Raw genomic sequence first — 140,946 nt, forward strand, 5'->3', positions numbered from 1 at the left:
TGTTTACAAATGCTAAATATTTGGAATCTGATTACGCAATCTAGAGTAGATTTCATGTAATCAGTTACTTAATTGTTTTTGATTTATAAAATGCTTATAACGATTTTTTATGCAGCAAACAACAATTTGAATAACCTCAGATTTCCTCCCAAAATCTTCGAGACCAAATATCCAAGAAATATTGAACTCCTTTCATCCTTGGATGACATCATAATGAGGAGGAGTGAACCTGCCGGGAGAAACACAACGCCATTTTCACCTCGCACAGCTCTAGTCAGATGCGTCTGTGCATTCAGTTGTTATTGCATACACAACCGTGCCACATTATGACGACGTGAATATTAACGTAATGTTTCTGCGCCACTCAGTGATTTGAGTCCGTGCTGGTGGAATCGGACTGTGAATCAGCTGCAGGAACTTTCCCTGTCGATCTCCGGAAGACTGGAGAGAGACGTAACCAACCCGGCTGCCTGATTTTAGCCCCAAACCATACAAATCAGCCTGCTGAGCTAGATATCGACTTGAGTTTCGTGGTGGGACACAGAAGAGCAATCCCTGTTACGGTTGTGGGGGATCTGGATCTTCCGCAGAACGGTAAGGTGTTTATCATGCTAACTAGCTAATGTTAACTCACGCGCTGAGATCCGAGGATCGCTGGGAGTGTCAGTCTGTGTCCGTCTACCTGACACATTTAAACGACTCCGAGGTCGCTGTCTGTTTAGTTGACCTGGTAAATCGGTTAAATGGATGCTTTGGTGTTTGATGGTGAGAATTGGTGGTTGTGGTATTAAGTAACCGTGTGCAAGGAATGGCATAAGCCCTACCGGGCCATGTCATGCAGTAGATGAGTGTTGCAACAGATCTCTTTTCTATGATACAACATTAAAGCATTCATGGGTAGATTTGTATTAAATTAGCAATAGATGGGTGCTGCAAAGTCATTGTTAGTCAACGCGAAAGAGATCCGACCACGACACAAGCCTAAAGCAATGGTGCTCACTCCTGGATATGTAGAACAGCAACATTGCATATTTAAGACGTCTTTGATGTTGAAAGTTGTGGTGATAGGGTATTTCAGGATTAAGGAGCACTTCCCTAAATCATACAGAAGATCACTGGTAAATAACGTAACGTAACGGCTTTTTAAGAGCATAATGCACAACAGTATTATGTTTATTTGATGCATATAAAAAGTCCTAATTTTGCATTAAATGTTTTATGCAAATATACATTTTTGAAAATGTATGCTTCAGGTTTGGTTTCTGTGATTTTGTTGTTTATGTATAAGAAACATTGTACACATGTTGTAAGAAAATCATTTAATTGAGCGTTAATTGATTCTGCCAAAATAAAAAAACAAAAAATTATTTGATTGCTGTAATAATAGTGTTATTTGTGCGTAATAAAGTGATTTCTGATATATATATCTATTTTATTTTAATTGTTTCAGCTTATTTTATATTATATTTTATATATTATATATATTATATATTTTATATCTTTTTTGTGTTTGTAATAATATGCAAAAGGTACACAAATTGAGATTGCATCCAAATAAAAGAAAAACAGAAAAACAACAAAAAAACAACACAACAGCCAGGTACTGGCAGGTGTGTGTGTGTGTGTGTGCGTGTAAAGGTCACTGGGTGAACAGGTCAGAGTACATAAATAAGAGGAGAAAAAAGAAATACATATACACACAACATGCAAAACAGTAGAACATTATTAGGCCACACGTCAATAAACGAAGCGAATAACAGATATAACTAAAACAGACAGAAACCAATCAGTGGTATGGAGTGATGACAATAATAATAATGTATTGATAGATATAACGAAGAAAAGGACAACAGGAATAACGATAATAATATTAATAATAATTACAATAATAATTACAAGTACTACATCAACTACTACTCCAGCAATTACTAGTACTACTACTGCTGCTACTACAGCTATTACTACTACTACTACTACTCCTACTACTACTACTCTTACTTCTTCAACAACCCCGACTACTACTATAACAACAACAACCACAACAAAAAAATCCTATAATGATGATAATGAGGAGATAATAGGAGAAGTAAAAGTTACAACATATTACAACATAATAATGATGAAAACAAAAGTAAGCAATAATATTAGTGATAAAAATTATACTCATGAGGTGAGGGGAGGTTGGGAAACCAGGAAGAGGAGAAATTATTATTATTATTATTATTATTATTACTACTACTAATACTACAAGTAGAAGAAGATAATAGAAGAAATAGAAGAGGAAGAATAAAGTGAAGAAAAAGAAGTAAAAGTTGAAGAAGGTGCAGAAGATGAAGCAATATGAAGAATTACTAGGAAAAAACAATGTTACAATAATAATGAATTATTATTATTAATAATAATAATAAGATTGAAAGATCAAGAGGATGTACAGATAAATGTGATAACTAATATACTCATGTTGAAAATAAAAACAATAATATTAATAATAATAATAATAATAGTAATAATAAAATCAGTGACAACATTAATAATAATAGTTTTGAGGAGGTGTAAGTTATAAGATCAGCCTTGAAGTGTACAATGATTGTCAGTTGCTTTATGATGCATTAAAAAAGTATGACGTGCAGCATAGATCAGTCCAGTGCAATGCCCAGGCTGCCATGTCCATGTCACACTTATACTGTGAATGTAGTATATAGAAGTATTTTTTTTTGTGTGCATCCTTTTTATTTAAATAATTGTTATTTAATTTGTTGTTAGACTGGCCAGGAGTAGAACTGGTGAAATCAGGCCCAACTTCACATGCACCTCTATCTCTAATACAAGCTGTACATTTACAGATGTCACAATGAACTGAGGTGAAGAGAAAAAATAAAATAAATAAATTTGAGAGAGGGGTGACACGGTGGCGCAGTAGGTAGTGCTGTCGTCTCACAGCAAGATGGTCGCTGGTTCGAGCCCTGGCTGGGTCAGTTGGCATTTCTGTGTGGAGTTTGCATGTTCTCCCTGCATTGATGAGGGTTTTCTATGAGTGCTCCGGTTTCCCCCACAAGTACAAAGACGTGTGGTACAGGTAAATTGGGTAAGGTAAAATTGTCCTTAGTGTATGTGTGTGAATGAGAGTGTATGTGTTCCCCAGAGATGGGTTGCAGCTGGAAGGGCATCCGCTGCGTAAAACATATGCTGAATAAGTTAACGGTTTGTTTACCTGTGGCGACCCCAGATTAATAAAGGGACTAAGCTGAAAAGAAAATGAATGAATGAATGAATTTGAGAGAGACAGAATTATGATGTGAGAAATCAATAATAAAAATACTAAATAATTTTTTTCTTTACATATTTTAGGATATTTAATTAGATTTAAAATTAGACACAGTTTCTAACTCTTTCTGACCCTCTTGCACCTTTTTCTTTTAATTAATATCAAATTTGGTGATGTAACGCTCAACTGCCAGTGGAGTGATGACGCATTGGTGTCTCATTATTATTCACTGCCTGAGATTTATTATCCTATGAGAAAACCCTACTTCTTAATTATTCACTACAGCACGTGCTTTTCAATAACACCCTGCCAAGCTCAGACACTGCACATGGCACACAATAGTTAAAATCTGTTATTTTACTTAAAAAAAAAAAAAAACGGAAAATAACGGCTTTTAAATAACAAATTTACTGTAAAATAAAAGACGTTAAATTACAGAAACTTTCTGTAGAATTGAATTACAGTAAATTTATGCTATTTATTGGCAGTTATTTTATGTATTTTTTACACCGGCTGCTGGAAAACCCCCCATAAAATAACAGATTTTTTTGTTTACAGTGTGGTTAGTTGACCATTGCCTACCGATACAGCCGAGCATTTAAAGAGTTATGAAACCCCCCTCTTTCAGTTTAAGTCTACCTCAGAATTTTTTCAAAAAATGCTTAATGATGGGCGTGGAGCACTGTGAGCAGAGGGAGGAGTAGGCATGGCCGGCAGAACAAGGGAAAAAGAGAACGGCAAACAACTGTCAGTTGGCACATAAAATCAGACAAAAAAAGAAAAACAAACACAATTCGTGAGGAGACCAATGGTTTTATAGTTTACGAAGTTGAAATGTAAAGAAAGGAACGGTAAGTATTTTAATGCTCTGCTATATATATGATAGATTATTCGTTATTTCAACATTAGTTGTATCTATATAAACATGGTTCTCTTAGTGATGTAAAAAATGTGGTCATGTATATATTTGTAATATTTTCTATGTAATCAGTCTGGTGAGTCAGTTGACAGTTGCTCCCATCTTGTTACCCTTGCTTTGCCATCCATGCCCACTTCCCTCACTTCTGTGGCAGCTCCCTGCCTATTTTTATTTATTTTTTAATTCTAAGGTAGACTTGAGCTGAAAGAGCTCAACAACATATAGCCCAAATATTTACTACTAATAATAATAAAAAAAAGAGTCATCCGTTCTGAGCACCAGTGCTTGATCTTGCTGCATGACATGAATCTTTTTTTGGTTAGTATGCAGGTGGCTTGCTCTGCTCTGTTGACATACAGTCAGTCTTTCCTCAGTGAAAGCATTTGTGTTGGTTTTGAAGGAGATGCAGTCTCTGAATGTGGGCAGCTGTGAGCTCTGGCTTTACTGCAGTAAGAAGGTGGCTGCTTCTCCTCTGGGGAATCAATGGGACAGTTATAAAATTGGCTCCACATAGGAACACAAGTATAATTTATAGTCACTCTAATAATCGTGTTGCAGAAAAGTGCCTGCGCTATGCTTGTATGCTTGGCACGTTCATTTATGCACACAACAGTTTTTTAACTGTTGTGGGTGAATTGTAATGCCAATGTATAATCCTACAAAATGCATTAATATATTTACACATATAATCATTATAAACATGGTGGCTCAGGAGTTAGCACTGTTGCCTTGCAGCAAAAGGTCGCTGGTTCGAATCCTGGCTTTGCCAGTTGGCATTTCTGTTTGGAGTTTGCATGTTCTCCCCGTGTTCTTGTGGGTTTCCTCTGGGTGATCTGGTTTTCCCCACAGTCCAAAGTAGGGCTGCACGATTTTGGATAAATCAAAAATTGCATAATTGGATAAACTCTCCCACAATTTTACAAAAAACTGTTTGAGCCCAACACCCAACGCAATAAGGAGTAAGATGTGTTTTATGACGTGTTGCTATTTTCAGGCAATAATTTTCCATGTTGTTTAAATAGCAAATCCGTTTTGTGCCACTTTGTAGACTCATGGTTGTATCGATCTAAGAGACGGGTTAAGGCGCATTCCTATTTTTAGGAACTTAAATAGACTGTTCAATTGACCAGCTGAGAGGAGGTCTAAAGTCCAGCGCAGAGTGCGTTAGTTCTCCAATTTTGTCATTTAATACAAACAGTCAGAAATATAAACTGTACCTTTAAACAACTCGAGCATTTAGCAAATAATATAAACAATATATATCCAGCTCACTTTCTGATCCTTGTCTAGTTCTCTTACACCTCTTTGATTGGTCACACCCTCAACAAAAACAATTGCGATTGGCTCTTGTGCGCTGCGCTCCTGACAGATGAGTGATACTGATAAGCGGCAGGCGGCAGCGGCGATCACAGCTGATGCATGATAGACACGGTGGAAAAAACTCTGCAGACACGCGCTCGTTTCTGTATCCAGAAGTAACGCTTTAAAACAGCTGAGAGGAGAAGAAAAGTCACGCCAGCAGGTCAAATGGCCCACTGTGTGTGTGTGTGCGTGTGCGTGCGTGAGTGCGTGTGTGTGAGAGAAAGAGAGAGAGAGAGAGAGAGAGAGAGAGAGAGAGAGAGAGAAAGAAAGAAAGAAAGAAAGAAAGAAAGAAAGAAAGAAAGAAAGAAAGAAAGAAAGAAAGAAATGGAGTACTTTCATTCTCTCGATCTCAGTGAAATAGGGGCTTTTGCTGTTAATGTCTGTGAAAGACTGATCCACCAAACACACACAGTGAAATTGTGCACAGTTTATGAGTTTTAAGTAGTTAGAGCATTGTAAATACTCACGCTCGCCTCCCTTGCGACAGAGCGCATATGAGGTAAATGACGTCAGTAATAACAGGTTATGGTTATTACTGAACCGATACCGAATTGTCCGGGTCTGCATCACTGTGCACCGTAGAAACAATTAATTTTGACACCCCTATTATTTATATTTGTTTTATTAAAAACAAGCTTAGATTTGCCCACCTGTCAGGTATTGGACCATTTGGGCATAGCATGTGTATTTGGATATATTTTTGACCACACTTTGTTATTATTGTTCATTTATTTGTTTGCTAGAAATTAGAACTAAATTTAGAAATAATTTTGAAACAAATCTTTGTGCTTAACATAATAAATTTTTTAGTCTAATGCATGTCTTCGTACAACACGTTCACTTATCCACGAAAGAGTTAAAGTGAAAGTAAAGAATGAGGAGGCTCATTCTCTCATTCACGCGCTGCAGATGGTCTGTTTGTTTTTTCGCTAGTGAAGCGCTCAGTTTTTTCACTTACAAAGTCCTCCATGTAAATATAAATAGCACATGCGCCATGGCACGATGCAACTAACTTTTAAGGGAATGGGAGATGATGGGAGATAATTTTGGTTTATTCCCAAAACATAACTATAACTCATTAAGAGAATAAGCTCAACCCTGTTAGACCATGCACCGCGTGAGCTGATTTTTCCGTCCTTAAAATAGCAAAACTGGATTTGAACTTTCCTTTAATGCTTTTGCACCCTGCACTTTGGACTTTGCGCCTAGATTGTTAAAATAGAGCCCTTCATCTCTCACGTTAACATGTCCTGTCACAACATGTCAACAAAATAATGAACATTGAAAAAAATGTTGCTTGCAGACATGTAGTATAACATTCAAGTGCATTTTAAGCAAATACAGTGAAAAACCTCACAATGGCAGTGGCACAAGTGTTCGTCTAAAAACAAAAAAGAATTAAAATGTGATTATATTTGCCCTCAAATCACAGTCTTTATTAGGGATGGGTACCAAAACCCGGTGCCATTATAGCACCGGTACCTTTGTAACCGGTATGTACTGGATCAAATCAGCATATGAATTTTGGTGCCTAATTTCAGTGCTACTGGTGCTGCGACAAGGACGTAAGAAGCATTTAGGCTTTACACTAAACTTGCATGTAAGGGAGAAACACGCAGAACTTAATGACACATTTGAGGGCTCAAAGGCAGAGGAATGCACTGTCTCTGACATAATCTGGCAGAAAGCAGAAGCTGTGAACTAAAACCTCTAAGTGTTTTTTTTTTTGTTAAAATTGATCATGACATGTACAGTGTCTAGCGTTAACGATATGCTGTAGCAATGATGTAAACAATAGCAAATGCTCCTTTGCGGGCAAACAATTTAGCTACAAATTCATATTTATCAGTCAAACTGCTGTAAACACACACACACACACACACCACTAGCACGTTCGTGTCTCTTATGTGTGTACGCGACTCCATTGATTGTCTTCAGGCAGCTTTTCCATGCGTTTCACATCTCGTATAATAAAGTCGCAAAAGATATGTGGATGATTCATATTACTGACACCTGCATATTCCGTATATATGTGAAAGGCGTTGTGTATTGTAGTTAAAAAAATACAGGATAGCTCACCTGACTCGTGGTAGCAGAAGAAAAATAAATCAAGGCTCACACAGGTAGCATTCCACATCTTGTGCTTTATTCTTCTGTCACGATATATTACAGAAAATAACTTAATCCAAGCATCAGAGAAAAAGAAAAAAAATCTCCTTTGCTCAGGCGCTTGTTACAGAAACTTCACACATTCACATACACACACATAGACGCAGACAGCATTCACACACACACACACACATTGATGCGCACACAATGGCAAATGCTCTTAAAGGAGCCGCACCCCATTTTCACTCGTTACAAGTGAAACATGAGCACACATTGCTTTGCATCTTGTAAACACAACCAAGCCTTAAAACTACATTCTGGACCACTCCTTTAAAGGACCACAGACACCTGCGTCGCGAAATGCAGAGGGTTTTTTTCTTTCCATTTAACGTGCGGTATCAAATCCCATTAAAAGAGCACTTTCCACCAGTCCCTGTGTCAACAAGCTTAGCCCCCTGAAATTTGGATGCGTATTTTTGTGTCAAAACGCCACGGAGAAGCGAGATCAGCCATCGGTGGCCGACTACAGATATATGACTGAGGCCTTTCTAGCGCGCTCTAGGTGTCAGGAGCACTCTCTCTTTCAGTCAGTGACGGTGCTGCGCGCATTAGCCTAGTTCCCCGCATTCGTCAGAGGTTGACACCCAAATTGACAGAGGTAATAGCGATTTTAACACTTTTAATATAGGAAGTCTTCAGCTATGCAGAGACCATTATTAATCAGAAATCTAGTGTACATAGTTTTACTTTAGAAAATTAAGTCTTGAATTTACAAATAGTTAGCAAGTAGCTTACCAAAGAACATATGAAACGCATTGTTTAAATGTAGTTTTCAGTCTTGCTCATGTAAGTCACATTCAACTCGTTTAGTTTTGCCTTCATTCATTTTTGATATTAATTTTCAACACATGATTTATTTACAACACATTTTTAAACAATAGTTTAACCGGGCCTTACTTTTTTATTTTCCCCATGGTGACAGTCAGTGCATAACACTTTACTAGTTTTTTTGCAAGGCAGTTCAGACGAAGTCTCTTTAAGTAGTCTTTTTTCAGATTAAAGTGTAATTTAAAGACTTAATTAGTTAACTACGAAAGTTGAAATAATTTGTCAAATTATTTTGTAAGTGATTTGTTTTGTATATCAAAAACATACAGTAAATATTTCTTAAGGAGGCTAATAATACTGACCTTAATTAAAAAAATGCTTTTATTCAAGAAATAAGCAAAAGGAAATACGACTTATGACTCCAGAATATTTTTTTTTAGAAAACACTAAAAAATTTCAGAAATATTATTTGAAATAAATGGTAGGTCAAAATAAATTGACATCAACTGTAGGCCTATCTGTTAAAGTTTACAGGTGCAACAATGTGCCTTGATGTACACCAATACAAAATTACTTGTCAAATAAATGAACAATGAAGATTATTTTAAGTTTACTTTATTTAATTATCTTGTTCATGAAGACTGCAGAGTGATGCATGAAAAAAAAATGAAATAATTTAAGTGTTTTGTGATAGATGGTAAAATGATGGTAAAGTTCTAGGAGGATTTGGTCTTCCCAACATTTAATATTATTATTATTGGGCAGCTAATTTAAACATACTGACATGGTCAAGAAAGATTTTTTTGGTTGAACAAAGAGACCAACCAGAATGGTTAGCTATTGAGGATGCTTTTTGACTAAGACATCATTACCAGCCCTGTTTAATCAAATGTAATATTGATCTAATCATATGATATATAGTAATACATAATGTAGTTCAATTAAAGATATGTACTTGAATTCCAATTTTTAATAATCATCTATTCCCTCCTGGATTAAATTATGTATTTTGTTCCGAATGGAACGATGTATCATAACAATTCAACATCTTTACAAAGAAAGAACATTTAACTTCTTTGAACGACTAAAACAAAAATACAACCTAGGGACAATAGTGGTATTACAGATACCAATAAAATATCTTAATATTAAAAAAGCTTAACAACAGATCCTATCAATGTTGTAAGGAATGGCCCTCAACAATGTAGCCTAGTTGACAGCAAGCATCAAGTGTTTTTTAAAATTATGTGATCTGTCATAATATTTAAGTCTGCTCTTTTACTTTACTGTTCTTTTACGTGTGCTGTGGCTGCAGTGATGTTAAACTCAGATGAGGTGCCTTCATTTAGCCTGTAGTCTACCATATAATAATTTTTAGGTTTTCTTGATGTTCCATTGCCTAAATTTTTTTTTTCTAGTCATTTTCTCAGGTATGTGTGCACAACTAGTTAGTGGGACAATGTTTTATTTAGACATCACAATGAAATGGCAATAGCTAAAGATTTGAAAAATGACCTTTAAAAAATTAGCTTTAGATATAGTACACTTTGAGATTTAAACATGAGCTGGATGTTTTGATCCACTTAGAGCTGTATTCCACACACTGCATGGAAGGTAATTTTCAAAAACCCACAATGGGTTCTTTAAAAGTGGAGCAGCATACTGTTCTTTTCTACAGTCAACCAAAAAGGCAGCGAAAATGTATTTGGTGTGATTGGTTCCCTACTTTTATGCTTTTTTATGCTTGGAAAAACCCTTTTTGTCTTTGACCCATGAAGATTATAGGTTAAAACTAGCATCTCAATAAGGTTTTTTTATTCATTGTTTCTCTTCCACTTTGTTCATGCACAGCTGAAATTTAAAAATACAAACTTTAAGATGCTTCCCCAAAATGCCATAGAAAGAAGGAAATATTTGATTTCAGTGCTCCAACATTGACACAGGGTTGAAGAAGCAGAAGTGGTGGCGTTTGTTAAGCTAAGTGAATTGGATTGAAGTATCAAGGCAATCACACTTTTTCATAAAGTTCATTTAAATCAAACACCACACTGCAGTTTCATGGTGGTCTGGATTGTAGCACAAGGCAAATCAAGCCGAGCGAGGGCACAGACACCAGCACCTGATTCTCAGTAGCTATGTTTCCATCCACCTATTTTTATGCACATTTTGATATGCGCATAAAAAAGCGGTTGATGGAAATGCCAAAATGCAAATAAATTTGGAAAATGCGCATAAAAACATATCTGTATAACAGAGTAGGATAAACTTTTTATACAATAAGAAAAGATGCGCATAAACTACGATGGAAACACTTTTTCCAAACAAATTCCAGTGTGCTCAAAAAATAAAGGTAATTTGATTTTGTTATAAGAGATCAGGCGATGATAAAAATGTGTGTGAATGGACAAACCAGCTGGCTGAGCACATTGTAAAACATTTGAAATGTTGTTTTGGCCATTCTAAAATGCTTTAACCGTTTCAGTATTAGTATTATTATATTATTAATGACCTCCAGAATCAAAAGCTTTTGTGCTCAGCTTCTCACGCCTTCAAACGCCACTGCACGTTCACTGCATGTCAGCATTGCCTTCTGAGGTGCAAGTCATTTATTAAATAAAGAAAACATTCACGCAGTTTTTTCTACCACAGTAAATTTTGATTTGATATTTGGCACCAGTTAATTAGGAATTAATTAGGATTAAGTTAATTAGGATTTTACTCGCTTTGACTCATTGGATAAATGCAATAATCCAGTTTTGCACAAAGTAAATTCACATTTTTGAATGTTAACATAGCTAGTAAAAATGTTACTTTTTGTCCGTCATGTCAGCCCATGACTGACAAAAAAATAAGATAAATTGGGCATGATAGATTCGGTGTTTACACTTGAACTGACAAAATTTTTAGCATGGCAAGACTTTTTTTTTACATTTTGTCAAAGCCTAAATGCTTTTTTATTTAAGCATGAAACACTAAAAAAGAAGTGTCAGATATATAATCTAACAAAAGTTTTTTTTTATTTCAGATACAGTGGGTGCGGAAAGTATTCAGAACCCCTTAAATTGTTCACTCTTCATTATATTGCAGCCTAGCATTGCTGAAATCATTTAAGTTGTTTTTTTTTTTTCAATGTACACACAGCACACCATATTGACAGAAAAACACAGAATTGTTGACATTTTTGCAATTTATTAAAAAAGAAAAAAATGAAATATCACATGGTTCTAAGTATTGAGACCCTTCGCTGTGACACTTTATTATTTATCTCAGTTGCTGTCCATTTTTTTCTGATCATCCTTCAGATGGTTACACCTTTATTGAGTCCAGGTGTGCTTGATTATACTGATTGGACTTGATTAGGAAAGCCACACACCTGTCTAAGACCTTACAGCTCAGAGCAAATGAGAAGGTCAAAGAGAGAGCTCAGAGACAGAATTGTGGCAAGGCACAGATCAATTACAATTTTACACTTTTTCTCTCGTGTGTTTATTATTGTGATGTAGAGCTGCACAATTAATCGAAAAAAGATTCAAAATGGTGTTGTTTTTAAAACAATTTATTTTGTAAGTTTGCAACTCACTATAGCCAAAAATGAATCTCAAAATTTTGATTCTCAAAACAATAACAACGAAATATTTACATTAACTGAACAAGATAGCTTTTCTATATAAGACACTGGTAGATGAAAATTTAAACCTGGACATTTGTAGTTTCTGTATTTTTTCCCCCTGTCTTTTATTTATGTAAACTGCTAAATATTTACATTGAACTTATGTGTCTGTTTACTGTGTTGTCTGACGAAGGCACACAATCTACCTTTCCTGCTGCTTCCTCTCCAAATAAATATTTGATGATGTCTTTGGTAGCTGGTAATAACAATGCTTCTCAGCATGTGCGATGTGGAGTGATGCCAAATATGACGCTGTTAAACACCTCTCAAGGACTAGCTCCCGAAAAATGCTAGCCTTCCAGGCCAAACACAACTCCTGATTCTTGAAATAGTCTGTTGATTTTTCTGTCTCTTTGGGAAGTTTCTGCTGTAGATGGCGCTTGAGCTTGGATGGTTTCATGCATTCGTTGGAAAGAATCTCTTGAAAAATAACACACTGGGGTCCCTGCTTTAACATGCAGGTAAAACCAAACGCAATGTAAGATTTGTCATATTTTCTGGGTTTTGCCTTAATGCTCGCCTAGTCAGATTTGCATAAACTGCTTGTGGGAGCTGGATTCTTTAAAAGTCTTTCCATCATCTGTCTTGCACATACAGCCGCTTATTGCTCCATTCAACTGTATGGAAAACCTTAAAGAGCGCTTTGAGATAAACACATTACAATTAAGTATCCACTTATATAAATCTTAAAACTGTATATAAATTAATAATTTATAGTCAATAATATGGAAGTTTTTTCCTATCAAAATTAAAATGAAAATTAAAATGCTTAAAAGATCAAATGATAAATCAAATGGTCAAACTATAAATCAAATGCTCAAACCGACATTGCAAATGATAAATCAAATCCTCAAACTGACTCTGCAAATGATAAATCAAATGCTCAAACGGACTTTGCAAATGGTGAATCAAATCCTCAAACCGACTCCTCAAATGATAAATCAAATCCTCAAACTGACGTCGCAAATGGTGAATCAAATCCTTAAACTGACATCGCAAATGGTGAATCAAATCCTTAAACTGACATCGCAAATGGTGAATCAAATGTTCAAACTATAAATCAAATCCTTAGCATTTGATTCACCATTTGCGATGTCAGTTTAAGGATTTGATTCACCATTTGCAGAGTTGTTTGAGCATTTGATTCACCATTTGCAATGTCGGTTTAAGGATTTGATTTATAGTTTGAGCATTTGATTCACCATTTGCGATGTCAGTTTGAGCATTTGATTCACCATTTGCGATGTCAGTTTAAGGATTTGATTCACCATTTGCGATGTCAGTTTAAGGATTTGATTCACCATTTGCGATGTCAGTTTGAGGATTTGATTTATCATTTGAGGAGTCGGTTTGAGGATTTGATTCACCATTTGCAAAGTCCGTTTGAGCATTTGATTTATCATTTGCAGAGTCCGTTTGAGGATTTGATTTATCATTTGCAATGTCGGTTTGAGCATTTGATTTATAGTTTGAGCATTTGATTTATCATTTGATCTTTTAAGCATTTGAATTTTCATTTTAATTTTGATAGGAAAAAACTTCCATACAATAACAATTTTAGGATTGGAAAAAAATACCTCGTAAATCATTTTTTTCTTATTGCCAAGTTTTTCTCTGACCCCATAGCGGGCCACCAGTGACCCTCTTGCGGTCCGTGGACCCCTGTTTGAAAATACCTGTCCTAGACGATCTTAATCCAGCATTTCTACGATTCTGCCAATCATATTTTCAAGTTCAGGAGAGAAGAAAAGAGGGCCGCACAAGTCTTCACATTGTTTTACATACGTTGTTCAGCAACGTGGAGACCAATGGTGTTGAAATGGTGTTGAAAGAGTCACATACTGTATTTATAAGGAATAATTCACCCAAAAATGTCATTTCTGTCTTCATGTAATGATGTATTCCCGGCCGCGATATCACACGTTACGTGAACTGCTGACTGAGTTGTTACCACATAGAGGGCGGGCACGCGCCTGCGAATGAAGTCTACTTTAGTGAACAGAACCTGCATAGGCTGTGAATAACAGGTAATAAAGTTGTAAATAATGTTCAGTTTGTGGAACAGAGTGATTATTTGAGGGCCTCACGGGAAGTATGAATCGCACTTAACAGTGAAAATGAAACTGAAAGCATGCACAACATTTAAATAATCATCTGGCATTATAGAGTTAGGATTAGGCTACGACAAGCATTTGATATGCTTTTTTCTTTCTTAGCTATCACAAAGTGTTGTGGATGAGAATAGACAATAGACCTACATATAATAATAATATAGTTTTTACCATATGTTTGAAAAATAACAATAATAATAGCCCACTCAATAACCTTAATTTTACATCTACAGCATTGTGAGAAAATCGTGATCTTTATTTTAAGCAAAAAAAAATTCTCATTTTAGCCAGAATCATGCAGCTCTATTGTAATGCTTTCATTATAGAGTTGTACAAGCTCAGATCTTATTTATTGTATTTTTGCTTAAATATAAGGATATTTTTAAAATGAACATAAATCTTTCACAATTTAACAAGAGTCAAAAAATGTTTTTTTCATGACTAAATTACAGATTTGTCAATTTGGGTGAACTGTTCTTGTAATCTCTGCTGCTTGTTTTATTTTGGCATGGTGTGTGGCCTTCCTGTAATATCAGCAATATCGCTTCCTGTGACTTCGCAGTGAGAATGTTGTGTTAGTTCGAGGCATAAGGTTGGACCACCTCCCTCTTCCTCTTGAGGTCACAAGAGAGTATTTCACCATCGACAGGGTTGTGAGTCATGCTATAGTTCTATCGGCTTAACAGCTCTGAGTAATGAGTCTTTCACCCAACATACTCAATCTTGTCAACTGTCTGCTTTTACACCTCAACATCCTCTATTTATTCCTGTAGCTAGACATTTGTCAATATTCAATAATTCAATAGATAGTGATAATGAACATGCATAATTTTGATATCCTGGGCTCTTCATTCATTTATTTTCTTTTCAGCTTAGTCTCTCTATAAATCTCGGGTCGCCACAGCGGAATGAACCGCCAACTTTTCCAGCATATGTTTTACGCAGTGGATGCCCTTCCAGCTGTAACCCATCACAGGGAAACAACCATACACTCTAATTCACACACACACACTATGGACAGTTTAGCTTACCAAATTCACCAATAGCGCATGTGGGGCAAAACAGACCACCTGGAGGAAACCCACTGGAACACAGGGAGAACATGTAAACTCCACACAGAAACGCCAACTGACCCAGCAACAGCTCAAACCAGTGACCCTCTTGCTATGAGGCAACATCGCTACCTGTTGTGCCACCACACCGCCCATCCTTGGCACATTAAAAAATACATATATTTAGATGTTTAGAGTATTTTGTGTTTTGTATTTGCAGTAAAATTCATAACAGCCCCAAATGCTTAGATAATTAATTATTCTAATTTAGCTTAATTATTCTAATTTAGCTTAATAGTTCAAACATGAACATTTTCACGTGCTAATGTGATCTACATGATGAAATACTCACTGAAATGTGTGATAATGTTAGTTATTGCCTAATAACGTAGAAAAATAATGTTAAAATGTAGTTGTACTCTGATAAGTCGTAATTTTTTTATTAAATTGTGTTAATAACTAATATAATTCAGCAGTAATATTTGTCAAACTGTACAGTGTCTCTGCTTGAACTGGACAGAACTTTTGTATAAATATATATATGCAGTCTTATGCATCTTTGCCATGATGACAGTAATTAATATTTCACTAGATATTTTTCAAGACTCTTCTATACAGCTTAAAGTAGAGATCTGTACTGCATTGCGCTTGGTGACAAGTGTATTTTGCAGTGCCATTGTATTTTGCACTGTCTGGAGCCAGCACCTAAGCTTTTAACTCATCACAGCACACGTGCTGCTGATGATGCGACAATAAAAGTGATTTGATTCGACTAAATTTTGAATCTCGCTTCTGCCAGTTTTTAGTTCGAACCCACCACCGAAAACCTCCCAGCGATATGGTCCGGACAGTCTTAAACAAGATGTCTGTATTAACACAGACACACAGCACCAAGCAAGTGACCCAAACACCATCACGCACATAGACATTACCAAGCTCTCTCTCTCTCATTCATACTCATATACACACACACACACATAGACAGCAACAATCAAGCTAAACACAGCATCACACTCTCTCGTTCACACACATGCATACGCGTGCTTGCTCGGGAGTCGGGAGCGATATTGTTAGACCGCCTGTTCCCGTTCAAATTAAACCAGTTACCGACCGCTCCCTCGATTTATTCGAAAATTTATTCTCATGCCGCAAGAAATCTGATCGGGTCCTGTGGTACAGCCGCGCGAATGCAGACCTCTAACGTAAAGTGACATTTAAAGGCTTAACTAGGTTAATTATGTTAACTAGGCAGGTTAGGATCATTATACAATAAATTGCCTAATTATGTTTTTTTTTCTGTAGATTATCAAAAAAATATATAGCTTAAAGGGGCTAATCATTTTGATCTTAAAATTAAAAACTGCTTTTATTCTAGCTGAAATAAAACAAATAAGAGTTTCTCCAGAAGAAATAATATTATCAGACATATTGGGAAAATTTCCTTGCTCTGTTAAACATCATTTGGGACATATTTAAAAAAAGAAAAAAACATTCAAAAGGATGCTAATAATTCTGATATTTTTCTCTCTTTTACAGTAAAGCAATGCACAAGTATTATTTCATAATTATTATACCTGTTATATACCTATTTTTTGCGACTTTTTTCAATATTGTGATGATAATGTATGCTGCGATATAAACTTCAGCAATTAATCACACCAAGAAAATGTTATACAGTCATAAGCATAATCTCTAGCACTTTCTTTCCCATCCTCTTCTCATTGTAATAAATCATTGATTGTTATCATTTGTAATTCAGCAGGATGCATTCAGGCATGTAAAGTTTTTAAATTTTTATGTCCTTATATGATCTCATTCATTTAGGTATTTTCCTTTTGCATTTTTATTTTAGGAAACTGGAAATTGTATGCACATGTTTATGGCATCATTTTAACCTTGTCAATGCAATCACAAAAGGATAGCACTGGGAACCCTTGGTTGTGGGAGTCACAATTCCAAAGTGTTTCTTGACATTTATTTATTTTTTTCTATTTTGTTGGGTCTGCAAATACATCTTTCCGACTTTACATTTTATCCAGAACATTATTTTAAACATTCTTCTCTATTGTTTTGGGGATGCCAACTGCATGCATCCGAGCACGTTTTTTTGACAGCATAAAAAGTTTAATCTATCATAAGTAAAATTAGATTTTATGAACGGCATTTTTTTTAAGTGTGTTTTTCTTTGTGTTGTTTGTTACGTTAAGCCTTTCCTTATTGTGGACTTTAATGGAATAGAAAATGCTTAACGTGATATTGTTCACTTTATCTATGCAATCAGGGCCCGTTCTTTTGATAATGGTTATTGTTAATCACAAGAAAACTTTGACAGAAATGTGGGTTTTCCTTTCCCTGGTTGGTGTTAAGGTATATTAACCCATGTTAGGCTGTTGTCTTATAATGGATTTCTATGGGGAAAATGTTTAAAGGGAATTTGTTCACTTTATGCAAGCAGGAGCCTGTTCTTTTGATAGCAGAATGTGTTTATCATGAGTATATTCCTATATAAATGTATTTCTCACCGTTTGTTGTTAATTTAAATCATAGACTTTATCGGAATAAAATGCTTAACGTGACATTGTTCACTTTATGGAATCAGAATGAGCTTTTTTATGTTAATTAGTATTAATTACAAGTGAATTTTGATAGAATTTTAGTTTCCCCTGTTGTTAAGCTTTTTCCTTGAACTTTAATTGGTTGAAAACACTTAATATTCACTTTATGTATAGAATAAGGGCTTGTTCTTTTTATAGTAGTTAGGGTTAATTACAAGTAAAGTTTCTCTGGTTGATGTTTAGGTACATTATGCCATCTTATGCGTTTTTCACATGGAGCGATTTAGAATGACCTATTCACAGACAAGCAGTCTGTATTTGTAACCCAGATGTTATATGTTAGCAGATCTAAAGACCAGTGGAGCTGGGGTGGAGGAGGATCTTTGAAAAAGTGCTGAGTAACGTCCAAATTCATAGTATTCTACAAACAGTATGTGAGAGGTTACTAGGTGACCTACACAACCAGCGAGAATCTGAAGTGTGCATCCGATGGATGCTACAGTATCCCATGATGCCACATGAGAATTAATTAATGGGAGTGAAACTGATGTGGGTAAGTCACATGATAATGACAAATGGCAGATGTAGAACGTCCGAGTTCCATTCATACTCTATAAAACATACTTTTCTAACAATCGTGTAGTAAATTCTAATTCAAATGCAGTACCTGCTCAAGTAGTAGGCAATTTCAGATGCAGCATGTCACATTTGAAAATCTTAGGAGAAAGCTCATTGCCTTTTGAGGTGACAGCAACCTCTCTCCTCTGCTATGTAGTTAATGGCGCTGGAGCAAATTAGCTGTGACCTATCAGCATGTGCAGCAGAATCTCAGTACTTTGATTCCCATCATACATTGGTGTTTCCTGCCCAGTGCTTGTCACATGGCAGATGATGAACTACTTATGGGTCACATGAATCTGCTGCCTCACTTCCTATTTCCCCTCCCACAGGAATAGAGCACAAACCCGAAGCTTAGGAGCAGCACATAGATCTGCTTCTCTTTATATCATAATTGCAGGGAGTAGATGTGCGATTGTTTTCATGAGAGAGAACAAATCTGTGGAGACGTGTTTATTTCAAATGAAAGGCCTTTACCATTATTTTCACTGTAGGCTGGATGTACATCATTTGAAAGGGCAACAATCTCAGATTCCTCTTGCTGTTTTTTGGAAATTCAAGTGTGCTTAAGTGTCTTGGCTACCGTGAACTGCCTTACCAGGTGAGTTGTGTCTTGGCAACAGCAAAGACAGCTGCTTTGTGTCCGTGTGTCAGGCTGGGAAGAGTCAGAAGCCTCTCAGATTCTTGAAGAGGGTTTGCATTCTAATTGCTTCTCTGAGTGAACTTGCTTTTTGTCTTTTAGTGTTATTTTAAAATGTAGTGTTCATTGTGTTTGCCAAGTCAAGCATCCTTTTGTTTTTCATACTAAAATTAGTGATTTGAATAAACCCTGAAATATAGTATAAAATGCCAGCTAAAAAAACATCATTGTGGGTTGCTGGGAAGAAACTTGTTGCCTTTCTTAGAGATGTCACCTTATGATTTCACCTGGTTTCTCAAACACAAACTTGGGATGTTCTGTCCTTTTGCTGGAGGGACATTGTCCTAAGTTCAGCTTTGACTTGTCTGGACGTTTTTAATGAACCTGAATAACTTGGTTGGTTTATGTGTGTTTAATTAGTGTGTGAGGTTGGATACTCCTGCATTAAACCAACATCAAAGAACTAGTGGAAACTAAAAAAGGATATGAAGCTCCACTTTCCAACACTGCACATTTTGCACATCTGTAGCAGGAGTCTTCAATTTCACGACCTGTGTTCAGATGCAAAATCTTCCCAAATACCCTTAAATAGTTCACTATTGAAAAAAAGCAGCCATTTGTAGGGGTGTCCAAAACCAGTTGAATTTTTGAAGTGCACTCAATCCCACAACGCACCGCATAGCAAGTGTACAGCCCATGTAGACTCAACAGATTGAAAATACCAGCGTGATCTCAGGAGGAAACATAACTCTTTTACGTTTTGTCAATGTAGTGGATAGTTTGTACAAATTCATTTATATAAAAGTGTATTATTTTAAAAAGGAGGGGTGGCCCCACCCCTTAACCCAACCATCATTGGGGAATGAGCAAATTGTACTAGATGGTATTGTTTCACTAAACCAAAAAGTTACGAATTGCTGTGAGAGAGCGTTGAATATAGACATAATGCACTTTGAGAGATTGTGTGCCAAAGCAATTTCTGCATGACAAGGCATAATTTTTAAATGAATATTTTTTTCATTGTTTATAAACAAAAAATATAGTTTGACTAAAGTAACATTAGTATACTGTATGTATGTCATAAAATGTATGTTTTAAATACTTTCATTACTTTTAGACAGCTCTCTAACTATTAAATAATGATCCCAGGGTCTGATCAAAAAGTTTAAAATCTAGTCTGTCTGAGAAATTTATCAACCAGTAAAGCACAAACAAAACTGCATCCTTCTCAATACACTGAGTGCTTGAATTTTCCAAATGACAGGTGACAGCCTTATATATCTGTCTTTTAGACCTGAACAATATGGTTTATCGTTTGAACATCGATATCACAATGACTACATTTACATGGACATCAGTAACCGAATTATTAGCCTTAATATGAATGAGAGAATAATATGATTAAGGTGTTAACATCAGTTGCTTTTTGAAAGTTCCTTTTATTATTCTGTTTTACATGTTATAGTACATAGTTTGATTAACGACATTGTGTCACCACGCTATCTACATTTCATGTAATTTTGGGTGTTTCATTTAAAAAATTTTTTACTTTAACTGCAGTTTGGCACTTTCACGTTCATTCAGGAACATTTCATGCATGCCCCTGTGACTATGGGACAAGCAATATTGGATGCGAGTATTAACTGCTGTAAATACAAAAAAAAGTGTTGTTTTAATGGAATTTGAAAAAAAAAAAAAAACTTTGCAATTCGTGATGCAGGTGTCTGTGGTACTGACTTGGTAGGTGCAGATAATAGTGTCAAACACCAGTGTGTGGTGGAATACCATGTTGCAAAACAGCGAAAATCCTACAAAATGGTAATAGTTTGATTAAGGTGTACTGCACTTACGGCTTGGCGATTTGGCCTAAAATCAAAATCTTGATTAATTGAAGATTTTAATTCGATTACGATTAATGAACGATTATTTAATTCTTATAAATAAATAAATAAATATACAACACTACAGTTGCAGTTTTTTTTTTTTCATTTCCTGTTGTGGCCGACGTGTGTTCAGGGACGGTGCGTGCATGCATAGAGATGACCTATGTGGCCGACTTGGACAGCAGAATAGTGAGCATCCCCCTGACCTCGCATCACCAGGCTATTCTGCGTTTCCTCCAGTTTCATGCAATTTCGGGTGTTTCATTTTTAATCTTTAGACTTTAAATGCAGTTCAGTAGTTCACTCTCATTCAGCATATTCTCATTCAGGACGTTTTAATGGAATTTGTTACCTCATGGCAAATGAAAAGAAAAACCTAATTTCGGGACTAGCGTGTTCCTTTAAGGTAATCAAAAATTGCTGCTTACATGGTAGACTCTTAATCAGTATTTCAAATGCCATTTAATGCCTGTGCTTTTATTTCTGCAATAAATACGGTGTTTCGTGATTAATCATGATTAATCACTTTTAGTGATTAATCATGATTAATTACAAAAAAGTATGATTAATTATATATTTTTTTATTATTTGACAGGCCTAATATATAAATTAGTGCAGTTAATCAATAAAAAAAATTACTAATTAATAACACTTTTTGCACTCACAGTTACAGTGATTTGAGTAATTTGTCAATGGTTTAAATGGACAAGAACAAGAAGGAAAAGGCACTCATTTATACAAAACAAACTAATCTTTACTGGAAACGTTCCCTCACATCTGTGTTATGTGTCTCTATGTAGGATGCGTGAGGATATGTCGAGCGTGCTGTGTGTGAAGGAGACGGAGGGCCAGGGGGACCTCGGTGAAAAGCTATCCCAGGATGAGCTGCTATGTCGGACGCGCGAGGTCATGCAGGGGCTGGAGGCGCTCCGTGCTGAACATCAGGCCATTTTGGAGGGGCTGATGGGGACCTTGCGCTGCCTCAAACAGAGCCAGGAGGGGCGTGCTGTTGAGGAGAAGACTGCAATGATCCAACGCTCAATGGAGATGCTGGAGCTGGGCCTCAGTGAAGCACAGGTACGATGTGGAAGTTATTACAAAATGTGATGAAATTTGCTTGACAACATGGTAACATAGCTGCTCTCCCTCTTTCTTTCTGTTATTGCTCATTGCAGGTGATGATGGCTCTGTCAGGGCATCTGAGTGCAGTGGAGGCAGAGAAACAGAAGCTTCGAGCACAGGTGCATACACACACACAAAGACACTGCATCGCATGTAAAATTAAACTGCTCTCCGGTTCAGTGGTGTACATGCATCAGTTTTTGATTAGAAAGTCAAAACTCTAAATTGATGAGATAAAATCAGTTAAGAGCCAATACCCTACATAAATTTCCAGGGTTCCCAAAGGCCATAGAATTAGAAAAGCCCTATTCCAGATATTGAATGTCAGGGAATTTCATGTTTTTTGCAAGTGTTATCAGGAAATTTCATTTGACATTTTTAATTTTACTTTCCATTAGCACAACTTTTCTTTAACGTGGTTTTTTAAGCATGTTTCATGTAGTCATATTGACCAATATGTTTTTTTTGAAAGCATATTCTGAAATATTGGATATATATCAGGGATGCAGCAATTAACTGATTTCACTATTAACCTAGCTTTGATTTGTCACGTTATTTAATCGCAAAGGCTTCTTAACCCTCAGGGGTCTGAGGGTGTTTGGGACTCTGGAGAAGTTTTGACATACACTGACATTTGTGTTGTTTTCAGTATCTTAAAAACATATTAATGACTAAAGTGTGATAACACTGTAAACAGCACAAGCTGGGCTACAATAATACCCAAGCTGCATGTTTGTATATGTTTGTGCTTTTGAGAAAGAAACGTTTATGCGATTCTTTCGTAGTTAGTGAAAAACTAAAATTTCGAAGTCACTGAAACAAGGCTGTGAAACACATGAAGAACATTTGTTCACAACACTTTTGAGAACTGGATCTTGTAGCCTAGTGTTTTTGCTTCAAAATGATGTGAGAAACATCTTGTTTACTTGCTCACAGAAAACAATATAATGAATTAAAATTTCTAAGTCACTTTCTGAGTGAAAATGGTCTATACAAGAAGGCGTGAGCTATCAATACTAATGCAGTGAGTCACACCTGAGAAGACAAAGACCTGCATAATGAGCTGCATAATGAGCCTTCAGACAGGTATGTCACTAGGAATTTCAAGAGAAAATCTGACAAAAAAATAAGTTTATATATATATTTTTTGTTTGCAGTTTATTTAAAATATATTTTACTATCACACAAAATAACTCTAGATACACTTGTGAGAGTCAGTACACTGTATAAAACTCTGTAAACTATATAAACTTACACATAGCAAATCTACTTTAAAAATAAGCTAGCTGATTACATTACTACATTTTTAACATTTCTGTGTTGTTCACTGACACTAGTACTAATTTACCTAATAATCTTGGTTACCACATAGAAATTATAAACTGAATATAAGCTGTTTTGTAAACAACTGGCAGTATTTATTTTTCACAGTAGCATAGCATATGCATACTTGATGAGAGAACAGAATGCAAATAACAAAGAAACTATAGTTTAACACTAGTAACCACAAATAAGTTTACCATACTCGCAAGAAAAGCATTATTAGTAATGTATAGTCAACAAGTTGTTTCAAACCATAGTCTAGTAAAGTACTTGACATAATTTGTTTTATTAATTCAATAGTTGCTGTGGTAATATAACCACTAGCCTATGGTATTGTACATATAATAATACACACACACACACACACACACACACACACACACACACACACACACACACACACACACATATATATATGTGTGTGTGTGTGTGTGTGTGTGTGTATGCATACATATACATGTACATACATATACATAAATATAATCAGTTAATTACTTGAAAAGAGATTATTGGTTTTCAACTTGAGTTGGTTATTGCAAAAGTAGACATATCAAGCTTTCTTTAGATAAATCTCTGATATTTCTTTGTTAAGTATTTGCTGAGTTTCAGTTCATTTGTTTTTCCTGACAGTCCACACTTGCGTGTGTCTCATGCAGGCTATTTGTAATATCAAAGACTCACCGGCGTGGTAGCATTAACTCTAATGAACTCAGACTGAGAAACTAGACATAGCATTGGTTTCATACTGATTACTTTATCAAACAATATTTGTTTTTAACATGCACTCACTGCAATTAAAAGTAGACACTTCAAGCTTTCGAAAGATATGTGTCTCGTGTCTGTGTGATTTGTTTTCAGCATTTTACTGGCGCGTTTCTAAAAACAGTTCACGGAGAGAGAAAAGACTGATTGCCTACACTGTTTATTATCCTTGTTTTGCAAAAGCACCCGTTTGTTGTCATTGTGAGTGTACACATTGAAAACTAGACACCTAACAGATTCGATTGATGTCTTGATCTCATCTGTACGATCAAAACTGAAAGTGTAATTTAGGTTGTCAGAACGCATATACGCGGTCTTCGACCCCAGGGGGTTAACGTTGTGTTTCTTCATGGAACAAAACTGCTACAACTAAACAAAGTCATCCCAACTGTGTACTAGTTTAAAGTTATACCCACACACACTGGGTTAACTGTGGCTTAGGCTGTTCACATATTATGTCTTTTGAGCGTGCAAGTTCGTTATTTCCGGTAGAGGAGAGCAATGTGCATGCAGAGTGCTAGCAGCACAACGCACACACTTTTTCTTAATTTAAATGTACTTGCATAAATTCACAATTTTTCAATAAATAAATTATTGTGCATTAATTGGTGCCATTGATGTAGCTGATTTACTGCCTCTCTGCCTCCCCGATCGTCGTTGACAACATGCACAGACCTTCATTAAACAGCAATGGCAATTTACTATTTACCTTTAGGTACATCAAAAGAAGAAGCTGTATTAATAATATTGTGGCTCAAAAAGGAATATGTATAAATAATATTGTAAGGGTCTGTATAGTGAGCATGTGTATATAAAGTAATGGCTTTTGTTCAGTTTGTTAATTTGTTTGTTTATTTATTCATTCATTAATTTTCATTAGTTTTAGACATGGCATATACTGTATGCTGTACAATAAAGATATGTGGAAAAATAACTGAAAATTTAACTGAATAAAATAACTGAAATGTTATTAGCATTATTATATGATTATATTATTATTATATATGTTAATATATATGAAAAATGTTTTTAAACTGAATATTGATTTTTATTTGGTTTGGTTTGCACATGCAGTTGCTGAATTATTTCAAGGAGTAAATTGCAATATTTCAAGAGGAATTAAATAAATGAGTAAAAACCACATTATTTCATTTACCAGAAACAAAAATTATAACATTACACTGAATTCATTATTTTTTGTGTGCCACCCCAAGATTTGGTGTGGCCTCTTCTGGCCACCCCTAAGAAAATTTTCTGGGGGCGCCACTGTCAGGTACACCTATTTGAAAAAGAATGCTGCAAGCACAACGCTAGTCACGTGACAAGAACTGGACTGAATAATAAACTTTCGATTAATGTAGTTGACAAACGTTTTGTAAAACAGAACAATCGCCCTTACTGATATTTTGCAGTAAAAATGTTGGTGATTTACAATTACAATTCAATAACTAAAAATAAATAATTAATGTTTTTTGTGAACTTTTTTTACAATCTGTTTTGTTGATATTACAAACTTTATTTACAGGGTACAGTAGTGTATTAAGTAGTGTAATATTTTATGTATTTTTTTTCTTATCAAAATTGGGCCCAGGTACAAGATATAAAAAAAATATACACTTGAAATATTAAATACTCAAGAAAACATTTGATCATTCAGGTGTTCATCAAACACACTATTGTTGTGTAGTAAGATACAATACGCTTTTTTCTGTGCATTTGACTTCAAACTTAATTCTTTATTTAAGGATTACAATTAAAGTTCTTTTTTGGCGTTAAATCACACGTCATTATATGGGTAATCACCTCTGAGCTGGCTGGTTTTAAGGATTTATTCAGTATTTTCCTTTTCAAGGTAAAGAACTTTCCAAGCCAGGGCTGCTGAAAACATGGGTCAGCAATTTTGTGTAAAAGCTGTAGTGTGAAAATGCTGTGAATCTGAGTGCTGCTGTTGCACAGGTACGGAGGCTGTGTCAGGAGAACCAGTGGCTGCGGGACGAGCTGGCAGGAACCCAGCAGCGGCTGCAGAAGAGCGAGCAAAGTGTGGCTCAGTTGGAGGAGGAGAAGAAACACTTGGAGTTCATGAACCAGCTCAAGAAATATGATCAAGATCTTAGCCCATCAGTGAGCCCTCACCTTATTTTCCCTATGACATTTACCATATTTTCTGTTTTTTTTAGTCTTACCTTGTGCTTCTCTCTTTCTAACACTTTCTGTTCAGGATGATAAGGACTCTGATTCCAGCAGGGAGACACTGGATGATCTTTTCCCAGATGAGCAGGATGAGCCTGGACCTGGCAGTAAGTACTTTAGAAGCACTCAGTTCTGAACAGTTGATAAAAGAGACATTAGTTAAATTCAAGATGTTGATGTACTTCTAGTATAAACACTTAAGTATCATTATTGAGTATTATTAAGTACTATTGAAACACCATGATTTAGTTAGTAACAATTTAGACTCTAAGGGCCATCATACACCAGGCGCAATGTGGCACAAGGCGCGACGGAATTATTGTTTGCTAGTTTCAGCTTGGTGCAAGAGTTGTTTTGACGTTTTGTGCCACTCTGTTTAAATAGCAAATGCATTTGCGCTCATATGTGCGCCCAAAGGCATTCTGGTCTAAAAAGGAAGGCGTTCTAAGGCGCATTGCTGGTGCATTGCTATTTTAAAAAAAACTATTATAGATTTTTCAATAGACCAGAACAAAGCCGGTCTAAAGTCCAGCGCAGAGCGCGTTAGTTGTGTGCTCCTCGCTTACTCACTGCTTAATACACACAAGATGTAGAGCAATACGCTACGCAAATATCTTTACATATGAAAAAGAATACAAATATTAAGGATATATATATAGGATATAATTAGGATATATATAGGATATAAATATGAAGGATTAAAATAATATAAAACATTTTCTCGCCTATAAAAATTTAAAAACCATACTTTCATGCCTTTTTCATCTAGGCGGCTTTTTCAGTTTATTCGTGATAATTTTCTTTGGTATAATGTTATTAATATTAGCAGTATTATTTATTATATCCATATTTATATCTGTTTTATTAAAAACAAGCTTAGATTTGCCCACCTGGCAGGTTTCAGACCATATGGGGCACAGCATATGTATTTGGATATAACTCAGTTTTTTGAGCACACTTCATTATTATTGTTCATTTATTCGTTTGCTGGAAATTAGAACTGAATTTATAAATAGTTTTGAAACAAATCTTTGCGCTTAGCAAACAAAATTAACTATGTATAGGCTAATGGATGTCTGTGCGTACAAGGTTACCCTATCCACGAGAGCGAAAGTGAAAGTAGATAATGCGAGGCCTTATCTCTCATTCTCGCACTGCAGATGCTCTGTTTAACTGTTTTCTTGCTAGATGAGACTCTGATTGGTTTATTCTCAAAACACACCTATAACTTATTAAGAAAATAAGCTCAACCCTTTTAGATCATCTACCACGGCGCAAAGTGGATTTTTCCATCCTTATTTTAGCAAAAGTGAATTCCGACATGCCCTTAATGCGTTTGCGCTCTGCGCTTTGCATTTTGCAAAATAGAGCCCTAAAAGTCTTAGACCCCTAGTAAAATGTTTTAAAAATGTATTGCAAATTTAAAAAAATTTGATTATGTGATCTTAAAATATACTAAACATTTAAATAAATGCACTCAAAAAAGCTTTCAGGACAGTGAGCTTTATATTATTATTATTCGTGCTGTTGTTGACATACTTTTTTGACATATTAAAAGAATGTCTAATCTGTAATTTGATGCCTTCTGGAGATTTTTCCATCTTTCCTTGGCTTCTTTATGCACATTAATACAAATTTTCAATCCCCACTGTATCTAGTAAGAGCTTAATTTGCTGCTTCAGGTGTGTTTGATTAGAGTTGGAGCTAGAGCTGCACAATTAATCGTTAAAAGATAGCGATCTCGATTCGACCCCCCCTAGACGATCTTAATCCAGCATTTCTACAATTCTGCCAATCATATTTTTAAGTTCAGGAGAGAAGAAAAGGCGGCTGCACGAGTCTTTTCATTGTTTCACATACATTGCTCAGTGACATTGACAAATGATGATGAATGAGTCACATACTGTATTTATAAGGTATAATTCACCAAAAAAATTAATTTTTGTCTTACTATAATGATGTTTTCACGGCCGGGAGCCAAAATCAGGGCTAAAATCACGCAGTCTGAACTAGGCATTAAACACACGCAGGGTCAGAGCAAGCTGAACTGGCGGTCTAGGCAAACGGCAATCAAGCCGCCCTCAACCAGAAAGTGATCTTTTTGCGGATGAAAGTAAGGATGGTGAAGGAGGGGGTGGGTGTAGCGGATGAAAGTGAGGACTGGTGGGTTCGCTCACTATTCTGCTGCCCAAGCCAGCCACCTAGGTCGCCTCAATGCACGCGCCATCCCTGAACACACGTCGGCTACAACCGAAAAAAAAAAAAAACTGCAACTGTGTCATTTGCTTTATTTTTTAATGTGTTAAATATTCAAATTAATCACGCTGATTAAATTAATTAATATGCTAATTTTGACAGCCCTAAAAAATAGTAGATTAACGTTTTTATTCGGTAGATATATTAAGTAAAATGTTTGAAAAGGTACCTTCTGGAACAATTTTAGAGTATTTATCTTTAATAAAACTATAAGATTATATATGACTCTTCTTCCGTGTTGTTGCTATGTGGATTGTTTTGTTGTTGTTTTTTTTCTTTACAATGTATGTTTGTTAAGAAATTGATATGATTATATGATTATATATTGTACATTTAGTAGTATATTTTTGCCATGAAAATAGCCAATGCTGCTGATATGGCATTAAAACCTAAATAAATGAATAAAAAATAGTACTATAGTTATATAATAGTTATATAATACTAGTTATATAAAAAAGCAACAACATGCAAATAAAAAGCCTTTTAATTTTTTTTTCGAAGGATTGTGTGTTTAAGCTAGATTTTATTGTACCAGGTTAAACTTTCTGACACCTTTATGGCAATTAAATACATTAAAAATAAATACTGGCCACAACTGAACATTGAGGGTGATCTCTGAGTGGCAGTCCCCAAAATTAAACCAAGAATAAACTTGAGCTAAAAACATTGTACCCACCAGTCTCATTACTTGAGATTAATATTAAATTAAACCAAATAATAAATGATCATATAAATTATAGCCTGTGGTTGTTAGACTGTTGCACTTTTTTGTGTTCTTAATATGCTTTTGTTTTCTTATATTTCTATATTTATAATCACCTTATAGGAATGTGGGGGTCGCGAGTCACTGGCATTGTCATTTTGGGGGCCTGGCCTGAAAAGTTTGGGAACCCCTGACTTAGACAAATGTATAGGCACTTGCTAAAAATATATAGTATAAGAGTCTTTGTATAATAATGTATGCTGAATATGTCTATATATTTATACTTGTGTCCATGTTTGTAAATATGGAAAAACATTGGATTTATTCCCTAGTTTAAATGAAAACAGTCAATAAATGTAATACAAATTATTGATGATTTAAAAGAAATAGTATTATTGAGAGGAAAAAATGTTGAAGTAGAGTTCTTTCCTTGTTTCTGCGTGAGCTAGAGAGTTTGCTGTCTTGAATTACTCTCCTTCCAGTCACTTCCTTTATTTTTCTGATAGAATAATTGATAATTGGCTCATTGACTGTGGAGTGAGATCAAAGGGCAGTGTGGGTCGGGTTGTGGCTCAGAGCTCCTCAGTGCACTGATATTTTTGGTGTCATGTGTTGCAGTCTGACACCGCTGAATCGTGAACGCACTCAGATTAACCCTCATTCTGACACATGAATGCCAGGCGGCTGTTTCCTTGTCAGTGATGCTGCCCTGCAGCAAATGATTTCCAGCTGAGTTTTTCAAAGGGAATGACATAAATCTTCTCTGAAAAATATTGCATTAATCTCTTCTCCTCATTCCTGAAGTGCTGGGAATGTGCTGTATCTTTTTACTTTCATTTTGCCATGTCTTTAGTTATTCCTTGTTTATTTAACGTTGCAAAGAGACAGCAGCAGATATACAGTCAAGCTAAACTACATTTTCCAATCACCATGTCATCCTTCTGTGAGATTGCTGATACTTGATACTATCACATGGAGACATGGCAGTTTTTTTTTAACTTATATTCGACTAAGTATTATCAACTTTCGACTGATTTATTTATTTTTGCTTATTTAATAATTTTGATTTGCAATGTGTTTTAGCTTGAAAATTAATCAAGATAAATGCAAATTATTGTGCTCTTCCAGCTAAGTAATTTAAGAGATTTATTTTAAACACAAGAAGATATATTTGATAGGTTATTGCTGATTCAGGCAGTTATCCACTCCTTCGAAATGAATACATGTACAAAACAAGTAAATAAATAAAAGCAAATTAAATTACATTTATCTACATGACACACAAGAAACAAGAACACATTATTATTAAGTATTATTATCTTAACTCATCCATCACCACAACAGCCATCTACTTAAAATACTGGATCCAAGATTAGACCTCGGAATAAAAGCTAAAGACTTGTTTCCTCTCCCACAACTCTCGCCCTGCCCACATTTGTTAATGATATCAAGCTGACCATTCACAGAGCTTGTGCTATGCAACGTGTAGTAATTTATTATTATTATTTTTTGAAAGGTGAGTGTCAGGGTAGACATCAGCAATGCATAAATCAGCAACATATAAATCAGCCTTAAGAAGAAATGGACAAAAAAAGGGTAGATGCCACTTAAATTTTAATGTCTTCTTCGAAAGTGTTCCCAGCTCCAGTTTTAGGTTTTAGAAGATTATTACAACCTAACAGACTCCTCCTCCTCACCATTTCTGTTTGTTGTCAACTGACAGTTGGAGCAGCATTAGCCACGCCCATTACCTCAATGTAATAATCTGATAAATCAACTAAAAACAAACAGGAAGTGCATTTTCAGATTCAGCCAAGAGCTCCGCCGCTTTGTGTTTGGCAAGAGACAGGCAGACAGAGAGATGCAACATGAGTGAGAGGACCAGCATTCCGCCGTACATGTACGACTCGGACACAGACCAAGTAGAGAGTACAAAATCATTTGTGTCTTTGTATAGTTTTACAGCCAACTGCTAGTTTAAAGTTCCGAGCTTGTACACCGAGACTAATAACCATGCACACTAAATTAACTTTGACCGAGGCACCAGATGCGCCACTCAGAGCCGCGACACGGAACACCAGACACGCACATTCGCATGTTATTTAAAACGAAACTATTCAGATGGCGCTCTGTGGCGCGACAGAAATATGAAGTGCCCTGAATCGTGGCTGGGCGCCACGGACAGCCACCGGCTGGAAGCGCTGTTGTGTGTACCCTGACAGAAAGCTCGCACTTTCCAGCTGTACCTAGTTAAAATCACAGGGAGCTTCTGTGACCACGAGAAACAGATGAAGTTTAAGGTAGACGCAATAAACAGTACACATGTTTGCTAACCTACCTACAAACAAACTAAGTTACAAACGATAATTCCGATTACACCGTTCATGTGGTGAATGTTGGTCTTGTGTTAAGCCCAATGAGCCTTACATCTAAGAATAGAGCAAGGGTGTTCCTAGTGACATCGCTTTGACTCTCACGCTGAAAATGGCTGATGTGAAACAACAAACCTAGGATATGGTAATTTGTTGCAGTCAATCGATATTGGTGGGCTGGGGTACCGCACTCCTACGTCAAGTTGCGGTCGATCTAAAAACAGCTCCAATTGGTCCACCATTTTTGATGTTGTTAAATAAAAAAAAAAGGACTGGGTGTGTTTATATCACCCCAATATGACGGCCTATACACTATACCTACACAGATGTCTGTCCAAACAGCTTGAATAGTAGATTTTTTACTATAGGTGCCCTTGAAAGATTATGGCAGTGCAAACAATTTTTTTCCCTAATGACATGCACGGATGAATAATTCACCACAGAACTAGCAGTGTACGCTAACAAAATCATATCGTTAGTTTTGATTTCTTAGGGACTTTTCCTAGACTCTCTGCAACAGTTTCTTCACTTTCTGTTGGTTTTTACTAATAAAAAAGGAACAAGTTTTTAGATTTGTATCACATTATATGAATTTTACTTCAGTGTACTTTTGTTCTCTTCTATTCTCCCAGTCCAGCCTCCTCACAGCAGTGCAGTGGCAGCAGCTCAGCAGGGTGGTTATGAGATCCCTGCTCGTCTTCGAACCCTTCACAACCTGGTGATCCAGTATGCCTCACAAGGCAGGTATGAGGTGGCCGTTCCTCTCTGCAAACAGGCTCTTGAAGATCTGGAGAAAACATCTGGACACGATCATCCCGATGTAGCCACCATGCTTAACATTCTCGCTCTCGTCTACAGGTCGGCTAACAACTAAATACACCAAAAAAACAACAACATCTGTTTAATGTATCATTTTAAGCATGAAATAAGTACTGTTTAGTACACAATGCCTGAAATGTGTTTTTTTTTTGTCAGTATGTTTTTTCCTTTGTAAGATATTAATACTTTTGCTCAGGAAAGACACATTAAAACACAATACAAATTATACTGTTTAAAAAATACTATTTTAAATAAATGCCCAATTTAAAAATTTTTATTCTTTATAGAATCCTGAAATAAATGAACCACAGTTGTCACAGATAATATTAAGAATCACAACTGTTTTCAATATTGATAATAACAGCAGCAAATGGGCGTATGATAATATGATTTCTGAAAGATCTTCTTTTGCATCAGAATGCTGTATGTACCGTGCTTTAGCTCATCACCCATAACCTTTGTTGTAAGCTATGCTAATATCCGGTTTGCAGACCGTTGGGACATTAGTCTATTGTGCCATCATCCTGTTGCCTTGGAAACAGCTTTTTTTGTTAGAAATACCTTAGCAACAGCCCTTTGTTACACAATAAGTAGCAATATTGTTTTGTATGTGTTTTCTGCTCTTTAGGGACCAGAATAAATATAAAGAGGCAGCAAACCTTCTTAATGATGCACTGGCAATCAGAGAGAAGACTTTGGGCAGAGACCACCCTGCGGTAAGATGTAATTCCAATATTAAAGAGAAAATTGTACAAATAGTTTGTCTGTGCTGTGTGCAAGCAAGGGCAGACCATTATCTGAAAATATATATTTTTTTAAGTTGACCTGAATAGATTTATTTGGAGTGAATTTATGCATGTGGAATAATATAAACAAAGTATGAGTATATCAATAAAATATAACAATACAATAAAAAGGGCTTTAAACAATAGACAGTTTATATATATATATATATATATATATATATATATATATATATATATATATATGAGGCGCCGTGTAGGATTTAAATCAAACTTTGCTTATCAACACACACATAAACACGTGCATATACACCTATAAATTACTCACATATACACCTATACTATTGGATGTTCAAAGCAACATATATGAAACTTGTGTATATACATATAAACTTGACGCACGCATACACCCACTCACACACGCGCATACATATAAACTCCATCTATGCATACACACCCACATTAACACACGCGCATACATATAAACTCCATCCACGCATACACACCCACATTAACACACGCGCATACATATAAACTCTATCTATGCATACACACCCACATTAACACACGCGCATACATATAAACTCCATCCACGCATACACACCCACATTAACACACGCGCATACATATAAACTCCATCTATGCATACACACCCACATTAACACACGCGCATACATATAAACTCCATCCACGCATACACACCCACATTAACACACGCGCATACATATAAACTCCATCTACGCATACACACCCACATTAACACACGCGCATACATATAAACTCCATCTATGCATACACACCCACATTAACACACGCGCATACATATAAACTCCATCTATGCATACACACCCACATTAACACACGCGCATACATATAAACTCCATCTACGCATACACACCCACATTAACACACGCGCATACATATAAACTCCATCTACGCATACACACCCACATTAACACACGCGCATACAACTCCCAACATGCATGAACACCAATTAAACAGTAGAGCAAACATCTAAAACAAGATATACAAAGTTGTGTATATGCATATAAATCACCTGCATATATGTGGATGTGCGTAACTTTTCAGTGTGAACGGAAGGCATGTCAGTTCAAACGGAAGGCATTAAGTGATCTTTTTCTCGAGCAAATCAACATGAATTTCAGAGTGATCTTGTTAACCGTGGCGTTTGTCGGTGCTTTATTTACTTGTGCCAATTGCAATGAAGATGATATAGTCGATTTCTTTAATATTGTATTACATTGCTTAACGCGTATACAGCAAGAGCCGAGAGAGTCGCTTTGTCGTGACTTGGATAATCATGCCAATACAATTTACAGCCTTTTGTCCGTAGTTCGTAACGGAAATCCCCAATCTAGAGAATGCATCTTAATTCTCGAGACGCTGTACCGCACACTGCGCCAAATAACATCGCTTGAAATTGGAAGAGGTGCCTCAGCAGGAGCAGTCCCACCACCGACATCTAGGACAGGCCACAGAGGTCGTCCCCGCTATGACATTTCACATGAGCAGCTTTGCCATTGTCTGCGACTTGGGTTTAACTGGCAGGGAATTGCTTCCTTATTAGCAATAGACCGCCGCACTTTGTTTCAACACAGGCAGCGTCTTGGAATCAGACCGTTGGAATTTGCAGAGCTGTCTAACAATGAATTAAACACTCTTGTCAGAGAGATTTTACAAAGAACCCCAAATGCAGGCGAGACCTACATTCTGGGCAGTCTCCGGTCTCGCTCCATCCACATCCAGCGTCGGAGGGTCCGACAAAGTTTACATGAGATAGATCCTATTGGAAGGTCTCTAAGGCGCCGACGTGCTGTCAGAAGAAGAATTTATTCTGTGCAAACACCTAACCAATTGTGGTATGTCCAGCAGTTTGACAACTTAATTGAAATGTACATTAGTAAATTAAGGGTTAACACTTTATAATATCTACACACTATGAATCATTTAGACTACTACGCATATCATAGTGAATTAATTATCTGTTAAGCATTAACTCTACATTTATAAACGTTAGTAAGCAGTTTATAACTGCAGCTACAAATGCTGTATTGGGTTATAACCACATCTATAATGTGCTTACTAATTGTATTTTCATACTTTGTTAATGATTTATTTTTCATTACTTAATGAAGTATTGCATTATTTACAAACCATTTGTTTTCAATAGTAGCCTATGTGGTTAAGATTTTTCAGAATGAGTTAGTAAATGATTAATAAACTATTGAAATCAACGCTTATATATTCATATTATTCAGGCAGATATTAATGCTTATATATGTTAATAATGCTTTATTAACTAAACTTCATGCAGTTTTCTGACTTATAGTGATGACTATTCATGCTTTATAAATCCCTTATAATGACAATTATAGGCTCAGTATCAAAAGAAAAATAATATTTGCAATAAAATAAAATTACTGTAAAGTTCAAATATTGCCAAATAACAGGAGTGTCAAAATACAACATATTTGGATAAAACAACATCAATATAATAATTTAACATAATTTAACAATATAATAGGATGCAAAGTTTAAACTTTACATTATTTTTATTTTAGATAAGGTTGCAAAGAATTTTTTCACATGTGTATCTTCAAACAAATAGGAATGAATAATGTAATTTATGTAATTTTTCCTTTTTCGAATTTAACTGAGTCTTTAATAGTCAGTTATACGGGATTTATAGCATAAATAGTCCTCACAGATTGTCACAAAACTGGATGAAGTTGAGTTAATAAAGCATTTCTTAACACACAAATTAACTATTAGTATATGCTGGAATAATAAGAATTATAAATGTAAATTTGAATAGTTTATAAATAATTTACTAACTCATTCTGAATCATCTTAAAAACAACCAACTATGCTTAAATAACTGGTTTGTAAATAACGCAATACTTAATTTAAAAATGAAAAATAAATCATTAACAAAGTATAAAAGTTAGTGAGCACATTATAGATGTGGTTATAAGTCAGGAATACAGCATTTGTAGGTTCAGTTATAAACTGCTTACTAACGTTTATTAATATGTAGAGTTAATGTTTAACCGATAATGAATTCACAATTTGCTAATGCTTAATAAATGGTTCATAGTGTTTAGTTATTATAAAGTGTTAATGTTAATAATGTTAATAAATTACCCTAAGAGGCTATTCTACAAGACATAAAACGGTACAATGAAACACACGCATATAAACGTGTAATGAGTGGTCTCTCTTTACAGGCATATAGACGGAAATCATAAACTGGTCAGATGGAGACTGGTTTTCCACGAGTGTGTTGACGGATATAGTCGCTGTATTGTTTATCTTGAGTGTCTGAACAACAATAGAGCATTAAGTGTTTTGTCGTTGTTCCAAGAAGGGGTTCAAAACTTTGGTTTACCATCCAGGGTTAGATGCGACCACGGCATGGAGAACACAGAGGTTGCGCGCTACATGTTAAATAGAAGAGGACTAAATAGAGGGAGTGTCATTACGGGCCGCAGTGTCCATAATCAACGAATTGAACGTTTATGGGCAGAGTTAAACAGAGTTGTTTCATATTATTATTCGGACTTGTTTACTTTCATGGAGGACCACGGTATACTGGATTCTCTGTGTGAGCTTCACGTGTTCTGTTTGCATTTTATTTACTTGCCTCGGATCCAGAGGGCAGTTCGGGAATTTAGGGAAATGTGGAATAACCATGGACTCTCAAGTGAAAGAGGACAAACCCCTCTGCAGTTATGGCACAGAGGTGTGGTTAGCCATATTGGAATTAACAACACTGCTATATCTGGTGTGTTCGAAAGTGATGATCATTGGGACGTCAACGAAAACCGACCAATTCCAGAACTGCAGAGCAGGAATAATATAGTAGTTCCTGAAAATATTTACCACCCAAATGACACTACAATGGAAAACATTCTCGAAACATTTAACCCATTGCAAGATGATGGAAATCATGGAATTGATCTGTTTTTGGCGCTTGTACAATTATTGGTAAGACAACAGGTTGAGACACAGTAACAATGTTTGTAATGCAAGTGTTTATTGCAATTTATTCCTGCAAATGCTTTATTTACTACACAGCAAATGTTATGTAATTAATCCATAAACATGCATTTACAAATGTATTACACAAATGCTTGTAAAAACATGGAAAACATCAGTTAAAAAAAGTAATGTTAGGATTGATCAAAAATGATGAAAACTTCCTAACAATGAGTTAAACAAATGCCTCAAGAACACTGGCACATTAACATGTTAGCATAAAGGTTGAAAATGTTAATTCCTAGTTAAAGGGATAGTTTATCACTTTTTACACACCCTCAATTGGCTCTATACCTTTGAGATTTTTTTTTTCTATTGAACAAAAAACATTTTGAATAAAGCTAAACCCTTTAACCAAAGAAACTCAAACGGGTTTGAAAAGTGAAGAGTAAAGAGTAAATGACAATTATTTGTATATAAACTAGCCCTTTAATGTTGAAACATGAACTGCTAAGATTAATTGTAACATTGCTGAAAATTATTAAAGGGACAGTACACTCAAAAATGAAAACTGCCATTATTTAATTATCCTTCACTTATTCAAAATGTTTACTTAATTTGTTTTGCCAAACAAAGTTATATTTTAAAAAATACTGAAAACCTGAAACCACTTAAAAACTACTTTTGAAGTTAATAGTTACAAGTCTAGTTCTTCAAATTAGTTTATTTAATGTTTAACAAAGGAAAGTAAGTCAAACACGGTTGGAACCACTTGGTGGTGAATAAATAGTGAGTAGATTTACATTTTTGGGTGAACCATCTCTTGCAATCTATTGCTTCAATAAGAACCCTGGCTTAATATTAACATCTTGGCATTTAAGTCTCTCTTACTCCTTGCCAAATCCATGTGTATTGTTGATAGCAAATTCCATGTTGCTTTTAAAAGCACCATAGGTGCTATATAAAGGCAGGCGAAGGCAGTTAATGCAAGTATTGGCTATTGGAAATCTTTGTAGAAGTTCAGAGTCATGGTGAAAGGCAATGGAAGGCTGGGGATGAAATCCAATTGGTGGGACATGATCTGATCCAGTGGTAAAGGATAAGATCGCGCCAAGCCTCTGTGCTCCTTCCTCTTGAGTAAACAAAAAAAAGCAAAATATCAACAACTATACAGTATATTCAGCTAGTCAAGAAAATAACTGCAAAACTGTTGCAGTATTAAGAAAGCAATACCCTTTATGAAACCTGCAAATGTAAACATTAAAAAGGTATAATAAAAACTAATGTGTTCTGTCTTGACCATGCTACTTTACATGACATTTTCAGACAATACACAACAAAAAAGTAACTGAATTACAGAATAGCAGAAAGCTTGTTTTTTGTTTTTGATGCATGATGTTACTTGAACAATTAACACCCTTCATGTTTCTGATAGCTGTTAATGGCTATCTTTTGCTTTTGACCTGGCTCCTAATGCATCGCATTGCCTTCATTTAAATTTTTTCATCACTTCATATTTAAGGTGTATAAACCAATTACTGTCCTTGGTGTAAAAAGAAACATTTATACATCATAGATTTAGTCACTGATGAAATAAGCTAAAAAATTCTGATATTTGTAACCCCTTGAATGTCACTGTCAGCCAACGGAACACTTAAAGGTGCAATAGTAGATTAAAAAAATTCCAACTTTCGTATTACAGTATGGTTGCACGATATCAAAAACTTACTACAGGGAGTGCAGAATTATTAAGCAAATGAGTATTTTGACCACATCCTCCTTTTTATGCATGTTGTCTAACTCCAAGCTGTATAGGCTCGAAAGCCTACTACCAATTAAGAATATTAGGTGATGTGCATCTCTGTAATGAGAAGGGGTGTGGTCTAATGACATTAACACCCTATATCAGGTGTGCATAATTATTAGGCAACTTTCTTTCCTTTGGCAAAATGGGTCAAAAGAAGTACTTGACAGGCTCAGTAAAGTCAAAAATAGTGAGATATCTTGCAGAGGGATGCAGTACTCTTAAAATTGCAAAGCTTCTGAAGCATGATCATCGAACAATCAAGCGTTTCATTCAAAATAGTCAACAGTGTCGCAAGAAGCGTGTGGAAAAACCAAGGTGCAAAATAACTGCCCGAACTGAGAAAAGTCAAGCGTGCAGTTGCCAAGATGCCACTTGCCACCAGTTTGGCCATATTTCAGAGCTGCAACATCACTGGAGTGCCCAAAAGCACAAGGTGTGCAATACTCAGAGACATGGCCAAGGTAAGAAAGGCTGAAAGACGACCACCACTTAACAAGAAACACAAGCTGAAACGTCACGACTGGGCTAAGAAATATCTCAAAACTGATTTATCTAAGGTTTTATGGACTGATGAAATAAGAGTGAGTCTTGATGGGCCAGATGGATGGGCCCGTGGCTGGATTGGTAAAGGGCAGAGAGCTCCAGTCCGACTCAAGACACCAGTAAGGTGGAGGTGGAGTACTGGTTTGGGCTGGTATCATCAAAGATGAGCTTGTGGGGCCTTTTCGGGTTGAGGATGGAGTCAAGCTCCACTCCCAGTCCTACTGCCAGTTTCTGTAAGACACCTTCTTCAAGCAGAGGTACAGGAAGAAGTCTGCATCCTTTAAGAAAAACATGATTTTTATGCAGGACAATGCTCCATCACACACGTCCAAGTACTCCACAACATGGCTGGCGAGAAAGGGTATAAAAGAAGAAAAACTAATGACATGGCCTCCTTGTTCACCTGATCTGAACCCCATTGAGAACCTGTGGTCCGTCATCAAATGTGAGATTTACAAAGAGGGAAAACAGTACACCTCTCTGAACAGTGTCTGGGAGGCTGTGGTTGCTGCTGCACGCAATGTTGATGGTGAACAGATCAGAACACTGACAGAATCCATGGATGGCAGGCTTTTGAGTGTACTTGCAAAGAAAGGTGGCTATATTGGTCACTAATTAGTTTTTGTTTTGTTTTTGAATGGAATGTCAGAAATGTATATTTGTAAATGTGGACATGTTATATTGGTTTCACTGGTAAAAATAAATAATTGAAATGGGTATATATTTGTTTTTTGTAAAGTTGCCTAATAATTATGCACAGTAATAGTCACCTGCACACACAGATATCCCCCTAAAATAGCTAAAACTAAACTAAAAACTACTTCCAAAAATATTCAGCTTTGATATTAATGAGTTTTTTGAGTTCATTGAGAACATGGTTGTTGTTTAATAATAAAATGATTCCTCAAAACTACAACTTGCCTAATAATTCTACACTCCCTGTATATGCAATATGCCTGTTGCAAAGCGCTGCAATAACCTGTGTTACATGTAGAGGTTGTCCATATTTGACCAATCAGATGGCAGAATGAACAGAGGCAAAATATTTGCTAGGACAAAGAAAGAATGAGCAACACAGATTGCAGCATTACTTTATTGTCTGTAACTTAATTAAATGTGTAAAGTTCTTATATTTATAAAAAAAAAAAAGTTACCTTCTACATCCTGCAGGTAGTCCCTCCAAAAGGCAATTACCCTGTTCTCATTAGCCCGTTTGTTGCTCCCAATTTCTGACCACTGTATTTCAAACAGGTCATCCATCATGTCTGCAGTCAGCTGCTTTGGCTGGTGACAAAACAAGGACCTAAACGATTCCGGGTGTTGTTGGACTTTAGCAAGGACACCAAGTGTTTTCAGGCCATCTCTGAACCTATAATAGGGACCTATATTAGCTTGGCTTAATATAAAGCATAAAAAATAGGTGCGTTGTCACAGTCTTTACAAGAGAATTAAGTCGTTATTAAATTATTTATAACAAACCTTTCAAATGGTCCACGGACACGATTCACCACTTGAAACATAAGCAGATCTTCAACTAGCCTGTCCTTGTCATCAATGTTCTTTATAGGTCTAAGACAACCAGCATTGGCTAGGAAGTCCATGATGGGCTCAGTTGACTCTCGTAGCTCTTCCACAGTTGAGGCTTCAGAAAGCTGTATGCAAACAAATAGCACGTGCATTTCAAATTTATTTACAAGTATACCAGAGAAACTTTTCTATAAACAATATTTTAAAACTAAGCTATGTCTTTAATATAGATGGAACATACTGAAGTAAATGAGAGAATCCATGATGAACACTTTAAACAGTTGTAACCTAACCTTTTTTATTTTACTATAAATCTCAGGGTCAGCTACATCCTCCAAGCCAGGTCTGCACATGTCTGGTCCCTGAACTAAACTGTCATATAGCGTTTTTGAAAAACAACCAGGTGCAGGTCCTCCATGCACAAGACTGACTGCAACTGCTCTCCCTGCAATGAAATATCTGTCCTCCCTCATGGCTGACATAAAATTAAAGAAGAAGTGTCAATACAACAGCGTTAAAAGATTTAAAATATAAGTTATGGAACATGGAATACAACTTATTAAATCTTTACAAAAAATATAATGTATACCTTGTGAATCAAGTGCCAAGTTTATACTGCCCTCTTTTCCATCAAACATTGATGACTCCATTAGTGCCACCAGGAGGAGTCGTAGAAATTCTCGTCTAGGGCCGCCCAAGTCAACAGCCTCTTCAAACTTTCCTTTATCGTCGGAGAACCTAATGACCATTCTGTTATTTGGACTGTAGGACATTCGCGTAAATCCCCGTATAGCACCATCCAACACAGATGCACGATTAATATTAAACTTGCAGGTTTGGTTGCCATTTATTTTTGATGCAAGTTCCTCCAGTATTTCCTTTATTGGGATTTCAACTGCTGGGGGAAATCTGAAGAACATCATATATTATTTATATTTTATTATGAAATAAAAACATATCAATCCAATTCAAAATATATAAATGTATATTATCTAAAATCTATATCTAAAAGCCTGTGCTGGAGACTTACTGCTGATTACAAAATTGGCTTTAACATAACAATGGCCATTGATTTTTCTTGTCGTTTTGTTTTTGTGCTTTTAAGTGTAATACTTCAATATATTTAAAAATGACATGCTACTTGTGATTTATTTGTTAAATTAGAACAAATAATACTCACATCTGGTCCTCAATGCTGGCCATTATAGCGCAGCAAAGATCTTCATCTTCTTCCTCATCTTCAGACGTTCCCCGGAGGAGGGAAATGTAGGTATCATAATCACCATCCCAGGAAGCAGATCTAAAGGACTGGTCCGTGTTCCAGGATTGAGCTGGTGCGTTACGTCTAGTGCAAAGCTGGCCACTGGTGGAGGGTTGCGCACCGCTGGAAAGGGTGGAGGGCTGCAAACCGCGGGAATTGGTGGAGGGCGGCAAACTGCTGGAACTGGTGGAGGCCTGTGTACCACTGGAACTTGTGGAGGGCAGCACACTGCTGGAACTGGTGAAGGGTTGTACACCACTAAAACTAGTGAAAGGCTGTGTGTCGCTGGAACTTGTGGAGGGCTGTGCACTGCTGAAACTGGTGGAGAATTGAGTTCTTGTGGATGACTGAACTCTGGTGGAGGACTGAAAAGAAAGACAAGATGGAGTGTACATTAGATAAGGCTGAAAAAGGGTTGCACGATTAATCGAAAAAGATAACGATCTCGATTCGACCCTACACACAATCTTAATTCAGCTTTTCTACGATTCAGCCAATTATATTTTCAAGGTCAGGAGAGAAGCAAAAAAGCAATCGCACAAGTCTACACAGGAACATGAACATCTTCAAATGGCATTAGAAGTGTCATATACTGTATTTATAAAGGTATAATTCACCCAGCAATGTCATTTCTGTCTTCATGTAATGATGTATTCACTACCGCGCAATCACACGTGAGCTGACCGTGAGGCTGTTTGTTTACTGCCGTGAACGCGCACGCATGCAGCACGCCAATAACAGCTACTTTAGCAAACAGAACCTGCATAGGCTGTGAATAAAGTTAAAGTTAGGTAATAAAATTTGTTAATAACATTTAGTTTGTTGCACAGAGCGATGGTTTGATAGCTGCGCTTAAAGAATGATTTGCATGTGTATATGTTTTATTACAGTGACGGCAGCCATGCGCTGCGCTAGGAAGTGAAAATGAACCTGGCCGCACATAATTTAAGTAATCATAATGCATTTAACTGTTATGATTACGACAAGCATTTATGTTTTTTCTTTCATAGCTAACACAGTGTTGTGCAAGAAAATAAAGGTTTAACAGTCAGTATAACTAGTCTAGCTTATAAAATGTTGTATATAATGCAAGAAGAAATCTGATAATGACAAATTTTACCAGTGAAAACAAATGGTCTATTACTGCTGTCAATGGCAGATGGCAAGGACGTCTTCACCATAATAAATCAATTTTATAATTATGAAAAGTTGTATTCAGATGTCATTTAACTGTGAATTAACAAACAGGACATATTGAAAGTCTGTTAAAGTCTGCCATAATGACTGTACAAAGTTTTGCATTTACAGGGTTCTTGCACCATTTCAAAAGTAAAATTTCATACTTTTTAAGACGTTTTTAAGACCTCAACAAATATAATTTAAGACCCAAAAATGTTATAATTTCTTTGGAATAGGCTACTCAATTTAATGTTCTCGTTAGATTTTAATAAATTGTGCCTCATCACAGTATGGATAACCCACAGTACCTGCCTTTTGGGTGTCTGGTGGTGAAATGAAACTGTTAAAGCTGACTGTGAGGGGGCGTCTGAACTAGAGCTGTAATCAGGCTATAAAAGTTAGCCCCGAGAGCCCGAACCCAACAAGTACATTTTGATTGAGTTTTTTTAAAAGCCCGTTTAAAGCCCAACATTATCCAAATGTGCACATGCACACAGCTCTTTTGTCTTTTTTCATGAATGAGTCGTTTATATGCGTTAACATTACTTATTTATAACATAGGCTATGGGCCAAGTTGGCACAAAGAAAAAAAATAATGTTTCCCAGTGATGGGTTGCGGCTGGAAGGGCATCTGCAGCGTAAAACGTGCTGGATAAGTTGGCGGTTCATTCCGCTGTGACGACCCCTGATTAATAAAGGGATTAAGCCGAAAAGAAAATGAATGAATTTAGCATTAAGCAACAGTACACCTACACATAAGCCTAATATTATAAGTGTTGTTTTTTTACCATATCATCACTTTAGAATAAGGTTCCATCTGACATTTGTCAAAATTGAGTTATTGAATGAAAACTTATTTACAACATGGGATGTTTTACATCGTTGCTTACATTAAGACTTAAAAAAAAAAGCAAATGTTACACACATACTGTACTACTATATGGGTTGCAAAAACTTTGAAGCTCATTATCTCAAAATCATTCAGAACGCAGAGAAAACCTTATAATTCCAAGGTGACGATATGTTTGAGAATTAACAAGAATAATAATAGTCTACTTATACTAACCTTTATTTTACATCTAAAGAATCGTGAACTTGATTTTAAGCAACAAAAAAAAATCGTGATTCATTTTAGCCAGAATCGTGCAGCCCTAGGCTGAAGTATACAAAAAAAAAGCATCAAATCAAAACAGGCACTCACAGAGTTTTGTGTGGAAGATTGGTCATTGAAGTCAGTGTTCATATTCTCATCAGAAGCAGTTCCTGGTGATTGGTGGATACTTTCACCTGGCATGTCAACCTCAAAGCAGCTGTCATCAGAGCAGTCTGTTTCAGTCTTCAAAAATAATACAGTACAGAAAACCAAGGTTAGTTTAACAGGTATAATAAACAACGAATACATAATGTATTGCTTTATCTTATATTCATGTCCAGAGAAAACAAATATTTCTACCAAATTAAGTTGCAAATGGATTATAAAAGTAAAATATAGGTAACACTATTTCAAAAAAGTTCTCATTAGCCATGTTTGGGTACTGCATTAAATTAACAGCAAGAAGAGAGAGAGAAAAAAAGATTTATTACTGTTATTTTAGGTTTAAATCCAACTTGTATTAGTTGTAACTTCATTTAAAATAAAAAGTTCATAAAAAGTTATTAAGATTAAGCAGCCTTTAAGCACTGTTATGAACACCACTACAAGTACAATCTGACAGGGGCGTGATGGACAATTTAAAAGTGGGGGGACAGCTGTATGAAATCCAGAAGTTTAATTCCTAAGCTCCTGTTTCTGAATTGTCTGTCTCTAAAAGTGAGGGTGACATATCCCCCCGTCCCCCCGGTTGCTACGCCCCTGCAATCTGAATATTCTTGAAAACACTTTTAAAAGTTTAAGAAGTTAATAATCCATACTACATTAAAGTACCCATGATATCCAAACTGTGCATGTTCATCATAACAATATAATGAATTATTAAATATTGGCATGTCTAGAAACAATTATGTCAAAAATAATCCTAAAAATATGTTTCATTTCAATTAAACAATTACACCTGACTTACCAAGAGTAGTGGTCTTGAGGGTCTAACATACAAGGCCTTCAACCTGAAGACCTTTAAAATAATTCGGCCATCTAGTTCTTGACCTTCAGTTAACTGTGGTTTAATCAGCTTGTTGCCACATCCCATAAGTATTTCCAAACTACACAAAATGAAAATCATTGGTATTAATGCATCATTACATAATGACTCAGTAAAACATGAATACACAGTAATACAAATACAATACTTACAACTTAAAGAAAAAGAAAAACATTTACCTTACATCGAATGGCACTTTCTCTTTGAAGCCTTCTTTAATTCTTCTTAAAACCATAGTACTGTCCCATGCTTTTTCAAATTCGAAAGCATTTAATATGTGTCCAATCTCATGCAAGCGCTGTTTTTTCCTTTGTTTAACAACATTTTTATCATTAGGAGAGGTCAACAAGATTACGTCTTTGTTGAAAGTTTGATGGTATTGTCCTCTGGGCCTGTAAAAACAAAGAGCTTAGAGCAAGCTTCAACAGCATATGTCATAAAATACTTGACATCTTTACAATTTTTTTCTACACTAGTGGGATAAAATATAAACATAATTGGTTTTTAAAGGCTATACTACGACTCCTCGCTGTTCCATTAAAGGGCCATGACACCCTTCTCTTTCAGTTAAAGTCTACTTCAGAATTTTTTCAAAAGATGCATGATTAATGGGCGTGGAGCTCCGCGAGCATCGGGCAGGAGTGGGCGTGGCCAGCAGGGGAGAAGGGGAGCGAATAACTGCTGTTGTCCGTTAGCTCACAAAATGAGATACAAAGAGGAGACGCATGAGTTTATAGTTTACAAAGTTAAAATGCAAAGAAATGAACAGTGATTTAATGCCCTGCTACATTTGTTATTCGTAATTTCATATACAGACAACCACAATTTATATCATTATAAAGATAATCGTGTTCATGTAAACACTATAAATGAGGACTTCTCCCTCAATCCCCGTATCCAGCAGACTCAGTGCAGCAGGTCTCCTGACCTGTCTATTTTAACCATTAGCCCTGCTGGTAATCTGGAGGATTTAGGGGAACACAGCAGCACGGCGATGTGTCTGAATGTGAACGAACTCCTGATAAAAGACAGCGTCCGTCATTCTCTAATTCTCGTGCTGCTCTCCCGACAAAAATGCTAGCAGCACACACACAGCTTTGCTGTATGATCGGCCCTGACAAGATCGCGGGGGAAAACATGCAACAAACCCCGTGGATCATGGAAACAAACGCATATGAGCCTTCATGAACGGCTCAATACTGTGCCGTGGTTTCCGTGTCTCTCAGCTCGGGCATGACACTGGCAGGTCTGATGAATAATTAAGCAGTAGGGTCTTCTCATAGGATAAGAAATCTCCGCTATGAATAATAATGAGAAACCGACGCGTCATCATTGCACTTGCAGTTCTGCGCTACGTTGCCGATTTTGATCCCGCCCCAATAATCATTTTAAACCCAGAAGCTGAAATTAGCTGACAAAAGCTCAAAATTATCCAGTTTTCCCCACAATTAAAGCTGACAGGTGCTAACATTGTCTTAACTAATGCTCAACACACACACATCTGTTAATATAAAAAAAAAAGTTCTCCGGGGTGTCCTGAACCTTTAAGACGGCATTAAACTTGAGCGGGGCACCTTGTTGGACAATCACAGCCATATCTATTGAGCACATGAATATAAAATGTTCCATTAGAAAAACGCGCTCAATTGTTAGCGGGAAAAGAACTTAATGACATTTTTATATTTTATTTCCGCAACATTACCAATTGGCACCTTACTCGATCCTTTTAAAAACCCTATAAAATATAACAACATTACACCGCAATAACATTGTACTGTCAATTTGTTATACATTTATTCAGAACTAATTTTCATTCATTCATTTTCTTTTCAGCTTAGTCCCTTTGGGGTCGCCACAGCGGAATGAACCGCCAATCCAGCATATGTTTTACACAGCGGATGCCCTTCCAGCTGCAACACATCAAAACATCAATATACACTTATTCACACACATACACTACGGACAATTTAGCCTACCCAATTCACCTGTAGCCTCATGTTTCTGGAGTGTGGGGAAAACCAGCGCACTCGGAAGAAACCCACGCCAACACGGGGGAGAACATGCAAACCCCACACATAAATGCATACTGGCCCAGTCGGGGCTCGAACCAGCGCAGAATTCATTTGTATTATGCTAATGTTTTATCGTTACAAATAATTTTAACGGAAAGTGACTTTTCAGAAAGGTTTCGAGAGAACTAACTGTTAACGTGTAAAGAACACGTACGTTACGTCTATAAAAAAACTATTGTTGGATGATTATTTATGTAGTGATCGTATGTTATGTAACAGTTAACGTTACTGATATCGTTCACGTTGTATTTCAGCTTTAATGCGTTTAAAAAACAATAAGTTCCAGTGGACGCCGGTTTGCTTTTAATCCAAAATGGTGGAAGCGCGGGACTGAAACTGGGCATTACTGTTGCGATTTCCACGTTTGCATTGCAAGACAAAGTGAAGATCGTGGCTTTCTTATCTCGTGAAAAGGCAAGATGGTCAGAAGGCTCGCTAGACGAACTAACTTTTTACTTATAAACTTTTAGTGCAATATCCCCCACCACCACATACTTAAAGTTCATGTTATTTCTTACCTTTTTCTGGACCGAGACTGCCAATTGCCATACTGCTGGCGAGTATGGTATCGTGGTCCTTCACCGGCGGACATTGATTGCCTGATGCTTTGAGCGCGAGATGGCCGAAACAAATTGCGCAATTCAGATTCTGTTTCTGTTTGAAGTTCAGCTGAAGGGGACGCATTTGAATCCACTGAATTAGATATGGATCTAATTATAGTCGGCGAAGCAAGAACATTTCGCAAAATGTTAATCGCATCTGTAAGGTTGGCGCTATCACTGTTCATCGTGGTCAAATGCAGAAACGTGGTAAAATCAAGCTTACTTCGTCTTATTTTTTGATTAATGGCAGCTGGCAAACAAACAAGGTGCATTCCTGCCACCTTCTGGACTGAAGTGTGGAGCGCATAATATAACCAAAATAACCCATTAAGGATAGCGACACCATAAAGAAAACCTTATTAGACTAAATGTATTCTAATAATAACTAAAATGATATACTTCATATGTGACTTTGTATTAATTAAACCTACTGCTTTCACTTATTTTAGGATTTTTAATAAACATTTTGCTGGAGCAGTCATGTCATGTTTTCAATAATCAAAAAACTTAATACCTCAATTAATCACATTATTTATATTTCATAAGCTTAACGATAGGATAGATTTCACTACAACACAACTAATTGAAATTACCTGATACATGCTTTTAATTATAAATAATGATACATTTCGTTTAGGCTGGGACTTTTACACTGAAGGACTTCTATTTTATAAACTGAGATAACTTCCTTTTATACTAAAACACCTTCCTTTTAAAGTGAAAAATTCATGCGCATTCACATATAAAATAACTTGCGCGCGCGCACACACACACACACACACACACACACACACACACACACATATATATATATATATATATATATATATATGTAAATTTTGTACAACTGTTTTATGGGTGTGTGGAAGGATCAAGTTTATGTATGTGCGTGTGTGTATTCAAGGACCGAGTTTATAAGTATGCGCGTGTGTTAATGTGGGTGTGTATGCATAGATGGAGTTTATATGTATGCGCGTGTGTTAATGTGGGTGTGTATGCATAGATGGAGTTTATATGTATGCGCGTGTGTTAATGTGGGTGTGTATGCATTGATGGAGTTTATATGTATGCGCGTGTGTTAATGTGGGTGTGTATGCGTAGATGGAGTTTATATGTATGCGCGTGTGTTAATGTGGGTGTGTATGCGTGGATGGAGTTTATATGTATGCGCGTGTGTTAATGTGGGTGTGTATGCATAGATGGAGTTTATATGTATGCGCGTGTGTTAATGTGGGTGTGTATGCATAGATGGAGTTTATATGTATGCGCTTGTGTTAATGTGGGTGTGTATGCGTGGATGGAGTTTATATGTATGCGCGTGTGTTAATGTGGGTGTGTATGCATAGATGGAGTTTATATGTATGCGCGTGTGTTAATGTGGGTGTGTATGCATAGATGGAGTTTATATGTATGCGCGTGTGTTAATGTGGGTGTGTATGCGTGGATGGAGTTTATATGTATGCGCGTGTGTTAATGTGGGTGTGTATGCATAGATGGAGTTTATATGTATGCGCGTGTGTGAGTGGGTGTATGCGTGCGTCAAGTTTATATGTATATACACAAGTTTCATATATGTTGCTTTGAACATCCAATAGTATAGGTGTATATGTGAGTAATTTATAGGTGTATATGCACGTGTTTATGTGTGTGTTGATAAGCAAAGTTTGATTTAAATCCTACACGGCGCCTCATATATATATATATATATATATATATATATATATATATATATATATATATATATATATATATTGTATATGTTTATATATTAAGTTTTTAACAATTGTGATTTTATAAAACTGAATATTAAATGTTGTTGAATTAGGGCTGGGCTATACAGCAAAAAGTTATCACAATATAATGTTTCATATCATTCAGTATCAATAATTATTGATTTTTTTTTTTTTTTTACAATCCATTTAGAAAAATTGGGATTTTTAATTTATTTAACCACTTTATTTTAATTTACCAACATTACTAAGGCAAATAGTTTTAATTAAAAACAACCAAATAAACAAAAACATTGTATCTCTTATGTCTTATAATAAAATAAAGTGTTAAAGAGACTCCTAAACATGTTAAATAAAATTTTCCAAGGTGTGTGCAATGGTAAAGTGTAGTTACTGAACAATCAAAATTTTAAGGTAAATCGACATCTGTAGGGTGCCAATAATAATGAAACAGTAAACTTCAGACTGTAAACAAAACACATTATAATTATCAAATCAGAGCTTTCAAGTAAAGGAACCAACCATTATTATTCAAATACATACTGCAACATTACAAAATGTGAAGTTGGATGACTACATTACCACTATGCTAAAAAACGATTTTCAGATGGGGTGCTAGTGGCTAGGATGTGCAAAAAATGAAACCAAAAAGCCACTCTGGCGACATCCTTACATCCTTTTTTATTTGCAATCTCCTCACTGCTTATTTCATGGCACTTATTTTTGGTTGAGTTATTCGGATTTGTAGTGGCCATGAAGCAACCTAATTGTTGTTCATTCCCATATCTAAAAGCATGTAAAAAAGCGCTCCCCTGGTGTCTATTGTAACTAGGCTACCATCATTTTCTCAGAGGATGAAAAACGGAAAATTCATTGCTGTGGATCCGATACAAGATTTTATTTACTAAGAGAATTAAAAAGAAATGCAGTGTTTGGGTGCTCTGTGCTTGTCTGAGGTAATTAGTCTGACTTTATTACCGAATTGTGTATATTCCATACAAAGTGTGAAACAGATTAGTTAGTTATATTTACATGAATCGTGGTGCACACTCTGCATTCTGGAAAGTTGAGAGTTTTTCAACTAGGTGCGCCTGGAAAACTCGTCATGCTTGCATCATGTGCACTTCACTCCCTGTTTGTGTGTGCAAAACGTGTGCCCTGATTGGAAATAACCATATAGACATTCCTTCAAAAGTTTGCACTCAGCAGACACATTTTAATAAAATTATACTGAAACTTCACACCAAACTATTTTTTTTAGCGTGATTGACAATGATGTTCAATTAATAAACACCAGTACAATTTTATCAGCAGTTTTTTTGTTCTGAATTCAGACACTTAACAAGATAAAAAAACAATTGAATCATCAAATTCAATATTCTAAAATTCTAAATGAAGAAATGCAGATTGTGAAATCCAGATAGATTGCGAAATTTGTTTCAGATGGCATTGACGCCTGCTCTTTTCGCCACTGAATAGCTATTAGACCAGAAAAAAAAACAAAAAAAACATGGCGTGACCAGTTTTAAACAGCCCATATGTGGCATCACACAACCTGCAATGTAATAATTGCAGATTCAACTTAGATGTTAAAAAAATATATTGTGCAATCCTAGTGCAAGTGCATCGTGTGTGTATTGAAACAAGGAGCACAGGCTGCTAAAGTTAAGTTGGTAATGTGAAACCTATGTCTTGCCCTTTCATCAGGACCAGCATCCCACAGTTCTTTGCAGAGGTTAGATGCTTTAACACCTTTTGTAGCTTTTTCTTCTATTTCATTCTTTATCTTCCACCTGACTTGTTCTGTACAGCTGAATGTTATACTAAATATCCGCAAATTTTATGCATTATGATTTTCTGGGTGGTTGAATTGGAGCAATACTTAAAATATCATAATGATTTTATTTTCCAACTAGTCACAATCCTTACTGTCGCTGATATTATTACTTGAAAATATAAAATGTCTTATTTATAAACTCTCTTTTAGAATTGGTCAGCTAACTGCATTTTAGAAAAGAAATTTCAGAATTGTAATAAATGTAAAAATTCAGATTTTTTTGTATGAAGTTTCAAGTTTACTAATTTCTTTGCATTATAGTATGTTAATGTTTGGCAGCATTTTTAATATTACAATAGTTCAATTGAATGTGGTTTAATGTATTCAGTTATCTGCTCATTATAGGGATATTTATGTTTATAGCAGATGTTGTTTATTGTAATTGCCAAAATTTCTATAAATTATATATACTATTTATACTATATTTTATATATTACATACCATACATTTCAACTTAATACTGATAATACTAACTTACAATTTATAAATACTAAATACAATTTATTGTGGTACGTTTGCAGTTTTCTGAATATTATGTTTATTTTGGTCTGCTATTAGCCCGTTTTACAATTTACACACCTTTACAACATATATCATCTATTTTTTGTTTCTCTCTCCACAATTCAATTCTATATGCACTGAAGTAATTAAATCAAAGGTTAATCAGAACACCTCTATAACACAGCATGGGTGAATGTTGTATGTGTATATGCATGTTAGACCGCAGAGTTGACCTTAATCAGATTTCCAGTCATTTAAATAATCATTTTGTAATCAGTGACTAATTGTTTATAAATGATTGGCTTTATAAATGATTTGATCTTTTGATTGTTTTATGTTATTAGACATTTTAGTAAATTTATGTGTAGAAATAAACATGCTTGTTCTTGTGTATGTGCAGGTGGCTGCCACACTGAACAATTTGGCTGTTCTTTATGGCAAACGAGGGAAGTACAAGGAAGCAGAGCCTCTGTGTAAAAGAGCCTTGGAAATCAGAGAGAAGGTGGGTCAGGTGTTAAACATACCTGTCGTGAGTGTGACTTAGTAATGAATTTAGTCTTTATTTCAAAATGGATTCTAATTTACAACCCCAAATCAACAAAGGTTGCGATGATATGGAAAACTTATCAAAAACATACAAAAGCTGCTGGCACACCAACTACCGCCGCTGCAGTAATACGAACGGCGGCAAAGGTAACATATTGAAGTAGTGACATCTTTTATTACAATTCCCTGTTGACATCGCCTGTTTCAAATCGCATCATTATTTAACCAATTTACATGATTACTAGCCCCAATCTGCTCCTGTCGCAACTCTTTTTGAAATGTGTTTCAGGTCTGAATGACAGGAAAAGATGTATATTTACAGATAAAAATGAATTTGACCATATTAAACATGAACTAATTTGTGTTCATATTGTATGCAATGAAATACAAGTCAAAGTAAATTTTCAAATCACTACTTTCTTTTGTATTTGCCTTTTCCGTATATGTACACAGGGGATATACATTGAAACTGAAACTCTTGCCATTTTAATGTTAGAGGTTTCATTTCTAAATTTGATCATCCTTGTGCCTAAACATCATTAGCCGCATATCCACTGTCGGGCCAGTGTGAGCCAGGGTTTTCATCAGGCTGAAGTAGCCCAAGACTCAGAGAGTTTGAACAGTGAGGCCGAAATCATGTTGCGATTTCACTATTGGGTCAATAGCTCACAGCGTAAAATGCAAACCCCATTCCTAGATTGCTAGCTGATTGAAACTTCACACAACCTCCCCAGTTAAGCAGGAAGAAGAAAGTCAATGGCTGCGTCCGAAACTGCATACTTCCATACTATATGGTACACTAAAATCAGTATGTGAGTCGAGTAGTATGTCCGAATTCATAGAATTCGAAAATCAGTATGTGAGAAGTACCCGGATGACTTACTGCTTCCGGCGAGATTCTGGAGTGCGCATCCCATGCACGCTGCGGTATCCCATAATGCCCTGCGAGAGAATTCATGAATGGAAGTGAAGCGATGCAACTGACGCTGGTAGGTCATGTGACCATAACAAAATGCCGGATGTAAAACGTCCGAATTCCATTCATACTTTTCACATTCATACTTTATAGAACATACTTTTCTAACGGCCGAGTAGTACGTTTAAATTCAAATGCAATACCTACTGAGTAGTAGGCGGTTTTGGACGCTGCCAGTGTCATTGCACTCAGCTGCCATCTTTGAAACGCCAGTCGTGTAGTGTGCTCTGGCATTCTGTTTGAATGGGGAAACATCAAATTCTCCAAAATTGCATTCCAAGCTTATGATTAAATTTCATATTAACAATCACCAATAAACTTAAACAACAACTTTTAAGTTTAATTTCTAAACAACTTGAATCGCACAAAATCTGCAAAAACTCACGTCTGGTTCGAGCCCCTACCATGGAGAATCGTCTGTCTATTGCGATCGATGATTGGCTCCTGTACTAGAAGGCAGGGCTCTATTCGCCATATTGAATGTTACACTTACCTCATAAAAAACTATACGAGTGACATGTCTTGTGTTTTCTATGGTCTTTGCTCTTGGTATCGTGCATCGAGTGGTCTTAAAACTAACGGAGGGATGATGACCCAGTACACCATCTATAGGCTAATATAATACCACTGAATTTCTCTGGTAATAACTCGGTTTAAATCATATTTTAATACCTTCTCGTTTCGGTAGATGCCATCAAAAGGTTAATCCTAATTCTCCGGAGAGATCTAAAAACATTATTTTCATAGGCTATGTGACACTTAATAGGTAATTCCCCTTTATTTAAAAGAATAATTTAAGGATGTTGCATATTATTCGGTCATCTTAAGTAAAGGAAACCGTAGAGCAATAATAAAATATAGGCTAGCCTATATTGTTGTGTTCGCGTCACAGCAGCTATTTAAAATCTGCATCTGGTTTAAGAAAAAAAAGTATCATACATTTGACTAAAGTAATGTTAAATATTTCAGAACGACCCAAGCAAGATTTATTTGAAAAATTACGATTTAAAATATGAAATATCCTTCTTATAAAGCTCTACATTTAAAATTAGAATTTGAATGCAATTCGTTTATAAAGCAGTGTAGGACTGCATGACAGAAAAGAACAGGTAGTTTTTGATGTTTTTGCTCACCCAAAATATGCTCTGTTTGCCTAATTTGATTTATATCATCATATCTAAATATTTTATAAATAATATTTCAAGACTCCTCTGTTGTTTAGAAAATATCTAAAATCTAAAAAATATAAACTATTTTTCAGGTAGGCCTTTGTTAAATAAAGTTTAAAATGGCTTAAAACTGTATAATATAATTTATAATTTATTTTTATTACACATGCCTAAATTGTTAGTGCTATTGTTTGTTTTATTCATTCATTCATTCATTTTTTTTAAATGTACTACACGACAGCACTACCTACTGCGCCACTGCTTCGCCCTGTTTGTTTTATATTGGTTTATTTATTTAAAAAAATTTTATATATCCGATAATTGTAATACTTTAAATGATTTCAATAGCTTAGGCTATTTTATCTATATCTAATATGACATAAATAGATTACAGTGGCCAATAAGCAGCAAGTGTGAACATGATTAGTGCATCTTTGCATAGTTAAAGCAGTTCAGTGAACTGCTTAATGTTTGTTTAAACAACATTTAAAAAGTATATTTCAGTTTAAAGGCTGGATTCTCATTCCTGCAGCCCCAATGGTATGCATTACAATCCATACTGTAAGAGCTAACCTCTCCAAACAACTGAATAACCTGGTAATATACTCTCTGTTGGTGGTTTACACTGCAGCCGTCAGTGTGACAGATAAGTCTGCAGCAGGTCAATAATGTGAGATATTCATGTGTTTGTCAGGTGCTGGGGAAGGACCACCCTGATGTTGCCAAACAGCTAAATAATCTGGCCTTACTGTGTCAGAACCAAGGCAAGTATGAAGAAGTGGAGTACTACTACCAGAGGGCCCTGGAGATCTATCAGACCAAACTGGGCCCCGATGACCCCAATGTGGCCAAGACCAAAAACAACCTGGTACAAACACCCCTCACACTTCACACCATTTATTTAAAGCAGTGTTTCACAGCCATGTTTCTGAAACCCCTTCAGCAATGCACATTTTGCATGTATTTTTTGCCTGACACAACCTTTTTAGGTAACGAGGCAGTGACCTGTGTGTTTGATTAGGGTTAGCATGCAAAATGGGTAGTGTTTACAGTTTACAGATTTACTCATCTCCTTGTTATCCAAGGTGTTAATATCTTTCTTTATCTTCCATATATACCTCTTTTCCTCCAAGGTAGTTTGAGTATCAAAAGACAAAGAACCAATTTGTAATTAGGCTCCAGCTCTGAACCAGAACTCAAAGCACTGGCTCTAAATCAGGATTAAGTTGTTCTCAACAGCACCAAAGCATTCTTGGCTAGGAATAAGAACAGTTTGCATCTGGGCTGAGGGTAGGATTACCTCAACCAATGAGATGCCCAAACTGTTTGGAGTGTCATATATGAAATGGCAGCAGAACATAATGCTTCTAATCTCTGTCAGTGTCTTTGTGCAATAGCATTAACTCTAAACTAGCAACAAATTCTGGTGGAAAAGGGGAAATCGAGGTCTTCAGCGGAGCTCACAAATTACTACTGCAAATAATAATGGTGGTACTACAAAAAATAATGGTGGTCTTTGCCAAAACTCGCCTCAAAAATTTATTCGAAGGTATGAAATAGATATTTGTGTTACAATAGATGATTCCATAGTCATGTGATTATTAGTCTTGCTAAATGATTTTTTCTTTTCGGCCTAGTCCCTTTATTTCTATGGGGTCTCCAAAGTGGAATAAACCCCCAACTTATCCAGCATATGTTTTACACAGCGGATGCCCTTCCAGCTGCAAGCCATCTCTTAGAAACATCCATACAGACTCATTCACACTCATAGATTACGGACAATTTAGCTTACCCAATTCACCTGATTCACATGTTTTTGGACTTGTGGGGGAAACCGGAGCTCTTGCTAAATCAATGAAAAATTTTCTAATCATAATCCAATGCTATAGGGATTTCCTGGGTTTTTTTCGTCTTGGGTGTTTGAAGTGAGAGCACCCTCTGGTATTTTGAAGGAGCTTTACAATTGATCACACAACCATACCTTCATGACAAAATGTACATAGCCATCGCAGCTTTACTCGGTCGTCTTTGCAATTTCTATTTTTTGATTAATTTCTGAGCACTACCATAATGTATGCAGTGCTGACCCACTGTTTCCAAAGCACACAAACAATTTTAAGCAACAAACTGCAGTTTTAGTTCTGTCCAGTCAAGGCGCCTGGTTTGTCTCTACATGACATATATAAAACACCACCAGTTCCCACTTGAACATAGTTGAAACGCCTTTATACAGTGCATTTGGAGAAAATTCATAAAATGTTTTCCCTAAAAAACATAATTTCTTTACAACCAACGAACAAAAGAAAATAATATCTTGGGTGACAAGGGGGTGAGTAAATTATTTGTAATGTTTTGTTTTGAAAGAGAACTAATCCTCTTTAAGGAATCTATCCATATGGTGTGGTCTGCAGTGTTATTTACTGCAGGTTTTCTGTCATCTCAGCAGATTATAAACATAACGTATGCATCATTCTGCTTTTAGTGTAATGGAAGATGCTTTTAGAGTAACAACTTCTCAAACTGTAACATCTTTTACCAGAGTAAGGGTTTAGGGTTTCATCCAGTTATTTTTAGATATGCCTGTATATACCAGTCACAGATATTTATGAGAAAAATAATACCAGTCTTCAAATTAATACCAGCTGAAATTGCACAAACACTAAATGTCAGATACTTATTTTTAATTACTTTAATTAGATTGTATAGAGTCTATCATCTTTTTCCCTGTGTGTAAAAACTCAGTAAGTCTGGACACTGTTTATTTACTATAAATGCTTAAATAAGTAATTGTTAATGATAATTTTTTCTCTCTATCTAAGGCTTCATGCTATCTGAAACAGGGAAAATTTAAGCAGGCAGAGACTCTATATAAAGAGATCCTCACCCGAGCCCATGAGAGAGAATTTGGTTCTGTTGATGGTATGTATGCCTTTTTCATAACTCTTACATCTTCTGAAAAATGTTTTGCAATGTTCTTTATACTTTGTCCCTGTGAACAAGGGGAATTTATTTATGAGGATATTCAGCCATCCCGCAAACGTACATACACCTTGTGGAGTCCCTTTGAACTGGTTGTGGTTTGCCTGATGTGGGGGAATAGAAGCAGTTCACTGTTTCACTCGTTCACTGTGGTGTTAACTTAATTTACAAAAACAGTAAATGCAGATTGCAGAAATGATTTTTCTTGTTGACAGAACCATGAGACGTCATTATGTTTACAATCTTACCGTTTGTAACTTTTTCATTCATCATTTCCAATAAGTGCTGTATTCTTTACTGGATGCATATTTTCCAACTATGGGCAAGGGTTATAATGAAAATGCACTGCATTAACCATGCGTTAATAAAATATATAGGATAAATATAGGAGGCATGCGTTAGTGTCTTAGTGTCCCACCAGTGACGACATACACATATATATATCGCACTGCAGGAATATTGGACGGCTATCAGCCAATCAGTTTAGAGAACCAGACAGAAGTGTTGTATATATTTATATATACACATGCCTTGTCATCATTTACTCACCCTTTACTTGATCCAAACTTCCAAACTTGTTGTTTGACTTCCTTCTGCTAAACACTAAATTTGGAGAAAGCTAGAAGCTGATAACTGTTGACTTTCAAAGCATTTTTTTTTTACTACTATGGAGGTCTTTGTTTTTAGCTTTTTAGCTTTCTTCAGCTTTTATCTTCTTTAGTGTGTAAACTTTCTGTTATCACTCTGGGGTGATTTTGAGTCTTAATTTGGCAACAACTTTTTTTGTGTTTCAGCAAATGGAATAAATTTGGTGACAACCTTTATTTTGACTCCTATTTTGAAAAAAGGCTTTGAGACTCAACTCAACAATACACCATGGACAAATTTACTACCCATTTGTTATGTTTGCGGATGTTTTTGCTCTAATTACTTCCATTATAATAATTTTTCTTTAATCGCAAAGCCATGACACCATATATATCATGCATTCATAATTGCTGCTTGTTTTCCATGGCCATGGTATCATGGCTTTGCAAACAAATATTTTTGTTATAATGAAGGTCAACGAAGCAAAAACAGCCACGAACATAATGAAAGAGTTTCAATTTAAACAAAACACAAGGTTTAAGTTAATCTTATTACACGTTGAGTACATTTAAATATGTTGTATTTTTAGGAAATTATTTCTTACTCTTTTAAGCTCTTACGCATATAACAGGTATAACATGCATGCACACACGTACTGACAGGAATTAATGTTGATTTATTGTAGATATGGTATAGCAAATGTGTGTTTGCTTTTGATGTTTTTTTTTTCGTTTTATTTGTTTACCCTGCAGATGAAAATAAACCCATCTGGATGCATGCTGAAGAAAGAGAAGAACAGAGCAAGGTGAGGATGGACAGTTTAACAGTAATTTTTTTGACTCTACCCTTGTTAAATGACATATAATCAAACAGTTTTCCATCCATCCAAGAAAAAAAAAAACAGCTTAGATTTATTTTATAATACACATTGCAGTACATAATACACGTTGTAGTATCAGCTTATTTCTCAGATGGCTTAATTTGTTCATTTGATGACTAGTGGAAAATAATATATTAATAATTGTAAATACTGTCATACCGCAATAGCATTTTTTTTTCAATATTACCGTAGTCGCATGATGAGAAAATTTGCTCAGGCGAATGAAGCGAACGGGAGGTAGCGGAAACTACAATTCCCATCAGCCCAGGCATGGCCATCATCCTTTGCGGTCTGTTGTCGCTACAGATCCAGTAATGCGGAAATGGAGTGTGCTGCTAGTAGCGGGGATGTAAAAGAGCTGAAAATGATCGAACCTAAAGCGAGTTTTAAATTGGATGTGTGGAAGCATTTCGGTTTCTCTCTAAAAAGAGGGGGTTGGGGTGTTGTTGTTGTCGCCGCGTACTGAAGGGCGGGACGGAGGTTGTGTCGCGTCGCGGGGGCACTTTTGATCATTTTGGAAGGGCACTTTTTATCCAAGACTAAAAAGGGCATGTGCACTGCACAGGTTGAGCCCCATGTGTGCACTTGCCTGCAAGTTGGGGAATACGACTAATAACAGTCATGGCATGGGGACTGCAGAAACACAGCACACTGTTCAGATTGATGCAGACATTGTCTTGTACCGCAAAGAGACCTCTATCTCACTCATGGCTTGTCCTCTCAAGTGGGGGAAAGACAATGCGCAACGTTACCCACTGCTGTCAACCTGGGTCAAGTCATATCTCTGTCCCAGAAACCTCAGTCCCAAATGAGAGGGTTTTTTTCTGTTGCAGGGGACATTGTAAATGCCCAGAGATACCAGCTTTTACTAGATTATAGTTATATGATAATTTTCCTTAAAACCCATCTCTATCTAAGTGAGTGAGTGCGTGATTAAATGTTGAATGTGATGAGTTTTCAACAATACTAAATTGAAACTTTATTTTTTTACAAGGTTTAATAATTTTTTGTTATTAAAAATGAAGTTCCTGTTTCAAAGCTTACAGATAGATGGCTAATTTGTATGTCATTGACACTTTTGGCACTTTTTTGGAGTATTTTCATTAGCTTTGTTTTTCCTGTAAATGATTCAATAAATACCGCACCGTGACACTCATACCGAGGAATTACTGTACCGTAAAATTCTGATACCATTACATCCCTAGTGGACAATGTAAATTCAATCTGATTCTACATTATAGTTTTGCAACTGTGGAACAAAAACAAAACAAATTTTATTTTCCAATGTTCTTTTGTATTTATATAAACCAAGGATCTCCATCCTTATTTTTTATACGAGCTACTTTTAAAAACTGAGAGCTACTTATGTCATGCTTGCTGACTCTTTGGGTGTGTGTGACCCCTCTGTTAAAACCCAGCTAAAGTCTTTTTTGTGTGTGATTCGCCATTTTCGTCATAAAATCATACTACACAAACTAAGAAATATTCTGTGAAAATATAACTTTGATATCTGTAATATTGACTAAGTTAGGCCGTGTCAAAGGTTTGCTTTCTGAGAAATCTTCTTTTTGAGAAATTCCAATTTAAAAATGCCTATTTATAAAACTGCATCACATGTGAACCATAATTATACAGACTATGTGCAAATATAGCAAATTAAAGCAGATTTTTACATTTCATAGATAGATGACAAATTTATAGGACAATTCTTAAAGTTTTATAAAATGGGTCTAATTTGTATAATGTTGTAGTCCAAAAGGCATAAAAACAACTCAACTATTACCCCTGGTACATCAGCTTCATATGTGGAAATCAAAAATCAATAGAAAATGTTAATAAATGCATAATATAATGTAATATAATATAATATAATATAATATAATATAATATAATATAATATAATAAAGATAAATATAAAATCTTATTATTTTATATCTATAAAATCTCATGTTGTAATTATCTCATTAAAATTGCGATTTTTGACATCTGATTTAGGGCACTGCCATGTGCCATCTGTGACATTATGCCCTGTACAGTATGTGCATGATGTACAGTTGACCATATGGATATACAGTAGGGGTTTTGGCTATGTTGCTTTTAGCTCGTGTTGTTATATCAGCTGTAGTGGGGGTTGATTTAAGGGGTCTGTCTCTCCCTGTGGTTGGTTTAAATGGAAGCACAGTTCCACAAAAGCTATATAAAATCAAGGTAAAACTAAGTGGTCACCTTACACTTTTCTCTAACATTTGCTTTTGAAAACACTATTGCTTGGGTTTAGAATTATTTAGTTGGTATACAGTGGGGGAAATAAGTATTCAACACTTGACTATTTTTCTGAGAAAACATATTTCTATATTAAACTGATATATATATATATATATATATATATATATATATATATAAATATATATATATATATATATATATATATATATATATATATATATATATATATATATTTATATATATATATATATATATATATATATATATATATATATATATATATATATATATATATATATATATATATATATATATTATATATATATATATATATTTTTTTTTTTACTTTTGACTGGTTGAGGTACAGTAAAAAAATAACTTGTAACATGTGCCATCTTCTAAATAAGGCAGCATTCAATCACAGTGGTTTTCCAAGTAGGGATGTCCCAATCAGTGTTTTTGCCCTTGAGTCAGAGTCATTGATTTCGAGTATCTACCTATACCGAAACCTGATCCGATACTTCTATAAAGCATAAAAAAGAATAAAGAAGAGTGAAGAAACAGACCCAGGATGTTCCTTTTTTATTTAATTCACCTTATTTTAACACTCAACCACTCTGTTAACAAACAGAGCACTTCTGTGAGGTAGATTGAACAACCAATTAATATATAACATAAATTCTTCACTTTTGGACTTGTGCAAGTATAATAAAAAAAAAAACTAATATAAAAAAAATAGCGCCTCAACTTAAAATACCTGGCAGGCAATCGCAAGTTTACATATCTCACAGTTTGCTTTGGCAATGTTGTCTTCATCATTTTTATAATGCCTCCAGACCACAGACATACTTGCTCTTTCTGCTTCAAGCTGCTTCTGTGTTGTATTTTGCATTAAACCAATATCGTCTCTGCAACAAAGTGTTGTCATGTCGCACATCTTGCTGTTTCTTGCTGTATATGTATGTGTATATATATACACACACACACACACACACACACACTCAGCAAGAAACAGCTGTATGTATTTATATATATATATATATATATATATATATATATATATATATATATATATATACACACACACACACACACACACACACACACACATACACACATACATACAGTTGTAGTCAGGATTTTAGCCCCCTGAATTATTAGCCCCGTTTATTAGCCCCCACCCCCCATTTTCTGTTTAATGGAGAGTTTTTTTTAACACATTTCTAAACATAATAGTTTTAACAACTCATCTCTAATACCGGAAATATATAGCTTAAAGGGGCAAGTAATTTTGATCTCAAAATGGTGTTTAAAAAATTTAAAACTGCTTTTATTCTAGCCGAAATGAACCAAATAAGATTTTCTCCAGAAGAAAAATAATGTCCTTACTCTTTTAAACATAATGTGGGAAATATTTTTAAAAATCTAAAAAATAAAATAAAAGGGGGGCTAATAATTCTGACTTTAACTGTATATACATATTTATTTGAGTCTTGATCGGTAGGTAACGTACGATTCCAATCAAGTCTGAAATCTCATGATCGGCCCCAACTTAATACCAACTTTTTCTTAATGATGAAATAGAAATTAACTTCTCTCTGAAGATGAACCTAGCGAGTTGTTTGTGGCCATTCACGAGTTCATGTGTGTATCATCATGTGATGAGGGTGGCGGGAACTAATTAGCGGATAATTAGCACAGACCAGAGAATTCTGCTTTGCATCTGCTCCATACAAATTAGTAAACCAGAGAAGATTTGTTTTCAGAAAGAGTGCATTTTTTTCTCTTTTAAAAGTGTACATTTCAGGCTTTTACGCAGGTATGTGTCATGTCTGTAAAGCAACAATTCTGTGAACATTTTTTTTTATGCGTTTGTTAATCAGTCACAGACAGATCAAGCACTCCCTTTCATTCATTCATTTTCTTGTCAGCTTAGTCCCTTTATTAATTCAATATTAATGATCTGCCAACTTTTCCATCACGTTTTTACGCAGTGGATGCCCTTCCAGGCGCAACCCATCTCAGGGAAACATCCCTGCACACACACACACACACTATAGACAATTTAGCCTATACAATTCACCTAAACCGCATGTCTTTGGACTGTGGGGGAAACCAGAGCACCCGGAGGAAACCCACACGAACGCAGGGAGAACATGCAAACTCCACACAGAAACGCCAACTGAGCCGAGGTTCGATCCAGCGACCCAGTGACCTTCTTGCTGTGAGGCGAAAGCACTACCTACTGCGCCACTGCGTCGCCCCAAGCACAATTTTTTTCTAAAACATTTCTGTTTGTTGGAAGTATGAATGTATGGAAAATAAATCCAAACAGTTTACAGTTTTTAAATTCGTATTTGACTTATCAATATGACCAGAAATTACAGGCTGTTTTAGCTCCTTTTAGTGTAATCACATAAGAACGCATGCCTGCACATAAGAAGTGCATACTGTATACAAGTTATTGAACCCCAGGGAGTTAAAGGTGCCATATAATGAAACATTGATAAATTGATTTTGCATTTTGCATTAGGATGAACACTGTGGTCATGCATGGCTGTCTGCTTTACAAAACTAATCTTTTACACTTCCTTAAAGCCTGTCCCATTTTAAAATAAAAGTTCCTCATACATTGTTAGTATAACACAAGTATATACAAAAAAATAAGGGTAATAACTTCAATAACTTGTATACATCCAGTGAGTAAAGGCCAACCAAATGCTGCCTTAGGTGAGTATATAATTTGTCATTGGGAAAGTCTGTGTTTTGTTTGGATTGACAGTTTTTTTTTATTCTTAGTTTTTACATCATATCTTTTTTGACTTTGAACACCAGCACCATCCAGATGGTACTTCCAGTGTTTGGTAGATTTGAGGGGGGTAATTTTCAATTCTATCTGTGTTTTAGATCAAGCAGAAGGATGGGACTCCATTTGGAGAATATGGTGGATGGTACAAGGCCTGTAAAGTAGACAGGTCAGATATTCTCTCTGCTGCATAAAGATTGATACAAATACACACATTTGTTTGTGAATAGCCTTTCAAGAGTTTACACTTTTACAGCTGTTGCATCTCAATTAAGTGTTTTTCTGTTTGACTTCTTGGACTGCAGCCCAACCGTGACAACGACACTGAAGAATCTTGGAGCTCTTTACAGGAGACAGGGCAAGTTTGAGGCTGCTGAGACTCTGGAGGAGGCGGCTTTGCGCTCCAGAAAACAGGTGGGTTTGAATTATCAGTTTAGAAGAAATGATCAGGTCAAACAAAAATTGACCTCTGTCACTCAGGATTCAGTGAGTTCTTTTTAAGTACTTAGTAAAGGTTTAGCCTGGCAAAGTTTTATGTAATAATGTCAAAGTTAGCTTGTTTGGATATGTAAATTTGTGTTTCTCTAATAAGAGTCTCTGTTCTTGGGAGGGGTGGGGACCATGATGGAAATGGATTTTGCCAATGGCAAAATGGATTATAATATATGTTATGCAGTGCATAATTATATACATGTGATTTTTCAGGTTTTTTATTTTGAATAAATTTGCAACAATTTCAAAATTGTTCACATTGTCAATATGGAGTATTGTGTGTAGAATGTTGAGGAAATAAATGAATATAATCCATTTTAGAATAAGGCTGTAACATAAAAAAAAAAAAATGTGGAAAAAGTGAAGCGCTTTCTAAATGCACTGTATCTGCTGGGTGATATGACAAAATTAATTTTTCACAATATTAGGTCCATAGTAAATTTGAGTTTCTCAAAATTCATAGTATTATAAAATACTTCACCTAAATTTCTGTGAAGTTACTTTATAATATGATAGTTTATATGTAGGCCCACATGACATTTCTGCAGTTTTTATCCCGTTTTTGAGTCCGTTTATTTAATTGTGCAAATGTGTGTAAATTTATATTTATTCTGTTTTTAAATTAATATCAGTAATATTACTGACTAACATGAAAATGTTCATATGATTTATTTACAATACAGTTTGCAAGGTAATATTGTCTGCCTTTAAATATATCTGTATTATTTGAAAGACTTGCTGTGGTTAACAAATACTGGATCTAATTGGATTTGCACTGTAAACATTTAATAAAAAGGTATTACTTTTTATTTCATATATTAACTTTTTAGTTATCATACTCCCTACTTTTTACAAAACTCTGCACAGAAATGGCAAAAAATGTCAGCAGATCCTGTCTGGCCCTACTTAAATGTGAGAAAAAGACAAAAAAGACAAAAAGACCAATAATTGCAATCTTTTTTTTTTCTTTTTTTTTCTCAAATATTAGATTCACAATACATGCATACAATAACAATCCAGCCCACAAAACAGTTTGTTTTATATATTTATATATGTCAACCTGTCTTATATATGTATACACATATAAATATTCAAATGACATAAATAAATAAATAAATAAATAAATAAATAAATAAATAAATAAATAAAATATTGAATAAAAATAATAATTTAAAAAATTATGCGTTAAAACATTGAAAATTAGATAACGACAAAAAGAAAGCAATAAAAAATACATGTTTACAAACACACAATTTACATAATATTCATATATGGCTGCCAAAAAAAAATCCATATTCTTGCCTTTGATATAAGTTTGTCTCTCAAGTTCAATACAGTTCAATGTTTCTTTTTTTCACAATTCTATGGATGAAGCATCCATCTTTCCAAGTATAATGCAATAGCCCTTCTAGCTTATTGCAATCATTTTTAATTGTGAGTGTGATGTCTTTGTTGCTGAAGGGTCTGGACACAGCTCATAAGCAGCGTGTTGCAGAGGTGCTGGGAGACCCTGAAGTACGAGAGAAACAGAGGAGTCGTGAGAGCCTGACCTCTGACACGGTGAAGTACGAGAGTGGCCCTGACGGTGGAGAGGAAGTGAGTATGAGCGTGGAGTGGAATGGGGTAAGTACAGTACACACCGCCCAGCCTCTTACACACTACATTGACAATAAATATAGTCACAGGATAGCGCATTAATTTTTAGAAGACTAGACACAATCAAACCAGCTTATGGGCCTCTACCCCTCCTTACATCTATAATTAGATTATGTGATGTATGATGATTCGGATGTGTGCCAATGCATTTATCTAAAACGGGATCATTAATCACTGGAAGCAGATCAAACCTGAAATTAGACCAAGCTAATAATAAGGTATCATATGATTAAAGGATTATTGATTAGTAACGTTGTGGCCTGTGTGGTGTTTACTCTTAAAAGTATTCAAATTCAATACTGCACTATTCAAAGAAAACAGAGTTCTGCTCTTAAAATCCAAAGAATTGCCTGTGGAAAGACCCTGGAAAATGCATTTCCAGGTCTTGTTACTAAGGGTCAAATAGTGTTGCTTTTTATACTTTGTGACTCCAATCATTAGTCATTTATTGTCCTCCTGCTGATCTTTTTGCCTGTAGTGCTTTAATGACCTGACTTGAAGCCGTATTAACCCTTTCAAACCTTAATTAACTCTATGAAATTACATACATTCACAGTTGAGACTTGTTTTTTTATGTGTTGTATGATATATGATCTATACAAGTGCTCAACCATTCAAAGGTTTGGACACACTTAACAAATTAATGTATGTAAATTTTAAAGCTGTTTATATTCCGGAGTCTTGGGTTAAAATACTTCAAAACGTTTATAGGCATTATATAGTTGTGTTTAAATGTTAACTAAAAGCTACAAGGCTTCAGAAAGTTTTTAAAACCTCTTGGCTTGCCATATTTTGGATGGATAGATAGATGGATGAATAGATGGGCAGACAGATTGATAGGTTGATTCAGTAGTTTGTGGTTACTAGACAGTTGCTATATTTAAGATGGTTGAAAAGGTAATTTGGGTAGTTTCTAGGCAGTTGCTAGGGTGTTAAATAGCATATAAAGATACACATTTCTATGTGATGACATTAAAAAGAGCTTTAAAAAAGGCTGTAATTTTTTGTTGTATTGATAATACAAATACAGATAGCTGAATCAGTAAAGGGTCTAAGTTTTAATACAGTTGAATAGGTGTGTCAGGATTCAAAATAAATAAAAATTCATGCTCTTACTGTAATTATCAAATCAAAAAATGGAATTGTCGCGGCTGCCATGCCTCCATGTAACGTCAGCTTGACTTGCCAAGTGGAAAAAAAACACGCTTGTTGAAATGCTGCAAGAAGTTCTCTGCTATGTACGTATACCACATTATTCCACCGGCAGCACGACTAACTTGGCAAGGCATTTCCGCAGGCACCACAAAAACATATTTTTCTGTTAAACCGACAAGTGTAACACAAACTACTCTCCTGTCATCATTTGGAATAAAACTTCCAAGTAACTTAACATGTGCAAAGGCAATTACAAGCGCAGTAGGTGGATTTATAGCTTCGGACATGCAAACTTATTTAGTGTTAAAAAACTCTGGTTTTAGGCATTTAATTTGCATGTAGAACCGCAGTAAGAAATCCCAAGTAGAACGCATCTCACAGCTATAGTGATAACCCTCCATGTACAATAATGTGAAGGAGAAATTTATTGAAGGTCTTAGCAGTGCACATTTAGTAGCCTTGACTACATACAGTATTGCTGGACCTCCAGCGCAGCATAAAGCTTCATGACTGTCACAGCACACAAAGGTCAGATATTATTTTATTGCATAAAAGTCTTAAAATGGGATAGCTTGTGCTTTCAAATTGTTCTTTTTTTTAAATCGAGAATCGAGTCGAACCATGACTTTAGAATCGAAAATGTAATCGAATCGAGGATTTGGAAAATCTTGACACCATTACAGTTGAAGTCTGAAATATTAGCCCCCCTGAATTATAAGCCCCCTTGTTTATTTTTTCCACAATTTCTGTTTAACGTAGAGAAGATTTTTTCAACACATTTTTTAACATTTAATAACTCATTTCTAATAACTGATTAATTTTTATCTTTGCCATTATGACAGCACATAATATTTAACTAGATATTTTTCAAGGCACTTCTATACAGCTTAAAGTGACATTTAAAGGCTTAAATAGGTTAATTAGGCAGGTTAGGGTAATTAGGCAAGTTACTGTATAACGATGGTTTGTTCTGCAAACTAAATAGCCTAAAAAATATATAGCTTTAAAATATAAATATAATATAAAGTGGCTAAAAATTTTGACCTTAAAATGGCTTTAAAAAAATAAAAAAATGCTTTTATTCTAGCCAAAATAAAACAAATAAGAGTTTCTCCAGAAGAAAATGTATTATTAGACATATTGTAAAAACTCCCTTGCTCTGTTAAACATCATTTGGGAAATATTTTAAAAAGAAAAAAATCAAAGGGGGGGCTAATAATTCTGACTTCAACTCTTTACATTAAGCATTTATGATTTTAACATATTTAGGTTATGAAATGTATTATTAAATATTATTAATCAGGTGGATGCTGCACACTGGTGGTGGCTGATTCCACTAAAATCTGTAAAGCATTTTGAGCCACCCATAAAAATCTTTAAAGAGCACCAATAAAAAGCTTTTAAGATTTAAATCTAATATTTTTTCAGTTTTTTTTCCACATTTAGCTATATTATTAAATAAAAAAAGATTTAATAATAATAATAAAAAATGTATTGTCTTGAATATGTCCAAACCATTGAGTGGTAGAGTATTTATAAACACTATTTATTCAATATTTGATTATGTTTTTACAAATGTATTTAATGTATTTGCATTTGTCTATTTATCTGAATTTCTTTTGGTTTTATATGAAATATACTTGTAAATAGTGTATGAAATCATGTATTTTTAAACAACAGGATAAACACCTTTTTTTTAAATGCCCTTAATTGTCATTTTAATAATATTTCATTTGTACTCTAGATACTTAATAGACACTAAATGATCTGAATCATCATAAATTTAAATTTATTTATTCATTAATTTTCTCTTTGTAGCCATTCATTAGATGATCATGAGCTCATTCTTCTCTGAGGCATAGTTTCATAACTGCTGTTTTGACTATCACACCTCTGCTGTAGTCTCTCTGCAATTCTGAGTCACAGTTTTCATGCTGCCATAGCAACAGTAACCATAGTGCCAAGACAATCAATCAGCATTTCTTCCTGGTGAGACTGCCCCCAGTTCAGATTGTGGGAATGTCCTATCAGGTTCATCAAGCTTGTTTGGCTTTAACCTCATTCACTGGGATTTTCCATTTCTGTCTTTCTTGCTTTTATGTGCTTGTCTTTTTTTCTTAAACATGTATAGCTCAGCAATTCAATCAATACTGAGATTTTTAAATTGTAAATCGTGAACATGCATTTACATATAAAGGGATTTACATGTACACATAATATAAATGTTCCTTTTACTTACATGTTGGGGTCACATACAGAAGTTGGCGTGGGCTGTGTGTTCTGTACTCCTGATATGTCTCATTGATTGCAGGCTCTAATGCTATCTGTGTGTGTGTTTTTGTTTGCATACGTGATTTCTCTTGCTTTCTACCACTTACCTCCTTGCTTTTTTGTTGTTATCCCCATCTCTTTGTATCCCTCTCCCAATCCGAATCTGAGCTCCATAATGTATCAGCATGAAAGTAAATGTGCCATTTTTAGATTGTGTTATTGTTGGTGAGACAGAGACATGGAAAATAGCCCCAAGCTTTGGCCTTAAATGAGGCTACTGTGCTCAATTTTTGCCGTTCAGGATTTTACTCAAAACAAGCACATGATTCTATACAATGTATAACCAAAGCAGCACAGCATTTTTTTGTTTTAGCTTGCAGTTGCTTTTTATGTGCCTGTGAGTAGCTGTAGTTTCAGATTAGTTCTTTTTGAGGAGTATATTAGGTCGAACTAGCCTAAATATCCATTCACATGTTCCTTTCTGATTTAGATCCTGTTTCTACTTTGAACTAATGTGTGTTTTTTAGGGATGGGTATCGTTAAGGTTTTAGCAGTATTACTACTTTTAATGATACCACTTATCGGTTAGGTATTTTAACGGTTCTTTTATCGGTACTTTTGAGGTGTTTTTTTTTATATTAAAAAAAAATCAAATAAAAAATTAGACAGGATTAACAACACTTTATTTTATAATTATTTATTTCGTTAAAATAAAAACAACACATCTGTTTTATACAAACAGTATAATATACATTAATATGTTCATGTTTTAGTGAGATTAATTGCTTCATGTCAAATGGAATTTGAATTATTCACATAAGTAGATCACTTACAAAGGTATTGGAAGCATGATGTGAATAGAGGCGAAATTTCACCAGCCAAATTCAACATAAAGTCGTAAATCTCTATATTATCAGCAGTGGACAATCTAAAAATGTTTCAGATTTGTACCTGCATTTACTTCGGACTGACAAAAATGCATTTGAGTTCCAGGTGTGAACCAAGCCCTTTATCACATAACGAACAGTCCAACCTTTTATGAAAGACCAATGTAGGAAAAAAATTGAAATTATTTCATTATTTTATCAATTTTATGAAGTAATTTTATCTTTATGGTATTTTGCAAAGACATCTATGCTTCAAGATGGGTGAATGAACCATCCAGGTGATCAGTGTTGCAGATTGTTTCAAACTCATAAATTAGCATCACGGTGGTTACTATACAACATGACACCCCACATTTTAAGAATTTGACACATTGCTTTCCAAGTGCTCGTAAACTGGCAGTGTCATTTAGCATCTGTCGACATCTGTCCAGCTCAGTGCGGTTCATTTTAAGAAGTGTAAACACTGTCAGATAAACCTGTGAAAGCACCCCTGTCTCTCCAGACTGGGTCTCCTCCCTATGGAACAAACCTAGAACATCTCTCTATGTAGGTGTCCAGGAAACATGCGAAATAGATGCCCGAGACACTTTATGTGAAGGTGCTGAGACTCTACTCTGAGTTCCTCTCGAGCTCCTCAATCTTTAAGGGTGTGCCCTAAGACCCCAAAAAACCCATTTCAGTTGCATGTATCTGAGATTTGTTTTTTACGTCCATCCAGAATCGTTTCGTTGTTTAAAACTCATCTGAGACTTGTTGTTATAGCAATAGGTCTGGTAGCTCAAACCTGCTCGAGAGCAGGCTTATCTCATATAAATAGGATTAGATTGGGTCGTTCCAAGCAAAGGTAACACTAAAAGTATGTTCAGAGTACTTATATATTCTTACAGTTGTAAGCTATGGATCATGAACACTGTGGAAAATGGTAAAATAGTTTTTAAAAAACCTTTTTTTAAACTATAAATAAAACAGTTGTGCAACCTACAATCCACGTCACGTGTGTTCGTTTTTCAAAGAAAACATTTATTAATATGGACTTTTTAGATACAAATGCAAATGTACTATTTTAAGGTACCGACCCAGCTTTAGTACAATTTGTGTATAATAATGGACAACATTTTTTTTTTTTTTTAAGGAAAGGAATAAAATGTATGCAGTCATGCACATGTTTTAAAGGCTAATATGCCTGTGATTTGATGCTTCGCAAATGTTGCAGACACCTTTACCGATATCAAAATGCTTTTTTAATGCAAAATTAATTTTAAAAAATATTTAAGGAACTAGAATAGGCCCACTATAACAAAGAAAATCCGCTCTAAATGTAAAACTAAATTAAATGCTAAATACTCTAGACACTAAGGATGCAACGATTATAGATTTTGGTTGTACAATTATAGTCTAAGAAATAATCACGATTTCACGGTAATCAAGATTATTATGCATTCATTAATTTCAAAACACCACTAGTTTAGAAAATCACCTGAAAACTCTTTATATTTTAAAGTGTTATTTATTGCTGTTCAGTAACCAATTGATACAGCACAAACTAATATTACAAACAAACAATAGCCTATTTTTAACTTTTGTACTTGGTAGCACCGTTGCTCCCAACTTCAAAAATTTTAGGAGCACCATAAAAAAGTTAGGAGCACCCCCCAAAAAAGAATGAGTACCACTGCAAATTGTATATTAACAAATTTATTTTATTTAAAAACATTGAAACATCAACAAAAACCAGAAACAACTAACTAATTCTGTTATAACTTAATGATATTTGTGCAATAACTGCAAAATTAATGTCTAATAATTATAAAATATAATGATGACAATGATAATAATACTAACAAAAAATAACATTATCATGCTACCTTGAATGTGCTTTAATGTGAGATATCTGCTATAAAAAGTTCAACTTACATTATGACAAATAAATCTATGGTTTGCATCAAACAAAAACGAAGCATTGCAGTAAGAAATATACATTTTGCACTATTGCTTTCATACACATGTCAATATAATAACCAGAAAGAACGGACAAACGAAAGGAAGAAAAGCCTCATTTCGGCCACTCTTAAAAGGCTTTGGTTTTGGTTTGTGTCATTGTACATGTTCTGTCTTGTTATGCGCTGATTTACTTTTTTTTGTTTGTGGAAAAAAGCAGGCGAGTCAGCCGACCCAATATATGAGAAGCGCAGAGCAGCATTCTCACGATGACCACCTGCGCAATACTGTTCTTTGTCATGAGCCGAAGTTTCAATTTAAACTTAGCTAAGTCAAGCTTCTGGCAAAGATCTATACACTGTTAGATTTTACATTTAGCGTCCATTTGCCTTGAACGCTGTGAATGCAATACATCGAGATTCGAACATTAAACAGCTAATCCACTCCGAGTCTTTCAGCACTCTCTCCGAAAACACTGGATTGGTCTCGGCTTGCAGATCATATAACCGCATGATCGCTCTCATCGGCACCAATATTTCTAACTTTAAGTAGAGTTGCAAACCTGTGTTCTTTTATTGCTTCTTCCTCAAACTTCATCCGTTTGCAGTTTCAGCGCTCACAAAAGCCCTTATCTCAACTAGTGCGCCTGAAAAATATGAGCGCTTTGCATTGCGTTGCGTCACCCTCCAGTGGAAATAATGAACTCGCACCAGCTTGCCTTAGTTAATTGCCCCAGTCATAGTTAATCCCATGTGCGTGGTTATTAGTCTCTGTGTACAAACTAGCACACAGTTGGCATAACTTTGTTTAGTTGCCACAGTTTTGATCCGCGCAGAATCACGGTGGTGAGAAGCTTTTATGATTAATTAACCATAATGAATTGAAGCGCGGTTAATAGTGAAACCGGTTAATCGTTGCATCCCTACTTGACACATGAAAGTGTAAAGCCTGCAGCGCACAACCAAGGTGGAAAGTTTTTCCATATCATATTTAACTAACAGTTTAGTACAAATTTTATGTCATTTTGCTCACATATGTAATTGTATATTAATCAGAAGATGTCATTATGCTGCTGTGTTGTATGTCAGTATTTGCATTGCTTATCATGTTTTCGAGGATCGATAGATCTGTTCTTTAACACACACATACAGCAATCTCGGATCAATTCATCCAGGCATTTTAGTCTGATTTGTGATCTTGTTTGAAGAACCAAATTACCTAAAAATCAGTTATTAAGATTAAAAGATCCAGGATCTGTCAAATCAACTTAGATCATTTAAGCAAGGCATGAAGAACAACTTGAACTAATATTTTATGGGTTCTTACAAAGAAGTGATATGTGTATGACGTTAATCTCAATTTTCAGGTGTACCCCACTCCTTCAGTACCAAGTAAGAGTACTGTTGGCAGTGGAAACTTGAAAAGGAACCATACCGAATCATACTGCGCTAAACTGTACTATACCACTCGATTAAAACGAGGTACAAGTGTCACTTTTTTAATATTACAAAAATCACTTACTCAGTTACTTTAACTTCATCAACAATATTACTCAAGCTGTTACCTCACCATGACAGTAGTTAAATCTGAGAATTGATTTTGCACTGCCATTGAGATATGTATCTTGGCACATTTTGGAACCCAGTGATGTCCATTTAATTATTTGCACTTATTTGATCATGTGGAGTATGTTTTAGCTCTTACTGCCATCTGATTTTTTTTTTTTTTTTTGCGCTTTCTGAATCTTTTGCTTTCTCTCTTTTCATTGTCTGTGCTTTCAATTTCAGTCTCCCTAATAATATAACATTAACATTCAGTCTCTGTTCCTCTTTCTCTATAACCCCTCTCTCCTTCTTGTGTACTTATTCTCCCTCCTCTTGCATCTCTCTCTATCTCCCTCTCTTTTGTGTGGTTGGCAGGTGTAACTTCAGATGCCTTGTTGTGGTTGTTGAACTTACCTTCTGCATGATGGACGCCATCCTCACTCCCTCTCCAGCTTTGCTGTTTTGCGTCTCCTCTCTCCGAACAGCACCTTTCCTCCTTCTCCTCCTCCTGTGGGCATAATTGGGCTAAAGCAGACCTAAGAGGGCCATGTTCTGTGGCTTTCCCTTCTATGTCAAAAGTTGAACTAAGTCTCCCTTCTATCACTATAATAATCTGTCAGTCTGTAATATGTCAGTAGAAGATCTCTTCTTGCCTGTCGGTCTCTGTTTGTCTGGTCATCATGTCTGTTTGTCTCTAATTAACTTCCTGTTGAACTCTTATCAAGTTATTCTGCTGTATAAAGCACTCTCTCTCTCTTATTTAACATTCCATTTTTTTCTGCTCAAATACTCCAAAGCGACTATCCTTGATTTTCCTTCCCATCTCTAACACTGATTGGAATTTTCATCTCCGCTTTGAGTGAGAATTCTCTTGTTAAGAATGAAAATTCTCTTATTTCAAAGAATGAATGAGAATTCTCTTGTCAAGTTCTGCTCCTGAAGTTGTTCCAAACCTGCTTGCTGTTCACTAATCTGTAATAGAGAACTGGATTGCTCCTGTGCCTTTTCGACCGTTCACTTGTGACACATTGATAGTTTTCTTTAGCAAATATACATAAACATGTTGTACACCAAACATGTCAAAAAGCTTTTATTTACACAAATTTAAGCAAATTAATTGATTTGAGTCAATCCCATCTCACTGATTAGATATGTTTTGTATGTGCACTTACAATAAAGCCTTTATCTGATTTGGTTTATAGTGCATTGTTAAAATTAGGTGTTTGTTTGGTCAAGTAAGTTACATGGTTTGAAAATTCATATGATGCCAATACAGTTCAAGCAACATGACAGTAAATTAATGAATGGAGTTGTATTTGGCTCTGTTACCTGTTTTAAAAAAGAAGCACTGCTTCCATCTATGACTGTCAGGTGGTTTTGCTATTGTAGTAGATTATATATCACAGTATATTATTAGTTTATGATAAATTTTTTAGCTATTACTACTCACTTCTAAGGAAAGAAAGAGTATATTTGCACACAAATGACAAAATAAGCTTGAAGAGAACCTGAACAGATTTTCCTCATCCTTTATTAAACGTGTCAGACTTGTAACTGTACACCGGGTCATTTTTGAAGCAGAGCGACTAGTCCCAGTAGCGTAGACATTGTAACTCTATGTCAGTATGGCACAGTAAGATGGCGGATGCAAGACTTCCGGTGGTTTCTGAGCAATCCAGTAATTCTTTATAGATCAGTGCTGCTGTCATTTTCTCCTAAGAATACATGTTGAATTTTAACAATTAATAGTGGGTGTGCTATTATAGCAATAGAATATAAATACTTGTATGGTATTTTTAATTCAGACAGTCTGTGATGAAAATATTAGAAAAAAGAAAATACACTTTCACTTTTGGAATGACATAAGATGGTTCTCGGAAGGTGAAGCTTAAGAATAAACTATAGTCAGAGTGGTCCTTTAATTTAATAGACATTAAAGCAAACTTTGCTCCTCTCCTAAAGTAATGTTCCATATTCAGTACAAGTTGAGCTCAACAGCATTTTTGATAATGTCAATAACCACAAAATATCATGTTGTGTCTGAAATAATAATAAAAACAACAACAAAAATCTGTTGTTTTTCTGAATTTACAGAAATACTTGCATTTTTAAACGTCAGTTTTGTGGTAGCACTAAATCTGTATCTTCTGGGAAAAAAATCACACCCACTACCAGTAATTCTAAATAAAGTTAAATGTTTAGAAACATCGTATTTTAGCCCCCTTCAATCCACAACAAATTATGTGTTAAGCAAAGAATTTTGGATTACGCTGAAAAAACAAACACATTTTGTTAAAATTATGTTACAAAGTTATATATTAAATATATTAATAAATCGCTTGAGTCCATTATGTATGGAACATTTTGCCACAAATGCTGTGAAAAGCATATCTTGTATTGACTGACATTTTAATCTTATGCAGGACTTGTGACACTAGTTGTTTTGGTTTTCATTGGTTCCTCTCAATTTCTTGTAATGCAGGGGACTTTAGAACGGCTCTTTCTCTAAATGAAGCCTCTCTATCACACTTTTTGTATAGTGCATTAATGTGGCATGGTGTTGTTGTTCAGCTTCTGTATAAACCAAATCCTGGTTTTCACGCACTTTCATATTGTTCATTATTGTGAGACCCTTGTATGTACACTAGTTGAACACTAGCGAAAGAGATGAGTAACGGGATGATTAGAAGCATGTCTGTAGAATCTAATGTTCTTGTTTTTTTTTCCTACTAACATGTTCACTGGTGTTTTGCTGCATCTTTTGTCTTTCATAACTTCTAATAAAACTGACTTCGCTCACCAGAGCCTCTGCCTGTGTGTCCTCTTTCTCTTCACCTGTTTTTGAATGCATATGTGTGAGTTTTTCCTGTGACATATTCAAACCTGATGTTGATATATGTGTGTGAGTTGGATGTGTTTGGGCTGATTCCTGTAATTGCTTGTCTTTTTTTAATGGAGGTTAACTGGGACAATGTTGTCTTCAACCCTCTTCTTCCTTCCACCTCCATCAATCTCTCCATGCTTTTCCAAGTGCTCAGGGTTCAGAGGTGAGGGGTCACAGCAGAAGAGACTGCAGCAGATCTGTATCAATATGTATTGGAAAACAGAAACCAGATGTATTGGGATCTACAGAATATTAAATGGTTCAAATGATCACCACATATTATAAAATCCAGGAGTTTCAAGTAGTTTTACATGAACCTTTCTACATCAAATGTAAATCTAGTTATGGTTGCTTGAGAAAACCAACATACTGTTATACTACATAAATGTATTATTCTTCCATCTTCTTCTTAGACTTTATTAAGAACACACCTCCTCCTAGACTGTTCATACAACCACCAAACAAACTACAAACCTCCAAACTGGTCTGACTTGGGTTGCTATTTCTTTTCCAACTGATCTGACTTGCGATTTTCCGAAAACTGAACTGGAAAACTTCTAAAAGTCCCATTGACATAACATTAGACCAAACATTGTGACCTCATAGCTTTGTCATACAGATATAAGTTTTGGCTCATTTAACTCAGACTAATAATCTGCCAACCACTGATGACCTTTGAAATTACTAGCCACACTCTAGCAACCACTTACAGCACCCTAGCAACTGTTCCATAGATGTGTATTGTAAAAAAACTGACATTGCAGGACACCTTAGCAATTGCCTAGCAATGCCTTAACAACCAGCCAAAATACTCAAGCAATGCTTTAGCAACTGCTTGGTAGCTAATCAGAACACCCTATCAACCGCCTAGAAACATCTTAACAACCACTTAGTCCACCCTAGCAACACCTTAGCAACCATTCAGAACGCCCTAGCAACCCTTAGCAACACCTTAGTAATCACTCACAACCCCCTACCAACCACCTAGCAAGACACATGCCAATACTAGAAATATGTTAACATATATGTAGTTATTTATCTATGCCAACGGTTTCAAACTTCCTAAAACTACTTCAATTATTTGAACTTTTTTTAAATGACTTCAAACTGTCAGACGAGGCTTTCTCAAGCCACCATAAAGTTTGTCTATGAACTTTACTTTTCTAGTTATACTCTAAATCTTTTCATCAATTTGGAAATGGACATTCTGTAGATGCAGTCTCTGTACAGTTTTTAATAAATGTTTTTTATTTTTTTAGATAATTCTTTAATAAAGTTTAAATCACATTTACGCCATACCAGTGCTCAAGAACGACGTACAAAGCATTGCAAACACTGCAAAAATGTTAATCAATAGTCGACTGTAACTTGTGATTTTCAGCCATACATCCTGTTTATTAGTATTATGGAACCTGCATACTTTAGTTTTTATTTCTGTAACATCTTGACTGTAATGACAGCATAAGCTAATATGACAATGATCACTCAGACTCGAGCTGCACGATTCTGGCTAAATGAGAATCACGATTTTTATTTATTTATTTATTTTTGCTTAATAAAATCATGATTTTCTTCATTCTTAGATGTAAAATACATGTTAATGTTAGTAGGCTACTTTTATTGTTAATTATCAAAGGTATAGTAAAATAACAATAATGTTATGTGTATTTTTGTTGGTTAAAATGCTTAATTTTGTAGTGTGGTGTAGAATGATGGACTTGAACAGACTTTAAATTTGTCCTGGTCATTAATGCACAGTAAAGTGATGACATCAGAATACAACTATTCATAATTCTGATGTTAAATTATTATGTTTGAGACATATACTTGCAATCTGACGACATTATTAAACCATTTTTTTTTTCTACTGGTAAAATCAGACATTTGTCAGATTCCCTCTTGCATTATATTCAACATTATATAGGCAAGAGTAGTTATACTGACACTGTTAAACATTTATTCTCATGCACAAGAAAAAAACATGTAAAATGCTCGTCGCAGTCATAACTATTATGCGATAGGATTATTTAAATGATGTGCAAAATGATTCTGATGGTATGATAACCTTGGATAAAAATATCACAGTTTTGCGATTTGACGCAATTGTGATTATTGCTGTAAAATATATTCTTTTTAAAAGTCTGAAGAAAACAAAATATTTTATTTTGAGAAACATTTCCAAAATATTTTAACAGTAAACATGTCTAATAATAATTAAATAATTAAAATAAATCATTCACTTCTGCTGTCTTCATTAGTTTCAAACACACTGATATCTTTACAGTTTAAAACTGTATTTTTGGATATCTTTTCTGCGTAAAAAAAATGTTAATAAAAAAATCATACACGTACCTTAGGAACGGTATAGCAGAAAATTTTGCTGGTTTTAAAACCTTGACTTTTCCAAACCGCGGTATACCTTGAAAGAAGATATTATCCAATCCCTAATGTCATCATATTCATATATAATCTCTTTTTGATAAATTTTGAAATATATGATGCATGTATATATGACTTATCTGTATATCTTTGAAATCTAAACATTAACTTGTATTTAAAATATATGAATAACCATATTTAAAATAGAAAAAAACAAATATTAGAATACATTGAAAATTGAGAATAAAATAAAAGGTTTAGCCTATTAAAATCAATTTACTGATCACATCGGTGTTATCATACGTATAATTTTTTGTTATTTTTTTTACTTTATTTATTCAGCGATTCCTCCGCATACCACTAAATGGAAGCTTGCGTACCACTAGTGGTACACGTACCACAGTTTGAGAACCACTGGTCTAGGGGGTCGAATCGAGTTTGCAATCTTTTTTTTTTTTTTGTTTAATTATGCAGATCTTCCTCAGATGCCAATTATATGCTTTATTAAGTGTTTTATGTTACCAGTGTGAGTTTGTCTACCACTTTACATGACATTTAGACCCATAATGAAGATAGTTTACCTCAAATCTTGAAATAAAACAACAGCTTATAATTTAGTGCAAATCAACAACAGCAATCACTCAGCATATACTTTTAATAATGTTATTTAGGTGTAATACTTATTAATTACTTAAACCCATCCATTTCATTTGGAGCACAGTACATTCTGCACTGCTTTATTTCTGTTGTATTTTAATGGATCTGTTGTGTTGCATCTGGTGTGGACATCTCTGGAATATTGTGATGTAGCGTGTTGTTAGGGCACGGAGTGATGGTTAACAGAATTAAAATCTTGGGGTAAAGCCTTTAAAATGAATACACCTCAGCACATTCACAAATCAAGGTAAGTGTTTGTTGTGCTTGATTGTGTGTTAAGTGTATGTCAGAATGGGCCCTGTTTGACTAATGTGCTGTATTTGGTTGCATATGTGTGGTTAATGATGTAGTCTTCTGTTCACAGGACGGTTCAGGCTCCTTGAAGCGAAGCGGTTCTTTTAGCAAACTACGGGCCTCTATCCGGCGCAGCAGCGAGAAACTAGTCCGCAAACTCAAAGGAGGAGGTGTACGAGAAAACGAACCCAAAAATCCAGGGTAACTATAACCACTTCCTTCCCAAATGTCAGACCTCCTTCTCTTCCAAAAATCCCAAACCTTCAAACGGACTCAACCATGGCTAGATGCACACGACACTGTGACAATTAAGCCTCAAACAAAATATACACTGAAGTGACAAAGTGAGTGCTGTGTTTGGAGAAATGGGTTTGCTTAAACAGTGTTAAGATGATTTGGCTAGAGTTTCAGTTAAACTCTGCTGTGAAGTACGGTAGATCTCTAGAGCAAAATGGAGCAGGAGCACTTCATTTTTCAACCTCAAAGTCATTACATTACACATTCTAAAGGGTCACTGAGAGTTGAAGACCGTAAATATGAAAAGGCTAAAGTGAACTGTCTCAATCTGAATTACTTTTAAAGGGATAGTAACAGTTTACTTAAAAATTTTAATTTGCTGAGTGATCCAAGATGGAAGTGGTGATTTTTTAACATTAGTGAAGACTTTTAGTGAACATCGTGGTTCTTGGAAATTCAAAGTCAATGACTACTCTCACTTTAAGAGTAAAAAAAAAAAAACTCTTTTACCTGGAGAAACCAAGATAATACCCATGGCTCCAGATGATGCATCAAGGTTTTATGAATTGAAATGATTGGTATGGGCAACAAACTGAACGTTGCTGACAATACTATTACCTTCAGTATGAATAAGAGGTTAGTGCAAGATATTAAACATTGTTTACAATATTATTATGTTTAATCCATAGCTTTGACAAATAGTTTATACATGACTACTTCCTGTCACAAAATGGAAAACAAAACTCCAAGTTACATTGGAGAAATGGAGCAGGACTGTTATATTTTTCATCAAATTGTTCCTTCCTTGTGCTTATCCTAGTTACTGCAACCTAAAAAAATGCCAAGGACTGTTGAATATAACTGGAAGGTAACAATGTTAAAAATGATGTTTAGTTTCTTCCTCGGACTGCTCGTTTCATTTTCTCAAAACCTCAATGTATCTTTTAGAGCCTTGGTTATTCATTTTATTTTGCCTTTGTTTGTTTTTTACTTAAACTAAAAGTGCCGCATGATCCACATTTGGATCACATTTGCAGCTGAAATTAATTTTTTTTCTAAAATATTTAATAATTCTAAATAAATATTAAAGCCACCATCTTGGATGAGTGTCAGTAACGGAAAAGCAAATATTTTTTGGTGGTATTTTCTCTTTTAATATTTAATGCCAAAAAATAAATTTTCTCATCCAAAGTGTTTTTATAGAGATTATGGTCCATTTTATATACGCATCTCCTTAATGGGAGTGAGGCAGATGTTTTTTTTTACATGCAGATGGGATTTTGCTCATGATATCCTGGAATATGCAAAGTCTCTTTCTTTTCCGCTAACCAGTTTTAAGTGGATGCTTGCTTTATTAACTGGATTGCACATGAACAAACGTGCTTAACTCTGAATGATACGTTGACAACTAACGTGACATTAGGATGCAATGCATTGAGGGAAAGCTGTTTGTGTCTGTTACTGGGGTTTCTGTATCATCTGATTGGTCAGATGTGACTAACTTTCTTGCCTTTTTTGTAAAGATTTATGTTTTATATTTATTCCTTGAGTTTTAACTATATTTTCTGGTCTATGCTCTGAATTTTTTTTTTTTTTTTTTTTTTTTTTGCTTGGTGACTATTTGTCTGCTTGGATCTGTTTTTTTTTTTGTGCGTGTGTGTGAACTTTTATATTTTCTGTGCTGTGCTGTACGTTTGTTTAATTAAATAAACATTTCCTTGCAAATTTGCTGTCTACTGCATGCCTGTTTCCTCCATTTTCTGTCTTATGGCCTCATTTGCTGTGTAATCCAATGTTTTTTTTTTTTCATTTAATCTTGCCTCTAAAACATTTTTTCTTCCCAAAAATACCGATCAAAACTCCATTTGGAATGGATCAAATTCACATACTTATTTACATAAAAATATATTAATTTGTATTATAAAAACACACATACAGTTGAAGTCAAAATTATTAGTTATTAGTGTGTGTGTGTGTGTGTGTGTGTGTGTGTGTGTGTGTGTGTGTGTGTGTGTGTGTGTGTGTGTGTGTGTGTGTAATATCCTGTTTGATGTCTGATTTTTGTTTATGATTTTATAGAATGTTTTATAGTGTTTAAAGAAAATCATCTTTACCAGCCCTTATGGAATAGCTTACCCATAAACGAACATGTTTTATTTTCCTGTCGTTCCAAACTTAAATGTTGTTTTGTCAAACATGTCCAGAACTATATTTTTTTCATTCTAAGCACACTCAAACATGCACAAGCGTTAGCATGAGAAATATGTAGCTGGCTGCAGTTTACTTAACAGCCACCAGTGTAACTAATGATGGGTTTTCTACATATAGCCCCTTTAAATATCATATTCTGTTAAATAATTTTAACACGCGAGTTTTGAAATAAGTGTCCAAAAACTAATCTACAGATAACACTGTATGTTTTGCATGTGTTTTTACTGTTGTGTTTTTATGTCAGTTCACATTAGGGACTTTTGCACCAGAGGAGCCTTTTCATAGTTCCTAAAACCAGTGCCCTTAAAACCATTATACACTTTTACCATTTTACCCTTACTTTTCCACCCTAGAAACTGGGGACTATTTGAGTTAGGAACACAATTTGGGGTTATTAAATAACCTCCTACCTCAGTGTAAAGTCCAGTACCTTTGTACAGTGATGTAAATGTACACTTGTTTGTGCAAATGCAAGCCATACAAACGTCAGAACAGCGATGTATTTAAAGACATTCATATTCAGAAAGATAATATTGCAGCATTATTTTGTTGCCTTTTACTGTGGCATTGTTAAACTCTTAACCATAATAAGTTGTATTAGATTCATTTTTTTTTTTTTTTTTTTGGCGAGTACAAGAACCTACAAAACTTTAAGGGTTAGTCCACCCTAAATTAAATTTTTTATTAATTACTCATGCTCATGTTCATCTTTGGAACACCAATAAGATAGTATATGTCTGATAGCTCAGTGATCCTCCATAGATAGCAACATAGAGAGGTATCAGAAAACATCCTCAAAACAATCCATGTGTCTTTAGTGGTTAATGCAGAATATTTTTAAGCAACAAAACTAATAACTAATGACAACAGTTAGTGTTAGTATAAGGTGCACTGTTCACTTATGTATTTGCTAAATGCCCACACAGGCTTCCTCTGTTTAAAACTAAGCACAAATGCATCCGAGGTAAAATGTCAGCAGTGCAACTGAGCATGACACGCATAAAAAAACTTGCACTATGCTGACACACTGAGGAGGAGAATAAAGTTGAATAAAGTCATTTTTATTTTATGTGCGCACAAAGGTATTCCCGTACCTTGATAATGAATTACTGAAGGGATTTGCTCTGTTTTGAGGATGTTTTTGATATTTTTCTGTACTTTAAACAAGTCTGAAGGATGAGCGAGCTAACAAATTTAATCTAAAATATCTTAATTTGTATTCTAAAGACAATTAAAGGTCTTTAGGCAGTAATTAATATTGTAATTTTCATTTAAGGGTAAATTATTATTTTTCTTAAGCGCAGCACTCAATGCAAACTTGCTAACCTGAACTTTAGAGTTCCTAATAAAGGTGCGAATGCAACCAATAAAATTTTCCCAGGGGAATGAGTTGCTAGAAAATCACGCCTGGTGGCTAGTTCATATATCAGAGATCCTGTAACTATTCTGTGCAAAAGTCCCTTGTGTAAGGTATCATCTCTGAGTGACAGTTGAATTAACATAATTTTAACCCACACATTCCCATCCCACAAACCCCACCTCACTCCCACCATGACCCCTCACCTCTGCCTACTGACGTGCTTGCATGTGGCTCTGTCGGATGCAGCATGAAGAGGGCCAGCTCTCTCGGAGTCCTCAACCAGCCGGATAAACCAGTTGGTGAACTCAATGTAAGACCACATCCTTCTCTTCTAGTCCAAAAAAGCTTTATCTTCCAACTATTCTTAATCTGTCAGTCTACATCTTGTATACATTAGTTTCTTTCTATTTTAGACTTCCTTTTGCTCTGTTTTTCTGGACCATATGTCTGACACTGACACTTTCTCTTGGCCATTTAGTTTTTGGGGGCATTTAATTTCAGCACATCCAGAGCTCCATCATTACCATTAACACAAATTTGTCTGGAATCTCACAATGTGTTTGCTAAAATGTCCAGTAACCACTGATGGGCTGTTTTTTTTATCATTTGTCTTGATTGGTTCTTTTGTTCTGAATCTAAAGTGTTTCTGAAAGCTGATGCTATAAATGGTTGTTTTAGTTTAGTTTTGAGTTTTGTTGCCAGGTTTAGACTACAGAATATCTTGGTCACTGTGTTAGATTATCATACTCCAAAATTCTTGTGTAATGGACCAGAAACAGGCCAGACTGCCTGTGCTTTCCAAGTGAGATATATCATCTTCTGAAGGGCACTTCATAATGAAACAATCATGGCTTCATCTTGAAGTTTTGTTCCAAAATGAATTGCTCAAATCTGGCCACTTCAAAGTGCTACTGGATGGACACTTCAGGACCCTATAATAATTTTTGCAGGGAAGTTGTTTGGTGTCCAACAGCGCATTTCATTTGGAAGAGCCCTTGCCTATTCCCATAGGGTTGAGTCCTTCTAAATGGAACACTTTGAAAGTCTTGCTGTAGAGGGCAGTGCATTAAATCGTTCTGCCATTGTGACATTACATGCTAATTCATATTCAACAACTGTTTTTGCAGATTTATAGAGGCTGATGGTAGACCTCATGTATGTAAAAAGATCTGCTTTTTGCATTTAAAAAAATCTTGTGTCATTAACTTTGGATTCACATGGGCATCTGTGTTAATGCTTGACAGGTCATAGTGACAACAGCCAATCACGTACTAGAATACACACCATATTTACCATTGCACCTACATCCAAGCTTGGTTCCTCTTGTATAAGTCCCAATATGTATTTAAAGAATAATCATATAGACTATTTCAATATGGTCATGTCATAGGCCCATGAACATTACCTGCTTGTTATTAAACTATTACATAACTGTAACAAGAGGCAGTTCAATCATAACTTAATTTTAAAATAGTAGTCATAACATTAACATTATGTGGCTCTTTTTGGATTCTCGAAAGCTATAGAAATTAATAAAACAGGAAATATGCCTGCTGAAAAATCCAGCTTAAACCAGCCTAGGCTGGTTGGCTGGTTTTAGCTGGTCAAACAGGCTGGTTTTAGAGGGGTTTTGGCCACTTCCAGGCTGGTTTCCAGCCATTTCCAGTCTGGTCTTAGCTGGTTAGGCTGGGAGATGACCAGCTAAATCCAGCTTGACCAGCCTAGCCAAGCTGGGAGCCCAGCCAAAACCAGCTATGTCCAGCTTAAACCAGGCTGGTCAAGCTGGTTTTAGCTGGATTTAGCTGGTCATTTTCCAGCCTGACCAGCTAAGACCAGGCTGGAAATGGCTGGAAACCAGCCTGGAAGTGGCCAAAACCCCTCTAAAACCAGCCTGGTCGACCAGCTAAAACCAGCCAACCAGCCTAGGCTGGTTTAAGCTGGATTTTTTAGCAGGGATGTTGGGACCATTTTTTGTGTTTACATCCCTCAAAATGGTCTATAGGACAAGGTTATTACCAACTGTGGTAATATATATATATATATATATATATATATATATATTTTTTTTTTTTCCCCCTCCTTTTTAATGTACCACTATTCTTTGGTGTTTCATTAATGTGATTGGATAGTGTGTGGACTAGTACAACATATTGCCTCACGTAATTTGATTGACTGACGCTTGTGAAATAATTAGTAACTTGTTATTACTAATAATTATGTTATATACTAATTTATAAAAGAGTTCTGTCTGGTTCTCAAATCTGATCGGCTGATAGCTGTGCGATATTCTGCAATATCAGAACTCCTACAGCCTCTTTACCCTTTGTGTATTACTCTGCCCACATACCGCCAGCAAAAAGCAGACACTACAGATCTAAAGTTTAAAAGATGCACACTCAACTGTTTAACTTTCATCTTATAATTTGAATCCGGAAGAAAGTAGTTTCTTATACAAAAGGGTTTTTGAGACTCTCCATGTTTGATTTTGTTTTAATATACACAATTATGCCGTCAAACTGTTGTATAAACGCAATATCACACTCATAGCAGTGCGATATTGCTCATTTATATAATATATATACTAATGTATATAATAAATATAATTGTTACTTGGTAGTTGAAAACCACCTGATGTGAATTTTGATAACTCTGAATTTGCGGCGTGGTGGCACAGTGGATAGTTCTGTCGTCTCACAGCAAGAAGGTCGCTGGTTTGAGCCTCGGCTGGGTCAGTTGGCATTTCTATGTGAATCTTTGCAAGTTCTCCATGTGTTTGCATGGGTTTCCTCCAGGTGCTCTGGTTTTCCCCTTAGTCTAAAGACACGCGTTGTACAGTAGGTTAATTGGGTGAGCTAAATTGTCCATAGTGTATGTGTGTGAATGAATGAGAGTGTATGGGTGTTTCCCAGTGATGGGTTGGAGCTGTAAGGGCATCCGCTACCTAAAACATATGATGGATAAGTTCATTCTGCTTTGGCAACCACAGATTAATAAAGTGACCAAGCCAAAAAGAAAATTAATCAATTAATCTGCATCTTATTTCGGAGGCTGTTGCTGCAGTGTTTTCCACCAAGGCAACATGGCGTGCTGAAATATAATTAAGACATTGGCAGTGGGCAGAATATAGAGACAAAAAAAAAAAACAGACTTCTGACATAGAATCCATATTTTTAAAGGAGAATAACTGACTTAACATAGATTTTCAGATTAACAGGCATGTTAAACATATAGTAATTTTATGCTTTAGAAAAGTCAAAAATATACACAGCACCTTTAAAACAAGCGCCCCATGTGAATTATTTATTTATTTATTTATTTGTATTTATTTTTTTATTTTTTTACTTTTTTGGAATTGGATATCTTTAGAACAAACTTTACAAAACCAGACTACTCTATACACTTTTTGTGATAATTAAGTTTACAAGTGTACATTTGGATGAAGATCACCAGGCAGTATGATGCAGAATGAACATCCCCAGAGCAGTATGAAGTTAATTTATTCATTTGTATTTTCCAAACAGGAACGAAATAATCGTCTAAGGAAGATGCGGGACCTGAGTTCCAGCCACACTGACCTAGCACATTCTGAAGATCTGCTGTAAGACGTCTCATCATTTGGATTGCAGTGGTTAAGACAGTACTAACTTCTCCACAGATCACTTCCTTGCTCAAGTCTTTAGGTATTTAAAATCTGTAAATGTCAAACAGAACCAAAGAACGTTATTAATTCGAAAATATTATTCGGTTAAAGATGAAAAATTATGAAAAAATAGATGGACTCTGGGCTTTTTTTTTTAATTAGATTATATATATGATTCTCTGATTCTTCTGGAAAACAAGAACAATAAGATTCGTATTAATGAAGGAGTACAGTGACTTACGATATGTAACAGGTGGTGTACATTTGAATGTTTATAAACAAAATTGACTTTTTTTGTATAATTTCATATCTTAGGAGTCTGCCACTGACAGTTAAATGTTGTTTATATCTTGAGCTACACCAGAGGACCATAATACTAAAGTATTTAGTCAGACATATTCCCTTGATACAGAAAATAATCTTCACATGTTTACATAAAAACCATATTACTCTTTTAAATGAAAGCGGTGAGGCCTTATTTTTTTATCTGGTTTATGACAAATGGAAAAATCCCTTTGTCACATTACATAAACAGATTTTAATTGGTTAACTCTGCCCTTGAGGTCTATGAGTAATATATGTAATAGATCTCAGGACTGAAATAATAGTTTCAGCCTATAACTATAAAGCACTTTGATATCACAGGATAATGTTACAATTACTGAATCTGTTACAGAACTAAATTGTGTGGAAGAGGTTCATTTTTAAATGGATGCTTTTAGTTGTTTTAAATGATTTGACCTAGTTTTGCCTGTTACTCCACCTTTAGCACCAATATTTTTTAATTGAGATCTGTAACCTGAATATTACAAGATTTCATGAACAATAAGAAACACATGAATCCTGGTTTAATGTTATTTAATGTTTATGAGTTACAAATACATCTACTCCAGATAGAAATGCACTGGAATATAAGGTCTGTCTCCAGATGTTTTAACTATAGGAACTGTTTAAAGGCAACTGTGCCTTGTGAGTGCCTCAGGCAGGTTCTTACTATTGAAAGATGTTGATTTTTAAGTATGACAGCTGAACAGTTAAAATTATGTAAGGTCAAATGTGGGTCAATATTTTACAAACTAAAGGTGTGTGTGTATATCGTGACGCATAAAAGCCCAGTATGTCAGTGTGGGTTTATACTGATCCAGTGCACAGCACAACTGTTCATCTTGACTTCTATATATCCATCTAACGCTTTCATGATAACCTTTATGTGGGTGTAATATAATATATTGCTGCCTCATGCAGTAATTCATTCATGTTGTTTTTGTGTAAATGTTTTCTTTATAAAACCCATGATAACCTACATCTCTGCAGTGTGACAATGTGCAATAACGTAGCTGATGTTTGTTGGCTGGTTTTGATCTCACATAAGATGTTTTACTGACAAAAGCTGGAAAGTTAGCTTTGCTTGTGTGATTTGGTTTGTACTTAAAGTGAATAAAATATAGCATTGTGTTTTTGTACATAGAGTATATTCATACAATGCAAGTATTCATAGAGCTTCACTTTTTCCACATTTTTTTTATATTACAGCCTTATTTTAAACTAGATAAAATTTATATATTTTCTCAAAATTCTACCCACATTACCCCATAATGACAATGTGAAAAAATATATTTTTCTTTTAAATTCTTGCAAATGTATTAAAAATAAAAAACCTGAAAAAACACATGTACATAAGTATTCACAGCCTTTGCTCAATACTTTGTTGATGCACCTTTGACAGCAATTACAGCCTCAAGTCTTTTTGAATATGATGCCATAAGCTTTGAAATTTTTGCCCATTCCTCTTTGCATTACCTGTCAAGCTCTATTGGGTTGGATGGGAAGCAACAGTGTACAGCCATTTTCAGATCTCTCCAGAGATGTTCAATAGGGTTTAGGTCTAGGCTCTGGCTGGACCACTCAAGGACATTCACAGAGTTGTTGTGAAGCCACTCTATTGATATTTTGGCGGTGTGCTTTGGGTCATTGTCCTGCTGGAAGATGAATTGTCGCCCTAGTCTGAGGTCGAGCACTCTGAAGAAGGTTTTCAATCAGGCTGTCTCTGTACGTTGCTGGATTTATTTTTCCCTCTATCCTGACTAGTCTTCCAGTTCCTGCTGCTGAAAAACATCCCCACAGCATGATGCTGCCACCAACATGCTTAACTGTAGGGATGGTAACACCTGGCATTCACTCCAAAGAGTTCTATTTTAGTCTCATCAAACTAGAGAATTTTGTTTCTCATGGTCTGAGAGTTCCAGAAGGGCAGTGGCTTCCGTTTGCCGACTCTATTATACATGCCTGATTGGTGGACTGCTGCACAGATGGTTGTCCTTCTGTAAGGTTCTCCTTTTTCCACAGAATAACGCTGGAGCTCAGACAGAGTGACCATCAGGTTATTGATTACCTTCCTGACTAAGACCCTTCTCTCCTGATCACTCAGCTTTGATGGCCGGACAGCTCTAGAAAGAGTCTTGGTGGTTATAAACAACTTCCACTTACAGATGATGGAGGCCACTGTGCTCATTGTAATCTTTTGGGCAGCAGAAATTTTTCTGTAACCTTCCCCAGCCTTGTGCCTCGAGACAATCCTGTCTCGGAGGTCTACAGACAGTTCCCTTTGTCTTTGTGCTTAGTCTCTGCTTTAACATACACTTTCAACCCTTGGACATTAGGTGTATGCCTTTTCAAATCATGACCAGACAACTGAATTTACCACAGGTGAACTCCAATTAAGCTGCTGAAACGTCTCAAGAATGATCAGTGGAAACAGAATGTACTTGAGCTCAATTTAGAGCTTCACGGCAAAAGCTGTAAATACTTTTGTATATGTGATTTTTCAGGTTTTTATTTTGAATAAATTTGCAACAATTTTATAAAAAAATTCTCACATTGTCATTATGGGGTATTGTGTGTAGAAAGTTGAGGAAATAAATTAATTCAATCCATTTTGGAATAAGGCTGTAACAAAAAAAATGTGGAAAAGTGAAGCGCTATGAATACTTTCCAGATGCACTGTATGATAGTTTGAGCTTCGCTACACACTTGTGGGACTAAATGTTCCCTTAACATGTTCAACTTAAATTTTCATACTGTTTATATGCTTTGATATTTGACTGTTGATCAGTTTGTTTTTGAAAATGGTTACTGATGTGGCATCACTCCCTGAAGAGAGCTTTTACATTTATGATATTCAGTTGAATAGTTTTTGTTTGCTTTCTTGACAGAGTTTAACCCTAAAGTGTGAAATTGGATTTAAGGTTGATGACAAATAAAGGGACTGTTGTGACCTATATGATATACCCTGACATATTTATTTATTTGGTTGCTGATGATGAATTCATGACACCTGTCTCTATCATTTACCATCTGTGTTAATGTTTGTTTGTTTTCTGGGGGTGATTTGTTTATATGTATGTATGTGAAATTTCGCACTGTACCCTTCCACTTTCTCAGGCTGCCGCTGTTTGGCTAAACTTAATTTACTACCATTGTGTGGTGATGTGTGTTGCTCTGAATATCATATGATACAGTGTACAAACTTGAATAAAGACGACAGAAGTACTTGATTCTCTTGGTTTTGCTTCCCCCTGCTGGCAAGTCAATCGTCATTCTACAGAAACATCCTCTTTTGGTATGGCAAATTCATTTTTCAAAAATTTAAACTTAGACCATTATTAAATTACCTTTTGACTTTATAAAAGCACATACAAGACAGCCAAATGATAAAAAAGAAAATTGTATGCATTTATTTAAAGATCGCATACAGTACTGAACTGGTTTTTATTACTTTTGTTATCACTGCAAAAAATGCTTTTCTTACTTAGATTTTTTTTGTCTTATTTTAGTCTAAATATCAAAAAATCCTTAAATCAAGAAGCACTTTCTAGGTAAGCAAAACATAATTTTAATGTCATTGTTTTGAGAAATGATATGCTAATAAAGTGTGCCCATTCCTCACAACTAAGTGTGTTTTTCTTAGTAACAAGCAAAATAATCTTGTTTTTCCTTTTGACATATGATTTTTTTTTCTTACTCCATTTGCAGATTATTTTGCTTGTTTTAAGGAAAAAAACTCAACTTTATTTTGGCATATTATTTCTTGAAACAAGACTTTGTTTTGCTTGTCTAGAACATTCTTCTTGATTTTTAGATATTTGGACTAGAAACAAGACCAAAAAAAAAAGGCAGTTTTTGCAGTGTGTTTCTTGATTTTTGTTTTGAGCATATGTGGAGAGTTACAGAAACGTCTTGACCCAGATATGAGATTTTTCTCTTTTACAGTTTTTCCCAATTGTTTACACACATTTTCTGAGAACTCTACAAACAAATCAAAAACCACACACACATTGGGCAAAACCCTTCTGCAAAATAAAACTGTGTTCAAAACAATGCATTTTTTTCTCAAAATGGTATTTTGTTTTCCAATGACACACGCAATTGGCATTTATTAGAAACAGTTGATCACTGATTATGTAAAACACTATGACCAATTTTCCATTTGTCATAATGACTTACTGTAACCCTGTTTTTGTTCAGTGTTACATTTACTACAAGCAGTACATAAGCCTACATATGTGCATTGTAAAATATTTCAGAATGTAGTTTTATACAAAATACATGGTAACAAATATATTTTCTGCATTTTTCCCACAAAAGAAGTGTGCAAAGTTTTCATCCCAACCAACACAAATTTGCACATATTGTGGTCTACATACCACCAACAGAAATGTTTACAGAACACAGTTACAGTAAGAAAAATAAATAAAATAAAAATTTTGTGGATTTTGGTCATACACTTTCCAACCCCAGCAGGCAGAAAAATAAATTCTCAATAGGACTGAGAAATGGAGAATATAGAGGGAGATAAGCAACTAAAAAACGTGGGTGGGCAGTGAACCAGTTATGAACCAGATGAGCTCTATATTGCAAATAGATATAGATTGCAATATGATTTCTATATTGCAATGTGTGACAGGTGTTTACCTATGTGATGAGTTATCCAAAGTAGGGCAAATGACTTTACAATTTTGAATGACATTGTATTTCTTGTGAAAACAAGATTTTCTTCATGGAAATTGTGCCAAATGCAGAGAACTGTGTTTTGTTTTGGAAAAAAAAAACTGCAATTTGAGTGTAAAGCAGGAATTGTGCTTGTAGATAGCAGAATTGGTCCAGGGGGTTGGTGTGTCAGTTAAATGTTGTGGTCATTGTGTCTGAAGTACAAGTAATTGTGTGTAAACAACTAAGAGAAGCTGTAATTAAATTGATATATTTATCGATTTCGAGTTTGTGCCATATTGTCGTGTACCCCCCCTCCCCCATCTTAAGAATGTAGGAAGGTGTAGGAGGTGTAGGAATTTCAACAGTTTGCAAATGTGCCTCCTACTTTTTACGGCCCCAAAAGTAATTGGACAGGTGTGTGTGTTTTTCCCTCATTATCCCAATTACAATGAGCAGATAAAATGTTTAGAGTTCACGTGTGCTATTTGCATTTAGAATTTGTTAATGTCAACTCTTAAGATGAGATCAGTCAAGCAAGTCATCATTAGGCTGAAAAAACATAAACCCATCAGAGAGATAGTAAAAACATTTGGGGTGGCCAAAACAACTGTTTGTAACATTCTTAAAAAGAAAAGAATGCATCAGTGAGCTCAGCAACACCAAAAGACCTGGAAAAACATGGAAACAGCTGTGGTGGATGACCAAAGAATTATTTCCCTGGTGAAAAAAAACACCCTTTAGTTGGCCAGATCAAGAACACTCCAGGAGGTAGGTGTATTTGTTTCAAAGTCAACAATCAGGAGAAGACTTTACCAGTGTGAAAGACTTTACAGAGGGTTCACCAGTTCACATATATATATGGTGCCTTTTTTACAGAAAAATGTTTGAGGTGCAGAGAGAGAGAAATAGCCAGCCCTTGTTGGGAAGGTTTTCCACTGTTCCTTGTTTTTTGCCATTTGTAGATAATGGCTCTCAGTGTGGTTTGCTTTAGTCCCAAAGCTTTAGAAATTATTTTATAGCCTTTTGGTGGATCTCAATTGTTTTGAGAGTTTTTTGGATTTATATTTCGCATCTAAAATATTTAAGTCTTGTTTAAGTTATTTAATATTAAAGAATGTTTATCTTTTTAGAATTATTCATGTCAAAATTAAAGTAATTCGTTATGTTTTCTCTGGAAACATGCCCCACATGTCCACAATTTATTTTCTCTTACTTTGGAGATTGGAGCTAGTAGATTTGCAATTTACAATTTCTTAACAATAAAGAAATTCTTCTTCTAAAGACAATCTAACAATAAAAACTTAAAAGCTTTAAATCATGAAATAAAACTGACAAATTTTCTGATAACTGAAGAGTTAAAAAGTTACAAAGAACCCTACTCCATTTATCTTTATAAAAAAAAAGACAAAAGTTGCCAGAGTGATTTTTATTTCAAAATAATAGATTTTTCCTTTGTAAAACCAGTCACATGCGACCCCTTTCATATATTTCATAATAATTATTTGTTTATTTTGGTATCTACATGATATATTTTATTGTTATAGGTAGATACATTGTACAAATGGTCGACAAATCTTTTTTTTTTTTCCTCAAAATAAAGCCCCCTATTTTGAAATAGCTGTGGTGGCAAGCAGTTTTGTGCTTGGAGTTGTAAAAAAAGATTTTGCCCCATTAATTGCTTAGAAGGGTGCAATTTTTCAAATAACAGATTTATTTAAGGTTTTATTTAAACCTACAAAGTGTATACTGTAAGTGTTATGTTTCTGTAAAGGTTAGGAGCAGAAAAGAAAAATTCCTGTAGAATGACCTTTAATTGGTTTTTATAAGTTTTCCTTTCATTCATTCATTAATTTTCTTGTCGGCTTAGTCCCTTTATTAATCCGGGGTCGCCACAGCGGAATGAACCGCCTACTTATCCAGCACATTTTTACGTAGCGGAGGCCCTTCCAGCCACAACCCATCTCTGCAAAACATCCACACACACACACACACACACTCATAGACTACTGACTAGCCTACCCAACTGACCTGTACCACATGTCTTTGGACTGTGGGGCAAACCGGAGCACCCGGGAGAGGGGTCTGGCTGCAGACTCGGTGCAGTGCAATCTGAGCTGCATCCAATGCTTTTTAATGCGCTCACCTAACCCCACCCGTAACCCTACCGTCACAGTGACATCACTCACTCAATTGAGTGCATTGCGTCTGACATTGCATCGCTGAGTGATGCAGTTTCAGCTTGCATCATAAAGGCTGCATCCAGATACTATTGGCACCCGGAGGTAACCCACGTAAACTTAGGGTGACTGCGTCACCAGTTTTCCTTTCACTTTGTTTGTTATCATTTATTTAAGACAGTTACAGCCCTTTACTTTTTCCACGTTTTATGTGTCAGCCTTATTCTAAAGAGGATAAATTCTTTTATTTCCTCAAAATTCTACACACAAAACCTCATAATAACAATGTGAAAATATTTTTTTGAAATTGTTGCAAATTTATTAAAAATAAAAAACCTGAAAAATCACATGTACATAAGTATTCACAGCCTTTGCAGTGAAGCTCTAAAATCTGTTTCCTCTGATCATTATTAAGATGTTTCAGCAGCTTAGTTGGAGTTCACCTCTGGTAAATTCAGTAGATTGGACATGATTTGAAAAGGCATACACCTGTCTATATAGGGTCTCAGAGTTGACAGTGCATGTCAAAGCACAAACTAAGCATGAAGGCAAGGTAATTGTCTGTAGACCTCCGAGACAGGTTTGTCTCAAGGCACAAGGCTAGGGAAGATTACAGAAAAATTTCTGCTGCTCTGAAAGTTCCAATGAGCACTGTGGCCTCCGTACGTAAAGGATGTTTGGAAACACCAAGACTCTTCCTAAAGCTGGCCAGCCATCAAAGCTGAGTGATCAGGGGAGAAGGGCCTTAGTCAGGAAGGTGATCAATAACCCGACGGTCACTCAAACGGCAACCTCCCGCTCTCCCTCGGGAGGCCAATACGGAAGTAACTGAAACTGCAATTCATCGAAAATCAGCTAGTCCTGGCTCCATAGTAGAGCAAAATTGAGCCCACTGTTAGAATGGCCAACTTTACAGCAGAAAAAGGCTGTTTACAGCCTGGTACAAAGAACGATTTTTGTTCATACAGCTAATATTACCCTTCATGACAACTGTGAGGGGGGTGAATTTTTTTTTTTTTATAACCCATCAGTTTCCTTTATATTAGGTTATATTAAGTTTGCATAATCAAGGGCGTGGCCACTTGATTGACAGCTAGGTCTCGCTGGTCGCCGTCACTGTACCTCAGCGGATTCCGGCAGATTAGCCACTGATTTCGGCATATTCATCACATTTTTGTCTTGTTTTATGTGGCTTTACACAGTCAGTTGCCTTTTGGGATTATTTTCTACAATAATCAGATGATGATATGGGATGCTGTCTGCACTTAATTGTGCTCACAAACCATTCAAGTGGCCTCCGTTTCCCATGTGAGTAAAGTTATATACTTGTATACCATTTCTATAAATGTATTTGTTTTATTTAAGATCATATATCATTTATAACGTTGTTTATCACTGTAATGCACCCTAGAATCTGACAGATTGATTAGATGTGGACTGTAGAACAGTCATCTGAAGTGTTATCTTACAGAGTTATGCTAGATTTCATCAATAGTCTTGCATTTACTGACAGACTATATCTGAAGTGTTTGGCAGTAATTTGCGTTTTCCTCCTGTAGAAAAACATCATAAGAACAATACTTAGTGGCTTAATGTATTACAGCAGTGTTTTTAAAAGACTTAACAGTTTATTGATATAGTGTACAGCCAAGCACATGTGGTCAGAATACAAACGAGTCGCAGGTGATAAAGTATTAAGGGTTTTCCCAAAGTAAAGTGTGTCTGAGCCAGGTCCAAGCAAAATGCCAGCAGTGTCTGAAGCTCCGCTCACTCTCCGCCTCTTTGCCCTTGTTTGGGATCCCGCCTTGAGTGCGATGACGCGCAAACAAAATGGCGATGTTTGGCCACGCCTACTTGTGGCTTCTTTTGCGCTCTTCAGAAACCTATGGGTGACGTCACAGATCCTACGTCCATATATTTTACAGTCTATGTGGTCATTCTGTCTGAGCTCCAGCGTTCTTCTGTGGAGAGAGGAGAACCTTTCAGAAGGACAACCATCTGTGCAGCAGTCCACCAATCAGGCATGTATGGTAAAGTGACCAGACAAAAGCCACTCCACGCCTAGAATTTGCCAAAAAGCATCTGAAGGACTCTCAGACCATGAGAAATAAAATTCTGGTCTGATGAGACTAAAATTGAACTCTTCAGAGTGAATGCCAGACATTACGTTTGGAGAAAACCAGGCACTCCTCATCACCAGGCCATCCCTACAGTGAAGCATGGTGGTGGCAGCATCATGCTGTGGGGATGTTTTTCAGCAGCAGAAACTGAAAGACTAGTCAGGATAGAGGGAAAGATGAATGCAGCAATGTACAGAGACAGCCTGAATGAAAACCTGCTTCAGAGTGCTCTTGACCTCAGACTTGGGCGACGATTCATCTTCCAGTCAGACAATGACCCAAAGCACACTGCCAAAATATCAATAGAGTGGCTAGTGCAACAGTTTCTGCTGATCTGATGTCAGCTGCAGATGTAAAAAAAAATGGCAGAAGAAAGTAGTTCCTCATACAAAAGAATGTTGAGAGTCTTTGTATTTGATTTTCTTTTTTTTATACACAATTATGCCATCGAAATGTTGTATAAATGCAATATCACACTCGTAGCAGTGCGATGTGGCTGCCTATAGTCACTGGTGTAACACTCAAACACTCGGCCAGTGGCCTCCTACCAACACACACCTCCCAACAGTGCCGATATACAGCCACATCGCACTGCTACTGGAATGATATTGCTTAAACACATGACAGTAAATCACTACATATAATTTGGATATATGCAGGCATTATGTAACTATGAGGATACTTGTTACATTACTCAAGAGTTTCAGACAGTGTTGAGTATTTTAATTTATTGCACACAATGAATGCTTATATTTGAATAACGAACACTTTTAGTCTTTAACCAATCCAATGGATTTAGTTTTTTTTTTCAAAAAGTCTGAACAACAGTAACAAATACAGCAAACTAGACTAATAATAACATTCCTTCCTCAGACAAATACAGGAGAAAAACAAAAACAGCATTCCTACATTTTACGTAAACCAGTAATGTCCAGAAGACCATTAGACATCTTGAACAGCATTGAAGATATTGAATCAAACTGATCTTTGGCTGGATGGAGATGTTTCCCTTCAGGCTACATAAGACTGTCATCAGTTTTCTCTTTTTTAACTAATTGAAAAACTGTACAGCAATATAATGTTTAAAAAAAAAACATGAAAAAAATCACAACACAAAGATGCATAATAAAAATATGATGACTGGATAGCATAGTGAAAGTGTTGATGACATCCTCTGGTTTTATACAGTCCTTTCCCTTCAATACTTTAAAACTCAAGAGACATTGCACTGCTTGAACCCCTCTTAAAGGGATAGTTCGGCTAAAAATAAAAATTTCCTCACAATTTATTCATAATCATTTGGTTCTAAACTTTTTTTTTGAATGTCTTCTGTTGAACATAAAACAAGGTACTCTGAAGAATGTTGGAAAAAGCAGCTATTGACGTCCTTATAGGAACAAATATACTATGAAAGTCAATCCTCTAAAGTCTGTTCAGAAGATCTTACTTCTTGCTCAACAGAAGAAACTCAAACAGGTTTGGAACAAGAAAAGGTTGATCAAATTATGACAGAATTTTCATTATTGGGTGAACTATGTCTTTAAAAGTCTTTCCTGTTTCCACAAACAGCCATAACACGGACTCCTAAATATCACGCATTCAACACTAAATTGCTGCTTGTGCATCATTTTCACCAGTCATCTTAACAGTGTCAACCACTCAGAGCCTGCTGTTAATGAATCACACCAGTCATATCAATCTGCCTATACAGAGTAAAATAAAGAAATACTACTATGACTCCTGCTGCACCACAAACCCACCAGGAAGCATCCAATTTTGTGTATTAAAGGGATAGTTAGCAAAAAAATAAAAAAATAAAAAAATAAATAAATGCTAATTTACTCACCCTCAAGTGCAGGGTTCACCAATCACGGTCCTGGAGGGCCGGTGTCCCTGCAGGGATTAGCTCCAACTTTCTTCAACGCACCTGCCTGGATGTTTCAAGTATACCTAGTAAGACCTTGATTAGCTTGTTCAGGTGTGTTTGATTAGGGTTGGAGCTAAAATCTCTGTAGAGACACAGGCCCTCCAGGAACAAGTTTGGTGACTACTGCTTAAGTGGTTCCAAACTTTTTGAAGTTACACTTTTCTGTTAAACAGGAATTCAAACAGGAAAAGGGAAAAAAAAACTCAATGGCTACCAGAATTTTTTTTTTTTTTTTTTTAGAATAAAATATATAGAATGCTATTTTTAGGTGAACTGAAATAAAATGAAAATATTACATTACTGACTTCCATAATAGGAAAATCAAATAATGTGGAAGTCAATGGTTACAAGTTTCCAACAATAACTTGTGTACAACATAAAAATACGGGTTTATGACATGTGAAGGGTGAGTAAATGATAAAAATTGTCATTTTGGGGGTGAACTATCCTTTTAAGAAATATCAACCAAGCAATGCATGATTCATTTTTACAGTACAGAAGTATAAAATGAGAGCTGAAGTGATGCATTTATCTTAAAATATAAAAACTCAAACTCCTATCTCTAGTAGGTATTTACATGCTTCGACATGCAACATTTTAGCCCACCAAAAGTTTCCTCACTCAGAGAATACTCTTTGAGCATTTGTCTAGTTGTGAACGTGTCTTCTGGTGCTACAGAAGGCAGTATTTCCCCAGTTCCCAGATGTTCTTGATTGCCTGTCACAACATAATTAATAACCAGACCTGTGCAAACATCAACAGGAGCATTGGGAAGACTAAATCTGGTCTCAGTGGACAGATCAACAACAAGCATGTAAACGTTATCTTCTGCTACTTCTACTAAACACTGTCTTCTACATTAAACGGCAAATCATAAAAATCTGAATCAGAAAATGTTTCATTTTTGGTTTCAAAACTATTTAGTACACACTACCCAAGCAAAAAAAAAAAGCACAAAATACATACAATAATCAGACTGACATTACAGTGCTAAGTTTAAATGAGTACACTGCTGACCAATCTCTCAAATAAATTAATAAATTCTATAGAATAACTTACAATAGTATTTGTGTCTCATTTTAGAGGGTCCATACCTCTGTGAGGGCGAGTCCTTCGAAGTCCACACAAGCCAAATCAAGGATTTTGAAATGAGATAATCCAGCCACCTAGCAAACGTAACAGCTGCTGTTACTAACGGTAATAAACTTTGTGATGACTTTTTACAGACGGACTTTAAACTTATTTTAAGCAATCTGAAGGTAAAGCAAGTTTACAAACACTGAAAAATAATTTTTTAAATCCAAAAATGTACACTTAAAAATGTAAACGGTCTGTAAAATAACTTTTTAGTAAGACACGTCATGTTCTTTTTATTTTTTTAACATGCGTTTAGATATCCAAGTAAAATAAACCTAATTCATACATTTAATCCAACGGCTGTGTCCTTCATTACCTGTGAAACGAAGGACACGTTTGGAGGCTGCATTTAAAGGAGCCTTCAAATTTTGTTTGGAATAAGACAGCCTTCATCACGGCACAATGACGCAGCGCCTATCGAATGGCACCCTTTGAAATGAGATACATACAGCTACAGTAGATTGGTCAGTTCAAAAACAACAACTTATTTTAGGTGTAATGGCTTTTGGACTATGATCATATGTTGGGGGAGTTTTTTTTTTTTTTTTTGCAATAACTTGATTGAATTTAATTGTATTATCGTTCTATTCCTAAAGATGTTTGGCTCTCTGAGAAATGGATAAAAGTTAAATTTCTTAAGGACATGTACTCATTTATGCGCAGCACTGTAGTTGATTGAGTGCATTTACAAAAAGGCCGGATTAATTTGCTGGGAGTTAGTGTTGAATCTGTAAGGCACTAGGCTCAAATCCATCATTAGGCTTATCAAGGTGCTGGGAAAAATCCTGAGGAGTCTTGCTGACATCTGGACAGATCTGGGGGCAATTCAGAGTCAAATTTTTTTTTGCTCTTTTTGGTGTCCTATACTCCTTCAAATATGTGCTTAAATTCACATTTTAAAATCACCTAAAGCATAGGTCTCAAACTGGACTCCTGGAGGGCAGTTTTGCTTCAACCCCAATCAAATGCAGCTGATCCAACTAATGAAGGTGTTCAAGTCTATTAAGCAGGTGTGAGTTAGAAGTGGTTGGAGCTAAACTGCACTTGCAGAGCAGTGGCCCTCCAGGTATTGAGTTTAAAATGAATTGAATTAAATCTGAATTAAAGCATAGTGGCAAAATCAGTTCCTGGAAGGCCACAGCTCTGCAAGGTTTAGCTTCACCCCTATTTAAACACACCTGATCAAACAAATTGAGTCCTTCAGGCTCCTTCACAACAAAGGTAGGTGTTAAAGCAGGACTGCAGAGTTTGACACCTCTGACCTGAAGGGATGGTTCACCCAAATCTGAAAATTCTGTCATAGCTTTCATACTACAAAAAAGGCAAGGCATTGGGTACTGGTTTCTAACATTCTTCAAAATCTCTCTTTTGTGTTGAACAGAAAAGAAAAAAAAAAAACACTTGACTAGTAAATTTTCATTTTTGGGAGAACAATCCCTTTGAAGGCCCAAAATTGTAGTCTCAAAATTGTAAATGCTTGGCTTCAGAAACCAAATTACTCTCTTTTCTGGATGCTGCTACTCTGGATTTTCCTCACCTTCAAGTCTTTACGTCAGAAAGCTGAGCTCTCAGCTTTTTTGTTTGCAAACAAACACTGATCATACAGTGGTTGACCTCATGTCCCTTCTGCCCTCTTCAGATGGAGATGAATCTCCGGCATGTTCAACCCCAAGCCCCTTAAAATTTTAGACTGGCTGATGTTGTTTTAAGTGGGACAGTGGGGTTTGCATGATAATGGCAGTATTTTGCAAGTCATTTATAGTTTGCTGAATGGGCCGAAGTGATGGGGTGCTCTGATCTTGGGTGAGGAGCAGGAGTTGGAGGACAAAGATGGAGAGGTGGAGAATGGAGGTGAAGATGAGAGAGCATCCGCACTCAGAGAGAAGACTGTGGAGATGGCCACATCCACGATCCCTTGACAGAGCTCAGGGTACAATTTCCTAAAGGAAAAAAAAAATTGACAATATTTAACATTCAAACTTAACATCATACAAAACTATTAAAGAAGAAAAAGCCTTAAATATTCCAAATCAATTTTGATTTATTTATTGAAAAGGAGCTAAAATACATGGAAGTGTTATTGGGTAAACAATTCTGAATGTAATAAAATTTACTGCTAAGAAAATAAAGTGGACACTTGTACACAATCCAATGTAACTCCAAATGTTCGCTTTGGTTTTTTTGAGCAGTATATTACATCTTTTCTCTCTCAATGTGACTTGGTGTTTGGGAGGTGTGATTTTTAAATGTGTTAAATCAGTGGTTCTAAAACTTTCACCAAGTACCACCTTAGAAAACAATTGTGTCTCCAAGTGCCACCATAAAGACCGAAATACAGTAGTATAGTAAGCCTAAATAAGCAGCTACAGCTCTGCAGAGTTCGAAAATGTGGCATATTAATTCTTAATATTATGAATATTTATTATTGCCTACATTATAAATAGTTTGAACAGTAACACTGTACTGTGCTTACAGGTAAAAAATAAAACATCAACGTTTAAATTATGTGCTTTAAAAAAAGTTTAAAAATGGCACTGTTCTTAAAAAGAAAAAAAAAAACTGCTGTACTTAAAATGTAAAGTATTATCATAAAGTCTTACAAGTATTTATCAAAACCTGAAAATGTTCCATGGATAAATATAGGGTCTATGTCCTAATATTCATATAGAAACTCTTTTTGCTAAATTTTGAAATTTATGTTGCATGTATATATGACTTATTTGTGTATCTTTGAAATCTAAACATTAACTTGTATTTTAAATATATTAATTGGATTTACACATTTAGATTAGAAATTAGATCTGCTTACTGCACGTTAAAGTAGGCTTTGTGTGTCAGAAAAGCAAGTGCTTAAAGTAAACCTGTTAACATTGGGATTTACATATATGGGATACAACCCCAACAACCGTTACAAATGGCTTGAAATTAGCTTCAAATGATAGAATACATAACAAACATTAGAAAATCAAAAGGTCTAGGCTATTAAAATCAATTTACTGATCACATCGTTACTGTCATAAACATTAAAGGGTTAAAACCATTATTTTTTTTACTCAACATTAAATAGACATCAGGAAATAGTTTATAAATGGTCCATGTATATTGTGCTTGTTTGCATTTTCATTATTACGCAATAATTTAGTAAAGAACAAAATGATTAACAAACCACTTATTTAAGAGTAGTTGGTGGTTTTTAAGATAATTCAAAATAAGTACATGATTAATAAACATTTATACATAATTTTTAATAATAATTACTATGTTAATGTTTTAACACAAATACCTTCAGTTTTGGGATCTCACCTACACTAAGGACAATCTCCGCTTCGTAAATCCCGTATAAATATTAAATTTAGTTTTAATTCATATTTTTAGATAGAAAAATCTTATTTAAATAAAAAATTGCTCAAGCTAGCCAACAGCCACTGTGTGGATCACCATTACTCTGCAACAATTGCCTCTTATAAACATTTGATTTAGAGTAGGGGTGTCCAAACTCGGTCCTTGAGGGCTGGTGTCCTGCAGATTTTAGCGCCAACTTGCCTCAACACACCTGCAAGGATGTTTCTAGAAAGCCTAGTAAGAGTTTGATTAGCTAGCCCATGAGTGTCTGATTGGAGATGGAACAAAACTTTGCAGGACAACAGGCCTCTTGAGCAGAGTTTGGACATGCCTGATTAAGAGTTTTTACAGTTGTTTTGCCACAAATTTCAGAACCCTGATATCAATTTTCAAAACTCGACACAAAACTCTAACAGTCACTACTTCTAACACAGACTCTCTAGTGTTCAAAACTCTGCATGCTGCGTTGATTTCCTTTAAGAAGTCTTGCATTTGCAGGATCATTGGTTCATATGATCCTGTTATCATACAATTACCACAGAAACATAACTTAAATTTGCACGCATGCATGCACATGCTTTCAATAAACAATCATTAAATATTGTTGTTTAAAATATAGGATACAGGTTTCATCATGGTTTATACATAAGTGCAAAGGGAATAGTACAGACAGTAGAATCATCGAGTGTGGTTTATTTATAAACTAACTTTGAGAGGATCATGTGCTTATGACTAACCATGGCTGGTACCGCATCAGCTCCACATATTGTGCCAATTAGATGAATACTGACTCACTATAATTAACCAGTTTTCCACTTCAGTCATCTACGCCTTGAAGAATGCTCCTCTTACCCCTACTCCTTCCCTTCTAATAATAGGTTGGCACAGTGGCCCAGTGGTTAGCACTGTTGCCTCAAAGCAAGAACAACACTGGTTCGACCCCTCACCGAGGCAGTCAGCATTTCTGTGCGGAGTTTGAAAGTTCTCCCTGTGCTCATGTGAGTTTTCCCTGGGTTCCCCGGTTTTCTCCCACCGTCCAAAGACATACATCATAAGTAAATTGACTACTTCAAAGTAACATCTCAAGACAAACTCTTAGCCAGCTATATCTCAGCTATTCCTACACATTCACAAGCAGAGGAGTTCTCGAGACCTACATGAGGTCAAACTCCCCTCTCACTCTTCAAACGGGGAGCCTCAGGCTCAAAACTATTCTGAGCTCAGGGCTCTCTCCTGGGACAGCATGCCAAACACGCTTTATTATCAATCATCAGCCAAGTGTGAACTCTTGAAACTAAAATTTTATTCATGCTGTGATTGGACTTTCTTGCATACAGTAATCTCAAGTATGAAAACATTGTGTGTAAAAACATTGAAACCATATACAGTTAAAGTCAGAATTATTAGCCCCCCTTTTGATTGTTTTTTCTTTTTTAAATATTTCCCAAATTATGTTTAACAGAGCAAGGAAACTTTCACAGCAAGTCCGATAATATTTTTTCTCCCAGAGAAAGTCTTATTTGTTTCATTTTAGCTAAAATAAAAGCAGTTTTTATATTTTAAACATTATTTTAAGGTCAAAATTGTAAGCCCCTTTAAGCTATTTTTTGCGATAGTCTATAGAACAAACCATCATTATACAATGACTAATTACCCAAACCTGCCAAGTTAACCTAATTAACCTAGTTAAGCCTTTAAATGTCACTTTAAGCTGTATAGACATGTCTTGAAAAATATCTAGTAAAATATTATTTACTGTCATCATGGGAAAGATAAAAGTAATCAGTTATTAGAAATAAGTTATTAAAACTATCATGTTGAGAAATGTGTTGAAAAGAATCTCTCCTTAAACAAAAATTGAAAAAAAAATAAATAAACATGGGGGGGGGGGCTAATAATTCAGGGGGGTTTATAATTCTGACTTCAACTGTATGTAAAATAAGGACAAAATCCATAGATAATGTAGTTCAATTGAGTCATCTTGTGTGGTAACTGATGTCATTTGATTTATCCAGAAATTTTCATCTAAACTTGTAATATTGTACATCAGTTTCCAATAAGTTATGCATACAGAGTAATGTATACTTTATAATAGGAAATTCATAATTTTGGGCACTTGTACCAATTGACAGTTACACGAAATTAATTAAATGAATACAGTTATTTCAAATGACGAGGCAGTGGCGCAGTAGGTAGTGCTGTCGCCTCACATGAAGAAGGTCACTGGTTTGAGCTTCAGCTGGGTCAGTTGGCGTTTCTGTGTGGAGTCTGCTTGTTCTCCCTGTTCGCGTGGGTTTCCTCCGGGTGCTCCAGTTTCTCCCACAGTACAAAGACATGCAGTACAGGTGAATTAGGTAGGCTAAATTGTCTGTAGTGTATGAGTGTGAATGAGTGTGTATGGATGTTTCCCAGAGATGGGTTGCGGCTGGAAGGGTATCTGCTGCACAAAAACATGCTGCATAAGTTGTCTGTTTATTCCGCTGTGGCGACCTCGGATTAATAAAGGGACTTAGCCGAAAAGAAAACTAATAAATGAATGAGTTATTTCAAATGTTATGTTTGAGCTGCATTTACAAATGGGATCAATTTAATGTTTAATTGTATTATATTGAAAAGGTGATTTCAGTTTTAAAAATTGACATTAGGGTTCAGAAATTAGTGGCAAAACAATTGTAAAAACTTAGTGTTAAATAATCAACATCAGCTCACACAACTTGTTAAATCGATTAATATATTATCAGAGATCATAAATGCAAGAAACCAGTTATTATACACTTAGTTTAAAAGTCCACTCCATTTTAAAAATTCTGGCCCGCCTCCAAATCGATTTGGCATTACATATATATATATGCAATAATGCAATATAGACAATTGCAAGCAAAAAACTTAAGTAAAGTATTGTTGACATAAGAAATGAGAAGTTTGTACTGACTGTGCACAGGCAGGTGCCCCATTGATCTCAATCAGCCAGACTTTAAAGCTTTCGTCCAGCATAAAGTCAAAGCCAAAGAGCTGGAAGCTCTGGTAGGAGAGGTGCTTTGTGCTGATGGCTGGTTCGATGCATGCAAGACAGCTCCTTTTGAGAAAAAAACAACAACACCACAATACTTAGATGGCAAACCTCTGTTTTTTTTCCTCAAAATATTAAGATGATAGTGTTGATTAAATTAGTAATTTCAGTATAAGTTGTACATGTAAATATAGTACTGTATGTCAATTCCTTGATAACAGAAACTGCATATTTTTGTCATTTTTGACTATACAACTTTGATACCGTTACTTGGAAATAGATTGTGACATCACACTGACTTTTCACAGAGGAGGTCACATACACGTACTGTAAAAGGAATGGGCCGATATAAGATTTTGACGGTATAATAACCTTGGATAAAAATATCACAGTTTCACAGTATTGTAATTACTGCTCTAAAATATTTTCTTTTTAAATGTCTGGATAAAACAACAATTGATTCCTATAGTTTTTGGATACTGTTTCCAAAAAAATAAAAAATAAAATAAAATGTAAATAAAATAATCTTACACATACCTTAGGAATGGTATTACGGAAAATTTTGGTGGTTTTAAAACCTGGTGCAAAAATTTGATCAAGTTTGTTTAATTAGCATAAAAATATTAATCTTGAAAATATTGAAAACCATTTTTAAAGTTTAAAACAAATAAAAATAGTAAAAGTAATAATGCAGAAACATAAAATGTTCATGAATTCCATCCAAGCCCACCAGATTTTTGGTAATTTTATTACAATAGAACACAATTTGTGTATAATTATAATACAATAAGGTCATAAGTTTTTTTGAAAATCAGTTAGCCACCTAGGAAGTTTAAGTTGCACTAAAGTAATAAAATTACTAAAACTGATAGAAACAAAATAATTGTATTTCTTAAGTTAAATGAAGATCTTCAAAAAACTAATGTCTAATATCATAACAGAAGTAAATACATTCTAAAATTGTAATTAGTAAAAAAAAAAAAAATAAGCAAATGCAAAATATAAACAGATTTTTATGATTTTGAACTGGTAGACTATTAAATCTCTAGCACAAAAAAACCCCAATTCATTAGCTTTTGAAACATTAGGTAAGCTACATTTCCTACATGTGTATTAAAGGTACACCAAGCGAATTTTGTTATAATGCTGTTATAATTCTGAGTGCTGTATAAATGCTGAGTGCTGTTATAATTCTGTTTTGCGACCCAGTGAAACAGTGTATTCAAAAGTATTTTTTTAATATTGCTTAGTGCACCTTTAATGTAACCCATTCATAGGCACAAAAACATGAAATTCCATCTTTTTTCATGGCGAAAATAAACTTTTTTTTGTAAATGAGCACCTGATTATATGCTTGATCTGAGGTAAAATAGAGGTCTCCATAGCCAGATTGTGTGTGTTCAGCAGGTACTGTTTAAACTCATCAAAAAACATTTCATTGCCCTCCTCATATCGGCCATAGTTCTGCGAATGCTCTTTCTGAATACAGTGGTTTGTCAGATGACTGGTCATATTCTGGAGATCTGAGCTGTTGTAGGGCTCAGACGATGTCCTCAGCACACCCTCACGGTACAGGTAGATGTTGTACTGATGGTCCACAAGCACCCAACTTCTGCATAAAAGAACATCCAGCATTAGGACGACACATTGCATTTGTATGCTCTCCCATCATCTTAAAGGCTCATCTTACCTTATATCGAATTTGCGATGACCTGGCTCAAGCAGCAGAGGTTTCTCCAGATACTTCTGAATGACATGCACTTGGCCTTGATTATCAATGAACTCCAGCAACTGGTTTGCGTCATGAGAAATCAAAATGCCAGCACCTGAACATAGATAGGGACATTAACATACTAATAAATGATGGATTATTTTTTTCAATAAAATAACATTTAAGTCCACATAATATAAACATTTGTAGTGTTTATTTTGTTAGCGCACAATTGTGTTTTATTATGAACATCTAATCCATGCAAATTAATCCAATTTAGAAAAAAAAGCTGTTAATTTTTGTTAATCTAGATTGTTTTGCTCTTTGTATTTCCTATAACTGTGTTTCTCAACCACATTCTTGGACCACCAGCTCTGCAGATTATCCATGTCTCCTTAACCAAACACCCCTGATTCAGATCATCAGCTCGAAAGTGGAGACTAAAAGACCTAAAATAGTTGTGACAAAGGAAACATCAAAAACATGCAGTGCTGGTGGTCTCTCTGGAACATGGTTGAACACCACTGCCCAATAATACAAAAATAATCAACATGGCCATAACATTGCTCTGAAACGGTCTCAAATTTTTGAAGTTATTTGTGGTCTGCTGAAGATAATTTGCTTTAAGTTGCCTTTCATTTTCAAATGCTGTGATGAAAATAATGATCCATATGACCCAAAATACCCATTAAAAACTTTGTTTATATCTTAACAGTCTTTTGGATCAACAGAGATTTTTTACCTTTTGCGCCTGCTGATGATTTGGCTATCCACACTGTCCCATCTCCACTTTCCTTTCTGGAGTTATAAGATGCTAAGAAGACTTCTCGCTCATCTGTCTTTGGGTTGCTCTTCATGTGGCTGATGCCGTTGGTGGCCGGGGCCACCGGGGTGTTGAGGTTGGTTGGGTATATGATGTAGGACTCAGGAAACCAGTTACAGGAGTCCTTCAACTCTGGACTGGTCTTGATAATCCTAAACATCAAAAATATTACAAGATAAATATTATTCCCAAGGTTAACAAACTATAAATTGATGAAAATAAACCACATGAGGAAACCCCAGTACAATTTGAAGACATTCCTCACTTAACAAAACATTAAAGAGATTAAATTAAATTCTGTCATTTATTCATGCTCCACTTAAGTCTGATTTATACTTCTGTGCCAAGCGTATGCGTGCATAAATTGTGCATATAAATTCTTCGACATATGCAGACCAGAGACTGACCTCTCAAAAAATGTAACTACACGTCATGATGCCGTTTGCGCAAATTCTGTTGCTCTGTCCCAATTCACATACTGTCCATTCTAAATAGTATTTGAAACTAGAATTAGTATGTCCCAAACTATAGTATGCTGAAAGAAGTATGCCAAAGGTTCCTGGATGGCTTACTATTTTCGGTAAAAATTCTGAGTCTAGAACCGCCTGTACTCCAACCCCTAATATTGCCCACAATACACTGCTTATTGGACATGAATTTAATTAGAACTACAAACTCGATTAAAAAGTGTAAATATACTACAAACTTGGTGAATACGTCAGACCAACCATAAAGTACGGAGGCTTTGGTGATTAATTGTTTGTGAGGAGTTTTCTGTCCTATTTTTCCTCTGCAAAAAACAATGTGAACTCACATATTATATGTTTGGACATTAACTTCTAAATAGATAATTAGACAAAGATCTGAGGAGATTTCTCTGCATGATAGACTCGAAAATGGCAGATTTTTATGCTGCTGCTTCTCAAATAAGGTCGGTAATTAAATATAAAAGAAATGTGGATGTGTCGAGATGATTGACAGGCGACATACCCAAGCAACGTAACAATCTGTTAATGAAGTAGTATGTCCAAAACTTGCATACTCTTCTGTTACATACTCAAATGTATTTACTTTTTCTAAACAAAAAAGTACATACTTTTAGGGTGAAGTATTAGTATCTGAATTGGGACGCAGCACATGACTGGACAGTTTGGTAGCATTGACTAGTGTGGGCGGGGCCAAGAGTGGCAGGAGAGCAGCAAGCCTGTTGGTACGAGTTTTTAAAAGTGAGTCCTGTGGAAGAGCTCCAGTTGGAAACTATTGCTTTATGTTGCCCTTATGATTAAAGTTGTTGCATGACCGCTGGCTCCTGCCTCTGAATGAACAAGTTTTAGCTACTTGTACATTAAGGTAGCATTCAAAAAAACAAATTACCCACAAAGAAACCCGACACAAAGGAACAAAACAACACACTGCCAGCTGATTTTACAAATTACAATACAAATTTCGCTAATTAAATTGCAAAGGGATTGTAAAGTATAATATGTAACAATTTATGTCATTAGTAAATCCATTAACTAATGTCAATAGTGAAAAATAGCTACAATTGTTACAAAAATAAATAGCTGAAATCTATTAGTTATTAACACCATAAAATAAAAAGTTATGATATTTGTTAACATCACCTAACATTATTAAATGCTTACTTTTGTTAACATTAGTTAACCACTTTTGAGTCGTATAGTAAATTGTTAAAATTTATGTGTATAAAAAAACATTGAAAATGTTTAAAAATAAACATTTCACTCCTAGTCAAACACTTGCTGATAATGAACACAAAAAAATTCACAATCTGAATATTCTTATAAACAAGTTTAACACACTGTGTTGAAGTGGCCACGATAACAATGCCATGCGTGTTCGTTGTCATAATATTGCATTACTGAATAGTGTACCACTGAACAAAAAAAGTTATTCAAAGTAACTTTGTTCAAGTAAACCACATACTTGACCAGTGATGCTTTGCGACACAGTTTATCGGCTCCTCTATAATAATTCACCAGCTGCATGAGTCCTGGTTCATGACCTGTAAAGGACACAGAAGGGCATCTAATCTTAAATATCGAAATATTGAGTGATGACAACACAGCCCTGCAGCAAAAAGTACTTTTGACATTCAAAAACAGCTTCTATATGAAATATTTTTATTTCTGAAAGTCTTGTAAGCTAACAAGTGCTGCATTTATTTGATAAAAAAGATCAAATAAAATAGTATGATTAAATATTTAAGTGACATTTTATATTTGAATATAATAAAAAGTATTGTTTTATCCAGTGATTGCAAACTAATTTTTACCACCTATCTTGTTGTCACATGATCCTTTCGAAATTGATGCTAAATTGTTAATTGAAATATTATTTACATTAATAATAAATTGTAGACTGACTTTGAATAAGTTTTAATAATATTAATAATTCTTACTGCAATCAATGCTGAAACCATTTCTGCTGCGTAATATTTTCTGACATATTTTTTTATTATTGATAAAAGATTTTTTATAATTTTAACACTCAGGTAGTAAAATGTTTTCTAAATGAAAAATAGAAAGAAATGTTCCTTCAGCACAAAACGAGTATATGATTTCTGAGTGATCACAATATCATGTGACACTGAAAACTGAAGTAATGACAGAATATCGCAGCACTAATTATTAGCATATGAAAATTACAAAAATGTGAATTGTTCCAAATTAAATATTGATTTTAAATTAAATAGTTTCTGTGTAGTAAACATCAAATAGACATCTCATTACATAAAGAGACTAAATTATTCAAAAACTGGTTTAAGATTATCATACTTTAAAAGTTTAAAATCCACATAGATGCATTAAAGAGTTGAAACTTTGTTATCAGGTTATTGCTGCAGGACACACAGCACACCATTGCTTCATTGAGTATAATCATAAATTAAACACTTTGTACCTTTTATGTTTTTTTTTGTTTTTAAATAGCATGGTCTAATGAAAACTATCATAGCTTAGATACATTGCAAGAACCTGCTGAGACTACTAACTTTCATTATACACTACAATAACAACATTTAAATCAATTACATCAGTGTTAAATTTTGATTTAGCAATGCATTTGTTGAAATGATTTACCCAGCCGTCCAAAAGGCAGCCGATTTCTCTCTCCCAGCATTAAATTAAAGCGAGGGTTGTCTTTCTTGAGTCGTTTCCATTTTCCAGTTGAAGTAAGAATCTTGGCGACCTCAGCATACACAGTACTGGTGTCATCTCTCAAAACAAACGTGTATATTGGTGAATTCATGATTCCCAGTCTTCAGACAAGAGCGCAGCGTAATGATGAAGAACACACACAGCTAGCAGACTAACGTTATCTGTCTCCCAACAAAGTAGACTGAAAGTGGACATACATGATTCCCCTGACGCTTCTTAGTTGTATTGCTCTAACAAGTACAGTATGTACATAGTACGACTGTCGTCCAGACAGGGTGGACCATCTGAACCCGCAGTCGATCGCGTGGCCGATGCGAGGAAACTGAAATTTAGGGTGTGACTCTTGAAGGATTTTGTCTAGTAAATTCTCGCGGCTAACAGTCTACGCTAGCGTTCTCTCCGCTAGTGAATATCTCTGAACTGCAGATGTTATAAAACACAGTCCGGGAACAAGCCAGCTCTGTGCAGAGCGTAAGAATAGTGGTTGACTATATAACTATATAGTTTAACCCTAGCCTCTTGTGCGTTCGTCCAGACAGGACATCAATTTAAATCCCAGTTGAAGCCTCTTTATCCCAGCACGCTCATGATGTGACGTACCGCTGGGAGTTTTAACGTAGCACACGCACGCCGCACGCCCAAAGACTTATGGGTAATGTAGTGTCTGCTGTGTTGCTATTTAACAGAAAGGTTGTAGTATTTATACAAGGTATATGTTTGATCTTTTAATGCTTATTAAAAAATGCTTTCTAAATGCCCATAGTTTTAGAATTAGTTTTTTCTCTTAAGTTAAACTTCACCAAATGTGAACGTCAATTAAAGAGTGTGCGGCTCCCACTGTATGCAATATCCCAGTTAGTCTGAAGTATGTTAGGCATTGTGATTACTAAAAACCAAGGAAGGAAATATTTTCTAAACTTTGATCCTGATATTATTAAGACACAGAGAATATTTCAGCTATGGCTGTAGAGAGACTTCTTTAAGAGACAGGTTGCTTATTAAAGCGGAGGGTATAGCTTGGCTTACTTTACCTGCACTTTCTTTATATGCAGATAATAAAGTTTGTAAAAGTATGGATAAAAATAGGCTATGATTAATTTTGACTGGAAGAATAAAATCCATTATGAAAAGAAATCTGTAGTTATGAACAAGTATTAATAGGCCAATAGAGGGTTACATTTTCTTCATTTTTCATTATTAAACTTTTCTTTCACAGTTAACTGGCTTAGGCAATTTATAATTAAACCAAACTCAACTTGAAATTTTCTCCACAATTACTTTTTTCAAAACTGGAAGGTCTCTCTTTTCTACTGATTTTATTAAGAAGAACTCTTTATTAAGAGTTATTTAATTAAGAAGGTCTTCTCTTAAATTATAAAGAGTTTTTATGCAAGTTTGTTTTCCCAGTAACTCCAAAATAATTTTCCATTGTAGAGGATGCAATTCTTAAAAGTGTTTTAATGCTTTTTAGAGGTTATGGTGGAGCTTCCAGTGTTTTGACTGTGCCATTGCACCCCTTGGAAACCTCAGTGGGAAAAAATGCTTTTATCACAACTTTCCTCACGTAATTACAAAATCAGGTCTGTCTTTCAAAAAAAAATTGTAACAATGTGACGTTTTTTTTTTTTTTTTTTGATGCAAATATATGACCAGATTCAATGGGAAAAAGTTTGGTATTTGTCTGTAAAATATATAATAACTAACAAAATTTGAGAAATTTCATCAAAACTGTTACACAGATTTTACCTAGCTAAGACATTCTTGAAAAGATTCAAGTCTTTAATATCTGAAATATTCCCAGTGAAACTGTTGATCAATTTTTTTGCATTGCCCTTAAATACAATGCTTTTGGATTAAATTTCTTTGGTTATTCATCGCAATGTACTACCGGGATTCTTGTTTTCTTTTAAGGGTATCCTGTTGGGTCAATACCACTGATGATAAAAGTAAGGAATATTTTATTATTAATCTAATTTTAATTCTTGCAAAATGCCATATACATCGCTGTAAATTCTCTCAATGTACATTGTTTTATTGTTTTTGAAAAGGAACTTCAACAGTACATTAGAGCTAAAAATCTTAAAGCTATTAGAACTGTTTACTTATTGTCCTTGATTGTACATGATTTTATATTATTTGTCGTTTTTTCTCTTGTATGTGCTTATTTTGATGCTTTACTTCTCTGTAAAACTCATGTAGTAGTAGTAGTAGTAGTAAAACTTTATTGTCCTTGACAGGAGATTTGTTTTGGGCATCGCCATATTGCTGCAGACACTCACTAAAACAAGCAATAAAAACAATAGAAAATACAACAATTACAACATTTATGGTGCTAATTAAGATATACTCTTATTAAGTAAGCCCACTGACACAGGTACAAAGGATTTCTTATAACGGTTTAACCTACACTTTGGGACTCTATATCTTCTACCAGAGGGAAGCAGTTCGTACTGGGGAAACAAAAAATGAGTTGGATCCTTTACAATCCTATCCACCTGATTGAGGACACAGTTCTCATATAAAACTTGAGGATTAAAATATTCGTTGTGCCTGACAATTTTCCATGCTGTCTTTAAGAGATGCATCAGTTTAGATTTACACTGAACAGATAGGTTGCCAAACCACACTGTAATGCCATACCTGACAATGCTTTCAAGAACTGCTTTATAAAACAGCATCATGAACTTCTTGTTGACTCCAAAAAGACGCAACCTCCGTAAAAAATACAATCTCTGATGTAAACGAGAACAAATCCAATCAATATGTGTTTTCCATGTGAAAGAACTGTCGATATGAATGCCCAAGTACTTATAGGTATCTGACTGAGTAATAGGATCATCATGTAGCTACAACCACTTGACGATGGTCACCTATGCACTTAGGGTCAAATACCATCTCTTCTGTTTTCTTAGTATTTATTTTTAGCTTATTTCTATCACACCAATCAATGAATTGACTAATTTCTGACTGATAGATAACCCCAATATCATCCTTCTCATATCGTAAACTTAAAATGGCTGTGTCATCAGAGTATTTAAAAAATAAAATTCTGTGAATGCTTACTTATACATTCATTTGTAAAAAGTGTAAAAAGAATAGGCGAACTGACACAGCCTTGTGAAACCCCAGTACTACTGTTCTTTTCCTCTGAACAGATGTTTTTAACCTTAACAACCTGAGTTCTGTTTGTTAAAAATGAGAAATACCATTTGCATATGAATGGGTTTATATTCAGCTGTTCCATCTTTTCAATTAATAAATGTGGTTGGATCGTATTAAAAGCGGAACTAAAATCAATAAAAAGCAGTCGAGCATAAGCTTTAGGATTGTCTAAGTGCTTAAGAATTAAGTGCGAAATACTATTAACTGCATCTTCAGTACCTCTGCCATACCTGTAGGTGAACTGTAGAGGATCTAAATTACTAGCAACTTCTGATTTTACAATGGACACAAAACATTTCATGATAACAGATGTTAATGCCACCGGTCTAAAATCATTGTACTCAGAGATGTACAATCTACACAACAAATTTGTACTCATCATGTACAATCTACACAACAAATTTGTATGATGCTGTTATTGTTACCCTGACATTAATAAAAATAAAATAAAATACATAAATAAAAAAGGTTTATAGGCGAGGCAGTGGTGCAGTAGGTAGTGCTGTCGCCTCACAGCAAGAAGGTCGCTGGGTTGCTGGTTCGAAGCTCAGCTCAGTTGGCGTTTCTGTGTGGAGTTTGCATGTTCTCCCTACCTTCGCGTGGGTTTCCTCAGGGTGCTCCGGTTTCCCCCACAGTCCAAAGACATGCCGTACAGGTGACTTGGGTAAGCTAAATTGTCCTTTGTGTGTGGATGTTTCCCAGAGATAGGTTGCGCCTGGAAGGGCATCCGCTGCATAAAAACTTGCTGGATAAGTTGGCGGTTCATTCCGCTGTGGCGACCCCGAATTAATAAAGGGACTAAGCTGACAAGAAAATGAAATAAATGAAAAAGGTTTTATCTTGTGTTGAAATCTGCTACTAACCATATTTTCTCTATTGTGTTTTCTTTGAAAAAAAGACATCATATTACACTAATATTCAGTTTTGTAATATATTTTCCCTAAAATATTTCACATTCTAACCATGAATTCTTTTAAATGGAAGTATTACTTCACGAAGCTATTGTCGTATGTTTAAACAGAACGCTAAAAAATCACATTACTGCACGCAGTGATTGTTTTTCGTCAGGCGATGGCGCACGCGATCTTTTTACAGATCAGCCGGAAGTTGTTCGCGCGCGCCGTAGAGGCTGGAGGCGGGAGCTTTAGTCAACTTTATGGTTGTTTTGTTTCGTGTCCATCATTTACACGAGAAATACGTTTAACCCAGAGGTATGTTGCTATTTTCCTCAACCAAAAGTAAATGAAAACGTAAGTCGTTTTTCGTTTGATCGCTTTGTTTATGCTTTCAGCTCATGTTATGAGTTTAAGCTACTGTCTTGTCTTTCTGAAGACATTCCATAAAATGTGTTGATACCCTGGAGATATTATTCGTAATGTCCTTATACACCACATTTGATCTGATTGATGAGACGGGGGACATTCGGGTGTAACGTAACGTTAACGTTTCTGTTTCATAAATTCTTCTTAGTCAACTGTCATTCAGGAGTTTTAGTCATTAAAACAATGAACAGATCAACAAATCAAATATATCTTTGAATTTGATTTCTGTTTACCTTTTAATATGTCAAAAGCTACTTCATTAGTTGCGTCCAGACTCTTGGGAGTGCAAAATATTTTTTGCACTTTCTGAAATCCTGAGCCCTTACAATCCAAGCTATGGTTTTCATTATGGTGTCTTGAAAAGCCAACATACTGTTATCTCACTTAAACTTCTTCTTCTTCTGAGACTAATTTTGAAGTGTATCTCCTCCTAACCCTTTCAAGCTACATACTTCAAATTTTTGTCAAACCTTCAAACTGTTCTGACTCTGGTTACTATAGCTGCGTCCCAAATGGCACACTATGCACTCATGCACTATGTACTTATGCACTTACACACTCACACACTCAACAGGATAGTATCCGCTTGTTAAGTGGTGACGTGTTTGTGAAGTATGTATACTGTTTCCGGGTCCAAGCCGCCATTCATTTGAGTGGAGAAATCATTTGTTTATGATCGCATTTTATTCCTATCACTCATTAAAGTTAATTTTACATAAAGTCATAGTGTACACAACAATCTCTGGGCTTGCTGCATAACAGATACCAAAATTTTAACAATTTATAAAACAATGAATCACTTTCTGGCCATCGGATATTAGGCATGGACATATATATTGCGATCGTGACTTTCGAAAGTATTAAATCGCTTTGTAAACGTTTATTATTACCATTTCATGAATCTCCCCTTTCAGTTGAATAGAGAGCTTGGACCCTGAAGCCGCTCCGCGTGACGTCACAGTTAAGAAGCAGATATGTATGTAGTGTCGTCCCAAATGGCACACTAATGGTTTTTTACTAAGCGGAAATTCAAACCGTTTCCCTAATGACGTTTGACGGTTACCAAATAAGTGAAATAAACGACCGAATTATCAAATATTACCTGCCGTGAGTATAACTGCATTCACCATCGTGAGGCGCTATAATCAGTCTCGTATGAGAATTTTGCTTTCACCATCCAAAATAAATAAAGTTATCCAACATGTGTGTCCGATAGCTCCGCCCCTTCCGCTACGTAAGCAAACCTGCGGTCGTTGAGTGCGTGAAGTGTCCATTGTTACACACTTCATTTTAGCGGCTGAATGAGTGCATCATCCGGGTAATTAAAGTACACTTATTATTTTAGAGTTTTCAGTGTGAACGCACTACTTACACTATTTATACTTCAAAATGGCGTAGAATAGTGCATAAGTGTCGATTTGGGAAGCAGCTTATATCTTTTCTAACTGATCCCACTTCCGGTTTTCCGAAAAACGACCCGGAAAATTCCCAAAAGTCCCATTGACTTAACATTGGGTCAAACTTTGTGAGCTCATAACTCTGCATCAGACTGTCCTACAGACTTCTAACTGGGCTCATTTAACTCAGTCTAGCCAGCTGCCAATAACTGATGACCTTTTAACTTACTAGCCACTCCCTAGCAACCACTTATGGCACCCTAGCAACTGTCCATAGACTTCTTTTGTAAAAGACTACCATTGACTTAACATTGGATCAACTTTTGTGAGCTCATATAACTTTGTATCAGACTGTCCTACAGACTAGTCAGGCCTCATTCAACTCCGTCTAGCCAGCAGCCAATCACTGATGACCTTTAGACCCTGCTGAAAAATCCAGCTTAAACCAGCCTAAGCTGGTTGGCTGGTTTTAGCTGGTCGACCAGCCTGGTTTTAGAGGGGTTTTGGCTACTTCCAGGCTGGTTTCCAGACATTTTGAGCCTGGTCTTAGCTGGTCAGGCTGGGGGATGACCAGCTAAAACCAGCTTGACCAGCCTAGCCAAGCTGGGAGTCCAGCCAAAACCAGCTATATCCAGCTTAAACCAGGCTGGTCAAGCTGGTTTAGGCTGGATTTGGCTGGTCATTTTCCAGCCTGAACAGCTAAGATGGCTGGAAACCAGCCTGGAAATGGTCAAAACCCCTCTAAAACCAGGCTGGTCGACCAGCTAAAACCAGCCAACCAGCCTAGGCTGGTTTAAGCTGGATTTTTCAGCAGGGGACTTACTAGCCACTCCTCAGCAACCATTTACAACACCCTAGCAACTGTTTTATAAACTATGACTAGCTGTTCTAACACATGCTAGTAGTTTTAACATGCTACTGACATGCTAATCTTGCTAGAAACATGCTAATGACATGCTTGTCATGCTAGCACACATTAATTCATGCTATAAACATGCTAACAAAATGCTAATTCATGCTAGTAACATGCTACTTTATGCTAGAATCATGCTAACAACATGCTAATTCATGCTAGTAACATGCTACTCTATGCTTGAATCATGCTAACAACATGCTATATCATGCTAGAATCATGCTAACAACAAGCTAATTTATGCTAGAATCATACTAGCAACATGCTAATTCATGCTAGAATCATGCTAACAACATGTTAATTCATGCTAGAATCATGTTAATTTAATATGCTAGATTCGTGCTAACAACATGCTAATTCATGCTAGAATCATGCTAGTAACATGTTAATTCATGCTAGAATCATGCTAATTCATGCTAGTATCATGCTAGCAACATGCTAATTCATGCTAGAATCATGCTAGCAACATGCTAATTCATGCTAGAGTCATGCTAATAACTTGCTAATTAATTTTAAAATCATGCTAACAACATGCTAATTCATGCTAGAATCATGCTAATTTATGCTAGAATCATGCTAACAACATGCTAATTCATGCTAGAATCATTTTAGTACCATGCTAATTCATGTTAGAATCATGCTAGCAACATGCCAATTCATGTAAAAATCATGCTAGTAACATGTTAATTCATGCTAATTCATGCTAACAACATGCTAATTCATGCTAGAATCATACTAATAACATGCTAATTCATGCTAGTAACATGCTAATTCAAGCTAGAATCATACTAGTAACATGCTTTTTACACTTTAAAACCACTTCAAACTTTCATACTCGGCTTTTCAAGCCACCATAAAGTTTGTTCTCAAACTTTAATATCTAGTTACAGTTGAAACCAGAAGTTTACATACACTGTATAAAAAGGCACATAACCATTTAAAAGAAGTCAGATGTTAATGTGACTAAACTTTTTTGTTTTTGGTAAGTTAGGATTATCAAATTTGTTTTTGTTATGCATACTTAATTGCAGAATAATGAGAGAGATATTTTTGAGAAATTGTTATAACTTTTTTAAAGTCAAGTTTACATACAATAAGAGTATTATGCCTCTGAAAAAGCTCAGATGATGGTATCAAGGTTTTGGAAGTTTCTGATTGGCTAATTGACAACATTAAAGTTAATTGGAGGCACAACTGTAAAATAGTATTTAAGGAAAACCTCAAACACACTGCTTCCTTGTGTGACAACATGGGAAAATCAACAAGCCAGAATCAACAAAAAAGCCAGACTACAATTTGCAAAATTACACCGGGAAAAATAATAGTTTTTGAAGACATGTCCTGTGGTCTGATGGAACCTAAGGCCCTATCCCAATTTTTCTTTTGTACCCCTACCCCTTCCCCTTTCCTTTGGCCCTTACAACCGAGGGTTAAGGGGAAGGGCTGCAAAATTTACCCCTAAGAAGTGGGACAGCACTACACCACCTGCACACGTCATCATATGTCCTCGCGATCTGATGCTTCATATGAGATCAGATAATCGCGACTGCTGTAGTTATTCCAGTTGTGTTTTTTATTGGTATTTATCTTAAGGAAATCACTAAAGGCGTATAGTATGTTATCATAACGATCTAATGTGGCAATAAGATCGTAACTGTACTGTGTATGTACACAGTGGCCATATTCATCAATGTAAACACACCAAAAACAACATTAACATCATAGCAGACACTGTAAAAAGCTCATTCCCAGCCACTAGACATTACTGACAAAGTCTTCGAGTGTCAGAATACTGTGGGACTGCTGTACAGGAGTTATTAATAGGGATTATAGATTGCGAAATTTAGCGTTTTTTTTTTTTTAAGGCATGACGGTAAAACACAAACACGGTTGTGAATATGTTAAAACACATGTTTGTTTGTTGTGAAAATTCGTAATAATATCAAAAAATACAAATTTGTGGATCTCATTACTTCCGGGTTCAGCAATACTGCCTTTGTGGCAGGTGTATTCTGGGAAATTCACTGTGGCATGTGTATTCTGGGACTATTCACCCCTTTCCGTTAGCCCTACGCCTTCCAGCTAAAAAGAATTGGGACACCACTACCCCTTGGCCTGCACCCGCAAAACGAGGGGTAGGAGTAAGGGGAAGGGCTAAGGGGTAGAATTGGGATTGGGCCTAAGATTGAACTGTTTGACCATAAAGACCAGTAGGGCTGGATGATATGGCAAAAATTTATATCGCAATATATTTCTTAATTTCGGTTAAAAGATATAATTCCAATATCGATTTGGATAATTGGAAATTTAAAAAGCCAGGGAAAAACTGCAGAGAATGCACACAATAGATGTCTGTACCTACAAATGTCTGCAAACTGAATTTGCAAAGTCTATAATAACTCCAGGCTCTTATAACTTTTTTAAAAAATAAAAAAGTACAAAAAAAATTAATGTTCACTTTATATTTGTATTTAGCCTTTACAAACAGATGAGTATATTCATAGTTCTGGTTGCTTTTCATCTTGAACATCCTTTAAGGGTTATATTTGTCTTTTTATATTTGTGTATATAATTACCTAATTAAATTAAAAGGTTTAACATAAAATCGTTCTTGTATATTATATATAGTCTATTTATATAGACTAATATTTTATATTATTTTATATAACACACTTATTTAACATTAAGTTACACTAATTTCATTATTTAACAGAATTAATACATCTATTAATCAGATTATTTCTATTTCATCAGTTTGCAGTAACCAGATTCCTAATAAAAATGTTTATGAATTTTGTTTTGTAAGTTTGCTCGAGTGCTATACTAGCATGCAGCGAGTTTATGTGTGTGAGTGTTAATTTGGGTGTATGCAAGAATCAAGTTTATATATGTGGGTGTATGCATGCATCAAGTTTATATGTATATGCGCAAGTTTCATACATGTTTAAACATATTATAGGTTTATATGCGAGTATTTTATATACTATATGCATGTGTTGATAAGCCAAGATGTAAATACTACACAGAGGGTGCAGTTTCATCTTCTCTTGATGAGGCTCATTATCCGATTTACTCTGGTTTAAAAAAAATATGTTCATGTATGCTTGATTGCCTCTAGCATTTTTGAAAATACATAGTAGGCCACTATGTTACTATGTCTGCTCACTACGCACGAAACAATAATCACCAATCAATGAGAGTGATTGTAAATGTAAGAAAGCTGATTAGACAAAAGTGACTACATTTGTGTGCGCGCGTACACGATGCACTTCACCATTGTTGCCAGATTTTGCGGTTTCCCGTCCAATTGGGCAGTTTTGATTTTCGGCGGGTTTTGTATAGTTTTTGGGCTGGAATCAGTCAGCAACATCTGGCAACATTTCACACAGCTTTGCTGATGTTTTTCACTCGGACTCATTCACAGTCTCTCTACCACATAAACACACATTCAGGTATTCACCATGCACAAGTTAAGCAAAACACGAATATCTGACATTTGCCGGAGCAAGATCCAGCACTGCCGCGAGCAGTTTATTTGCCATACTTAGCATACACGACTTATTCACCATTTTTGAAAGGTTTGCAGTTCATGCTGGAGCTTCTCACGCCTTCTTTCAGCTTTCGCTCAGCTTGTACTTTGCCGCAAAAGCTGCATGGTGGGTTTTGCCATAGGTTCCCGACCACTGTTCTATAGGATGGAACAGATTTGAAGTGTCCTCGATGCTAGTCGGCACTCTCCCGCACATTTTGCAGAGCACCGAAACTACAAGTTTATTGGAACTTAAAAAGCCGAACCACTTTCAAACCATTGCATTAGTTCTTCCTCTCTCATCAACTAATTTGTCTGCATTCTTAATTGTGGAAGCTTGTTCATACACATCTGTATTCAGGGCACTCATTTTGTAGCTAAAGTTTCTGCAAGACTGCGACGGAGCGAACTGCTGAGCGCTGGCAGCACGGCAGCACAGCAGCATGTCTGTGATGTACGTCATCACGCAAGTGATTTGTTCACGCTCTTTACGGCTGAGCACTGAAAGTCATTAAGTGACAAATGATACAATGAATAAGATCTTGCATTTGGAGGACAAAGGGGAAAGCTTGCAAGCCTAGGAACACCATCCTAACTGTGAAGTATGGGGGCGGCAGCATCATGTTTTGGGGCTGTTTTGTTGCAAGAGGGACTGATCCTCTTCACAGCATAGATGGCATTATAAAGAAAGAACATTATGTAGAAATACTGAAGCAACATCCCAAGACATCAGCCAGGAAATTAAAACTTGGCCACAAATGGGTCTTCCGAATAGACCATGACCCTAAGCATACTGCTGAATTAGTTGAAATGTGCTTTAAAGACAACAGAGTGAATGTTTTGGAGTGGCCATCACAAAACCCTGATCTCAATACTATAGAAAATTTGTGGGGATAGTTGAAAAAGCTTTTGCGAGCAAGACAGCCTACAAATCTGACTCAATTTCTGTCCGGAGGAATGGGCCAAAAGTCCTTCAAACTATTGTGAGAAGCTTGTGGAAGGATACCAAAAACATTTGACCAAAGTTACACAGTTTAAAAGCAAAGCTAAAAAAATACCTAGGAAATGTGTGTACATTTTTGACTGTCTAGAAATTAATAAAAAATCTAGAAATTATTATTCTGGCATTTAGCAAATGTAAATCAATTAGGAAATCCTAACGGACCTAAAATAGTAAACGTTTAGTATGATTTATCATCAGACATTTAACAAACAAACAAACAAACAAACAAACAAAAAATGGTTATGTTCCTTTTTTAGAGTGAATGTAAATTTTTGGTTTCAACTGTATGTTTATCACTTGAACACTAGGTTGAGTTTTTCTATATAAGCACCACATTTGGAAAGATTTAACAGGCCTCTATTTTTTAATCGTCACTTTACCAAACCTTTTCATTCTGTTATGGTTTAACTTTGTAATTAATCCTCAAATCACATGAATGTCAATGATGAGCCTTACTGCGATGTGATTATTGCAGATGCACACATTAGCCCCTTTCACACAGTGATACCGGTAAATTTCTGGAAAATTTCCGGAACGACTTTACCTGTATATTTACCGGTATGTTCACACAGGCGAGGACGTTACGGAAATTTTCCGGAAAAGAGCATTCACACATCCATTCCAAAATACCGGTAAATTCTGACATCATTCACCACAAATGAGCTTTAAACGGCTGCGCTTGTATTTGTAAACATTTGACTAAATTACAAACTCTGTGGATGATCAATATTGTGAACAACTTTCGCAGGATCACTTTCGCATGTCGAGATGTTCATAATATGTGCGTGTGCAGGCGCTCATAGGCGCACGCAAAGCTTGAAGGTAAACAAACAACGGCTTATCATAAGCATCTCATCGATGATTATTTACACAGTTGGCATTAAGAAGAACATATAAACGTGACCTGACTAACTTCTAGCAGCTAAATGTGTCTGGAAAAATATTCAAAGGCTTTTATCCTCACAAACCGCGCGGACGTAAATGCGTCTGACTGTTGTGATTGGCTAAAGCAGACGTCTCACGTCAGCACGTTCTAGACGTGCACGCGCTTATTACGGGAATCTTCCTTCTGCATTCACACAGCGCAGCATTCCGGCAAATTGCCGGTAATGTTACAACTTCTCTTTCCGGAAAATAGCCAGAACGAATTTACCGGTATTTTCAAAAAGGACCTGTTCACACATACAACCTTTCCGGAAAATTGCCTGTAATTTTCCGGAAAGGTCTGTATGTGTGAAAGGGGCTAATGTGACACTTATGTTGAAACAATATATTGTGCAGTCTTGTAACAGACTGATATTTAGTACATATTATTTTATTTAGTAAAATATGTGACAGATAATTTTGAGTTATGTTGTAAATAGGGCTGAGTTTTAAGTCCGTTCGATGAAAGTTTGACAAATTTTCAGATGAATCTATTAAATTTATCAAAACAACTGTGAAAACCTTATGCCCTTAACAGAAACGCTTTAGAAAACATTATAGCCACAACATTCAAATTGAAATAGATAAAGTTTTTGCTAAATTTTATTTACCCTCAAATGAATGTGAAAAGTCATGAATATTTGCTTTATCATTTACTTCTAGAAGTCTGTCCATGCTATTGTTGTGTGATACTTCTTTACTTTTATACATTATTAATTTATCCTGTGTCCACTTCTTATGCAGGCTGGAGCAGGCCAGGCATGAGCAGAGCACACCTGGACGAGTGGCAGAGGAGGTCCTTTGACATTTCGTCTGGCTCCTGTACACCTGAACAGACGGCCGATGCTTATCGGGCACACATCTTGTCCATTCAGTATGCATGGGCGAATGCTGAGCTCTCTCCGGCCGGAGCTGCCAGCCTGCTCAGGACCTACACCGAGCGCTATGCCGCAGTCCTTGACTCAGACGACCCATACAAAGGACTAAACAACTACGCAGAGACTGCCCTGCACCTGGCCCGCAATCAAAAGAACCATAGCGACAAATGGGAATCGTCCCTAACACTCGAGAATGTGTTCAACTTGTCGTGCGTGCAGAAGATGATACAGGCCAGGTCAGATGGATGCGCTCTCCCTGTAGATCCAGCAGATGTTAACATCTCTGTCGGTGGTGAGGTTAGTGGGGGTGGAGAGAAAGGCAGTTCTCTCTCTGGTCCTCCCTCCGGATTAAAGCAAGAGCCTCTGGCTCACGGGCACTCTGTGCCTTTACCCACAGCGGAAATGGCAAGGGGGGACATTAACCCAATTAGTGGATCTGGGGGACTCGAAGTAGCCCCTCCGCGTTTTTCCCTAGCACAAAATACTCCAAAAGGTCTAACAGGATCTACAATATTTGGCCATAATAATTTCGGTTCCACAGGCAATGCTGTTGTGCCTCAGTCTAATGTAGCTTGCACAAGTAGATCCAATGTGCACAATCAGCCTGTGTTCTTTTCCTCCACAAACCCCTCCAAGAGGAAGAACTTCTACGGCTCAGGAACTGAAAGCAGCAGAAGCTCATTCCCATCACAAGGCGAGCAGGAACTGCGAGGGAGGGGACTGAGAGGAGAGGAAGGTATTAGCACTAATTTTAGATCTGCAAGAGAGCAGTTCATCGTTGACCAGCAAAAAAAGCATTCCCATCAGGGCCAACGAGGTTCTCCAGGCAATGTTTTTACAATCACTAAAAAGTGCCTTGGGGCAAATCGTTCTCGGGGCGCGTCCTCTAAATTTATCTCTCCTATGCCAAGGCAAGAGGAAGATTTGAAGGACAACACACCAAAAGATATGCAACCCGTTGATGAGCGTTTAAAGAACTTTGAGCCAAAGATCATTGAACTTATCATGAGTGAAATCATGGACCATGGCCCTCCGGTAGCTTGGGATGATATTGCTGGCCTGGAGTTTGCCAAAGCTACAATCAAAGAGATTGTAGTGTGGCCTATGTTGAGGCCTGATATCTTCACTGGCCTTAGAGGTCCACCTAAAGGCATCCTTCTATTCGGGCCTCCAGGCACTGGTAAAACCCTCATAGGCAAGTGTATAGCGTGCCAATCAGGAGCTACTTTCTTTAGCATCAGTGCTTCCTCGCTCACTTCAAAATGGGTCGGGGAAGGTGAAAAGATGGTCCGAGCACTTTTTGCCATCGCTCGGTGCCATCAACCTGCAGTTATCTTCATTGATGAGATTGATTCTCTTCTTTCACAACGCACAGATGGAGAGCATGACTCTTCTCGTCGAATTAAAACAGAGTTTCTTGTCCAGCTGGATGGAGCCGCCACCTCAGCAGAAGATCGTATTCTTGTAGTGGGTGCCACCAACCGGCCACAAGAAATTGATGAGGCAGCACGTCGTCGTTTAGCCAAGAGGCTCTACATTCCTCTCCCAGAGGCTGAGGCTCGCAGGCAGATAGTGACTAACCTCATGTCCCATGAAAAAAGCCAGCTGGGAGTCGATGAGATGGAGAAAGTGGTGCAGGGCACAGAGGGGTTTTCAGGGGCCGACATGACGCAGCTATGCCGCGAAGCAGCTCTTGGCCCCATCCGAAGTATCAGTCTTAGTGACATTGCAACCATCATGGCAGAACAGGTTCGGCCTATACTGTACAGTGACTTTCAGGAGGCTCTCAAAACAGTGCGGCCCAGTGTCTCTTCTAAAGATCTGGAGCTGTATGAAGAGTGGAACAAGACTTTTGGTTGTGGCCGTTAAGCACATGTGCTGATTATAGTAATGGAGTTGATGTTAGTATGATTGTGATGTTTATTTCCTTAAATAAATGATTGATTTGTCTTCGCTTTTTGTCATGTTTTTGGCATAAACTTTCTTTTCAGAGAGCTTCTAATCTCATAGTCTGGTCTGAGTAGCAAATGTTTTCATTTGTTGTGATTTGGAAATCAGAATGGCCTCTTCTGAAGTTAGAACATTATCTAAAATTAATTTAAACATGGCATCAAATTAAATGATTGGGGCATCACGGTGGTGCAGTAGGTAGCACGATCGCCTCAAAGCAAGAAGGTTGCTGGTTCGAGCGACAGTTGGGTCAGTTGGCATTTCTGTTTGCATGTTCTCTTTATGTTAGCGTGGGTTTCCTTTGGGTTCCTCCAGCACAAGTCCAAAGACATGTGCTATTGGGTAAGCCAAATTGTCCATAGTGTATGTATGTGAATGAGAGTGTATGGTTGTTTCTCAGTAATGGGTTGCAGCTGGAAGGGCATCCGCTATATAAAACATATGCTAAATAAGTTGGCTGTTTATTCCGCTGTGGCGACCTCTGATTAATAAAGGGACTAAGCCAAAAATGAATGAATAAAGGAATGAATGAATATAAATTGTATTCAGGCATTTATCATGTTTTATTTTAACAAAAATATAAATTATAAAAAGACAATTTTAAGTAATTTTCTCTCTCTCTCTCTCTCTTTCTCTCTCTCTCTCTCTCTCTCTCTCTTTATATATATATATATATATATATATATATATATATATATATATATATATATATATATATATATATATATATATATATATATATTCTTATATCCAGAATGTATATATATATATATATATATATATATATATATATATATATATATATATATATATATATATATATATATATATATATATTCTTATATCCAGAATGGTGACTCAAAAAAGCATTCTAGATTTAGTGAAACAGCTTTTACTGTATTTATTGCCTCAAAATTAGCATACCGCACTTTTGCCTTCCTGAAAATAGTTGCATCACTTAGTGGAGCTGCAACTGTTTTCCCTGTAATATAGAGGAAATGTGCCAAGTTTGCACTAAAAGGGAACATGGGGTCTTGAGTCTGTTGTTTCCTTCTGAATGCACTTATCCAAAGGGGAACTGTCAGCTACTACAATGTTCAGCTGGCCCTGCTTTCTGTGTGTACAGAATGAAATCAACAGCTCTTCATGTTCACCTGCTCTCGCTCCTGTAGAGATGGAGTGTTAGACACCTTAGGCCAGCTCTCCCATTGTGTTCTGTCTTGGTGAATGGATTTAGAGGGGAAGTTAGGCAACACTGCAGGCATTCTGGTCTCATGATAAAAGCTGCCCACAGATCAACTCTTGCAGTGCTCTTCCTGTTGCTAAGCCAGTGCGGTCTCGGACCACATCTGGTTAACCAGAGGAATACTTTTGTGCCTTGGAGGGTGTTAAAAAGATGAACACTTCATCCTCCTCAAGGAAAGATTTTTTTTTCTTTCAGTGCCTGTAGTCTCCAACACTTTTTTTTAATTATTTTTTTTTTATTTAAAGATTTTTTTTTAGAACATGAAAAAATGTTTAGAAACAAATTGGTTCATAGCAGACATTAAAGGGATAGTTCACCCAAAATAAAAATTTACTCACTATTTTCTCATCCTCATTTTCTCAGATAAGTGGTTTTTATTATTATTTTGAATTATTTTTGAAGATATTTTGAAGAAAGCCTGTAACTTGACTAATTCTATAGTTAGTTGTAAAAACTAATTCTGTGGGGGTCAGTGGTTAGTTTTCTTCAAAAATATTTCTTTTGTGTTAGACTTTTTTTCTAAAGCAAGAAAACAGGTCAAACAGATTTGAAAAAAAGTGAAGGGTGAGGAAATGATTACTGATTTTTATTTTGGCTGAAACTTTAAGGTTACTTAAAGAGATTAACCAGAGGAATGTTCTGTACCCTGAAGGAGGTTTTAAAGATGAACAGGATGATTTGTTAATTTTAATTAAATTTTAATTTAAATTAATTTTGTTAGTTAAATAGGGCCACTTAAAGCCTCTTGTGTCCATCAAAAGTATTTTCAGTCAATTTTTAGCCTTTTCCCTTTAAAACCAGAATCTATTAAAAATAAATCGGTTTGTAATAGACATTATGGTCCAGCTCAAAGATGAATGGAAATCAGGTGAGTTCCAGATCTTAAAGGGACCCTCACTGAAATGATGCATTATAGAAAAAAAGCAGAGTACAACTGTGGCTTGATGGAGGGCAGCACTGTGGAGCTGTAATTGAGTGGCCGCAGATGGCATGAGGAATAAAAGTTGCTGGTCCAGTGGTGAGGAAACTCAGCCAGGCCAAATCGGAAAGCAATGAATTAATTTTAATATAAACGGTTTTGGTCAGATTACAAAATATCAATCTTTGGTAAAGCTCAAAACGATGTAGGTCTGAATTTAGCTGTTTTGGTTTCACTATTGGCCAGTTTTAAATTCTGTCATTTTATCTGAGTGGCATCCTACACAGACATAATCTATATTAACATATATTTTAATATAGTTTTTAAAATATGTGACAAAATTGACCGTTTTCCTTGCACGCCCACACACACACACACGCGCGTGTGGGTGTGCATATATGCACATACTGTACAATTGAAGTCAGAATTATTAGCCCCCCTTTGCACATTTTTTCTTTACATATTTCTCAAATGATAAACAGAGCAAGGACATTTTCACAGTATGTCTGATAATAGTATTTCTTCTGTAGAAAGTCTTATTTGTTTTATTTTGGCTATAGAATAAAAGCAGTTTTTAATTTTCAAAAACCATTTTAGGGTAAAAATTATTTGCCCCTTTAAGCCATATATTTTTTCAAATAGTCTACAGAACAAACCATTCTTATACAATAACTTGCCTAATTATCCTTACCTACTTAGTTAACCCAATTAAGCCTTTAAATGTCAATTTAAGCTGCATATAAGTGTCTTGAAAAATATCTAGTAAAACATTAGTTACTGTCATCATGGCAAACATAAAAGAAGTCAGTTATTAGAAATGAATTATCAAACTATTATGTTTAGAAATGTGTTGAAAAAATCTTTTCTTCGTTAAACGGAAATTGGGGGGAAAATAAACGTTGCTAATAAACAGGGGTAAAATCTTATTTGTTTTATTTCGGCTAGAATAAAAATAGTTTTTAATTTTTAAAAAAACATTTAAGGTCAAAATTATTAGCCCCTTATATTAGCTATATATTTTTTTCGATTGTCTACAGAACAAACCATCATTATACAGTGACTTGCCTAACTACCCTAACCTGCCTAGTTAACCTAATTGACCAAGTTAAGCCTTTAAATGTCACTTTAAGCTGTATAGATGTGTCTTGAAAAATATCTAGAAAAATATTATTTACTATCATCATGGCAAAGATAAAATATATGTTATTAGAAATGAGTTATTAAAACTATCATGTTTAGAAATGAGTTGAAAGAATCTTCTCTCTGTTAAACAAATTAGGGAAAAAATGAACAGGGGGACTAATACAGGGGGGGGTAATGATTTTGACTTCAACAGTATGTGGATATAAAGAAGCAATATAGGAGACAAATATGGCCTGTATATGCACATGTATTGACCTCAATTTTGCCTATATGTGGCATATGTATATGTATATATACACATAAATACAGCATATATATGATCATATATGTGCATATACACTGCATATGGGTTTTACATATGCGCATATATTCTCTTATTCTTTTCATGTGGGATTCCTGAAAAAAAAAATCGAATATGTTTTCTTTTTATGCCTCTATGTTGCATTTTCATCACCATTGTACAACTGATTTGTGTTGGAGTGAAAAACAAGGTCTGTAATACGTAAAACCTGATGACTGCCTTCTAGAAAAATTGAAAGAGATTGGTTGATTGGTTGCTTCTTTTTTGCAACTGCAAAACCATTCTTACAGGAAGTCAGGCTGAACTGTTAATACACCTCAGAAGGCGGGATGTGAGATGTAACAGTCTAACACAATCCAAAACTCAGACTCTCGGGTTGTCTTCATCTGCATCCGATTATAGATTGTGCTCACATGAAATGAATCAGTCATGTAATTTTTATGAAACAATCTTAGAAAAACTGGAAGCCCATGAAAAAAGGGTGTCATTTATTTTTCATCTTTTTGTCAAGCGGGTTAATGAATATTTTAGAGTTGTGTGGTTGGCCGGAGAGTCGAAACTTTGTAAAATTAGCCAGCAGTGCAAGTAGTTGGTCCATCCCTGAGGAGCCGTGGAAGGCTGTCAGAACAGCAGGGCAGCCCACAGCTGGACCATAGGAGGACAGCACACAGAATTCCTTCACATCCATTCTTGACATTCTTTTAAGGGGTACAGTCATTTTAAATGCTTCATAGTAATGCAATTCAAACTGGTAGGTATACAGTATGTAGCTCTCCATAGTAGCTTAAGGATTCAATAACATAAATGAAAACTCTCATCATTTACTCAACATTCATTTGTTCAAAACCAATTTAAGTTTCTTCTGTAGAACATAAAATAAAATATTTTGAAGAATGCTCATTGCTGGAGCCCATTGACTTCCATAATTAAATTTAAAAAAAAAAAAAAAAAAAAAAACTGAAGAAAGAATACAATTCAAGTTGATATTTACAGCAATTTTCACAATAATTATTCTCAAAGCAGCTTTACCGAAGCTGCATATTATTGATTGGAAAAACAACTATTTAAAGTTCAACTCAACATAAACTAAAGGTTTAAAAGCACATGGAAAATAAATGATGAGGTTATTAACATTTTAGGGTCAAATTAACCCTTTAACAGAGATTCTTCGGCACATTTGCGTGATAATAATGTTATTTTTTAAATAATTTCTTTTTAAAGGTTTTATTCCAGTAGATGCCAATGTCATATTTAAAAAAAAAAAACAATAATACCATTTTGAAATCAACACAAAGGGCAGCACGGTGGCTCAGTGGTTGTTGTTTCTCAAGAAAGTTGCTGGTTTGAGCCCTGGCTGGGTCAGTTGGCATTTTCGTCTGGAGTTTGCATGTTCTCCCCCTTTGTTTGCATGGGTTTCCTTTGGGATAGGTTATCAGTTTGTTCCACTGTGGTGACCTCTGATAAATAAAGACTAAGGCGAAAAAAAATGGACATAAATGAAGACATTAATGGGATTGTCATGCTCACAAAAGGTTGTTATGCAATTAAATGGCCAAAATGCATAAATCATTTATTTTTATTTTTTAATAGTAGTTGAAAACATTGTAAACAGTGTTTTTTTAAAATATTTTTTTTATTAGTTTTGCATATATACACTCAAAAAATATCTCTTTTCTGCTTGTTCAAACTACTTAGTTAAATGAGCTGAAACAACACGATTCTGAACGAGATTTTATTGGGACAACCTAATTTTTTATGTTCAATCCACATAAATTTGTTAAAAGTATTAAGTTAACTTGATCAATTTGTGTTGGGACAACAAGAATAAATTGTTTGGAACCCTGCATTTTTTACAGTGCATTTTGTAGATTCTTAAAACAAAACTTGATTAATTATGTTTATTATGTAAATGATACATCTGTTAATAAATTTTGAAACACAAAAGACAGGTGTAAGATTTCTGTTGATTAACTAAGCGGATACCATTTTTGGCATTTACAGACTTCTCAGACAAATCTTTGTGATAAGGAGAAACCCTATAATTGTGTTAAAGATTAAGTTCACCCAAAAATGTAAACTCTGATATTAATATCTCACCCTCATGTTGTTCTTAAATGCTAAGATCTTCATTCATCTTTGAAACACAATTAAAGATATTCTAGATTAGAGCTCTCTAACTTTCTATAGACAGCAATGGTCATAAGACGTTCATAAAAGTAAAAATAATTGTCAAAACATTTCCATGTGACTTCAGTTGTTCACCTGTAATCCTAAAAACTCCAAGAAAAAAAAAAATCCCAAATGTCTTATCTGTCAGGTTGTCTGCTGGTTTACTGCAATGACCCCATTTCTGTTATCTATTTGTTAAAACCAGTTGCAATGTCAACAAACAAGCTGTTATTTGAAACGGTATTACAAATAAATGAAACTATTTAGTCTGCTAAAGTCATTCATTAATTTTCTTTTCGGCTTAGTCCCTTTTATAATTCGGGCACGCCACAGCAGAATGAACCACCAACTTATCCAGCACGTTTTACGCAGCGGAAGCCCTTCCAGTTGTAACCCATATCTGGGAAACATCCACACACACTCAGTCACACTGTATATACTACGGACAATTTAGCCTACCCAATTCACCTGTACCGGATGTCTTTAGACTGTGGGGGAAACTGGAGCACCCGGAGAACATGCAAACTCCACACAGAAATGCCAACTGACCCAGCCGAGGCTCGAACCAGTGACCTTCTTGCTGTGAGGTGACAGCACTACCTACTGCGCCACTGCGTTGTCTCTGTTTAAGTTATTAGTTTACAAAATATTTACTGTTTGCATTTCTTGTTTTCAGTTCTTGTTTTCCTGGAAAAAGTTGCTAGCCAATGCTCTACTATTTGAGCTATAGGAAGAAACAGAATAAAGTGTAAAGTAAGTATTAGCTTCACATTGATTCCTATTAAAATCGCTTTATTAATTTAGTCAATAGCAGTGAATGATTATCTTATTTTGTTTTGTTTTTTGATTAACATAATGTTGTTTAAGTAAAAACACTTAAATTATATTTCAGCCTGATCTCTTGAGTAAATGTAACTATGTTTTGTCAGTATAGTGGCTAACTCATACCAATTCGAGTTCAGTCGTACGACGATTTACAATTTTAAAAGGGAGGTGTGGCACCCAACCTCGAGCCTAAACCCAACCGCTGTTGGGGAATAAGCAAACTGTACTAAATTGTATGAATGAGATCCTACAAATTCATATGAAATAGCCACTAAATCAAAAAGTAAAAAATTGCTATGAGATTATGTTGTCTGACATATTTATCTGCGCAACTAACAATTTAAGCATACATGCCAATCCCAAACTAGCATATTGTCACCTGGAGAACTGACAACGTTTGACATGATAACTTAATATGATTTAATGGACACTTGGAGGTTACAGCGGAAGGTATAGGTGAATTGGGTAGGCTAAATTGTCCGTAGTGTATGTGAATGAGTATGTATGGATGTTTCCCAGTGATAGGTTGCGGCTGGAAGGGCATCTGCTGCGTAAAACATATGCTGGATAATTTGGCTGTTTATTCCGCTCTGGCGACCCCAGATTAATAAAAGGACTAAGCTGAAAAGAAAATGTATTAATGGATAATCGTTATAAAACAGTTAAATTATGTTAAACATCTTCCTTTATTTCTCTACATTCATACCTACTCAAAGCCTAACTGCAGTAAAATCATGTAAATTAACTTTTGCATCATGGGGCATGGTTGTTATTTGTATTATTAAGTAATAAATTTACTTTACATTATTATGTACTTTATTCATGTTTTTAAAAGCGCGAAACAGAATTTGTGGTGTTTAATGCATGCACTTTAGGGATATATGTCCCCACCACTGTCTAGAGCAAATCTATGCCCCTGAGAAGCCAGAAAGTAAAAAACTAAATGAAATTAAAGTTGTACAGCTATACTAATTAAAGCATCATTAAGAGTACTGTAGGGCTCTAATGGTTTGGGTATTTGCAACTCTTATACTTTACTTTATGGGAGGCCTGACACTGTTGTTCCATATTAATGATGACCTCCCAATCCATATTTTGCCCATATACTAATGCAAGTGTAACATTTTTTTTAATAGTCGGGGTCTCTGCGCTGTACTGTCTAAAGTCAAAGCGGGTCAAAGAGGTGAGATTTGGGATTGAGACTGATGGGGATGGGGTGTTGTGGAGGGTGTTGGCCACATTATCCCTCTCATGCAAATTTACTCTCTCTACGGTTAGGTCCCAGTGAAGCGTGGGGGCCCCGGCGTTGGCCACAGCTGCTTCCCGTTTCTGCCCAATAACACAGCAGCCATCTGGACACGCATAACATTGGTGAGCTCTTGAGTTGGACTCACTTTTTCTCTCTTGACACATCTCTCCGTCCTGAGTTTACCCGTCTCCTTACGTATGTCTGTTCTAGTATGACTACATCTATTTTTTATACATTCTAGTTTGCTATAAGCATAACGCCAGGTGTTATATGATATGTGGTAGCTAACCCCACAGTGCTGCAAATGCAGTTTCAACACTAACATTACCCTTATTTGAATAATGCAGGAAACGGAAAGAGTAAATGTTTGACCAAAAAGCATCAGTTTTTGTGCCTAATCTTTTATAAAAATTTGGGGTGACAGACATCTTTGGTAAAACGTTACTAAGTATGTTCAGGCAGCCTCTATACTTGTGAACAATTATTGCTGATAATTGAATGGAGTGCAAAAATAAATAAATGTTTCAATAATATCATTATATGCATTGTTTATTCATATTTCTATGGCATTAACATTTATATTATGTTCAACAGATTGCTCTTACCATTCAAGTTCATGCAAGGTAAGTTGGATAGCCCCCCTAAATAATTAGCCCCATGTTTATTTTTTCCCCAATTTCTATTTAACAGAGTGAAGGTTTTTATTTTATTTTATTTTTGCCATGATGACAGTAAATAATATTTTACTAGATATTTTTACAAGACACTCTATACAGCTAAAAGTGAAATTTAAAGGCTTATCTAGGTTAATTAGGTTAACTAGGCTGGTTAAGGTAATCGGGCAAGTTATTGTAGATTATTGAAAATAAAGGGTCTAATAATTTGACTTTTAAATGTTTTTTTAAAAAAACTTAAAAACTGCTTTTATTCTAGTCGAAATAAAACAAATGAGACTTTCTCTAGAAAAAAAAAATAATATCGGAAATACTGTATAAATTTCCTTGCTCTGTTAAACATCATTTGGAAAAAAAATAAAAAATTCAAAGGGTGGCTAATAGTTATGACTACAAGTACTGTATGTGTGTTTGGTTGGCAAAAAAGTGTTGATTTGACTACTAAATCTTAAATGTGTTATTTATTTGTTTATTTTTAATCTTAGATCAATAATGAACAGAAGCATAACCACAACTCCTTGTAGCCAGCCTTTCTTTAAAAACTGGACCATATGCACTCAACCATATAAATGTATATACTGCACATCCAATTTTCAGCTGCTAAGGGCCAGACGGAATATGCAGACGTTTTTTTGCTATTTCTGTGGAGAATTGTGTTTAAAATCTGTGGATTTCTGCGGAAACACTTTGGGAGTATCATAACTAAAACCTTAATATGTGAAATAAAAAATAATATCTTTTTATAACTTTTATTTAATATTTGGAATGCAAATCCAATTAGATACACTTTATTTGGTAAACAAAGCAAGTCTCTCATATAATTTATCTACTAAAAGACAGAAAATACTACTTTACAAATTGCTTTGTACATAAATCAGATGAACATTTTTCATATTAGTCAATAATATTACTGTAATTAATTTAAAAACTAGATTTACACACATTTACTCAAGTAAATAAACAGAATTAATAATGGGCTAAAATCTGCAGAATTCTGTGCGCACAGATTCCATGTGGGCCTACTTATTAGATATGCAGTTATATGTAGATGGAAATTTACACTGTTAATTGAAGACAAGTAAGATGCTGTGATCCGCAGCCTACTTTCCTACTTGGGAGAATAATTTCAGGAGCTCATTGAAGACTACCAGGTACATTAAAATGTCTAAATTAGTTTTTACTGTGGATATGTAAGGTTCTTTAAGTGTTAAAGACATATTAGTATTTCCCCCCAAACTTGTAACTTTTGGCTAACTTATAAAAACTTGAATCAATTTATGCAACAGAGGACAGGTCTTAACATCAACACAGTCTATTAGCAAAAGGCAAAAGATAACATTGATAACATTGCAACTAACCATACAATATTTTAATCACTTTGCACCTACTTGTTTTTTTGACAGAATGTTAAGAGACCTGCTTAAAGACCTGCTTCACCAATCGTAGATCACAAGAGAAGATGCCAAAATAGATGACCCCATTATTCTTTCTCAGGGGACTTTTTAAATTTGTTTGTTGAAAATTTTTACTCAAATTAAAGTACTCTGCAGTGTTTTAATTAAGAAACAGCTGCAAATTATAATAAATAATATTTTTTGTTAACATTTTAAAGTAAAGTTTATTCAAATAAGATAACTAGAAATCTTAAATAAAAAATAAATCTATAAATTGCAATATATTTATATGTTTGATTTGTAAATTTAATACATGTAAATTTTACAAACAAAAAAATTTACTTGGAATTCCCAAGTTAACTCAACATTTCTAACTAAATGTATGAGTAACTATGGTTAGTCCTTTACATGGCAAAGCTTTGGAAATGTACTACCCTTTTCTGAGTAAAAATTGTTTCCAGGCTTTTTTCCAAATAAACCTTACTCCTCATTTTTTACAATGTACTCATTTATCTCAGTTATTTAAAAGAAAGCTATGTCTAAGTGGGATGTCTAAACTCTTGCTTTTGTATTATATTAATATGAATATTTAATTTTGACGGTGATGCGGTGGCGCAGTGGGTAGCCTCACAGCAAGAAGGTCACTGGTTTGAGTCTCGGCTAGGTTAGTTAGCATTTCTGTGTGGAGTTTGCATGTTCTCCCTGTGTTTGTGTGGGTTTCTCCCGACAAGTCGAAAGACATGCGATACAGGTGAACTGGGTATGCAAAAAAATTGACTGTAGTGTGAGTGTGTGTGTGAATGAGTATAGATGTTTCCCAGTGATGCTAAAAGGGTATCTGCTGTGTTAAAAAATGCTGGATAAGTTTTCGGTTCATTCCGCTGTGGCGACCCTAGATTAATAAAGGGACTAAGCCGAAAAGAAAATGAATGAATGAATGAATGAATTTAATTTTAACACCTACTCAAATACTCGGTAGAAGTTGCATTTAAATACTACACAAAGTGTACTATTAATGCAATTCATATTCAGTTAATGAAAATATTTCTAAAATGCTTCAATTTACTTTCCACAAACTTACCCTATATCAAATTATGGATCTTTCTCATCATTTCTCATGTTCAAAACTCTAAAGATGGGGTGAAGCAACCGATTCACACTGTATTTATACTGTTTTTAAAATCATTTAATCAATTAATCAATCAATCAGACAAACTCTATATTTGTGTTTGTGTAAACATGTAAACTCCCCATAGAAATGCTATCTGGCCCAGCTAGGACTCAAACCAGTCACACACACACACATATAAAGAGAGTGGTGTGGTGGCTCAGAGCAAGAAGGTTGCTGGTTCGAGTCCCAGCTGCAGCAGGTGTCTTTCTGTGTGAACTAAATTGATTGTAGTGTGTGAATTTTCACCTGGGTATACTCATTCCGAGGGCCTAAGAGACTATGCAGCACCATTGATGCGATCCAAGACCTGTGAATAGATGATCCTGAGGTATCCATAATGCTGGACCAGGCCGTGTCCCAAGCTGATGCTGTGACGGTCATGAAGGAATGGAGTGCATGAAACTGATTCCTGAAAGACCACAGTGACAACGAGTCCTCACACTGATCTTGTAGGCCAGCCTGACCTTCCGCTGGTGTCCTACTCACACCTGCAGCTTCTCCACTATAGTCGTCCAGCTTGTCCAGCCTCTGTTGTCTAGACCACAGCTCCACACAGGAAGTTTGACCAGAAGAAGAATGGTCGTGCACAACAGAGCCTGGTTTTTCTCTAGGTTTTTCTTCCTTTGCTTCATCAATTGGTGAATTATTTTTTTTTCTTGCCACTGTTGCCACTGGCGTGCTTGGATTGAGACTTGTGGAGCTGCGCTTCGGTGGATGTGCTCTACAGTGTTTGACCTTCCAGCAATGAAATTTAAACTATACTAAACTAAACTGAACTTCAGTTCTGCAATCTGGACTTTACTGTAACTGTTATGATGCTTTGACACAGTTTAAATTAAGGAAAAAAGTGGTATATAAATGTGAAAAGCACATAAATTTAATTGAAAATTCACAACCACTGCCAAAATTGCATGTTTTTGCAAAACTGTTAACTCTTAACTTTATTTTCCTCAAACATTTGGATACAATAATACACACAAGTATATAGTACAACTTGAATCACTTTTTTAATATAATACAATTAAACATCAAATTGATCTTATTTCAAAATGCAACTCAAACATTACATTTGAAATAACTGTAAATTCATTTGATTAACACGATGTAGCTATGAACTACGAGCACTCAAAATTATAAGTAACTGTTGCATTACTCTTGATGCATGGAAACTGATAGACAATAACACATATTTAGATGATGAAAGTTTCAGGATAGATCACATGATATCGGTCATCACAGATGTCCAACTGGACTACATTATCTATGGATTTCATCCTTATTCCATGTATATGGTTTCTATGTTCTGTTTATCACTTTTACAGACAATGTTTTCGTACTTAACATTACTGTATGCAAGAAAGTCAAATCATAGCATAACAGCAGACCAATGTCAGGCATGGATTTATATTGACAGAAGGTTTTTTCCAAGATTTTTAAATAATGAAAACCCCACTGTGATCTAGAGAAGAACCTGTGGCCAAATTCACAGGACCAGACTGATGGAAACACAGATCCTAAAATAGAAACTTTCTCCATACCCCTCACTGCATGCCATCAACATGTAGCACGGACTGCACTTTAACCAATCTGTACTTGACAATATTGCCTACAATATTCTACAACAAACAGTCAAACTATGTGTACACCTATTCATTGTCTTTTACGTATTACTGTCAACATTGCTAATTGTATATTGTCTTGTTTTTTGGCAGTATGTTGTTGTATTTTGTACTGTCTGAAGCCAGCACCTAAGCTTCTCACTTATCATTGCACACGTGCTGCTAATGATGTGACAATAAAAGTGATTTGATTTGAGAAATCTGATGTATAGAAATATATGCAAATTACATATGACATACTAGTTCATATGGATTTCATACATATTGCAAAAATTTGCATTTTGTTTTCAACAATTAGAGTTACAAATATGCATATATATGTTACGTAAATATAAAGGTGTCCATATATGGCTGAATATGAACACACAGTATATGATAACATAGATATATGTGTTATCATTTAAAGTGTGTATACAATACAAATGCAGTTAGCATATGTTGCCATATATAATACATAAGCTTTCTATATG

At 35.5% G+C, this 140,946-nt stretch overlaps 5 protein-coding genes across 29 annotated transcripts; 3 read left to right on the forward strand and 2 right to left on the reverse strand.

Annotated features, from left to right (window-relative positions):
• The first annotated feature begins 204 nt into the window (after positions 1–204).
• Positions 205–91,820, forward strand: klc1a (kinesin light chain 1a). Of its 15 annotated transcripts, none has more exons than XM_073919442.1 (18): positions 205–594; positions 21,813–22,089; positions 22,188–22,253; positions 26,176–26,340; positions 26,438–26,516; positions 32,373–32,598; positions 33,188–33,275; positions 51,868–51,895; positions 52,899–53,000; positions 55,884–56,057; positions 58,009–58,108; positions 59,509–59,561; positions 64,770–64,837; positions 64,974–65,082; positions 66,622–66,783; positions 80,896–81,026; positions 84,880–84,943; positions 88,155–91,820. In XM_073919442.1, the coding sequence occupies exons 7-18, from the start codon at positions 33,226–33,228 to the stop codon at positions 88,233–88,235; spliced, it is 1,122 nt and encodes a 373-aa protein (XP_073775543.1). In that variant the 5' UTR covers positions 205–594; positions 21,813–22,089; positions 22,188–22,253; positions 26,176–26,340; positions 26,438–26,516; positions 32,373–32,598; positions 33,188–33,225; the 3' UTR covers positions 88,236–91,820.
• Positions 33,762–38,585, forward strand: LOC101883107 (uncharacterized). Its single transcript, XM_005156701.6, has 2 exons — positions 33,762–35,182; positions 36,551–38,585. Exons 1-2 carry the CDS (start codon positions 34,368–34,370, stop codon positions 37,335–37,337), a joined length of 1,602 nt encoding a protein of 533 aa, XP_005156758.1. The 5' UTR covers positions 33,762–34,367; the 3' UTR covers positions 37,338–38,585.
• si:ch211-57f7.7 lies at positions 37,343–48,645 on the reverse strand. 5 transcript variants are annotated; one of them, XM_073920037.1, is made up of 10 exons: positions 48,347–48,645; positions 45,936–46,148; positions 45,679–45,817; positions 44,820–44,954; positions 42,359–42,804; positions 41,768–42,087; positions 41,472–41,653; positions 41,131–41,303; positions 40,806–41,020; positions 37,343–38,433 (listed from the first exon to the last, which is right to left on the reverse strand). In XM_073920037.1, exons 1-10 carry the CDS (start codon positions 48,613–48,615, stop codon positions 38,189–38,191), a joined length of 2,337 nt encoding a protein of 778 aa, XP_073776138.1. In that variant the 5' UTR covers positions 48,616–48,645; the 3' UTR covers positions 37,343–38,188. The 5 variants fall into 5 exon arrangements, 3 of the variants coding, with proteins under 3 accessions (XP_073776138.1, XP_073776139.1, XP_073776140.1); XM_073920038.1 differs by lacking the exon at positions 48,347–48,645 and adding an exon at positions 47,733–48,091; XM_073920039.1 differs by lacking the exon at positions 48,347–48,645 and adding an exon at positions 47,742–48,042.
• A 5,226-nt stretch (positions 91,821–97,046) lies between the features above and the next one.
• Positions 97,047–113,274, reverse strand: ttl (tubulin tyrosine ligase). 5 transcript variants are annotated; one of them, XR_012388696.1, is made up of 9 exons: positions 112,611–113,274; positions 111,457–111,535; positions 109,429–109,661; positions 108,666–108,801; positions 108,318–108,587; positions 106,898–107,041; positions 102,161–102,563; positions 100,581–100,652; positions 97,047–97,400 (listed from the first exon to the last, which is right to left on the reverse strand). XR_012388696.1 is itself a non-coding variant. In XM_005156693.6 (7 exons), the coding sequence occupies exons 1-7, from the start codon at positions 112,777–112,779 to the stop codon at positions 102,380–102,382; spliced, it is 1,215 nt and encodes a 404-aa protein (XP_005156750.1). In that variant the 5' UTR covers positions 112,780–113,274; the 3' UTR covers positions 100,799–102,379.
• A 3,698-nt stretch (positions 113,275–116,972) lies between these two features.
• fignl1 (fidgetin-like 1) lies at positions 116,973–127,769 on the forward strand. Of its 3 annotated transcripts, none has more exons than XM_005156684.6 (2): positions 116,973–117,100; positions 125,683–127,769. In XM_005156684.6, exon 2 carries the CDS (start codon positions 125,700–125,702, stop codon positions 127,683–127,685), a length of 1,986 nt encoding a protein of 661 aa, XP_005156741.1. In that variant the 5' UTR covers positions 116,973–117,100; positions 125,683–125,699; the 3' UTR covers positions 127,686–127,769.
• Positions 127,770–140,946: the final 13,177 nt, after the last annotated feature.

This window comes from Danio rerio, chromosome 13 (genome assembly GCF_049306965.1).
Source record: "Danio rerio strain Tuebingen ecotype United States chromosome 13, GRCz12tu, whole genome shotgun sequence".
Classification (NCBI taxonomy): domain Eukaryota; kingdom Metazoa; phylum Chordata; class Actinopteri; order Cypriniformes; family Danionidae; genus Danio; species Danio rerio.

What these genes read in the sequence shown, in the direction of transcription:
- klc1a (XM_005156633.6), top strand. Translation starts at nt 21,814, where the DNA reads ATGCGTGAGGATATGTCGAGCGTGCTGTGTGTGAAGGAGACGGAGGGC. An exon ending in ATCAAGATCTTAGCCCATCA is followed by an intron (nt 26,341 to 26,437) that starts GTGAGCCCTCAC and finishes CTTTCTGTTCAG; the next exon opens with GATGATAAGGACTCTGATTC. An exon ending in CTTTGCGCTCCAGAAAACAG is followed by an intron (nt 65,083 to 66,621) that starts GTGGGTTTGAAT and finishes TTGTTGCTGAAG; the next exon opens with GGTCTGGACACAGCTCATAA.
- LOC101883107 (XM_005156701.6), top strand. Translation starts at nt 34,368, where the DNA reads ATGTGGATGTGCGTAACTTTTCAGTGTGAACGGAAGGCATGTCAGTTC. An exon ending in CAAACACCTAACCAATTGTG is followed by an intron (nt 35,183 to 36,550) that starts GTATGTCCAGCA and finishes CTCTCTTTACAG; the next exon opens with GCATATAGACGGAAATCATA.
- si:ch211-57f7.7 (XM_073920037.1), bottom strand. Translation starts at nt 48,615, where the DNA reads ATGAACAGTGATAGCGCCAACCTTACAGATGCGATTAACATTTTGCGA. An exon ending in GTCCGTGGACCATTTGAAAG is followed by an intron (nt 41,021 to 41,130) that starts GTTTGTTATAAA and finishes TCCCTATTATAG; the next exon opens with GTTCAGAGATGGCCTGAAAA. An exon ending in CTACCTGCAGGATGTAGAAG is followed by an intron (nt 38,434 to 40,805) that starts GTAACTTTTTTT and finishes TGTTTACTCAAG; the next exon opens with AGGAAGGAGCACAGAGGCTT.
- ttl (XM_005156693.6), bottom strand. Translation starts at nt 112,779, where the DNA reads ATGAATTCACCAATATACACGTTTGTTTTGAGAGATGACACCAGTACT. An exon ending in CGCAAAGCATCACTGGTCAA is followed by an intron (nt 109,662 to 111,456) that starts GTATGTGGTTTA and finishes TTTGATGTTTAG; the next exon opens with GATTATCAAGACCAGTCCAG. An exon ending in ATCATCAGCAGGCGCAAAAG is followed by an intron (nt 108,802 to 109,428) that starts GTAAAAAATCTC and finishes ATCTATGTTCAG; the next exon opens with GTGCTGGCATTTTGATTTCT.
- fignl1 (XM_005156684.6), top strand. Translation starts at nt 125,700, where the DNA reads ATGAGCAGAGCACACCTGGACGAGTGGCAGAGGAGGTCCTTTGACATT.